Source organism: Equus asinus, chromosome 20, assembly GCF_041296235.1.
Source record: "Equus asinus isolate D_3611 breed Donkey chromosome 20, EquAss-T2T_v2, whole genome shotgun sequence".
Classification (NCBI taxonomy): Eukaryota; Metazoa; Chordata; class Mammalia; order Perissodactyla; family Equidae; genus Equus; species Equus asinus.
The window spans coordinates 87,774,694-87,918,872 of record NC_091809.1 but is presented as its reverse complement, the minus strand read 5'-3'; the positions used below and the strand labels follow the sequence as shown (position 1 = coordinate 87,918,872).

The window sequence follows — 144,179 nt, the reverse complement described above, 5'->3', positions numbered from 1 at the left end:
AAGAACTGTCTTTCTTCATCCTCTTTGTAGATAGGAAATATATCATCTGTGCCTTGCTGATTTTTTCCTCTTTTTCTTAGCAAACTTTCCGCTTAAAGAGCTTATTCTACAATAAGCCCTGTCCTCCTTCCCACGTCCAAACACACTCCTCCCTGTGGCCACTGAACTGCATTAGGGAATTCTTTGAATCTCCATGGGATGGCCAAGAGTAAATAAGTAAAATAAGAACAGGCTATTATTTGTATGGTTTTCCAATTTCTTTTCTTGGAAAAGCAAGGGATAAAGTTGGCCAATTTGCTCAGGCAAGGAATGGAGTCCCATGTTATGCATTCCGCATTTTAGGTTCCATTTCTCTGTCATGTGCTTGAGAACAAGAGGAATTTCAATCTATGATGCTGTGAGTGACACAATTGCACTGCTGACTGAGATAAGTTTACCACTGCCATCTCCTGGCCAGACTAGATATATCAGGTCCCTGAGAATGAAGAAAGATGCCAGTCCTAAGAAATGGTGGTTGTCCTCTGCCCCTAAATCTCCTTTTTTGCTCTAGAGAGTAAAAAATATCTCTCAGGATTTGCAAGAGGCTGAAGATGTTTGGCCACTGGGGACGATTATCGTAGAAAAGACAATCTTTCACAGCTGGGGCCAGCAAAGAGCAAGCTTCTCCTGTGCCAGTCACTTCCACTGCCATTTCTGGATACTGAGTAAGTTGGTAGTTAGAAATGTGTACCAGGTCAAGTGGAGATGAAAAGATATATCTTGACGTACAAAGATAAGCACAGCCAAAACAGGCGGACTCCAGAAACAAAATTCCAAATCATAAGGAAAGAATATAAATATATTTTTGAGAGTGTCTGACTTTGAAGTTCTAGAACTACAGTTCAAGAAGAGTCATGATAAATTGGGGATCTGTTTTGGTACACTGAGAGGTTGAGGGCAGTCAGCAGCATGCTGTTGGAGAAGTTGGGAGACCTGCAGATGTTTTACTTGAAGGAGAGAGGATCATGAGAGACTTGAGTCTTTGTGCTAATCTATCTGAAGATAGATAATTCACAAGTGGGGATAGTGGTTACAGGGAACGTGTTGCCTCAATAGGAGGAGGCCTTTCTGAAAATGAGAGTTGTGCTGTAATTAGACAGATAGGAGTGAAAAGACATCAACATGCACATAGTCAGCCGCCAGGAAGCTGTACTAAGGAATCCTGCTTTAGGGGGTGGGGGTGCAATTTGGAGAATAATCTCCAAAAGTTCCAAATTTAAATTTTTTGGTGCAGAAATTAGGGTTGTTGGGGCCATGAAAGAACTCCAAATAATATTTGCAGGTGGTCATTTGATTTATGGAGAAATGTTTTGGAATGCTTAGCACAACACTACAAAAAAACTGGTAGATAAATTTGATTTAGACTTAATCAGGCAACCTCTATGCTGTCACTTTAAAAAAGAATTATTCACTGATGCACACTTTTGTCAACCCTAAAACTGGACTATAGTTTGTTGCTCTATTAGTTACTGGAAAGTGTGAAGTGTTCCCAGCAACAGCCTTTGTGTTGCAATGAGAATTTTGTTTTGGAAACTTCTTCTTCTGTCTCAGCTGCCTCTCAAGGCACCTCCAACCTGAATGTACCTCTGTGTTTGTTCATTATTCTCCATGGAATCTCTCGGACAATTCTCGAAAAGGCCCACTCCCTCATATTTGTCTTGTGTCAGCTTTTGCGAAAGACAAAAATTAGAACTTTTTGCTTCTCTCCATCAGTAAGTAGCCCTGATTTCTGTATAAGGATTATGTCTGCCAACACTGCCTCCATATGGAGACCTAGGCTTCCAAACTCATTCACTTCATCTTACCTCTAGCCACTTGAGCATCTTCCTCAGTGCTCTCCTGGTGAAACACCCAAGGTCTCTCTTCTTCTACACCAGGTATTCTTTATCCTCTTAGTTTTACTATGTTTTCAAACTGTCCTTATTTTCTACTGAGTGGAAAAGAGACCACCTGAGGAATGGGTGCTTATCTGACTGAGGAACTTATACATAAGAATTTTTTCCTGAGTCAGAATGATAATATACAAAATTATGCAACTCTACTTGTCTATCTGGATAAAGTCTGTGTCCTGAAGCAATGTCATATTTGAAAATTCCTTGGTGAGAAGGAAGATCAAGGTTAAGAGAGGTCATTCTAGTAGTGGAGTCATAACCATAGAAAGGGGACTTTAACTGATATTTTTATCAAAGAAGTGTTGATGTATTCTGTAGAAATACCCAGTCCTGTTAGTCTAAAGTGAATGGTGGGTAAAGAGGAGAGAGAAAGTGGGGAGGAGAGAAAAGCGTGTACAGTGTTTTTTAGTGTTTCTCTGTCTAAAGAATTGTTCCAATGTTTTCTTTCTTTCTTTCTTTCAATTTGTTTTTTCTTATTTCCATGAACAGATTAGAAGAAGGAAGAGAAGATGGAGTGTGCAAGGAAGGAGAACACCACTAAGCAGCCTGAACGTGTTGACCTCTTCACAGGCACGCTGTCCAAATACTCAGCTTTCACACTGTGGATATCACTGAGTGTGGGTGGGTGATTTTTCTAAAGTGTATACTGGTGAACCTTTCCATGGGTCTCCATATTAACATTTTCTCATTCATTTAAAGAATGATAACTAAGCTGATGAAATTGAATCTCCTATTTCTGTCATTCGATAATTGTATGACTGAGTGAGAATACGATATAAAAGAGCACAGAGAACCACAGTTTGGAAACTTTACCAGCTTGCTAAGAAGGCCCCAGAACTGCCATGTTTATTATAAATGGCACTGTGTTCATGCCCTCCATGCTGACCTTTATTGGGATCCCCGGCCTGGAAACCGTACAGTGTTGGATTGGGATTCCATTCTGTGCTATGTATGTCATTGCTTTGATAGGAAATTCTCTACTTGTGATCATCATCAAATCTGAACCCAGTCTCCATGAGCCTATGTATATCTTCCTGGCCATGTTGGGAGCCACAGACATTGCCCTTAGCACCAGCATTGTCCCCACGATGCTTGGAATTTTCTGGTTGCACTTGCCAGAGATCTATTTTGATGCTTGCCTCTTTCAGATGTGGCTCATCCACACATTTCAGGGTATTGAATCAGGAGTCCTGCTGGCCATGGCTCTGGACCGCTATGTAGTAATCTGTTATCCTCTGAGGCATGCTACCATATTCACTCGACAACTAGTTACTCATATTGGAGTCGGGGTAACATTGCAGCCTGCCGTTCTGGTAATCCCGTGTCTATTGCTCATTAAGTGTCGTCTGAAACTTTACCGAACAAGGTTAATATCCCACACTTACTGTGAACACATGGCCCTTGTGAAGCTGGTCACCGAAGACGTTTACATCAATAAATTCTATGGTCTCCTTGGAGCTTTTATTGTTGGTGGCCTTGACTTCCTTTTGATCACCCTCTGCTATATACAAATATTTATCACTGTCTTCCACCTGCCCCAGAAAGAGGCACGTCTTAAGGCATTTAATACATGTGTTCCCCATATATTTGTCTTCTTCCAATTCTATCTCCTGGCTCTTTTCTCCTTCTTTACTCACAGATCTGGATCTTATATCCCAGCATACATACATATCACCTTGTCCAACCTTTACCTTCTGGTTCCACCTTTCCTCAACCCTTTTGTCTATGGGGTGAAGACCAAGCACATCTGAGACAAGGTAGCAAAAGTATTCTTTTCCAAAGATCAGGCTTGACATTGGACAGAGATAGTACCCCCTATGGATTTAATGGCTCATCTGTTGGAGATATGTAATCTGAAAATCCAGTGAATGGTTTGGAGTATCACCATGTTTGATGAATAAATTAATAAACATATAAATGATTGTGTTAAAAAATCCCACTGGCTATTGACCTTAAGTCAGAAGGCAATTAGAGGAAATTGAGGGAGATAGAAGAGCAGATAAGCTGCTGAAACACTAAATGATCGGCTAAAGAAATAGATCACACAACTCTCCTCATCACCTGAGACCAAGTCTGGATGGAATAGACAAATGTAGAGATCGTCTGGCAGATCATAGTGGAACATAATACTCACATTCATTCTTTTGTACTCAGAACACCAAGATCAACTTCTTATCTAATATATATGTCCTTCTACATTCTTTCTTCAATAATTCTAAAATATTCTTTGTTAAATTTGTCCCATCAAAACCTATCCCTTGAATATGGCTTTTTGTCAAATTTTATTTGAACTTTGTCTGAAATAAATATCTATAAATAACTCCTTCTTCTTGAATGGCTTCAGGTAAATAACTCTAAGTGAATATCTATGTCCAAGATGAGAAGAGCCATTTCAGACAGCCAGAAGAGACTATGATCACCGTTATGCCTTGGGATTTACACCTATCCGTATTAAGTAATTCATGCTATGATCAAATTAGTGATTTTCATGACATGTAATATGTTTGCTCCAACAAATCTAGGAGTAGGGCATACAATACTATGTTTATTTTTTATGTTCTTAGGTGTTCATTTAATTTCTTCCTTTGTATAGAGAGCAGTTTGAGAAAGGTCTGGTATTTGGGGTATTTTTATGAACGTGAAGGCAAGTTTTAGACTTATGGTAGACCATATTTTTCTAAAGCTTTGTTCAGTCATTTTCCTGATTCAACAAACAGTAATGCTTTGACCTAAGAAAGATGGAGGTCTATGAAACTGAACAGAAATTCTGGAGGCTAGAATCCTCAAGGTATTTGTTTCCCAAGGTTTTTAATTTTTATAATATAAAGTAAAATTCATTTTGTTCTGCATTAAGAGGCATATGCACTAACAGAAATATTTCATAGAGCAACCTCGTTATGCAAGGCCACCACAAATGAGGGAAAATGGTCAAATATCTGCCAAGAATATTTGATAGAAAAATCAGATTCCAACATGGTAGGAAAATAATCATTGAAGAAATTGGTTAAATATACAAGTTCTAGAGGCAAAATGAGCTCAGTTCAAAACTTTATTTTTCCGCTTCCTAACTATATTGATTGGAAAAAAATTTATTGTCACAAATTTAGCTGCCTAATCTATAAATATGGAAGAATAACTTATGTCTCATTGGGAACTATAGATGGTGGTTCTCATAGTGTACATAATATAATCAATATATTTATGTAATCCCCTTCACAAGGGACTTGGTAACTGGTAAAGACTCAATAGAGATTATCATGGTCATCATGAAAATCCTCATCACTGCTGTTGTGCTTAAGTAGAAATATTGTGCCACTGTTTTTTAAATAGTTTATTAATATCATTCTAAAACGTGATTTAAAAATGCAAATTTAAGGTTTTTTCATGACCTAGCTTATGATCACTTTTTGTAGACCTGTACTTGTTGAATGAAGTGTTATTTATATAGCTGCATCTATATACAGATACATGTATATTTGTTTGCATAGAGTCAAGTTCATTTTATTTGATTTTATCATTTATAATCTTACATTTACTTGCTTGTCTTTTTAGCTTTTGCTACAAGTGTGTTAATATGCCTCACTATGAATGTGGATTAGTGTATGTCTTCTCTTAGAGCTGCTGATTTTTTGATTTGTGTATTTTTAATCTATGGGTAGTTAGACACTTCCACTCATTGAATGCATAAAGATGTAAAGTTAGTGTACCTTCCTGGTTGGTTGACTCCTTTATCACTGTGAAATATTTCTCTTTCTCTAATAGTCCATCTTGTCTTAAAGTCTCACTTTTGCTATTTTCGAGTAACCTTTCTTCCACTTCACTAATTCTGTCTTCTCCTCTATAATTCTTCTTTCCTGCATTATTAGGTTTAGCTCTTGTAGTTTTATAATATCCATCTGATTCATTCTATCTCTCTCTCTCTTTACTTATATTTTTACTGATTTTTTAATTTTATTATTTTCTTTATTGCAGTAACATTGGATTATAACATTATATAGCTTTCAGATGTACATTGTAATGTATTTGGAATTCTGTGTAGATTACATCATGTTCACCATTCGAAAATCAATTATAGTCCATCAGCTCACATGTGAATCTAAGCACCCCTTTTGCCCTCCTCCTGCCCCCTTCCCCTCTGGTAACCACCAATCCAATCTCCATTGCTTTGTGTTTGTTTGTCGTTGTTTTTATCTTCTACTTATGAGTTAGATTATAAGGTATTCGACTTTGTCCCTCTGACGTATTTCACTCAGCATAATACCCTCAAGGTCCATCCATGTTGTCACAAATGGCCATATTTCATCATTTCTTATGGCTGAGTAGTATTCCATTTTGTATATATACCACATCTTCTTTATCAATTCGTCCCTTGATGGGCACCTTGGTTGCTTCCAAGTCTTGCCTATTGTGAATAATTCTGCAATGAACATAGAGGTGCATGTATCTTTATTCATTTGTGTTTTGAAGTTCTTTGGATAAATACCCAGCAGGGGAATAGCTGGATCATATGGGAGATCTATTCCTAATTTTCTGAGGATACTCCATACTCTTTTCCATAGTGGCTGCACCAGTTTGCACTCCCACCAGCAGTGTATGAGGGTTCCCTTCTCTCCATGTCCTTTCCAACACTTGTTATTTTCTGTCTTGTTAATTATAGCCATTCTGACTGGAGTGAAGTAATACCTCATTGTAGTTTTGATTTGCATTTCCCTGATAGCTAAAGATGTTGAGCATCTTTCTTTTGTATTTCTGAGGTGTCTGTTGTAATCTCTCCTCTTTCATTTCTGATTTTATTTATTTGAGCCTTCTCTCTTTTTTTCTTGGTGAGTCTAGCTAAAGGTTTGTCAATGTTGTTTATCTTTGCAAAGGACCAGCTCTTTTTTCATTTATTCTTTCTATTGATTTTTTAGTCTCTATTTTGTTTATTTCTGCTCTTATATTTGTTATTGTCTTCCTTCTGCTGATTTTGGGCTTTGTTTGTTCTTCTTTTTCCAGTCCCTTTAGATGCACTGTTAGATTATATATTTGAGATTTTTCTTGATTGTTGAGGTAGGCCTGAATTGCTATAAAATTCCCTCTTAGAATCGCTTTTGCTGTATCCCATAGATTTTGGCATGTTGTATTTTCGTTTTCATTTGTCTCCAGGAATTTTTTTATTTCTTCTTTGATTTCTTTATTGACCCACTTGTTCAGCAGCACTTTGTTTAATCTCCACATTTTTGTGACTTTTCTGGCTTTCTTCTCATAGTTGTTTTCTAGTTTCATGCCTTTGTGGTCAGAAAAAATTCATGGTATTATTTCGATCCTCTTGAATTTATTGAGACTTGTTTTGTGGCCTAATAGATCAATCCTGTAGAATGTTCCTTGTGCATTTGAAAAGAATGTGTATTCTGTGGTTTTTGGGTGGAATGTTCTCTATGTATCTACTAAGTCCATCTGGTCAAATGTGTCATTTAAGGCTAGTGTTTCCTTATTGATCTTCTGTTTGGATGATCTGCCCGTTGGTGTAAGTGGAGTGTTAAAGTCCACTACTATTATTGTGTTACTGTCTATTTCTCCTTTTATGTCTGTTAATAATTGCTTTATATAATTAGGTGCTCCTATGATAGGTGCATAGATATTTACAAGTGCTGTATCTTCTTGTTGAATTGTTCCCTTTATCATTATCTAGTGCCCTTCTTTGCCTCTTGTTACAGTTTTTGTTTTAAAGTATATTTTGTCTGATATAAGTATGGATGGATTTCTTTAATAGTATGTTTGGTTTCTTTTGTCTTAATTATTTGCTTGCTTATTATAGGTTTCTGATTTGTGATTACCATGAGGATCCCATATAATATTCTATGTATATAAGTCTATATTGAGTTGATAGACTGTTTAGCTTGACCTCTTTATAAAAGCTCTGCTTTTTCACTCCCTTCTGCCCACATTTTATGTTTTTGAAATAATATCTAATGTCTTGTTTCGTGTGTCTATCCATTACCCTCTTATCATTGAAATAGGTAATCTTAGTACTTTTACCTTTTAACCTTCATATTATCTTCACAGGTGATTGATCCACTACCTTTACTATATTTGTACCTTTCTGGTGATTTTATTGCCTGGTTTTTTAAAATATTTTTTTATCCCTATTTGTGGTCATTGCTTTCCCACTTAAATGAGTTCCTTCAGCATTTCTTATAGAACTGGTTTCTTTGTGATAAACTCCTTTAATTTTTGCTTGTCTGGGAAGCTCTTTATCTCTCTTTACATTCTGATGAAAACCTTGATGCATAGAGTATCCTTGGCTGTAGGTTTTCTCCTTTTAACACTTTAAATATGTCATGCCATTCTCTTCTTGCCTGTAGGGCTTGGCAGAGATGTCTGCTGACCACCTTATGGGCTTTCCTTTGTATATCACTTTATGCCTCTCTCTTGCTGCTTATTGGATTCTCTCTTTATCTTTAATTTTGGAGATTTTAATTATAATGTGTCTTGGTGTGGGCCTCTTTGGGCTTATCTTGTTTGGAGCTTTCTGTGGTTCCTGCACTTGGATGTCTGTTTCCTTCCTTAAGTTAGGAAAATTTTCGGCTATTATTTCTTCAAATAAATTTTCTACCCCTTTGTCTCTCACTTCTCCTTCTGAGGCAACTAAAATACAAAAGTTAGTGCACTTGATATTGTCCCAGAGTTCCCTTAGACTGTTCTCATTCTGTCTAATTCGTTTTTCTTTTTCTGTTCAATTTGGGTGATTTCTTCTGGTCTTTCATCTAGCATGCTGATCCATTCTTCTGTATCCTCTACTCTGCTATTGAGTCCCTCTAGGGAATTTTTCATTCCCAGTATTGTATTCTTCATTTCTGACTGGTTCTTTTTTATATTTTCCAGTTTTTTGTTGATGAAATCACTTTCATCTAGTCTTCTTCCAATATCTGTGAGCAACCTTATGAGTTTTTGTTTGAATTCTTTTTTGGGTAAGCTGCTTATTTCTGCTCCATTTAGTCCTTTTTCTAGGGTTTTGTCTTGTTCCTTTGCTTGGAATATATTCTTTTGTCTCCTCATTATGCCTCTTTCTCTGTGCTTATTTCTACTTATTAGGTGAGTTGGCTATGTCTCCTGATCTTGGAGAAGTGGCGTTTTGTAAGAGATGCCATTTGAAGCCCAGCAGTGTGCTTCCATCTGATCACCAGTCCAAATGATCCAGGAGTGACCCCTTTGTGGGCTTCTTGTGTCCTTCTGCTGTGGCAGGGTTGCTCTTAATGCAGGTGCCCAGGGAGTCTAGTTTTTCCTTCCCTGGCCAGCTGTCTGTAAACCCAGTTTCGGGAGCTTCAGCACCATTATCTACAAGGTCTAATAGCACACTCTTGTTGCAGTTTTCCTGTTAATTGGGTAAGTACCCAGTGTAGCTGGTTGCTAGGCTCAGGGGCTTACAACTGCTATAGGCCTCAGGCCTACAAGCCTGTTGTCAGTTCTCTTAGGAGTGCAGTTGATTAGGGCTGGTCCTAGACATGGGAGCACTCAATTATTTCAGGTTTTGGAAGGTGGGGTTGATCATTTTTATGGCTATTTGTGAACTACAGGTCTTCTGCTGCTGATAAGCCTCACCCCCCACAGGACCACACACACCTTCAACACAGTCCTGGTCTATGAACCCTTCCCAAACCCTTGGATCATACCCCAACACCCCACTGCAGAGGCCCCCACCTCTCCACCAATGCCTCCCACAGTTCACCTGGTCCTCACACAGGCCCTGCCCCACAGAGGCAGACACACTCACCTGCCTGTAGAGGATCAAGGCACCCAGTCAATGCAGGCTGACAGCCTAAGGGCTTACTGTTGGGCAAGGCTAGTCCCTAGGGTGGGCTGCCTACAATGAGTTAACTGGAGTAAATCTACATTCTAGTGGGTGTGACAGACCCCTGGGTGAGCAGGCCAGGGGAAGAATTTCAGTGGCATCTACAGGGTCTGTGTCAGCATGCCTGGACTAGGTTGCACTGGCCACCACCAATGTCTCAGTCTCCAGAGAGGTCTCTCTTCTCACTGAGATGCACCCTGAGCCCACCAGGTGAGTCTCTTTTCATCAAAGGACTGTCAGCCTTCTCTCCGTTACTTTAGGTTTCTGAGACAGGTGAGTTTGTGCGTGGGCCCTTTAAGAACCAGGTCTTTTTGACTTTCATCCAATAGCTTTTCTGAGGGTATCCCACTTCAGTTAATAGCCAGCAAAGCCAGATAGTAAGACCCTTGTCTCAGTTGTGCTGAATCTGAAGGATGCTTATAGCAGTATCGGCCCCTGCTCCACAACTCACTCCTCCAGGGAGGGCTGTGAGGGTGGCCCCCACCTGGCCAGCTGAGAAACTCCACTGCTCCTGAAGGTGGCTTTTTTTCCTCTCCAGCAGGAATTTCTGCCTCTTTACGTTAGTCAGCACTGTCCCTTGTGGTGGGGTGTTCTTTTTATCCAGTTTTCAGTTTTCTATCCAGGGTAATTTTTCCAAAACTAGTTGTAACCTTGTTGTGGTCCTGGGAGGAGATGAGCTCAGAGTTTACTTATGCCTCCATCTTGCCAAGATCCTCTTTACTTTTATTTTAAATTCAACTTCTAATATATTCTATTTCTTTGGTGAAATCCCTAATCTCTTCAATTTTATGTATGTATGTATGTATGTATTTATTTCTCATCTGTTCCTTCATTTTCTTGAACATATTAAACTTAATTATTTGAAAATCCTTGACTTATAATTACAATAAGTGCAAGAACTGGGGATCAGTCTGTTTCTGTTAATTGTTTTTCTCCTCATTTTTGAACTCATGCTCCTGTATCTTGTCAAACCTAGTAATTTCTGATTGGGTGTCGGACATTATATTTAAAAAATTGTGAAGGCCACATGAAGTTATATTTTCCTCCAGTGATAGTTCACCTCTTGCTCTGTGATAGGCCCCAGCAGGGCTTTTCAACTTAATCAAATCAAGGATTTGGCTGTGTTGGAGCTTATTCTGCCACTTTATTGGCCAGTGGCAGTCTTTCTTCTAAAGCTTTGCCTGCTGAGGCTTTCAACAGTGACCTAGGTGCACAATCCACACTGTGGACTATGACTCTTGTGTGTCAAGAGAGGCAAGACTGCCAAAAACTCCCTCTTTATCTTTGCAACGTTCTCTACTTACTTTTTTGGCATCCCCTTCCCTGTGGTTCAGAGTTTAGCAAATGTTTTGTCTAGCCCATTGTCAGTCACAGGTCTCTTCCTTCTTTCAAATTTGGAGTGAGATCCTTATTTTTCCTTTCATGCCCTGCCAGAATTTCAAGTCTCTGTTTTTCTGGCCCTTTGAATTGGCTTTCTGCCAGTAAAATTATTCTTCTTGACTTCTTGCCTTATCCTCATGAATAGCAGATGGCTCTTAGCAAATGAAAGAAAGTCAGCTTTCTCTGTCCTCCAAAATCCACCTCTCTGGAGTCTTATTTTTTCAGAATGTCTCTAACGCTTTTAACTTCTGCTTGATGTACTTTATTTACTTGTTCATTGGTGAAACTTTGCCTCTAGTTTCTCCTTTCTGTTCCTCTTGACAAAAATTATAATTTGGATTTTATACACAAAATATTTTGCATTTGCCTTATTTTTCTGTTTTTAATACATTTCTTCTTAGAAAACTCTCAATCACAAAATTTATATATTTTCTTTAATATGTATGAAATTGTTTGTGATGTCTGTGTATCTGAAAACACAATTAATACAAGTGAAAATTATGCTACATTTCATTAAAAGTCCATAGAATACTCTCCTTTGAATAAGTATGAAAGTATTTAAATTAAAACTACTGTTTATTGTATAAAACTCAATCAATGTAGACTGCTCCTTCTTCTGTCCTCTCTTGCCACTCCTTTACTAGAGTTTAATTGATGAGTGTGATATTCAGGGTTTTTTATACCTGAATTTATGTAGAATTATTTTAAATAATAAATAGATTATATCATGAATATTATTCTGTATCAGTTTTTCAGCTACTGACATAATAATACAGACTACTCTCTAAATGTCAACTTCTGGATGTTTTTCCATTTTTAAAATACTCATGACATTGACTATTGTAGAATTTCCATAATTCAATTAATTTTTTCTCTAAATAAACATTTCTTCAAATATATCAATGATATAATAAAAATGTGTGTGTGTGTATATATATATTTTTTCATAGTTGTGCTCTATGCATATATATACATTCTATGTTTGTTATTTGCTTCAGTTATGTGTGGGAAGTCACTGTAAACACTGTATTAGTAAATTCTGAACCATTTGTCCTCTGGACAAATACAACATTAAGTTTCTTTGAGCCTCTGGTCACATTTTGAACAATCAATTAATACCTAAACTTTGTGAGTGTGTTTCTTTTTAAAGACACATTTTGATATATATTAAACACATTTAATATATATTTCCTAAAAATAATGAATTACATACAGTCTTTCACCTTAATAAAGCACTAGCTGAGAAGAGTTTAACATTTTCCTGACCCTCAGTGACGTATCTGTAAATTTCTTCAAATTTCACCTTCCAACAGTACTGTCCACTACACTATTTAATGGATCATCATCATAAATCCAAAAATTTAGCCACTTTTCCGTTTTTTCCATGCGTGATCACACACTATAGATGTTACTTTAGCACTTGGAACAGCCTCATACCCAGGTTGGTAAATTTCCTCTTCCTTTTTGTGGATGCACAGCAGTTGTGACACATTAACACTGAGCTCACAGACAACAAAACTACAATTCCCGCCTAAAGGAAGCTTATCTAAGACATGTATTTTCTCCATAAGACACATCACAGCCTTGTGTTTAGGAACACTTGATAGCACACCAACACTATGCTTGGGGGCCATTTTAAACATTGAAATCACCAACAAGAAGCACAAAAATGAGAAAAGCTGCCATTAAATAGATCACAAAAGAGGATACTCATCTACAATAAAAAAGCTGAAACAAGAAGGCAGAAAGTCACCTTGTCCAACCTCAGCTGAGAACATGTGTATTGTGCATTTCAACTTTTTTGCTGCTCTGTGCATGTCCACTTATGATAGTGAAATCACTGTGGGTATTGATTTGGGATTTCAAAAATTTTTAACAAGTAGGTGAATTCACAAATCCAGAATCTGTGAATAATAAGGATCAACTATATAAACATATATATTTATATATAAATACAAGTATACATATATAGATATATATTCAAACATACAGACATAATGCATTAGTAGCTAAATTCTAAGTTTTCAATTGAGTTATAACGTAATTAAAAGAAACTATGAATGTGTAAACACAGCATTTTGACTCTGACATTTCATGAATCACTTTTATTCAAACTTTTTCATTTTTGCTATCATTTACTTGGTCTCTTTTCAATCTGATGTGTCTTACCATCAGTTTTTAGAATAAAGAAATTGAAAAGACAACTCATAGTATGAGATGTTATAGAAGCTTGAATACTGGAATACTTCTTTTCTTAGAAATACTTATGGATGGGAAAAAAGCTCAACTTACACAAAATTTAAAGTTCCCCCAAACTATTTTACACCTGTATAAAATGGAGACAATACTATCTCTTGGCTAACTCAGATAGTTATTGATACTTCAAAATCTGACTTATATTATTCATAAAATATTTTTCTTAATGTAAACCTTAATGTATATATGATAGGGACCATTTATATTATCATCATTAATCAATATCGTAGTTGAATGTCAAGGCTCCTTCCCATTCTTATTTCTCAAATTCCCCTAACAAGAGGAGGATTACATTGTGTAATTCTTCACTGTAACTAGAACAGATTAACTACCAGTGATTTGCAGAGAGGATCCTGAGGAAATGGGCTATAAGGAGAAGAATAGAACTGATGGGAGAGACAGGTATTCTTTAAAAAAGTAACATTACAGGGAGCTCAAAAGGAAGGAAGCAATCAAGGGAAAATCATCCCACAGGGCAGAGCTGTTTAGGCAGACTAAACTGTAGGGATGTGCATGGGGGATGAATAGTGACAGTTCTGAAAGGCAAGAGGCAGAAACATAAACTCAGAGTCTTTTAATTCAAAATAAAAAATCATATTAGTTTTCTAATAACAAAACAATAAAAGACAAAAAAAAAAACAACCAAAAAGTAACAACTCAAACATTAATTTCCAAAATTGAATATTTTAATATTCTTTAGAATATTGCTGATAGAAATTTATATATTTGAAGGTGAGTGTGTGACAGTTTGCTTCCTCCAATCTACATAACTTAACTGCAGTAAGGCTGTGTTGATAACTCTGCTGCCTGAGTTGTGGCTAGTACTTAGCCATAATTAAGTCACAGTATTCAAAGACAGAAAAAAATCTTGAGACTTATAGTGTTTTTGTTAACTTTACTTACTTATTTTTTTAATTTGAAGAGAGGTCAAAAAAATTTACTTCTGCATTTGATGATTGAGTCACATCCCCTAATTTTACCTATGAAGAGGATGTGACTTAGAAATGGAACATATCTTGAAAAGTTTCTCAAAACCACAATTCTATTTTCAGTTTAACTGTTAATGTTTTACTTAATATTTCTTTGTCTCAGCATCCTCTCCTAAAAATGAAAGGGTTGGTCAAACTGTCTTAAAATTCCATGTATGCTGCCACCAAGATGAGAGCGAACTGACAAGTCTCATGAGCAACCTAAACTATTTTGTATTCATTATAATGTACAAATGTATATATTTGAGAGTATGGGGTAAGACATGTAGAGATGTGACAGTTGATTCAGTGTCTTTGTTCATCAAATTTTTTGCATTAAGCTATGAAATCTAATCTACCAATATCATACATTCTATTCCATGTGACAGAATCAAGTGTCCAGACTTTTTTGTTCAATTATATGTAGAAGATGTACATGTATGGGAAGAAGACGATTCCTTTACCTGCTCTGGGTCCTTCTGGCCAGAAAGTGAATTAAATTCCCATGAGACAGAATAACAGGAGAAAGTTAAACAAAGCTTTATAACATGTATACATGGGAGAGGCTCAGGCAAACTGAGCAACTCACCAAAATGGCTGAAGACAAGACCTTAAATGTCATCTTCAGCTAAAGACAAAGGAGAATGTTGGGAGTATGGAGAGTCAGTTCCAGGAGATTACCAGACAAGTACAGTAAACAAGAGTCAGGTTATTATGCAGATTTAAGTCCTTCCCTTCTGCGTTGATAAGAGTTTCTAGAGATAAGGTCATCACCCCTTCTTCCTGGAACAGAGAGGGAGACACCTTTGCAGATGGAGATTTCCTTTACAATGTAAATGTCTCTTAACAAATGGTAAGTAAATTCTACTTCTCAGAGTTTCTTTCCTGTCTGCAGTTTTTAAAAGTAACAGCCCAAAATAATCCTCAGGCCAAAGAGGCATATCTTGGGCTGGCCAATTCCAGTCCCCCATATATGCATGAAATCAACACAGTCAACTTGTCACATAAGATAATAATATGTGAAAGCTGCTTGTCCCATATATAGCAAATGTCCAGGTATAACAGTAACATACAAAAATAAAATCACATTCTGAACCAGAATTCAAAAAGTATGGATGGTACCACAAATTTAGTAATTATCCAGGTAAATGCTCATTGGCACTCTATGGAACACAATTCACTTTAGTTAACATTATACTTAATGTTAAAATCATGAAAAAAGATCAGTAACACTTTCTCTGCCTATTTTTCTGTGTTTGGAAAACAAAATCAGAAAATGACTACACTTATGCCTTTAACCTGTTAAGTATTACATATACACATATTATTACTGCCACAAATCATTACTAGTCACTCTTCTTGCAAATACTCCCCTCCCTTTTCTAAAACATATCAACCTCTAGTACTCAGTTTTGTTTAGTGAACCATCTCTGGATCCTCCTACGGATTTGTTGGGTCTTGACACTGTAGATGATGGGGTTCATCAAAGGTGGGAAAAGGATATAGATGTTGCCCATGAGGACATAGACCACAGGAGAGAGATGCTTTCCAAAGCGATGCACCATAGTTAGACCAATGATTGGGATATAGAAAACTAAGACTGCACAGATGTGAGAGACACAGGTCTGCAAGGACTTGAGACTCTCCTCCTGGGATGCAATAGTCAAAACTGAGTGCAAGATCAAGATGTAGGAGATGAGAATAAGCACTGAATCTGCCAACAGTGTGCAGATCACCAGGGCTAAGGCATAGAAGCTGTTGAAGTGGATGTCAGAGCAGGACAGCCGGAGTAAGTCCTCGTGCAGGCAGAAAGAGTGGGAGAGGATGTGGGGATGGCAGTAATGGAAGAACTTTAGGCGGACGATGGGAGCAGTAATGAACAGGAAACTCCTCCCTAAAATTGCCACACCAATGTTGATGATTCTGGTATTGGTGAGAATGGATGTATATCTCAGAGGATTGCAGATTGCAGTAAAACGATCAAAGGCCATGGCAAGAAGGACTCCAGACTCCATGCATGATAGACCATGAACAAAGAAGGTTTGAGCAATACAGGCATCCAGACCAATCTCTTGACTGAGCCCCCACAGAAACCCCAGTACTGTGTGCACTGTGGACGGCCCCATGCACAGGTCAGTGAGGGCCAGCATGGCCAGAAAATAGAACATGGGCTCATGCAGGCTTGGCTCAGTACGGATCACATGCAGCACCAGGCAGTTCCCTGAGAGTACCATAGCATAGACACAAGAGAAAGGGATGGAGAGCCAGGGATATTTCCCTTCCAAGCCAGGGAAACCCGTAAGGAGAAAGGTGGAGTTACTGATTTTGGAATCGGGTAGCACAGACATGGATCTATAGGAGGAAACCTCTAAAGGAAAAACACATGTAACAGCTGATTAAGATTCATATGTATTTTCCACTGACTTACCATAAGTCTGAAATAACAGCTATCAGGAGAATGATTGGATTAGTGAAATAGCTCCTTAGACATGAGACCAGTGTTTGTATTTTTCAGAAGCTGAATTTTCTCTGAAACAGAGACTAAATTAATTTTACTTATAAATAACTACATATAAAACCTCCTTGTTGGGGCCGGCCCCGTGGCTGAGTGGTTAAGTTTGCGCGCTCCAGTGCAGGCGGCCCAGTGTTTCATGGGTTCGTAATCCTGGGTGCGGACATGGTACCGCTCATCAAGCCACACTGAGGCGGCGTCCCACATGCCACAACTAGAAGGACCCACAACTAAGAATATACAACTATGTACCGGGGGGGACTTTGGGGAGAAAAAGGAAAAAGTTAAAATCTTAAAAAAAAAAACCTCCTTGTTGTTAGATTATTGGCTTCCTCGAGGGAATCAGTGTCGACATTCACAATGTCACCATCGCTTTCTACCTCAATGCTTCATATTACAGGTAACAGAGAAAAATATTTTAAGGTATGTGAAGGTACAATAATGAAGTTTAACCATCCAAACTGGAACAGGAAAACACATTCATGTTGTTTGCATTTAAAGTCTGATGAACTAACTTGCAAATCACTGCTGTGGGGTGTAAGATTAACCTCCGCCTATTACATGATACACTGAATCTATTTGAAGTGATTTATCAGTCATGTTATCCATTCTAATATCCATATTTCAGAGACATTAAGAATAATTGTCACTCAGATCAGAGAAGAATATCTTACCAATCTTGAAAATGGATCTTGCTTTTCTTTCTTTTGTCACAGTCTCATTGAAATTCTAGGACAAGCAAGATTTATGCAAGTGCAAGGATTATAGGGGTCATTGGGACAAATCCTGGATCCTGGGAGATGCTGAGAGAGAGTGATGCAATATATAGGCCTGTGCTTCTTTGGGAGAATGAGCAAAAACTGAAGGGCAGTGTCTGCATAGCAGACTTTCTACTCCACTAAGTTTTAATACTCTCAGAAAGTGCAATTTTATAAAATTAATTTCTTCATCCCGGGAGATTTGGAAATGATCACTGGATAAAGACACCTAGAAACCTCTGACTGGTTTTACAAATTATTTGAAGGGCAGCAGATATATCTTATATAAAACAGGTTATCGTTATTAACATAGCATTTCATTTATTTTCCCTCATTTCAGTCATAAGTTCTCTCTCTTTTTTGAACTTGTGGCTTAAGGATTCGAAAGAATTTATATGCTGACAAATATAAGCGTTGTTTATTTCACATATTTTTGTTGATAAGGTTGATAATCGTTATAAGCTGCTTGAAATTAGAACTTCTATTTTTATAACAATAATATTATTGAGCATTCTTTTAGCATTTATTGTGTGCTATGAATCTTAGCATTATTTAATTCTCATAATTGGAGTAGTTTTATCTAAGTTAATTGCTAAAATTATTTGAGGATCATATCTTTTATTTTAATAGGCAATAGAGCATAGAGATAAACAATGTGCTTATAAAGTCTGACTTTTTAGGTTGGAAACCCTTCTCCAACACTTTTGAGGACTGCATACTTGGGCAAGCCACTGTATCTATTTTTTTATTCCAAAATGAGTATAATAACATTACCTATTTCATAAGATTGTTCTGACAATTATGTTACATGAATCTACAAAGCATTCAGAATAGATAAAGACAGAGGAAACGCTTAACAAAAGTAAATTGCTAACATTTCCATTTTAGAGATGAAGAAACTAAAATTAGAAGTGAGCTATTTGATAAGGTATATGTGAGACACAAGGGGCTGTTGAGTGCTTGAAATGTGGCAAGTCCAGATTGAGATGTTATATAAGTATAAATACATACTGGATTAAAGACTTAGCATGAAAAAAATGATTTAAAATATCTTTTTAATGATATTTATATGAACCACATGTTGACGTAACATCTTAGATATGTTAGGTTAAACACAATATTAAAATTAATTTCACATGATTATATTTAATTAGAACATCGAAAACTATGTATGTGGTTCACATTGTATTTCTATGTGATAACAATGTCTACAGGTATGTACTTGGAAAATTTCCTGAGATTACACAGCTAAAAGGGCATTAATATTATTCCAGATACTTTTATGAGTCTTTTGTACCTAACTGCATAATCTCTCTACCTTAGAAAACAACTTCAAGATATTTATTATTGAGAATATTCAAGTCTTCCAATTTGATCATTTTCAATGTATGGCAATACTATATTTTAGAAACACTATGGAGAGACTTTGATTTCCTTTGATATTGTGGACATGAAAACTTGAAAGTTCTTCTGTTATAATATTCAGGAATACTGGATAGATTTATAACTTTAAACTTTATAGATTTAAACTTTTTTTAATTGCCAGGATCCAAGATTTAAAAAATAAATGAAACCCACAGGACTACATACCAGAATTGACATTAAGTTTGCATGCACTAGAGTTGTTGATTGATCTTGTCAATTCTATACTATTGTTCTCACATCAATTTAGGAAAGAGAGGCAAGATGTTGGAGAAATTTGAACTGAACCCCCATATAAAACCAAAATATTGAATAGATGCAATTCAGAAAAATGAAGGGCAAGAAAAATGATTTCTTTCATAGGAAAAAATGACCAGAGTTTTGAGACTAATATACATGGGCAATGACTCTTGATTTTTTTTTTCTCCCTCTTTCATCTCTGTTTCTTCCTTCTCCTGATAGTTTTGAAATAATGCCTAACATGTCAAAGAAAGAGTGATCCACAGGGGAAAAGTAAGTAAAACTTCAAACATTGACTATTGAGAGGTTTTCCCACACACATTTAGAAGTTTTGGAATCAGAGTGAAATTCTGTTTATATTTGGTAATGAAACATACTTAATCAGAACCTACAGGATGACCCAAAAGGAGTTCCAAGTGGGAATTTTATAGCCATAAATGCCTACATTAAGAAACAAGAAAGATCTCAAATAAAGAACCTTACTTTTCATTTCAAGGAACTGGAAAAAAGATGAAAAATTTAGCACAAAGTTAGTAAAAGATCAGAGCAGAAATAAATTAAATAGAGATGATAAAAACAACAGAAAAGATCAATAAAACTAAGAGGTGTTTTTAAAAGAATAAAGAAAATTGACAAACCTTTAGCTAGACTAAGAAAAAAGAGAGAAGACTTAAATAAATAAAATCAGAAAGGAAAGAGGAGACATTACAACTGATACCATAGAAGTACAAAGAATTATGAGAGACTACTATGAATAATTATACACCAGCAAAATGGGTGACCTAGAAGAAATCAATAAAGAAATCAATAAATTCTTAAAATAAATTCTTAGAATCACACAGCCAACCAAAACTGTCTGAAACAAACAGATAATCTGTGCAGACCAATAACAAGTAAAGGGACTGAATCAGCAATACAAAACCTGCCAACACAGAAAAGCTCAGAACCACCTGATTTCACTGGTGAATTGTACCCAGCATGTATTAAAGAAGATTTAATGTCAATCTTTCTCAAAGTCTTCATTTTTTGAGGCCAGCATTACCCTGATACCAAAGACAGATAAGGGTAGTAATACAAAAGAAAAATTACAAACCAATATTCCTGATGAATATAGATGTAAAAATTCTCAACAAAATATCAGCATTCTGAATTCAACAGCACATTAAATGATCAAATGGGATTTATCCCTGTGATGCAAGAATTGCTCATCATATGCAAATCAATCAATATGATGCACCACAATAATAAAATAAAAGATACAAATCATATCCTCTCAGTAGATGCAGAAAAAGCATTTGACAAAGTACAATATCCTTTCATGATAAAAACCCTCAAGAAATTGAGTATTGAAGGAGCATAGCTCATCACAATAAAAGCCATATATGACAAAGTGACAGCGAACATCATACTCAAAGGTGAGAGGTTGAATGTTTTTCTTCTAAGATCAGGAACAAAATAAGGGTGCCCACTCTCATCTCCTATTGACCCAGTCCTGGAAGTCCTAACCACAGCAATCAGGCAAGAAAAACAAAAAAAGTCATCCAAACAGGAAAGGAAGAAGTAAAATTGTCTTTGTTTGTATGTGATATGATTTTATGTAGAGACAGTTCTAAAGACTCCACCAAAAACCTGCTAGCATTAATCAACAAATGCAGTAGGTTACAGGATGCAAAATCAACATACAGAAAATAGTAGTTTTTTCATACACTAACAACAAAACATCTGAAAAAGAAATAAAGAAAATAATCCCATTCACAACAGCATCAAAAACAATAAAATACTAGGGAATAAATTTAACTAAGGATGGGAAATCTCTATACACTGAAAACTATAAGAATCTGATGAAAGAAATTGAAGAAGACACAATGCTATGCTATGTTCAGGGATCAGAAAAGTTATTGTTAAAATATCCATATTACTCAAAGATATCTATAGATTCAATGCAAACCCTATCAAAATTACAATGGCATTTTTCACATAAATAGAGAAAACATTTGTAAGGAGCCCCAAAATACCCCAAAAAGCCAAAACAATCTTGAGAAAGAAATACAAAGGCACAGCTATCACACTTCTTTTGATTTTAAACTATACTACAAAGTATAGTAATCAAAAAAGTGTAGTACTGGCATAAAACAAGCATATAGACCAATGGAACAGAATAGAGAACTCAGAAATAAATCTTCACATATATGATCAACTAAGATTTGCCAAAGGAGCCAAGAACACTCAATGGGGAATGGAGAGTCTCTTCAATAAATTGTGTTGGGAAAACTGTGTAATCACATTCAGAAGCATGAAATTGGTCCCCTATTTTACATTACTCACAAAAATGAACTTGAAGTGGATTAAAGATTTAAACACAAGACCTGAAACCATAAACTCCTAGAAGAAAACACAGGGAAAAAGATCTTTGACAGTGGTCTTGGCAATGACTTTTTAAAGACTACAGAGAACTTCTGAAACCTTTAAACTTCATGCCACAGAAGCAACAAGCACAGAAAGGCGACTACTATATTGATTACAGTGATCAATCCTAAAGGTCAGTGGAAAATGGTGATGCTATTGCACAATGAGATTGGAAGGAGCAGGCCCGAAACTCAGAGATTTTCTAGGACAAGTCTCAGAATTTGCATGTCTGGGAGTAAATGTTAATGGAAAGCAACACCAGCCCAATATTGGCAAGATGCTATTCAGAGTCTGAAAATAATGCTTGACTCATCTCTTCAGGAAGTAACAACTAACTAAATATTTGCTAAGTGGAAAAGGAATTTGAATGAGCAGTTGAAGAAAGAAATTAAAATAATAATTAGAGCCACGGACCCCTTGCAAAACAGGGTAGTAGTAGTTTTACTTTTTAAATTAACTTTTAATTGAATAATAAATTTAAATTTACAGAAATGTTGTGAAGATAGTACAGACAGCTCCCATAAATTTCATCTAGTTTTGCTCATTATTAAGCTTTAACATGAATATAGTATATTTCAAACAGTTAATAACAGTGATATATTATTATTAACTAAAGTCTATGTTTTATTTAGATTTAGTTAGATTTTACCTGATGTCCTTTTACTATTCCAAGATCCCATCCAGGATGCTGCATTACGTTTAATCGTCATGTCTCCTTAGGCTCCTTGTGACTGTAACATTTTCTTAGACCTGATTTGTTTTGAATGACCTTGACAGTTTTTGGAAATAGTGGTGTAGTATTTTATAGAATGCCCCTCAATTTTGGTTTGTCTCATGTGTTTCTTATGATTAGTCTGTGGTTATGGGTTTCTACAAGGAAGACCCAGATGTAAATGGCCATTCTCATGATATCATATCAATGGTACTTACCATCAGTGTGACTCAATACTGTTCACGTTAATCTTGATCAACTGGCAAACATTCTTTGTTAGTTTTCTGTATTCTAAAATTATTCCTTTTTTTTAATCCCTCTTTCCATACTGTACTCTGAAAGAAAGCCACTGATTCGATCTTTGTTCTTTTTTTGAGGAAGATTATCCCTAAGCTAACTGCTGCCAATTCTCCTCTTTTTGCTGAGGAAGACTGGCCCTGAGCTAACATCCATGCCCATCTTCCTCTGCTTTATATATGGGATGCCCACCACAGCATGGCTTTTGCCAAGCAGTGCCATGTCCACACCCGGGATCCGAACCTGCAAACCCCAGGCCACTGAGAAGCGAAATGTGCGAACTTAACCGCTGCGCCACTGGGCCGGCCCCATCAATCATTTTTATATTATTGTGAGCCCATGTATATTTACTTATATTCTGAGTTATACTACTACTTAATTTTATTGTTCATGTTGCTACAGTTTGGCGACTGGCATCTCCTTTAGCTGACTCCAATATCCCTTCGTTATACTTCCATCATAATGTGTGTGTGGTCTGTTCGTTTGTTTTAGCACTTGTTACTTTCTAGGAGTAAAAATGCTCTAAGTTAATCTTGAATATTTCTTGACCTGGAATTCAAGTCCTAAAATCAGATGTTTCTCTAAGGAGCCCTGGTTCATCTTATTATTCTAATGTTATTATTCTAATGTTTTTAGAAACCAAAATCTGGGTGCTAGGTAGGCTTATTGTTACTATGGTATTTAGGCTTTTAAGCCCTCTCAAATGAGAGAGCAAGGAAATATATGTATGTACCCTAACCACTGTACACAGAAATATCCATAAATATTTCCATATATATCCATCTGTCCTTATATTATGCTACACGTGAGTTCATACTTAATGTCTGTGAAACTAATCCATTATCACATGCATCATTCAGGCTTCTCCTTTGCTTGTCTATAACCTTGCACTACAGCAGTGAGAAATCTGGTTCCCACCATACACGATCCATTTACATAATTGTTCAATTCCACCATAAATGTATACGGTTTTGAAATTGTTAATTCTTATCCCCATTGGAAAAATGTATACTGTGCTTATGTGTAGGTCTTTTGCCTTTAGTCTTGGACTCCACTCATTTCCAAAGTTACTCCAGTCAGCACTTTTTCCCCCACCTCCTTCAGTGAGGTGGTTTCATATATTCATATTACAGTTAGATTTTTTTGTCATAGTCTGCATTCCTTCCTGAGATCCTTCAACTCCTTAAAAAAATTTGTTAAATTTTGCATATATTAAAATTTACTCTTTCTGTTGGGCTTTTCTATGTACTCATCCTAAAAAGAATATTTGTTTTTAAACTTTTTCAGCTGTAATCCATGGTTATACTGGAACCCTGTTGGGGCAGTGGTAGGGTGTGGGGAAGGAAAGCTCTCTAAAAGCTTCCAATTAAATCTCAGTCTTTTGTCGCTTTTATCTTCTACTTGTGAGTGAGATCATATGGTATTTGACTTTCAATTTGAAATGTGATGTACATCTGAAAAAAATAAAAATTGAAAGAAAAAAAATCTGTCTTTTGGTTCAGGGCTTTAATTTCACAAGAGTTTCTCCAGTTGTATAGCTTTTCCCTGACTTCAGCATTCCCAATCTATTTCCTTGAAGCTGTGACACCTGTTTAGAGTCTTGGGCATCAAGCTTTAGGATCCGTTGTGCAAATTGCAGTGGGAGTAACGTGGTCACTTTAATAAGGAGCTGTTTTTTTCCTTTTTCTTCCTGTTCCAAATCCTAAAGTATTTTTTTTTTTTCCCTATTAGGTGACATGGGAATGCTGGAGATGGCTTAAGTTGGAAGGATTTCCTTCTGGCATTTGAGATGAGGTTCTGACCAAGTCTTTCATAGGAAGAGTAGACCTTTGTTATGGAAAAGACTCTGAACAATGATTATTCTTCCCCTCCCCCTTGTAGAGCCAAAAATAAGATCTTTCTCAGATCTTCCCTAAGAGAACCCAATAGGTTTCCCGGAAATATATGATACAAAAAGTGTGCCCCCCACCCCAAGATGTGGCCTACAGAAGAGTCTCACTCAGCTTCCAACAATTCTTCAAATTTACCATTTAATTGTTTCTACTTGTTTATGGTTCCAGAATCTCTTGCTCTAGGCAAGCAGACATCAGCAATGTCTCTCTGGATGCTTTCTCTACAGAGTTTTAGTTTGTGGTTTTCCTTGTGACCTCAGTTCTCTGATAGGCCTGAGCAAAGTAGTTGATTTTCAGTTTGTCCAATTATTCCTTGTAAGAACAGGAGTGAGTGGTGACTTTCATGTGTTTGTATATTGGAGCAGACACTGGAACTTGATAGTAGTTGTTGACACATATATATTTGTATATATAAACTAACTATTTTTCTTCTTTCATCTTGCATCTATTATAAGAGATAAGATATTATAATAGTTGTTAACCTATTATCACAATATTTAAGTTGTTGACCATCAAGGAGAAACTGTAGTAAGCTGAAAGAGAAGTGAATGAAGACAAATGAGTCTTTGTGCTTCCCTTTTCTTGAAAGAATGAGTACTTTTCAGTTCAATCAATTCAGTACAATGGATATTTCCATAAAATAAGCATAATGTAGTAGGTAATTTCATTCATAAATTAGAGTTAAAATGTGTGAGTGGACTGATCTGATTTGTTGTTTTTTTCTTATAATTTAGACATTTTTAAATAGTTTGTTTTAAGATAATTTTAAATTTACAAGAAAAATTGGAAAAATAGTAGTGTTCCCTAATACCTTTCACTCAGCTTCCTCTAATGTAAAATGTTATATAACCATGATACATTTATCAAAATTAACATTGGTACAATATTACTGACAGAACTACAGGCTTTATTTGGAGTTCCCTAGTTGTTCCACTAGCATCCTTTTTCTGATCCAACAGTAAATCCAGAATACCACATTGCATTTAGTGATCATATCTCCTTCATCTCCTCTATTCTTTTTTCCCCCTCATCTTTCTTTACCTTTACATTTTATGACTCTATGTTAGTAGACTCTCTCTCTACAGTCTGTCTGTCTATCTTTTGTTTGTCTAATGTTTTTCCATGATCAGATTTCTGTTTTTAAGATTAGATTCATGATTACCCTGAGGTTGTCTATTTGGGGTAAAAAATGCCAAAGAGGAAGCATGCCCTTCTTATAACATCATATCATAGGGTACTTGATATCAACATGACTAAATTAGGATAATGTTAACATTAATCACTTTGTAAGCTGATGTTTTTCAGGTTTCACCACTGTAAAGTTCTTATTTTCCATTTCCACATTCTTGAATTTTTGATTCTGCAGATTGTCTGATTCTACCTACTCCTCAGCATTGCAGAGAAGAGAAATACACACAAAAAGACAAAACCCGGAAATAGCATTTCTTAGATTCCCCCCACATGTTTAATTCCCTCTTAAAGTCTTACCATGAGAAGAATTTGTACAAAATTTGGACAAGAGGTCATGGGGCCAGAGGTGGCAAAACCGCAGAGTTCTTTGCGATTGCTGTCTTCTCAGTTCTCTCCATGAACTCAAAATTTGAAGTAAGGAGGCCAAACGGGATATTTTTTCTGAGTTTTCTGTGACTTCCTATTTTGTCGTCACAGTGGCCAGAAACATCAGGTCTCAGAATTCTCTCTAAATTGTAGCTTATTCACACATGCATCTAAACAGCAATCCTTTTATTAAATCTCTTTTTTGGCAACACTTTTAGTGTTTCTGTTTTTCTAAATGATCCCAGAATGATAAAATAGCTGAAAAGATAGAGAAACTTACCTGAAAATTATCTCTCAATATATTAAAACTAATTTTAAGACATGAAACTATTAAAATTAAAATTATAGAAATTAAATATATATTATCTAAAATAAAGAGCACAAAGTAGACATCAATTTTTAACAGCAAAGTAAAGACAATAAAAGATTGAAGAAAGTAGAAAGAGACAATAGAAAATATCCAAACTGAAGCAAGATAAAATAAGAATGTAAAATGCACACAAGAACATGGAAGACACGTAGGACAACATGAAAATTCTTAAAATGCATGTAAGTGAATTCACCGGAGAACAGAAGAGGGAACAGAAGCTCTATATGAAAAAAAACTCAATCATTTTGTTTTCTGAAATTGAAGATAAATTCAACCACAGGTTCAGGAAATTGCATTTATCCCAATAAAGATAAATACAAAGAAAAACACGCTTTTTTCATCATAATAACATTGATGAAAACCAAATACAACTCCCCTTAAGGACCTTTATTTAGTTGTTAGAACTTGTCATTGTTATCTCAATGCATCTGAAACTTTAAAATTTTTTCCCTTCTGTTTTTCTGTATTAACTCCTATATTTCTTCAGTTCTAATTTCTCTTTCCTAATTTTTTCTTCAGCAATGTCTAATTTTTTCACTTATTCATTTTGTCTTTATTTTCAAAATGTACTTTTTTATTCTTTGGAGTTCTATATGAATATTAAAAAATCTATGCGTTTATTATTTCATTTTCTTGTTCTTTTATAATATTCATCCGTGTTAATACCTAGGGCTCTAAGCCAGATTGGTAAAGTTCAAATACCAGCTCTTCTATTTACTATATGAGTGGTATTTGTCAAAATAGTCTCCAGATGTCATATTTTCCCTACATATAAAATGAGATAACAATAGTACCTATCTGATAGGGAACAGAAAGAAATGAATGAACACATGCAGAAATGTGCCTGACACATGTTCTGTACTATTTAATATCATCTAATGTATTTTTATGTTTCTTTCATTTTTCACATATAAACATTGCATATATATATATATACACCTCAACATTGCTCTGCATCTGATAATTTAAAGATATTGCAAGTTCATTTCTGCTGAATGTAGTTTCTACTGGTTTTCACACTTACTACCTCTTTCCTTATTTGTCTTGTGAATTTAGCTTTGGACTTCTCAAGTTTTTAAGCTCTGATATTAAAATTAAAGGGAGTTTCTCAAGAGAAGATGTAAATGCTCAGAGAGTTAATCAGTTTGTAATTATTTTAACTTTTTTTTGACAGTTATTCACACTAAAAATATGTGTTTGCAAATTTTCCATAGTAATATTTGTGCTCTTTTCTCCTCACCCAGTGCTATGGCAGAGGACAAGAAATTTTAGTTGTAGTCCTCTGCAGGAGGGAGAGGAGTAGGTTCATTTCTAGTTGACTGTCACAAGGTAAGATTAGCAATTTGGAGTGCCATATTTCTTTCAGGAATGGCCCCTTCTTTGGCCATGGCCAATCATGAGTTGGCATATTCTACATTTTAATCGTCTTCTTTAATTTCTCTTAACAGTAGTGTGTAGTTTTCAGTATAGAAGTCTCACGTTGTTCATTAAGTGAACTCCTAAATCTTTGCTTGTTAAGCTGTTTGTTTGTTTTTTATGTGACATTGATTTGTAAAGGATATTCCTAGCTAAAAAATAAAATGAAATAAAATGGAGTAGAAAAATATGAAGATGAATAGATGCAATTATTTTCTGATTTTATTACCTTGAACTTTTTTTCCATTAAGAATGAATTAATAGGGGGAAAAATTAAGTTGTTTAAAGATAATTTACAGAGTAGCAAAAGGGAAAGCATATATACTTTACTTCAGATAAAACTGAGTATGAATTAGAGATCTCTTCTATAAAATCATATTATTTTTGACTTCAATTATATTTTCAGAGTATTGGTTTCTTCTATAAAATAAGGACAGTAATAATTAATTTACACATTGTTATGAATTTCTGACCACACAAATATGAGCTGCCTGCCTCATAAAGGTCCTTCAAAATATTAGAATTTATTAATATTTATAAATTATTAAATTAGTGATATTCTATTATTCAGTTCTGTAGTTTAATATATTTAGTTTAGCAAAAATGGCCCTAGCATACATTTAAATCTCAAATTTAATTGTAATCGTCATTTTCTCTTATCCCACTCATTTGAAAATCCCAAATAATGTTAGCTCTTATAGCTACTAAATATCATCTCTTTTGTTATCATTAAGAGTTTCAGAATATTTTACAAAATATTATTTTCTCATTCTTATATCAAAAGAAGCTATAGGAAAACATTAAATTAAAAACATATGTATCATGGCTAATATTGAAATAGTGAACAATTTTAAATATTAAATCACAAAAGGTAATAAAAATTGTATTTACTTACATATAGATTCACACGGGCTTGTATAAAATGCATCATTTATATACTATTATACGTTAGTGTAAAATAATCTGAGATAGATTATTTGATATTTAGTATATTTACGTTAAAAATTTGAAAGGAGTTGAAATGGAGATAAAAGCTGGGAATAGTTGGGAAATGAGACGGGGGCCATTTAAAGGGAACGTCCTCTGAAAGCCTTCCCAGTCTTTCCTCTAACCCGGTCATCCGCTGCCTGGCTGTTTGACCTGAGCAAGTTGCTCAACTTTTCCGTACTTCAGATTTCTCGTTGGTAATATGGGATAAAAATGATCTCTTGCAAGTTTCATAATAAAATTAGTTCATGTATGTAAGTGCTTAGAATTTTTCCTAGTAAAGAAAAAGAAATCAATAATGTCTGTCTTTGTTATTAGAAATACTACAAATTGTAAAAATCAATTGCTATTTTTTTACTCATTTATATCTAAAATAAATTCATACTTGGATTGATTTATGGTATTTCCTAATCGTATTGGCCACTAAACATTGGGGTAACCTTTTATTAAATATGAAGTGTTATACAATGCAAACTTAGTAGACAGTAGAATTTATAATTTAATGAAGTATAAATGCGATTTTCTTATGACTATTATCATTCTTATCCTTATATTCTGAAAAGAATGTTGTCCAGCAAAAATTCTAAACTTTGTTGACAGCAAAAATTTTTTTTTTAAGATTTTATTTTTTCTTTTTTCTCCCTCAAGCTCCCCAGTACATAGTTGTATATTCTTCATTGTGGGTCCCTCTAGTTGTGGCATGTGGCACGCTGCCTCAGCGTGGTTTGATGAGCAGTGCCATGTCTGTGCTCAGGATTCGAACCAACGAAACACTGGGCCGCCTGCAGCAGAGAGCGCGGGAACTTAACCACTCGGCCACGGGGCCAGCCCCAACAGCAAAATTTTGAATCTGATATTTTATAAAAATTATATTATCCTTTAATGATAATAAAAGTGATAATATTGTATAATTATACTTGTTAATGTTTATTTAGTGTTTTAATGAGCATAGGATAAGGGGGCTGAGAGATTATAATTGAATTTGAGCTATGAATGTGCAAAGGTAATTTTTTTCCGAACAAGATTATATTCAGTGCCTTCGGTGGTATGGATAGATTTTGGGGGTGATATAAGTCTAGATAATAATCAAGCAGGGAAAACGTTATTCTAATCTTTTCCATGGTTGGAAAAATATCAGTTCTGGTAGGCAGAATAAGACATACAAATCTAGCAAAAGTTCTCTGTAGAAAGTGAACACTTAATCTGTTTATGGCGTTCTTTAATCTATAGGGGTTCTTTAACAACATTCCAATATCCGCAACTGTTATACCTAACATACAAGTGATAGAATGTGTTTGATGTGCAGGAAAGGAAAACATCACTTCCAAATGAATATTGGAAAAATCAAAGGAAAGTTTACTTCAGTTCACACATGAGGATAACTGTGTGCTGAGGGAGTCCCAGTGAAGATGAAATTTAAGACACAGCTGAGTGGTTAAGAGCATGAGCACTGGAGTCAGACTGCCTGGGTTCAAATCTTCACCATTTACTCGCTGGATGATGTTAGCAAGCTACTTCACCTCTGTTGAAGTCGGTTTACTCATCTGGAAAGTAAGGCTCGTAATAGCACCCATTTCTTGAAGTTGCTTAAATTACCAAATATTTTTCAAATGCCTAGAACAGTGCTTCAACAGTCCAGAACATCAAATGGACTATGTGTGCGTTAAATAAAACAAGTGCACTGCACATGGAAAATCCCAGATTCCAATGAGATAACAGTTGCTTTCATCATTCTTTTAAAAATATGAACAGAATATCCCTGGTGACATGAGGTTAATTTATACCCTTGGGCCAGCTTCCCGATATTGTAAATTACAGCCCTCTAGCTCTCTCTTAAAGCAAGAACTTAAAAAGGTACAATTTACTTTCTTGGGAGCAGAGAAACAAACGTATCTTTGAGTTTTTGCAGTTGAGTTGAGATTTGAGCAGGGATTGCTGGATTGAAGAGCCAGACTGCATCACAGGATGCATGAAAGGTCCTCTGAAGGTGAAGGGTAACTATTTTTGCATTGACTTTGAAAGATTAATATACAGTTTGGGAATCAAATCCTATCATAATCTTTAATTACTGGAGAAAACAGAAAATCTATTTAGATCACTTGTACCTTTCTCTACTTTCGATGTTTTACTAGGTAGAAATAGAACAAGATTCTAAAGTGTGGAAATGTACTTGGATAATGAATGTGAAAAATAGTAAATATTATTTTTAATCTAATGTAAAGAATTCTGTGTTACGTGATAACCCACAAAAGTGGTCCTGTATGAGAAAACAACTTGTGTGAAAGTTGTCTACCAAGTGGACATAATTTCTGGCTCATAGAGAAAGCACCTCAAATTATCATGCCTGCTTTTGCTGCTCATGACACCAATTCCTCCAACTTTCTCCTAACAGGCTTTCCTGGCCTGGAACAGGAATATCTCTGGCTCTCCATCCCCTTCTCTTGTATCTACTCTGTGGTACTCTCAGGGAACTGCCTGGTGCTCCATGTGATCCGTACCGAGCCAAGCCTGCATGAGCCCATGTTCTATTTCCTGGCCATGCTGGCCCTCACTGACCTGTGCATGGGGCTGTCCACAGTGCACACGGTCCTGGGGATTCTGTGGGGCCTCAGCCAGGAAGTCAGCCTGGATGCCTGCATTGCTCAAACTTACTTTATCCACGGTCTATCCCTCACAGAGTCTGGTGTCCTTCTCGCCATGGCTTTTGATTGTTTTACAGCGATCTGTAATCCTCTTAGGTATACATCCATACTAACCCACGCCACAATCATCAAAATCGGGCTGGGGATTTTTGTAAGGAGTTTTATGTTCATCATTGCTCCCATAATTCGCCTAAAGTTTTTCCACTACTGCCATTCCCATGTCCTCTCTCACTCTTTCTGCCTTCACCAAGACCTGCTGAGACTAGCATGTTCTGACATCCGCTTCAACAGTTTCTATGCCTTGGCTCTGGTGATTTGTACTCTTTTGTTTGATTCCATGTTAATTCTTGTGTCCTACATTCTGATCCTGCATTCTGTCTTGGCTATTGCATCCCGGGAGGGGCGCTTCAAGTCCTTGCAGACTTGCATCTCCCATATCTGTGCTGTTCTGGTTTTCTATATCCCGATCATCGGTCTGACCGCTTTGGGAAGCACCTCTCTCCTGTGGTCCATGTGCTTATGCGCAACATCTACATCATATTCCCACCTTTGATGAACCCCATCATCTATAGCGTGAAGACCCAACAGATCCGTGGCAGGATTCAGAGGTGGTTCTCCATGAAGAAGGAGTGAAAATCTTTAGATTAAATACACATGAGATTTAGATGCAGAAAACTTTAGTCAAGGGGTGAGAAGGAATACATTTATTTAAGGAAGTTAAAAATAAGGCAATTGAACATTAAAACTTTTTATGGTACGCCATTAGTTGAAAGATTTGTAAGTATCAAGAATGGTAATAAAATCCACGTTTTTCAATTCAAGTGTGATGTTGGAAGTTCTGATAATAGAATCATTCAGCACATGTCCCTATCATTTCTGTCTAACAAAAGATAATATTTACAATTGTCCAGAAAAATTCAACTTGCAAGAAATATCTACAAAGAAGTCACCCAAACACATAGTTTATATTTATCAATGCACTTGGTGCAGTTAACTTGATCATAGAAGTTACAATTGGTCTCTAACCTTAAAATGATGTTTGCAGACTTCTTAATAGTTCACTCATGAGCTATTCCAAAGTATTATCACTCTTCTCTTCTCACTAATCTATCAACAGACAACTCTGTTTCTTGATTCTCAGAGAAACTTTTGTCACTATCTTTTACATATCTCTAACTTACTACCAATTTCACAATTTTAATTCTAGACTTACAGAAATTGATATGCTTTACTGTTCAGAATAAATGTCCCACTTATCTGCTTTATTAGATCTTTTCTTATCTTTTCTGAACTTAACAAATATCAGCAAAGCAAGACTTTTTTGTGGGGTAATTTCAAAGGAATGGAGAAAACGTGTGTTACTTAATCACTAACATGAGACCAGATGACTACTCATTTGGGGAAGCGATAAAACCTACTCTATACTGCAGACCATGTGGAATTGTCATTCATGAAGATCTTCAAAGGGAGAAGATATTGTTATCTTTTTTATCTCTAGCAACAAATCATTTTCATTATCCTCTTTCTCATCATCGAATTAGGGAAAAATACAGACACGTATGCTACTAGATAAAGCTAAAGTTGATTACTTTGTGGAACTCTGCCTATAAATTACTGAGAGCAAACTTGGCAAGCATTACATCTCCTTAAAGGATTACTCCAAATATTCCAACTCACAGTCATCTCTCCTCTTCGATACTGGAAATTCTGAATCATCAATCTCATGACTCAGTCTTTTTAGCATGTATTCCTAAGAGGCAATACTATTTTGAAATAAATTGTTTGACATAAATTTCAGGTTGTTGTAAACAACTTGAAAGTCAAAGTTAAATGTAAAATATATTAAGATACATGGATATATATGAGACAAGTTGACTGGTAGCAAATATATAAATATGTAAATTAATGGCTCTTAAATTCCAATCTTAATCAGCAAATGTGTAACACAGAGAGAGAGGACTTGGTGAAGAACTATATCTAGGAAAATGTGGGTTTGCTATTAGATTCCTTTGGAGTTCTTACTTATATTTGAAATTAAGGAAGTGAAAAATTATAAATGATATACTGGAGTGATAATAAAAATAACTTTCAATCTTCAAAGGTAATATGGCTTCCAGTTGACGACATCATATTGACCTTTTTTCCAGCTTCCTTTAAAAAATACATTTAAATGTATATCAAAGTTAAGAGTTTACAACAACTTGAAAATCAAAGCTGCAGTCAGTTGATTCAAAACTTGGAAATTATTTGCATAATGTAAATGAAGATACATTGTAAAGGAAGTTGACTTAAAACATAAAATTAATAATTAATTCCTCTTTGAGAACTGAATAAAATCACTAACCTGAATCTAATTAGGGAAGAAATTTTTGCTCCATCCAACTTATAATCAAAGCCATGGAGCTTAAAACAGCAGTGATTGCATATAAAAATAGATTTTTCATAGGTCGTTGTCATAATTCCCTTTAACGTATAGAAAAAGTCAGGAATTTCCACCGTAGCATGATAATTTAATATTATTTCTTTATTTATTAGTCAATGAAATGAATTAAAAATTAAGATATTCATACCTTTTGGAAGAAGGTAATATTCTTCATTCTTACTTCAAACTTACTATAAATGTAAAACAAAAATTTTTCCCTAACAATTTGTTAAAATTATAAGCAGTCAGCAAGTAGCACATTCTAAAAATAAACCTTTATTTACATTCAAAAATACTATTAGAGAGTAAAATAGAATGACAGATCCTATTCACAGATGCAGCACTCATGGACATAGCTGTGCATAAACACACATAGAAATCATTGAACACTCTGACAGGGAGTTGTAAGAGCATTCACTTGAGGAAACAGAAACACTTACTTCATCCTATTTAACTAGATCTGTCCTACTAAAACAATTCCACAGTTTCACTCTGACTAAACAAATGACATCTTTAACTTAAAATTTTTATATCTTCTTACGGAAGCTTAAAGTCAGAGAAATAGGAAAATTAATAAAAACTCATATTTCAAGTAATGCTTGGGAGTAGTTTTTAAAATAAATAAAATATATTTTAAAGACATAATATTTTATACAATAGGATATATGTACAAAGAATATCCACATATCTCATTATAACAGAATATTAGGTACAGAAATAACATTATATACATAGGAAAAATAAGGAATAAATTTAATGAATGTTGTGACACTTAAATCATTTGAAAAATGTGGATTATTTAATAGCCAATTGAGAAATTTAAAGCTAAATGTATACCTAATTTCTTAACCCAAATATAAATATTACAATATTCTAAAACAATGTGTAGCTAGATCAACATTATATACGCAAAAATGGAACTATAAAATTAAGAAAAAGCTCTTCCTTAAAAAAATATTTTTGAATAATTTCTACCTTCCAAATAAGGGCATAACCTAAGAAACAGTAAATTGACAGACGTACGCACATGCATATAAAGACCCATAAAAATAATAAGAAATATCAAAGTCTTCAAATATTTGCTATTTAACACATGACATGAATTAGTTTACTTAGGCAAAGCATTCATATAAATCAATATGACAAAAGACAAAATAAACCAATAGAAACAAAACATAGAATTTAAATTGTTAGTACTTAGAAAATAAATTGAAATCATCAATAAATATTAAAAATTGCTCAATATAATTTAAAATGAAGTAGCCACAAAATTTAAAATAACCTGTTAAATATAATTTCTTATTTTGTATACAATTGGAAAAATACAATATGATTGTCAGATCCAGTGTTGCTGGAGATATAAGATACTAAAGAGACTTTAATATGTGCTTTTAATAAGGATGTAAGTTACCAAAATATTTTTGGAGGTAAATATGTTAATGCTATCCAAATATTAAATCATCACACATGTTAAAAAACTAAAATTTCTTACTTAATTTACATGAGGAATTGTTAAAATGTATACTAATGTACCCTTAGGTGTTGTTATCTAATATTTAGTAATTTTACAACAATAACATTGTTAAGATGTACTCTTCATTTTAAAAGTTGTGTCAAAATAAAACATTTAACATTATTTCCAAAAATTTTTACAAGGTGTGTAAATAAGATAACTCTTAAATTCACTTTTTCCTTGCTCTAAATTTATGCTATATTTCCCTGATGACAAAATGTAACAACATTTATTTTATAATCTAATTATTAATGGGGCCAGAGACTTTCATTTCAGGGAGCATTCACATTGTTCCCAGAAGGAGTACTACACCTGGATAGGCGGATAAGGTGATATGGAACTAAATGTGGAGAATATGAAAGAGAATTATTTTTAGGCACTTTCAAAGTTGTTTGAAGTTAATAGCTTTGTCTTACAAATAGAAAAGAACAAGAAAGGGAAAAAAAGTGAGCTGTATGTATTTTTAAGGAAGACAATATAACTGGTGTTTAGAATGGGTCAGGCTAGAAAAATCCAGGACCACTCAGAATCAAAGGGAGAAACGAAAGAGGGATAGTGTCCAAGACACAGTCCAGGGGTCAGTAATCTAGATTCTAAGAGATTAGGCTGGAAGTGAGTCCAAAATATAGATCTGAGGGGTTTAAGTGAAGGGAAAAGGTGGGACAAATGTTCAAAGCAGGGTCAAAAATTCAGAGTATTAAAAAATGTAGGCAAAATTTGGATGACTTTATATGAAAATGGAGGATTTTTTTTCAACTAAGGGCATCATAGACAAAGTTAACGGATGCCCAGTTAGAAGTTATTGGCAAGGTTTCCCACTGACAAGTTTTAATTGGAATACCTAAGAAGCATCTGCAAATCAATGAGAAAAACTCAAAATCAACAATAAAAATAATCAATGACCTAAATCACCTACTTTACATAAGGAAAAAATCACAAATTACATAAAGGTGACTTGTACAGCATATGAAAGGATGCTCAAATGCATTAGTAATAAGAGAAATGCAATATTTGAAATGTATGAATATTTAAAGTACCATTGAATTGCTATGTTAAACGAGAAAATATCAGAAGCTTAAGATCCAGTGATATAAAAAATATAACTTATGAACCGATGATAAAAGAATAGATAGGAGAATATGTCTGAGACTGTGAGTACGTGTGACTATGGTAAGAAGAATTATGAAGTAAGTAGATGTGTGAAAATTGTGCCACAGTAAGACGGCACAAGGGCAAAGGAATAATAAAATGGAGATTTGGAAATAGCCTGAATTTTCAGATCTTGGTGACGTTATCATTTTCTGAGCCCTATATTAATTTTTAGACTGTATATCCATACTAAACTCATTTGCACTTCTTGGTCTTCTTACAGGATTCTCCGTAGGCTAAACATTTGATTAACAGTCAAGTAACACTGGACACTATAGCTCTACCTCTAGAGACTGCATTCTCCAAGATAGAAACAGATGAGTTCTATCCACACACAAGCTCTGGGGATCGCAGTGTTATATGTCAGCCCTGGTGTTAATATGTCTGTGCATAGTCCTGTCCCAGTCTTGTTTCCCTCCATGTTTATGTCCCCTATGTGTATAATGAGGGGACTTCTGGGCCTTCTGAAAACTGAAGAGACTCCTGAGCATCATAATGTCCCATTACAAAGCACCAGAGATACCAAGCTGTCCACAGAGACCTCAATGCAGCAAAAGCCATCACTGTCATATCTTTTAACCATTCCCAGTAAGTAGCTTTGTCTGGACACTGCAATGGAAACAATCATTTTGAGGATTTACAGAAGGCAGCAATTCTTATTATCCTGTGAGATATTATTTCAGGTGAAGCAGATGGAAGGTAAGTGGGAAAGATTTCTAGATAGAGAAATAAGAATACATGTTTATAGGAGACTTAAGTAGTGTTTGAGTGATGAGATTTGGTTCTAGAGAATAAGAAGAGAATATTCTCAAAGATTGAAAAAACTCACTGATTCAGTATCTTTCTTTTTATGCAAGAATCTAAGAAGTTCCTGTTACAGAGCGTCTTCTGGTTATATAATTCACGGTAGTTACATGGTGAAGGAATATATTCTAAGAAAGCAGTTGAACAAAATTGAGAGTAGAAAGCATTTACAGAGATACTAGCTATCTCTGGAGAGTCAGAAGGTTGAGTGGCAGAATAAAAATCTGTGAAATATTTAGACTGTAGAGGATGTACAGAACATTCAGTTTTCACTTAGAATTTATTAAGAACTTACTGGGTCCCAGTATCTTCTTTTTTATGATGCTCACAGTCTCATGAAGGAGATGAACATGAAAATAAATAAAAAATTCAGTAGATATTCTTAGTTTTTAGGCAATCAGTGACGTACTTTACAAAAGCAGTTTCAGTCATCTGTAGCAGCAATAAATTAACGTTAGGAAACAGGGAATGTTCTTTCAGGAAATATGTGAGACATGGGCTAAGTGGAGAGCAGCAAAACATTAGTGAGTTTGTTTTAAAGTCAGTGAAGTTAACTAAGAGAAAGGATGCAGTGGTGAGAGATTTAAATTTAAGAGGACACAGATTATTGATATTGTGAATCTGTCTGAAAGCAGATGACTGGTTTAGAGTACACATGGCGGATGACGAACTGTGGAGAGGGAGAAAGATCCCTTCCCTTTTGTCTTTGGATGGGGGTGGTAAAGAGAGTATACATTTAAGAATAGGAATTTTTAGGGAATTTATAATTCTTACTTTTCCCTATTAAGCAACAATATCTAATCTTACATAAAGACAAGGTAGTAAGTGTAGGTTAATTGAATTTGTTAATAGCTAACATTTGTTGGGCGTTCACTAAGTCCCAGCTACTTTCCTAAGTGTAAACTCTTATTTACATTAATATGTTCTTGTTTACATGAATATTCTTATTTAATTTTTATAGAAACCATTTGAATGAGTGCTCATTATTGTTATTTCCATGATACTTATAAAGAAACAAAGGCACTGAGAGGTTACTTGATTTTTAGGAAGTGGAAATGAAACACCCACTAAGTAGCACAACCAGAATGCTGTTCTTTGAGTCTGGTTTCTCACAATAACAGCTAATACTTATTAGGTGCTCAGGATGTGCTGGGAGGCTAACTAAACACATATACTGGGTTATATAATCCTCAGAACAACACAATAAAGGAAAATATATTTTTATTAATCACATTTTAGAGTTAGGAAAATTGAGATGTAATTTAAGTGATACTAATCTCCGGTAGTGTTCAACAGCCCAGACTCGGAGCAAAATAATTCAATAACAATGTCAGTGAGTTGCAAAATAGCTAAGAAAGAAAATAGTATAAGAAATTTGAGTAGGCTGGTGAGGGAATAGTTGAAACGATGTTTCACAGCGTGCTTATCTAGAGAGAAGGACCCCGTGCTGGTGTGAGAGTGTGGGAGAATAGGAGGCTGTACTCACGCTGCAGTCTTCTGGAATTTAGGTTCAGAGTCGGCACAGTTATAGATGACAATCAACGTATGTGTTGTGAGGACCTGGAATTGGCCACCCCAAGATATGTCTCTTTGGCATCAGGATTATTTGAGGCTGATTGCTTTTGATAAACTGGGACAGGGAAGGAGGCTCTGAGAAATGGAACTTGCCCTTTGTTAGGACACGCTTACATTTGTAAGGTAAATCTCTATCTGTAAAAAGTGCCTCCCTCTCTGTACCAGGAAGAAGAAAGGAGATGACCTTCTCTCTAAAAACTCTTAATCAATACCAAAGGCAAGGACTTAAAATCTGCATTTTATTGTGCTAGTCTGGTAACCTCCTGTAACTGACTTCCCTCCCCCTCCCAAATTTGGCATTCCTTAAGGATTAAGCATCTTTCCTTAGGCTAGCAACCGATTGCTGCTGCGCTCACCTGTGACCTCCCAGCTCCAGACATAGACTTGCCTCCTGCTATGCCCACTGAGATAGCAGACCATTACCTGCTGTGTCCATCAAGCACTGTGCTGACAGGGCAATCTTGTGACTATTGTGGGAGGGACATTTCAATCACATGTGAAACACCCCGTTTGGGGGTATATAACCACTATGTGCACCCCACTTCTTCGGTGCCCTTTCTTCCTTCGGGAAGAAAGGCCCCGGGCCATGGTTCCTCATAAAGCTTTGTTTAATTTTCTCTTGCTATTCTGTCTCATGTGAATTTAATTCGTTCTCCGGCCAGACGAACCCCCATTTGGGGAGAGGAAATGTCTTTCTCCACTACAGTGTGATGATGTATAGTGCAGTGAAATTCATGGTTAGAGGAAGGAAAATGGGAATACTGAATGGGGTAAAATGTGTTCATCCATATATAGTTCGAAGCCATCTATTAATGTAACAATAATGTAAGTGGAATTATAAAATAAAAGCCATATGGCAAAGTCTTCATTGAAGACGGGAGTGAGATCTAATTATTTCTAGACATCAAAAATGATGAGTGGGTGGTATGACAGTATAATGAAATGAAAAATAACAGTGCCAGCGGTGAGGTTCATGAACAATCTCCAGATTACCGCAATTTAAGAGAAGGATATATTAAAGGAACATAGCTTTTTATTTTCCTTTGCCTCCTCTTCTCTTCTTTCTTTCTCTCTTTTTTTTAAGATAAGAGAACTGGATAGAATTTTGTGGGATGAAGCTGAAAGCTGTAGAGTTAAGTTTTCTTTCTTTTCTGTGTCTTTTATGTTGGTGGGAAAAATAAATTGGTAATAATTATTTTTTGAACTATAAATTTTTCTTCAAGCCCAAAAACAATTTAAGAGATTGAAAATATAAATTTTGCATACATAAATTATTGTTCTTTTCTATTTTAATATACTTATTCCTTGTACAGTAGCAAAATTTGGAAAAATAATAGCTTCTTAAAAGAGCTAAAACAAAGTACAAGATAGCATACATATTAGCGCATTCATTTGTGAACAGAAGAAAGGACCTTTTGGACTTATGTCTGCCACTCAAAAATGTAGTTGTAGAATGCTATTCTCCTCGTCTCAAATAATCCCCTCTGTACCCATGTAGGATTCAGCACACAGGGATCCTTTGGCGGTAACCTTATGCCTCCACATTGTGCTGCTTTATAGAAGGAAGCACCCTCTTATTGAGAAATAAGAGAATAGGCTGTCTTTGATTCGAATAGAGGATGAGTGAATTTGCTGATGAAGGGATATTTAGGAATCCTGGAACCACCACTTTCCCCATTTGCTGACATAGAACATAAGGTGTTCTCATGATTCAAAGCAACCTTTACACTATTGCAATGTGTGATATTATCAGGCATAAAGAATGCCTCAGTTAACCTCAAATCACTGACAGTTTAGTAGCTTCCATTGCATCAAGAAGTGGGTGAAATATGGAGACATAATGTCTTTAAGATATGGTCCTTTTATTTCATGTTTTACATAATAGTAGAGTACTTAGAGCAAGTAAACAAATAGTTACCAAAAGATGTAATATTTGTGCCCATCAACATGGGTAAGAGAAATATGAGTATTGCAAAGGAAAAGTCACTGACTGTTTGAAGTGGACAGTCAAGACTTTAGAGAGAAGATGTTCACTAGGGATTAAAAAGATAAGTAGAGAGGCCAGCCAAGTGTCATAGTGGTTAAGTTCCTGCATTCCTCTTCCGTTGTCCAGGGTGCACAGGTTTGGATCCCAGGGGCAGGCCTAGCACCACTACTCAAGCCATGCTGTAGCAGCATCCCACATAAAATAGAGGAAGATTGGCAGAGATGTTAGCTCCAGGCCAATTTTCCTCACACACACAGGCACAAAAGATAAGTAGTTTATCACAGAGATGAAAAGAAAGTAGAATCAAGTTCAAGAGGAAAGTAAGTTTAACGTCATAGAAAAGTAAACCATGTATTATGATCCCAAAGCTGGTAGAAGCTCTGGAACACACGAAAGGGAAGTCATGGCAAGATTGAGGGCTGGAGAGAAGTTGGCAAAGGTTATAGAGTGAACTAGCTTTTTTTTGAATAAAAGGATGCCTTTACTGGTAAGATTTTAAGCAAACTAATCATATTTGCCTTTTGAAGGATAACTGATATTGTGAGAAGATGAGACTTTATAAGGAAAAACAAGAAAGAGGAAAAATAGGAGCCTATGGCATAGCCTATGTAAAAGTTACAGAATATCATAGCTAAAGCAGATGGAGATGGATAAGATATGCTATATTTGATGGATATCAAATAATTCAATTTGGCAAGATTTAATGGCTGCTTGCTTGCGCTATTAAAGTTGCAGAGATGGAGAAGTCAAGGATAACTCTGAGATTTTTGATCTAAATGACTGACTGTTGTTGCCAGCAAATAAGATACAATCAGATGGTAGGGGAGCTTTGAAGAAAAGTAGTGAGTATTGTTTGGGATATCTTGAAGTGAGATTAAGACATTGTATAAACATATATATTTAATTCATAACAGAGAGTATGGAAAGCATCACATGTTCTGTTAACATCATGCTCTCTGAAGTAGTAAATTCCAGGCAAAGGACTCTGCTAACTGACACAAATGCAGCTTAAATGCCAAAGCCCTGGTGGCAGAAGGAGCACTGGATCTGTATGTTTCAGAAGCAGATACAATGACAGACCAACAGGAAGCTTGGAGAGTGTAGGAGTGGAGGCAGGTGTTCTGACTTCCTTGGCAATCTTTCTGCTGAATAAAGTAATGAACAATCTAATAGATTTTGTTCAAAACAGACTAAGAGGAGATTGAGAAGACTCTTTAGAAGGCCATGCTCTTGGAATTGTTCTCTGCAATTCCTTGTGTTCCACATTCTAGTACACTGAAGGGAACCTGGTCCCTCTTTAAGTCAAAGCTACTTAACATCTTTCTCTTGGTATTATCTAAAATTAAAGACGTGCATTTGTTAATCAGTACGTGGATGTATCCTATCCTAGGTAGTTGTCTTAGACAGAAGTCGTATTTATAGCTCCAAGTGTATTGTTTTGCCTGCTGCACACCTTGTTCTCCGCCAGTCTCTTAAATTTTTGGTTCTTCCAAAAAGAGGAAAAATCGTGGAACATGGACAAACCTAGAAAGACATCAAGCAGTCTTTTCATTAAACTAAAAATCTTTCATATTTTAAATATTTAGAACTCCTAGTTTCTTTCTTCAAGTTCTTATCTGTCTGGGGTTATAGGGCTCACCTGTGATGCAGCCATTCCCTAACTCAGAGTTTCAGTATATTGGATAAGCTTTAAAATCTGAAGTCTACTGAAATATTTTTAATAAGTAATTCAAATTTGAATTCTCAGTTTTCAGCAAGGAAATATCTCCGACACTTAGTCTCTTAGGCCCAGAGTAGCATATTTTAATAGGAGAATGTACATGTCATAACCAGAAAGTTTTTATCTACACAGATAGTATTTGGAAATTCAAACAGAGACGTTGTCAATAGGAGTACTTATTATTATTTATTGGGCTTTTATATCAGTGGAGTTCAGGAGCAGGAATCTAGATATTGGGAGCAACTAGAATTTTTTTAAAAAGATGTGTTATGAAAAATGGATTGCACATTCTAAAATTATGATACTAGGAGGAAATGGGATCCTAGGAAGGTTAGAAAGCAATTATGAGAACAAAAGGACAAGGTCAGAGCAAGACTCCTAGGAAGACACTTGTGGTACTGAGACCTTGAGGACCGGACTGTAGTTGCTCTGCTCTCCACTGCCGTTAGGCAGGATGGATACTAAAGCCAGAAGCGAGGTGAGGACTCAGGAGTATGCAGAACACCAATCGGGCTTACATTATCCCATTAGCTGCAAATGTGTTCATTTACAGCAACGTTTGAATTATCTCAAAGAATGAGGTGGTAAAATTTTCAAAAACTTTTTTTGGCGGGGTAGCTAACTCACTTGCTAACTTTTGTTTTCATTACTTAAAATGCTAAATTAGTTTAAATGTAAATCTTTTAAAAACAAATTATGTATAGTAACTTCACAGGCTGTTGAATAAAGTTAATGTTTCTTGAATGGCTCAGAAAATCCAGTTCATCCTTATTACTTGAAATATAGTATATACTTAATAAAATTGGATGGGTTGACAAATGTAGTCACATAGGTAGTACTTGTCTTTGAATTACATAGAAAGCCCAAGTTGTGAAGATATAACCACTGCAAAACACCTATATCTAGAGAATATGCATTTAAAATTCTAAAGGCTGATTTGCATTGTTCTACTGTTTTCAAGTGATGTTTGTCCCTTTAAAGACAAGCTTCTAATATCCTCTTCATCTTCTGATTATCTTTTAAGACCTCTTCCGAAATAAGAATACATTAATAAGGGGTGAGGGTAGAAGTTTATTACTTTTAGTGTTCACAAGAATTTTGCTTACATTAAAGCTCCTTGGATTTCATATTCTGCATCCCTGATTATTTGTCGTCTATGCACTAGCATGTTGTTAAAGTTACAATTGCCTTTTTTTTCTTTTTTAAAGATTGACACCTGAGCTAACATCTGTCGCCAATCTTGTTTTTTTTTTATTTACTTCTTCTCTAGAAAGCCCCTCAGTACACAGTTGTATGTTCTAGCTGTCGGTCCTTCTGGCTCTGCTATGTGGGACACCGCCTCAGCACGGCTTGATGAGTGGTGCTAGGTCCATGCCCAGAATCAGAACCAGCAAAATCCTGGGTCGCTGAATCAGAGCATGAGAACTTGACTACTTGGTCATGGGGTGGTCCCAACAATTGCCTTTTGTATAACCTGCTAGTTATTGTGTGTGTACCTGTAAGTGTGTGTGTGTGTGTATTTCTGTATACATGTCCACACTTGATCAAAAATTCCCTGAGAACAATGGCCTTTGCCTTAAGCCTGTCTAAATCACACAACCCTGAAAAATCTTAGGCACAAAGAAGTGGAAATTTTATCACCACCTGCTTACTTAGTAGATAATAAAAAATGAAAGAGTAGAGTAGAATAAAACTGCGCAGAGAGGGTAAAATTTTAAAAGAATTTAATTCAATCATTTTATTTACAGATGAAGATAATGGATTCAAAATGGTGAAGTGATTTAGCCAAGGTATTACAGAAATTTTAGAGAAAAGGCAACTCTTCAGAGAGGCTACTGTAGAGTGTCTGAAATCTACACATAGAGGACCATGGAAGAATCTGTCATCCTGCTTTCTGCCCAAAGGGGATTAGCCTGGCTACAGTGTATCTGAGCATGTGAATTCTCCAGTTTTAACATGACAGAAAATGCTACACATCACTCCATCTCATCGTTCTTCCTAGTGGGTATTCCTGGTTTGCAAGATTTTCACTGCTGGATTGGCTTGCCTGTGTGCCTCCTGTTTGCCCTGACCCTGCTGGGGAACAGCGTAATCATCATTATCATCAAACTAGAGCCAAGTCTACACAAGCCTATGTATTTCTTCCTTTGCATGCTGGCAATGAATGACTTGGCTCTTGCTTCTTCCTCAGCCCCCAAGATGCTTGACATCTTCTGGTTGGATGCACCTTGGATTAACTTTGATATCTGCCTAGTACAGTTGTATTTCATCCACACATTTTGCATAATTGAGTCAGCCCTCCTAGTTGCCATGGCTTTTGACCACTATGTAGCTATTTGCATTCCACTGCGTTATCCCACCATCCTGACAACATCAATGGGCATTAAAATGAGTCTAGCTGGTCTGACCCGAGCTACCCTTCTGGTTTTCCCAGGTCCTCTTCTTATTAAAAGGCTACCATATTACACCAAACATGTCATTAATCATGCCTATTGTGAGCACATGGCTGTTGTGAAGTTAGCCAGTGCCAACACCCTCATTAACAGAGTTTATGGAATCTCTGTGGCCCTTTCAGTGATGGTTTTGGACCTAGGGCTTATAGCCATATCTTATATCAAAATCCTCCAGGCAGTCTTCCGGCTCTCCTCCCAGAATGCCCGCTCTAAGGCACTGAGCACCTGTGCTGCCCATGTCTGCACTATACTTGTCTCCTACACACCTGCACTGTTCAGCTTCCTAACTCACCGCATTGGCAAGAAGGTACCTCCAAGCATCCACATAATTTTTGCAAGTTTGTACCTTTTGGTGCCTCCCACAGTCAATCCTCTGGTATATGGTGTCAAGACCAAGCAAATTCGTGACAGAGTGGTGGATCTTTTCTTCCCAAATAAGAAAATTTCTGAAAGTTAAAATATGTAAACACCAGTGCAAATCAGTATGTTTCTTAAAGTCATGACTGCATTGACAAATAATTCTAGTCTCCAGCTGTTCATCCTGCATTCTTTTATTCCTCATAGCAGGAATATTTGATGCTCCACATTTACTTTTTAAAAAAATGTATGTTTTCAGTTCACTTCTGTTTGAAATAAAACCAAATCAGAACATTATCAAAGAGTGCTACGCAGACAACGTTTAATATGTTTCACCAATTATTTTTATTTTATTTTAAATGTAATATAATCTTCAATTACTTAGTATTATTTTACATCATATCTCCAAATGTGAAATAACTAAACAAGTATTATAATAATATAAAAATGCTCACTTCATTTGGTCAGGTGGAATTTTGACAATAATTTTTGCCATTTCACTGTACCCACAAGCTTTTATTTCTATGAACTACTATGCTTTAATCAAACTTTAATCCTAGTTTTCATTGCTTAAAGTATGTGTTCATGAGCCATAACTTCAGGAAACTGGCTTCAGTTAGACTTCGAGTGAGGCCAATAATATCTTTCTGTAGCTCACAACATAATCTGGAAAAATTACATGGTGACTTATGGCAAAACCAAAAAGATTGAATCATAACCAAGAGAAATTTCTTTCCAGAAAAACACTAATTGACCAAAACACTGTGATTCCAATCAATTCCTAACATGTCCATACAATTTACCCAACTTAATGTTACCATAATGGACTTAAGAAGTAAAGATTGCATTCATTTTATACGCATGACTTTAACAAGGCCCGTGATCCATATCATCCCTTGCACAGAACATCCACAATTATTCCCAGGAGCAATACTTCATGTGGGTAAAGCAACATTGCATTGTGGCTAAGAGTGCAGTCTGTTTCGACAGAATGCTTGGGTTTAAAATCTGGCACCACTATTTCCTAATTGTATCTCTTTAGACCTGTTCTTAAACTAGTATGTGCCTCAGTTCTCTCATCTAAAAGTAAGACATTATAAAGATGTAATTCTCAAGATTAATACAAGAATTAAATGATTCAGCACAAAATGTGCTTAGAACTGATTTTGGAACTTGGTATGCAATATATGAGTTAAGTATTAATGTTTTAACTCCTGAAGGTAAGAGTTTTTTTTCAGACATAGTAATCAACCAGTAAATATGAAGAAACCACTAACACACATCAATTTGCTCGTGTTTAGCTGAAAAACAGTTAAACACAGGTAAAAAAAAATGGAGATAAAAACACAAAAAGGCTGAAAACAAAATAGTGGGTCCAATAGAGTAAACTAAGGGCATAGATCAATGAAGACGATAGGGTGTTTGAAATACACCTTTATGTTTTGCAGTCTATTCCTTTATTCTTGTCCAGGGCCCTAAGTAGAAATTCAAAGATTGTAAGCATTCAGTTTTGGTATTTAATTTCAGTTGGCATATTAACCATTCCCTTTTGGATTTCTCACAAATCGTTTTCTGTTTGCACACATTTCCTTGGTATCTCAGTATCAGTGGGCACCATGGAATTGCCTTGAAAGGCTGCATTCTCCAGAAGAGAAACAGATGATCTCTGTTCACTAGAAGGGTCTTGGGAAATGTATCATAGTGTTACTGTCCGTGGGGGGTCCTCTGCTCACTGCAAGACATGTCAATAGTCAAGAGGCAAGGTGGTAGGAGAGAAAGTGTTTCTTTATTACAGCTTTCTAGCAAGAGGGAAAATGGTTAACTAATGCCCAAAAGAATCATCTTACAGAACAAAGACTACAGGCCAGTTATATAAGAGGTTGGTCTCCAGGTAGGGGAGGCAGCTGGTCTCTGGGTGGGGGCAGACATCTGGTCCCAGTTCCTGAAAGTACTTTGTTTTACTGGATATACATCAGAGATCAGAGCAGCTGCCCTACACCCTGATCCTTCAGTTATCATTGGTGATAGCTATCAGCATAGGCCCGGAGGTCATCACATTCCAAGAGAACTCAAAAGAACAAAGTTATCATTTTATTGCAGCTGGGAGGGGCCATAAAATCTACAGAGCCTGCCTGGGATACTTAATCAGAGATCATTTAAAGTTATGATACGGTTTCTTTCTACAATATGGCTTCCCTTATGTCACCCTTGTGTTGAGCCGGTATCAATAGTGCAGGAGTTCCATGAGTCACTGATGCCACTCTGGACATGTCCTTCCCACAGGCTTGCTTCATGTCTCCTTTGTCTTCCAAAAGTAAGCTATGGGCTTTGATTTTTTCTATACATTAGAAAACCCCTTTGGAAAGCATTCTTCCACATCATTTTTATCCATGCACAATTTACACCTTATAATCAACACTCTCATATGCTAACAATAAGTGTCTGAAATCAGACACTGGCTAAGGTAAAGTGAATGATGAATTTGTGGACACTCTGTTGCACTTTATTGTGATCTGAAATGTCTCAGCTAAGAGATTAATAAAAACTGATGAAATAATATTGGAAAAAATCTCTTGTTTAAGCTAGTATTAGCTACTATTAATAATAAACACTTATTACATTGGTTTTGAATAATTTATCACAAAGGTAATAGAATGTAGGTATTCCTACATGTTTTAACTTGGGAAAACGCTCCTTCTCTCATGTGGACCTGCCATGCTAACAGAAATTAAAATAATCAGTTTTCAGCATGCCGATAAGAGAAAAATATGTGGAGAAATCTTAGCCTCTTTTAAAAAGTATTACCTGAAAGAAACATACATTATTGCTACTCATTCCATTGGTGAAATAACTAGTCATGGTCATGGCTGAATTAATGGAGTGTGACTGGGAAATATTTTTCATAAATGCGGATTCACTTTTCAGTGCAAAATACACATTTTAATAGTATAGCTACTAATTTCTTCTCTAGGTAGACTTGTAAATAAACAAACTCTACTATATATTTAGAAGAAAGGAGAATATTGAAACCAGAGAGAAGGAAACAAATAAATTCAAGAGTAGAATACTTGTTAGAGATCATATTATTTAATTTAGCATAAAAATAATTTTAAAAGAACCTATTCTAACATTTGAAGAAATCAGTACTTTGGTAAGTGTCATATGAAGGTAAACCTACTGTGTGTGAAGATAATGTAGCTTGAAGAATAGAATGAGAATCTGTGATTTTCTGCTCATGAGGACTAAAGAGAGTTATCAGTCATTCAAAATTTATTGATATATTTCATAATTCAATTTATTTACTTACAAGCTCATGTTGTAAAGTAACTATAAACTGATATGTGAATAAATAAATAATTACAAAGAAACATTAAGTAAGAAGTATTAAAAAAAGTAAGAAAATGCCTTTCCAATTTAGCAGCCATTTGTTGCCTTTGCAAGAGCAGTTTTGCAGTTCTTGCAAAAAATGGGTATGATTAACTAAGTGGGCCCAGGAATGAATGCTAGATGAGGAAAGAGGATGAGATGAGGTTGTCAGATGACAGGGAAGTCAGTGTGATCACAAAAATGTAGTGGGAATTGTAACTGGAACAAGTGAGTAGTAAAATTGACAGGCTAACATGATGAAAACAATTTAATGTGTGCAAATTTTGAAGTCATTCAAAGAATAACGGGAATTCAAATGGAATTATAGAATGTGAGTCACGGGACAAAACCTTTAACAAACTTGGAATTGAGATCCTTTGAATGTGACATGACAATGTTAAAGAGAATTAAAGTTAGCAAGATGATACGGAATGTAATAAGAAAAAGCACAAGAAAGAATATTTATAGGAATAATAGCACATGACAAACATTAGGAACATCCAGATTAAAGAAAAATATACAAAAGATGTTCAGACATGTAGTGATTTTTGAGTGAGGAAAGGGACTTTGAGGGAGACCACAAGCATATCTCATTTTATTGTGCATCACTTTAATGTGCTGTGCAGACATTGCATTTTTTATAAGACTTCCCAGCAAGATTATGACTCATTGAAGGCTCAGAGGATGCTTAGCATTTTTTAGCAATAAAGTACTTTTTTAACTGTTATGTACATTGCTTTTTTTAGACATAATGCTATTGTACACAATAAACAACAGAATAGTGTAAATATATGTGGGGTTTTTTATGCTGAAGAAGACTAGCCCTGAGCTAACATCTGTGCCAATCTTCCTCCACTTTCTATGTGGATCACTGCCACAGCATGGTTGATGAGTGATATAGGTCTGCACCCAAGATCCAAACCGAAAAACTTGGGCCACTGAGGCAGAGAGCACCAAATTTAAACACTACACCATGGGGCTGGCCCCTAAAGATAATTTTTATATGCCCTAGGAAAACAAAAACTTTGAGCGATAACTTTATTGTGATACTCGCTTTACTGCAGTGGGCTGGAACTTAACCCGCAACATGTCTATGGTATGCATGTGTTTTAGACTGAAGATGAGTATGTAGTAGCAGTAGCAGTGGCAGTAGTAGCAGTAGTAGTAGTTAGTAGTAGTTGTATTTACTATTAGGATGGAGGGAATTGATGTTTGTACAGAAGAAAATAAATTTCTGTTGAAGTTTTGCACATGAATAGTGATTACTTAAGACACATGGCTATTTTAGATGAAATTTCCCTCATTTTTTATTGCCAAATGTTCACATTCAATATCCTAGCTAAGTTGAAATCAAATACAAAATTTAGTTTGTCTCTCTTCATCATTATTGAGTACCTATATTGTCCCGCATTTACGACTTGGGCTGACTTTTCAATTATATTATCCATTTTCTTTATTGATTTAAAATTTTTCTCTCCTTATTATATTCAGGATATGTGCCTTTTTTGGATATACGTATTAGAAATATTTTTACAAACCATGAATTGCCTATCACTCTGTTAATTATGTCTTGATGACAGAAACTTAATTTTGATATGGTTCCAATTATTGTTTTTTTTCTTTTGTGGTTAATGTTGTCTGTATCCTATGATAGAAATATTGTATCCTACAAGATTTCTTATATTTTCCTCTAAAAATTTTATTTATTTATTTTACCTGTCATATTTACCTTTGCAGTGCGTCTGGAACTGATTTAGCACATCTTGTGAGAGAGGAGTTCAGACTTTTTTCAAGCAGAGAATTAATAGACTCAGAAATGTTTCTTAACCAGATCATCTTTTTCCTACTAGACTATCCTACCATTCTTTTACAATTTACTGTTGGTTATAGACATATAGAGAAATAAGAAAATAGATCTCATCAAGATGGTAGCATAGGCAGCCTCTAAACTCACCTCCTCCCATGAACACAACTAGGTTACAGCTATTTTTGGAAAAATTAACCCTGAGAGAGAACTGACAACTAGATAAAAAGTATCCCCAAAACAAGGGACAGTCCTGATTGAGGTGGAACAGGCAGAAATTGCTTTCTGGAGAGAAAAAAGCCACCTTTGCAAGCCATGGGGCTTCACAGCCAGCCAGCATGGCCAACTCTAAGGTATATAGCTCTCCCTGGTGGAGAGGGGGACCTGAGCATGGGCGCAATGCCACTAAAAGCATACTTCGGGTTCAGCACAACTAAGATGAGTGTCGTTATATCTTCCTTCACTGGCTACTAGCTACAACAAGGAATAACCCCAGAACAGTTAATAGACTTGAGCAGAAAAACCCAGCTGTTAAAGGGCCCACATATAAATTCACCTGTCTCAGAAAGCAACCTAAAATCAACAGAAAGAAAGATGCACAGTCCTTTGGTGAAAAGAGATTCACCTAGTAGGCTCTGCGTGTATCTCAGTGAGGGGTGAGACCTCTCTGGGGCCTGAGACATTGGCAGAAACCAGCATTGTGACCTAGTACAGGCATGATGACACAGATTCTGGCAGATGCCATTGGAATTATTCCCCTGGCCTGTTAGCCCAGGGATCTGCCACAGCCACTAGGGCATCAATTTAATCCAGCTCCGCCAGTGTGGGCAGCCCTCTCTAGGGACAGGCCCTAGCCAACAATAAGCCCTCAGGCTACTTGTTGACCTACATAGATAGGGTGCCTTGATCCTCTCCAGGAAGACAGATGTGTCTGCCTCTGTGGGGCAGGGCCAGCATGAAGAGTAGGTGGAGTGTAGGGGGCATTGGTGGAGAGCGTGGGGGCCTCTGCAGTGGGGTGACTGGGTATGCTCCAGGGGTCAGGGGGTGTGCATGGGCCAGGAGTGTGTTGATGGTGTCTATGGACTTTTGGAGGGTGGGGCTTATCAGTGGCAGCAGACTTGTGCTTCTCAAACAGTCACAAAAGGGATTGGCCACACTTCCCAAAGACTGTAACCATTAGGTGCTCCTGTGCCTGGGGCCAGCTCCACTCAGCTGTGATCCTAAGAGAGCTGATAACAGCCTTGCAGGACTGAGGCCTACAGCAATTGTAAGCCCCAGAGCCTAACAACCAGCCAGACTGGGTGCCTACTCACTTAACAGAAAAACTGCAGTAGTAGTGTGTTATTAGACCTTGTAGCCAACTTTGCTGGGGCTTATCAAACCTGATTTACAAACAGCCAGCCAGAGGGAAGCCTAGTCTCCCTGGGTACCTGCAGCAAAAGCAATCCTGCTTCAGCAGAAGGACACATGGAGCCCACACAGGGGTCACTCCTGGAACATTTGGACTGGTGATGAGAGGGAATCATACTGTTAAGCCTCAAAATGCATCACTTACATAAGGCCACTTCTCCAAGATCAGGAGACATAGCTGACCCACATTATACATAAGTATAAGCACAGGAAAAGAGGCAAAATGAGGAGACAAAGAAATGTGTTTTAAGTAAGAGAACAAGACAAAATCCAAGAAAAAGAACTAAATGAAACTGAAATAAACCATCTACCTGAAAAAGAATTCAAACAGAAGGTCATAGGATGCTCAATGACCTTGGGAGAAGACTGAGTGAAAACAGTGAGAACATCGACAAAGAATTGGAAAATATAAAAAAGAACCAATCAGAAATGAGGAATACAATACTGGATATGAAAAATTCACTACAGTGACTCAATAGCAGAGTACATGATACAGAAGAGAGATCAGCAAACTGGATGACAGACTAGAGGAAAACATCCCAGCTGAACAGATAAAAGAAAAAAGAATTAAACAGAACAAGAACAGTTTAAGGGAACTTTGGGACAATATCAAGAGCACTAACATTCATATCATAGATGTCCCAGAAGAAGAGAGAGGCAAAGGGCCAGACAATCTATTTGAAGAAGTAATAGCTGAAAAATTCCTAATCTAAGGAAGGAAACAGACATGCAATTACGTGAAACACAGAGAGCATCAAACGAGGTAAACCCCAAAGTGGCCCACACCAAGAAATAATATAATTAAAATGTCTAAAATTAAAGATAAAGAATGAATCCTAAAAGCTGAAAGAGAAAGGCAAGAAGTGACATACAAAGGAAACCCCGAAAGCTATCAGCTGACTTTTCAGGGGAACCCTACAGGCTAAGAGAGAGTGCCACATTATGTTTAAAGAGCTGAAAGGAAAAAACCTACAGCCAAGAATACTCTACCCAGCAAGGTTATCATTCAGGATGGAAGGAGAGATAGAGAGTTTGCTAGATGAGCAAAAATTAAAGGGGTTTATCACCAAGAAACCAGTTCTACAAGAAATGCTGAAGGGACTTATTTAAGTGGGAAAGAGAAGACCACATATAGGAACAAGAAAATTATCAAAAAAAAAAAAAAAGGACAATAAAATCACTGGTAAAAGCAAAAATACAATAAAGGTAGCAGATCAACCACCTATGAAGATAATATGAAGGTTAAAAGACAAAAGTACTAAAATTACCTATTTCAATGATAAGAAGGTAATGGATACACACACACACAAAATAAGAGGTGAGATATGATATCAAAAACATAAAATGTGAGAAGAGGGGAGTAAAAGAGTGGAGCTTTTAGAAAGAAGTCAAACTAAAGAGACTATCAACTCAATATAGATTGCTATATGCATAGATTATTATGTATGAACCTCACGGTAATCGCAAACCAGAAACCTATAATAAATACACAACTATGAGAAAAGAACCCAAACATAATACTAAAGAAAGCCATCAGTCCACAAGAGAGAGCAAGAGAAGAAAAGAACAGAGAAGAAAGAAGAAAATGCCCAGAAACAAAAGTAACAAAATGGCAATAAGTACATACGTATCAATAGCTACTTTAAATGACAAAGGACTAAATGGTCCAATCAAAAGGCATAGGCTGTCTGATTGGATATAAAAACAAAACCCATATTTATGCTGCATAGAAGAGACACACTTTAGAACTAAAGACACTCACAAACTGAAAGTGAAGGGACAGAAAAAGATACACCATGCAAATGTCAAATAAAAGAAAGCTGGGTGAGCAATACTTGTATCAGAAAAAATAGACTTTAAAACAAAAACTGTAACAAGAGACCAAGAAGGGCACTACATAATGGTGCAGAGAATAATCCAGGAAGAAGATATAACTCTTGCACATATATATGCATCAACATAAGAGCACCTAAGTATATAAAGCAATTATTAACATACATAAAAGCGAAAATTGGCAATAGCACAATAATAGCGGGGGACTTCACATTCCAATTACACCAATGGATGGATCATCCAAATGGAAAATCAATAACTCATGGGACTAAGACAGACAGAAGTAAAGGGAGAAATAGAAAAGGTAACAATCATCAGTGGAGATTTTAACATTCTTCTCTCAGTAATTGATAGAACAAGAAAATTAGCAACGATACAGAATTTTGAACAAAACTTTCTATCAACTTAACATATTGGAGATTGAGAGAGCACAATAATAAACAATATGTAAAATACATTTGTTTTAAGTTTAGTATTCAAATACCAAAATAGTCTACTTGGTAATCTTATAAAGAGATAAAAGAAATAGCACATGTAAGAATTGGATGAGAAGAAATTAAGCTGCCATTTATGTGTAATATGTTAACTTTTTTAGCAAAACCAATTCATGCATAGTCAAAATGTTGTAACTAATGTGAGAGTTTAACAATTATTTTTGAGGAGACAACTTAAAAAATATATATATTTAAGAAATATATAATTTTAAATTATAATTAAAAAAATAAGATTCTATTTTAACAGAAACAAATGTTATAAAGTATCTAGAAATCAGCCAAAAAACATTAAATATCTGTACAGATAATTTTTTAGTTTAATTTAATTAACAGACATAGAAGTGATCCAAATGAATAAAATTGTCTTAACGTTCTCGCCTTCTTTTTTTTTTTTTTTTAGGAAAATTAGCCCTGAGCTAACATCTGCTGCCAATCCTCCTCTTTTTGCTGAGGAAGACTGGCCCTGAGCTCACATTCGTTCCCATCTTCCTCTACTTTATATGTGGGATGCCTACCACAGCATGGCCTGCCAAGCGGTGCCGTGTCTGCACCCAGGATCCAAGCTGACAAACCCCGGGCAGCCGAAGAGGAATGTGCACACTTAACCACTGTGCCACTGGGCTGGCCCCACAGTGAACTATAGCTTCAATTGTCTTCTCAGGCATCTCCTTTTCCTGGGCTTCATGGAACAGTCTTTCAAGACTGTATTCTCCAAAGGAGAAACACTTGAGTACTTTCCAGATACAAGATCTGAGGGGTTTACAATGTTAACATAACTGTTCTAGAAAGACAATGTTAACTGTTTTGTGCTTAGTCCTGGCTCAATCCTTTTTTACCTTCAATCTTGTCTCTCGAGAGACCCATCAGCCTTCAAAACAGAGGGGCCTCCTGAGCATTGCAATAGGCCAGTACAAAGCAAGCACAACTACCAACACAATCCTTACTGCTCCAATGGCAACAACTGTCATACTTTTTAACCATTTCCACATATGCATATTGGTCCAGATGCTGCAGTAGAAAATGATCATTTGCGGATTTGCAGAGAACAATAGTTATGTTTTATTATCGTCTACAATGTATCATGATTTGCGAGATAGAATTCAAGATAAAGCAGATGTAGGAGAGGAAGATTTGTAAATATATAATGTTATAAGAGACATGTTGATGGGTGTTTGAGTAATTTGATTCAGTAATGGAGAAGAGGAACCAAATAAAATCCTAAATATATATACAAGTATATATATTTTTTTCCTAGTCACTATCTTACTGTTTATGGAAGAACATCTTGGAAATTTCTATGACAGGGGACTTTCTTGTTATGTAACTCATAACCAGAAATAATTTCAAAAGAACATAGTCTAAGTAAGCAGTTGAAATAAATGAAGGGTGGACAATAACGATGAAAAGACTGACCATCTCAAGAAGATCAGAAGCCTTGGGAGTAAGATAAAAATCTGTGAAATTCTTCAGAGATTGTACTGGATGTAGGGAAACATCTGATCTTCCCTCAGAATCTACTGAGATTAAGTACCTTCTTTCGAGTTTTCACAGTCCAGAAAAAGAAATTGACAGAAGAGGAGCTTAAATAGAAATAAAGACTGAGTGATTCCCTGACTAAATGAAGTATTAGAGATAAATAGATAGAGGAAGCAAGGATAATTCTGAGATTTCCTAATTCATGGCTAGGAGGCTGTTGTTGCCAGGAAATAAGACACAATCGGATGGAAGAAAATGAGAGAACTTAACTGAATTTATTCGGGGGTAACTTTATGTGTTATTATTATGATATCTTAATATAAAATATGCAATGCATTCCAGAAAAGCCACATAGAAAATGCCATGGTATCCCAATAGAATCCTCTACTCTGAAGTGGCAAATTCCAGGCAAGGGACCTTGCTGACTGACTCAGAACCAGGCAAAATATCAAAGCCCGAAGGTGTCTGAAGGAAGAAGGCAATTATATGGTTCAGAAATAGATAGAATGATAGTGCCAACAGAAAATTGGAGAGGTCTGTGAAGGTATTCCAAGTGCCCTGGCAAACTGTCTGCTGAAGGTAATATAAAGAATGACCTTATTTAAACAAATGGATTTCTCCAAATTTCTTTCAAAATGAGCCTCGGAGAAGACTCTGTAGGTGAGAAGCATGACTGTACAAGCAGACCACGATTTGGAGAGAGTTTTCTGTCACTTCCTCCCCTAGAATGTGTCACAGTCTAGGGCTCTGACAGGAAGCTTTCCTCATTTAAGGGGAAATCACTTTACTTCTCCTCCTTCGGTATAGATTAGACATGTTACCATCTTATAAGTAAATTTGTTAAAAACTGTAAGATGATTTTTAAATATTACATATATTTACCATGAGCAGTTATGCTTATTTGTAATCATAAGTAATGTTTCCCAGCTAAAATTTCTATCTGTATTTCCCGGTGGGTGAGCCTTTTGTTGGTTGGATTCTCCCAGAAGCAGATATAAGAATGGAACCTGGCAAACCAAATTTCCAAGTGGAAAACAATCATTTGAGTATTTGCGAAGAACAAAACTTGAACAAATACTTAAAAATCTTTCATACTTTGAATGCTCATTATTTGTAGATTTTTGTCTTAAGTTCTTATCTGTCTGGGGTTATAGGCTTCATTCCTCATGTAGTGATTTCCACAACTCAGGTTCTATGCTGTGGCTAAAATTTATCTGATTTTTTCTGAAATATTTTATGACTGATTTGATATTTTTGAATTCCTTACAAGGAAACACCTCACAAACTTACTCACACAAGTCCAGAGTAGCATATATTTAATAGTAGAATGCAGATACCACAACCAGACAGTTTTTTTCCCCACACAGATATTATTTACACATCCACACAAGGAATCATTGCCATTAAGAATACGTATCAATGTATCTTGAGCTTTCACATAAGTGGCATTTTGGACAAGAAGTTGAGTTGCAGAAAGCAATTATAAATTAAAAAGCATGGTAAGAAGAGTGGAATGCTTATTCCAGAATTGTGATGCTAAATGTAAACAGAATGCTAGGAAGGATAGAAGTCAGTTATCAAAGTTAAAGGTGGTGCTCACAACAAGAGTCACGAGAAACTACTCTTGCTCTTGAAAACAAAAGAACTGAATTGTACTTGCTTTGCACTTCACCATCATTAGCCAAGATGGATGCCAGAACCAGAGGTAGGGCTGTCTGCAGCAGGGAGTCATGGCTTTGCAGAAAATAGACTGAGCTTGTTAGCAACTGATGTGCTTATCTGCAACAACTTTAAATCATTTGATAGCTTGAAAAAAATAAAAGCTTCCATTTCTTTTTCTGTTTGTATGGTTGTGTTATGCTGTCCATCTTTAGATTTTCTTAAGGAGCCAATCTAAAATAAGTCCAAATTTGACATTTGTTAATGATAAGGCATTTGTTTTTAATTTTTAGGAGCTTTGTACTTGTGTTTTAGGATTAGGAGATCTTATTCTGAGTTCCTGATGACTTTGTTATGCTGTCTATGGATACGAGTATTATTAAAATAATGATAGTGTTTTGAAATACTTGTTAATTATTGTGAGTGTATTGATGCATGTATATCCTTACTTGATCCCAGTTTCCTTGAAAAGACAACTTGACTATTTTTCTAAAACTATTTTTAGCACAAATTCAACACTGGCTTTAACACAATGATGAGGTTATTATACTATTAACTGATCCTCTACTAGGAAATAAATATTACAGAGCAGAATTTCACAAAATTTCAAAACTCAGAAAAAAAATCTTAAATAAATGAACTCAGTCTTCTCATTTGCAGGTGAAGATGCTGAAACTAAGAATGTCGAAGCGGCTTACCTGATGATTGACAGAGGTTTAGAAGGAGCCGGCCCTTCAAGTAGGCTATTAAATTGTCTGAATCCCCACATGCAGGGCCGCAGAAAAATCACTCTGTCATCCTGCTTTTGCCCATAGGGGATTTGACTGGCTACTTTGTCTCTGAGCGTGCAACTTACTGGTTTTAACATGGCAGACAATTCTACGCATCACTACATTTCATCTTTCTTCCTGGTTGGTATTCCTGGTTTGCAAAATTTTCACTGCTGGATTGGCTTGCCTGTGTGCCTCCTGTTTGCCCTGACCCTGCTGGGGAACAGCGTAATCATCATTACCATCAAATTAGAGCCAAGCCTACACCAGCCTATGTATTTCTTCCTTTGCATGCTGGCAATGAATGACATGGCTCTTGCCTCTTCCACAGCCCCCAAGATGCTTGGCATCTTCTGGTTGGATGCTCACAGGTTTGACTTTAATATCTGCCTAGCACAAATGTATTTCATCCACACATTTTGCATAATTGAATCAGCCCTCCTAGTTGCCATGGCCTTTGACCGCTATGTAGCTATTTGCATTCCACTGCGTTATACCACCGTCCTGACAACAACAATGGTCATTAAAATGGGTCTAGCTGGCGTGATCCGAGCTATACTTATGGTTCTGCCCTGTCCTCTTCTCATTAAGAGGCTACCATATTACACCAAACATGTCATTAATCATGCCTATTGTGAGCACATGGCTGTTGTGAAGTTAGCCAGTGCCAACACCCTCATTAACAGAGCATATGGAATCTCTGTGGCCCTTTCGGTGATGGTTTTGGACCTAGGGCTCATAGCCACATCCTATATCAAAATCCTCCAGGCAGTCTTCCGGCTCTCCTCCCAGAATGCCCGCTCTAAGGCACTGAGCACCTGTGCTGCCCATGTCTGCACTATACTTGTCTCCTACACACCTGCACTGTTTAGCTTCCTAACTCACCGCATTGGCAAGAAGGTACCTCCAAGCATCCATATAATTTTTGCAAGTTTGTACCTTCTGGTGCCTCCCACTGTCAATCCCCTGGTGTATGGTGTCAAGACCAAGCAGATTCGTGACCGAGTGGTTGGTCTCTTCTTCCCAAACAAGGAAATTTCTGAAAATTAAAATATTTAAATACAAAAGCATGTTGATAGAATCTGTTTTGTGAAGTCAAGTTTCATTAACAATAGGTGCAACCTTGTTCCCAACATGCCACTTCTCAATTCAGCTGTGCCTTTTTGCAGGGATATTTGTTGCTGCACATTTATTTGTTTTTTCTTTCTATTTTCAATTTTTTTATATTTTCTCTTTCTTTCCTTAGAAATAAAGTAATGCCTCTTCATGGGAAGCTTTCATTAAATGTTGGCAATAATTGTTATTTATTACTGACATTATTTCATATTCTATATTAATCAATATTATTTTGTGATATCTACAAATCTGAAATGAGTGTGCTAATTATTGAAACAATTTAAAACTTAATGTTTTGGACAATGCAGTTTATAAAGACAGGCATTTTTTTCATTTTGAATTGTTATATGCTCTGTTTAAAAATTCTGGAGTAAAAAACCACTATTTTCAGGGGTTTTTTTACTTATTATAAGAGTAATAATAATAGTTAACATTCAAATAATGATCAGTGGGTGTTTGTCTGTTTACTAAGCCTCTTACATGTATTTATTCCTTTAGTCCACAGAACTATACTGTGAGATAGATGCTATTATTATTCTCATTTTATCAATGAGGAAACCGAGACTCAGAGGGGTTATATAAGTTGCACAAGGTAACTCAGCTAGGAAGTGGCCATGTCGAAGTTGAACCCAGGGACTTTGGCTTTAGAATATATGCTCTGTACCATGCTACATTGTCCACCATGAGAGCAGTCTTTCACTAATTATTCACTTTAAGAATGTTATAACTTATTTCTCTAAATATTTTATATTTTATACCCCTGTATCTCTTCTTCTTTTAGATATTTTGGTAGATTTTTTGAGTCTCCTTCAAACTCCTCATACCTTATAAATTTCATTATAAGATTTTGGCAAACCTGCAAGCAAGAACTGCTTCTATTTTACCAGAGAAAAGTCCAATCGGTGCAGCCAAGTGACATTATGACTATGATTTCCAGACTTGAGTAAAACTGGAAGACTCTGACAATCCCGCTTATCTAAACGCAGTTCCCTTTCTGTTAGCTTCAGAGGATATGAATTTTTTGATCACTTCCCTTAAGTGATGCAACTGAAAATAATTCACTTCTTAATTAAGAATATGAATTTATTATTCATGGATCACAAAGGAAACTACTTTGGGCATATCTATAAATACTCTGTGCAAAACATCCTTCTACTTTTAGATCATTTCCTGGGATGAGGGTTCACTGAGTTGGAAATTGTTGATTTTGGACCAAGGTTGGTATATAATTTTCAAATATTTAATGGACATCTGTGTGTTTTCAAATGAGTTAGCTCCTCAAATCTTTGGCTTTTTATGAATTTCTGCTATAGTCATATTCTGGTTTGTTAATGACCATATATGTATTAACTTTTATATGTCTTATATCACAACTAGTTGTGTTTCCATACAATATGTAGTTCTTCTATTTATTAAATGAGTATATCTTGAATGGCTCTATCAGATATTTTAGAACTAGAGTTCTGGGGAGAGAAAAGTCAAGTTCAAATACTGCTTTCATCACTAATAGCAGGGTGAGTTTCATTTTTAACTTTGTAAATTTTGAGTTTCATCTTTGATTAAATGTGTAAAATAGCTTTTATACTTTATAGTGTCAGAGTAAGATTGAGATAATGAATGAAACACAATTAGCACAATAGTTAACAAAATCTTCTTCCATATATACCAGTGTCAATGTAACGATAGGCATTGGAAATATGAAGATCAATTAGCAAAGCTATTTTTCCAAATGCCTAAATAGAGATCCCAACTGGCTATTTCTGATAGGAGATCCTATTTCTTTACTCAACATGTCCAAATCTAGACATTTTGCACTTATTCACCCACCCAAACCATCCTACAATAATTTCATATCTCAGTGATTAACACACCATCACTGAAATCAGTAAAAGAGAATCAGTTAATATCGTAGAGTATTTATTGTGTCAAATATACACCAAAAATATATTAAAAAAGGAAGTGCCAAATAATGAATTAAGTAAAAAAAATTTCAGCATTTATCCCAGATAATGTAGAAAAATTCAATGTAATATAGTTTAAAAATTGTGTAGATGACTATAGAACACCAAAATAACACTGTGTTCGAGAAAAAATTTTAATTAAGGCATATTGGAGGAGATATCAAGAAAAGGCTGAACTGAGTCTTGAAGAATGATGGTAATATTACCAGGTAAGAGGGCAAGGGTTTCCAAGTAGAGGTAACATCACAAAGAAGTGAATAGACATGATGAGAAAAGTGAAAATATATCCAGAAGAGAGTGATGTCATAAAAACAAAAGGATAACAAGGCTTCAAGGAAAAACATAATTAGAAAAGCCAGCAGGTACATCCAATAAGGAAAAGTCTGGTTTTTGGCACTGTGAAGGTCATTGGTCAACTCGGGAAATTAAGGACAGTACAAAGCGAATGATGGAAGGCCTATACAATCTGGTATACAAATAAAGACCTTGGCTCCAAGTGATAAATCTAGTCCAAAGCCTGAACTTAATTAATTAAATAGCTACACTTATTTTGCACTTATGGAGCCTAATGCTACTTTTGATCAACCAGGCAGAATATGAATCAGTCAGGCCCATGGGACAACCTATAGCACACAGGCTAAATCCAGCTTGCTGCCTCTTTCTGTAAATAAAGGTTTATTCGGGCACCACCACGTGCATTAATTTATGTATTGTCTGTGGAAGCTTTTGCCCTGTGGTGTCAAAGTTGAATAATTGGGACAAAGAGCACATGATCAAAATAGTTTAAAACATTTACTGTCTGTCCCTTTACATAAAATGTGGGCTGATCTATAATTTAGAACAACAATTCAATACATTATAATGTGTTAGTCATTATATTCCTACACATTTGTCTTTGTTGTCCTTCCTTTAAGTTTTAAAACTTCTATCAAAATTTTCTGTAAGAACCGTGGTATAAAAGCCACAAAAACACATATAGCTAAACTCTTGATAAGATATAGGTCTACTTTATCATTCTTTATCATTCAGTGTTTTCTGTATATACATGGTCATATATGAAGTTTATTTTATAGTTTAGTTCCAAGAGTATGCAAAAAATTTCAGTGACCAAAATGAGCATATATAACACAGGAAAAAGTGTCTCCTTGGAGGAATTAATAGTCTGTCCCTTTAACTGATAATTATAGCCATGACACTTTAAAATTCATTATATTTGGATATCAGATCTTAGTTCAAACAAAATAAATATGTAAACCACTAATGGGAATTTATTGATTTATTGCATCCATTGTCCACAGAAATTTTATGATGATGGCTCAAATTTATCTATATCTATTTATATAAAGTTATCCATCTATCTATGGTATATATATAGCTATAGATTAAATATACGTATTAAGCTGTCTGGGTATTTAGCAGGAAAATTGGGATTAAAATACATTCAATAATTTTGGTTTCAGTTCTGTCATATAAAAAGTTTGGAAGTTTTTATTCCCATCCTTACTGTAAGAGAAACTGAAAAAACTCAAAAATCAATAAATTTCTTTTGATTCCTCAGAGAAATGAGATTGCGAGTTTAAGTCAGGCAAATACAGACAATCATAACCACTGTCAACCTTCTTAGAACAGACACTGCTGGAAACTTTAACTGTCTTGCCCTGCAGGAATGTTAAAAGAAATTCTTCAGAAAGAAGGAGAGCTATATAGGTCAGAGACTCAAATCTACATAAAGAAAGAATATCAGAAAAGACTAAATGAAGATAAAATAGTTTATTTTTCTTGTTCTTAATTAGCTTAGTAGATAACTCATTGCTCACAGTAATAATAGTAACTGTTGATTATGGAACACGGATAAATGAAATGAATGGCAGGGATATAAGAAATGGGAGGAAATAATTGGAAAAACTCCATTATAAGTTACCTGAACTACCTGTGAAGCGATATAGTGTTATTTTTAATTTGGCTTATATTAGCTGTAAATGTATAGTTAAAACTCTAGAGCAAATATTAAAAATTTTTAAAGGTGTATAATTGACATTCTAAGAGAGGAGAGAAAATGGAGTGATAACAAATGCTCAATTAAATGCAGAGAACAGAAAAGGGAAGGAAAAATAAAAAAAGAAAGAACAAATATAATGAATGAAAACAGTTGCAAACATGGTAGATGTTATTCCAACTATATCAATATTCACTTTAAATGTAAATTGTCAAAATGCACCAAACAAAATACAGAAATTTTTGAAGTGGATAAAAAACCAGGCCCCAGCTGTATATTGTGCAGAAGAAATCTACTTTAAATATACAGACACCTATAGGTTAAAAGTAAAGGTATGGAAAATATATGCAATGCTAACTAACCAAAAGAAAGTTGGATCAACTATATTAATTTCAGACAAAGCAGATTTCAGACCAAGGAAAATGATCAGGAGTAAAGTGACCATTTTGTAATGATAAGTGATTCATCCTTCAAAGATATAAATATCCTTAATGTGTATAAACCTAACGACACAGTGTCTAAATTTATGGGCAAAACTGCCAGAACTGCAAGGAGATGTGGACAATTCCGCTACTGCAATTAGGGACTTGAACTTCCCTCTTTCAATAATGGATCAAGAAGGCAGAAAATCCGTGAGGATACAGGAGTTGAAGAGCACCATCAATCAACTTGATTTCATTGACGTTTGTAGTGTATTCTATCCAACATCACAATAAATATTCTCCTCAAGCCCACATTGAATATTTACAAATACATGTCACATTCTGGGCCACAAAATGTGGTGATAGTTGCACAAATCTGTGAATATATAAGAAACTATTCAATTGCGCAATTTAAATGGGTGAATTTTTATCATATGTGAAATATAGCTATTAAATTATGAACACAGAAATGTATTAATTTTGATGATGTGGATGGGATTTTGTGACATGCATGATTTGATGGAAGAGAAAGACAAGGGCTTTATATACCAGTTAACAGCGTTTGAGGAAAGTCAATCGGAACTAGTAGCAAACATGAGTAATATATGTTCCTCCACTTCGTTGCCCATTAAAAAACTTGAAAATGGTTGTTTTCTGGTAACTGGTAGAAAAGTTGGAGAAAGTAGCCAAAATAATGCTTTTGGTTTTTGCTCTCTCCTTTAGGAGAGAGTTCCCAATTTGGGCTTCTGTGGGCCCCATATAATCTATTTGTATGTTTGTTGCTCTCCCTTCTAGGCAGAAGGGTTAATTTGTTCCCAAAACTGCGGCAAAGCTTTGGGAAAATCAGCTGATAAACTGCTGGACTCTGAAGAGAAATAAATGTGTCTTGCTCACTAGTACAGAGACACTGTCTCCATATGCTACAGATACCTGGACTCTTCTTTATTCAAATTTCCCCTGCTTTAAAGACTAAGGGTAGGGCTGAGATCTCTGTGCCCTCAAGGAAGACCAGAGGGCTTATCCACTCCTCTGTTTATGCCCGGGAACATCAGGGAGGTAAAGGACGCAAATATTAATACCTCTGGTGATTACAGACATGTAAATGACTGGTCCCCTGGGGAAAAAGGGCCACAAGACAAAGAGATAACAAAGATTCTGAGGAATGTGAGGTAGAAATGCAGGGCTATATGAGGGTATGGAAATAAAAAGCCCCGGAGCCCTGAGCAACCCCAGAAACTGGTTAGTGTACTAAAGCAGACAAGGAGAATAAAAGATGGGGAGCTGCTCCAGCCATTCTCAGTTGCCTCAGCCCCACCCTTGCATTTGCTCAACCTTGTCTGGAGATAACAGGATCTCTGAGCAGCTGGAATTTTAATCTTGGAGTTAGTAATTTAACTGCAAGAGCTTTGAGCAAAATGTGCTGTTGAGGGGGAAAAAGAGGTTATAAAAAATGACATTGTATTGTTTTTGTTGCTATAATATCTGAATACAAGGTAGACATTGAGCAAGATCTTTACTATCTTGTCATTTCCCATTTCACAGTGCTAAAGGAGACTACCCAATGGGGACAGCTGCAATTACAATAGTGTGCTAGTGGACAAACCTCCTGGTGATTCCCACCAGTGGACAGGTGAAGATTTAGCCAGGGTTCCTCTAATTTCTGAGATTAGGTCAGATTTGGAAAAATCACTGTTTATTTGACATACGAAATGAAGTAGTTACCAGCTAGAGACACTCTGTTTTGGCATTTTAGAATTAAGGGTATGACATGTCTACTAGAGATGACCTTTTGAAAGATTTTAGCTTGCTAATGAGCTCTTGTTGAATTTGGATGTCTGAATTATAAAGACCTGGTGATTCATTTATGGGCAATTGCTTTCTGATAAATAATATTTATAGGAAAATCAATAATCTTCAATAAACTCTGCTGGACAATTGTTATCTATATACAAGAAAAGAAGTGTATGAAGCCCCTGCATATATACACTATTCCACAAAAGTTTACTTCAAATGGATCACAGACCTAAATGTAAGACCTAACTAAACTGTAAAACTTTTATAAGAAAGCATAGATACAAATCTTGGTGAACTTGGATTAGGCAATGATATTTTAGTACAACACCAAAAGTATGAGCAGTAAGAGAAAAAAAATAGATGAATTAGACGATGAAAATTAAAGTGCTTTGTACTTCAAAAAACACCCCAAGGGTGCCAGCCCTGGTGGCCCCTGGTTAATTTCTTCAGTCTCTGCTTCAGTGGCCCAGGTTTGGTTCTGAGGGCAGAACTACACCACTCGTCTGTCAGTGCCCATGCTGTGGCAGTTAATCACACCTGCAGAAAACAGAGGAAGATTGGCAATAGATGTTAGCTCTGGGTGAATCTTTCTTGGCACAAAAATAAAAACAAAAATTAAAACACTATCAGGATGTGGAAATGATGTGGGGTTGGTGAGCCGAGGAGTCGAAAGAAAGATTTCTTGGACTCTCAAGGTCTGGCAGTAGTGTTCTTTTATTTAGAGAATAGTGTGGAATAGTATGGGGATGGGACCCATGGGCAGTAAAGGGTTGTTGCTACAAGCATGGGTTGAGAGTAGGGCTAAATTTAAGGCATAGGTATGTGAGTTATCTCTTTACAAGGCAAAGGAAAGAATATGCAAAAAAAGTTGTTAAAATGGTATCAGTGCAGGTGGGATATGGTTATTGAGTGGTCCTATAATTTTTAGATAAGAATCAAACCGTATTAAGTAAATGGCTGAAGCCACCACCTTAAATATTATTTTTAGCTAAAGACAAAGGAGGATGTTGGGAGTGGAGGGGGAGTTGATCATGGGAGATTACCACACAAGTACAGTAAACAAATGCTGATTTAAGTCCTTGCCTTTGGCATTGATTAAGAGTTTCTAGAGATAAAGTCATCCCTCCTTCTTTCTGGTACAGAGAGGGAGACACGTTTGCAGATGGAGATTTCCTTTACAATGTAAATGTCTCTTAACAAAGGGTAAGTAAATTCTACACCTCAGGGCCTCCTTCCCATCTGCAGTTTTTAAAAGTAACCAGTCTAAAATAATCTTCATCAAAAAGACAACCCATAGACCGGGAGAAAATATTTACAAATCATATCTGATAAGGGACTTATATCCAAAAGATCTAAATAACTGTTAAAACTCAGTAATGAAACAAAAAAGGGGGGCTGGCCTCTGAGCAGGTGGTTAAATTTCCACATGCTCTGCTTTGGCAGCCCCAGGATTCACCTGTTGGATCCCAGGTGTGGACCTAATCCACTCATCAGGCATGCTGTGGAGACATCACACAGATGAAGTAGAGGAAGGCTGGCACAGATGTTAGCTCAGGGCAAATCTTCCTCAAAAAATAAATAAATAGTAATAGATGAGACAAATACAACCACAACACCATCAGTTAATAATCATTAAGGAAATGCAAATCAAAAGCACCACACCACTCACACCCATTAGAATGGCTACACTCAAAGGACAAAGAGTAAGTGTGGAGGAGATCCTGGAGAAATCACAACCATCACATGTTGATGGTGGGTTTGTAAATATTTCAGCAGCTTTGGAAAATAGTTTACCATTTTCTTAAAATGCTAGAAAATAGAGTCATTATATGATCCATTCTTAGGTATCTACCCAAGAGAATTGAAACATATGTCTACACAAAATCTTGTATGTGAATGCTCATCACAGTATTATTCATAATAGCCAAAAAAAGAGGAAACAATGGTCCTCAGTTAATGACAAGATGACAGTATTGGAGTTAAAGAAGAGAAGCAGTAGAATGCCAGATGGAAATGCAGCACTGTGCATGCAGGCCCTTGGAGAAGGATGAGAAAGGGAACTTTGTACATTTTAACCCCAATATAATCTATGAGAGTTTCACTAGAAAATGGTTACTGCTTTTGACAGATAAATATTAACCCTTTAATCTTCAAAAGAAAGGTGTTTCATATACCTAAAATAGCAGACTTTTCAGCAGTAAAAAGGAATGAAGCACTACTAATATGTGCTACAACATGGACGAATCTCAAAAGCATTATGCTCAAAGAAGTTAGACACAAAAGAACACGTCTACTATTTATTCTATTTCTATGAAATATCCAGATTGGAAAATCTGTGGAGACAGAGAGTAGATAAGTGGTTGCCTAGGATAGGGAGTGGGAATAGAGAATGTCTCTAAACAGGTACAAGATTTCTTTTTGGGGTGATTAGGATTTTCAAAATTAAATTGTGGTGATGTTTGTACAATTCTGAAAATAAACTGAAAATGGGTAAAGTCTATGGTGTGTTAATCATATTTAAATAAATTTCATGAACAAAAAAACCACTTAATTCCATGATGTGCTGCTTTCCTATGTCTTAGGGCTTTGAAAATCTTAAAATGAAAAGTGAGACAAATTCGTGTAAGAGATTTGCCCTATGTTTATGAAGTGCTCTCCAAAATATTTATAGATAACTATTGTTATACTTCACAGGAAAAACCAATGAAAGGAGGCAGATATAAAACAAATGTTTAAGGAATCTAAGTGATGGGTATACAGAAATCCTTTTTTTAAATTTTTATACATTTTCTGAAAAGTAAGTCTGAAATTACTTTAAAATCAAAAAGTTTAAAATAGTCAGTAAAATAGAAAAAGATAAATTACATTGTAAATATAAGTGATCAGCAACCTCATGGTTATCATTTTTGGATCATGAATTTACTTTTCCACTGTCCCTCGTGTCAAGGAGAAAAGCCTTTACTTTCAGGAAGCAGGGAGATGCAAAAAGAATGAAACTCAAAGTCTATACACTTTCAAAACTAATTTAGTAATATTTCTCTTTGTGGCCCCATTAATGAGTTATTAATTGTTTCTGATGGCATCAAGGCAGAAGCTCATAGGTAGAAGATGGTAATTACCTACGCAAGGTATTTACTTTTTTGTCCTGTGACCATTAGGAAATGATCCTGAATGGTTAATTTCTCAGGAACATTTATCTTTGGGAGGCAGATATCTTAACACAACAATAACAAGAAAACAATGAAAGGAAATACAATTAAGGTTTAATCGTGTATCTGTTGTACAAATAAAAACAAAAAGAGAGAGGGAGAAGGAGAGAGGGACAGGGAAAGAGGACGGCGAAAGAGAGGGAAGGATAAAGGAAGGAAGAAAGGGAAGGTGGGAGGGAGGAATAGAAGGAGAGAAGGAAACAAAAAAGGAGGGAAAAAAGGAGGAAGGAAGGGAGGAAAAAAGGAAGGATGAAGGAAGGAAGGGAGGGCTCTTGATCACCCTCTGACTACTATACTTTTTATGTTCTACCCTCTATGGCCAAATTCTCCAAACAAAATACATCCATTTTATTTTCACCTACCAATTCAACTTTCCTTCATGAACTTTTAAAATATTGATTCCAGTTCCACCATTTCACAAATACTGTTCATGATTTTTTTTTCTAAAATTAGTAGTATTTTGTATCCAATCTAAGTCATTCTCACATGATTTTGACATACTCATTCCCCTCTTTAAAACATCTTTTTGTTTGGAATCATTGACATTATGCTTCCCTCATATTTTCATTGCTTCCTTTTCAGACTGTTTTTGGCGATTTTATTGTACTTTATTTTATTTATTTATTTATTTATTTATTTTTAGTGGGGAAGATTGGCCCTGAGCTAGCACCTGTTGCCAATCTTCTTTTTTTGCTCGAGTAAGACCAGCCCTGAGCAAACATCTGTGCCCATCTTCCTCTGTTTTGTATATGGGATGCTGCCACAGTATGGCTAGATGAGTAGTGTAGGTCTGTGCCCAGGATCTGAACCCATGAAACCCAGGCCACCAAAGTGGACCACACTGAACTTACCCATTGCACGACCAGCCTGGCCCCTACTATACCTTATTTTAATGTTCAAATTTTTTAATATACCCATATGATATCATTTACTTGATCAAGTCATCTAACCTTATGACCTCAAATACCATGTTTATGACCATCACTTCCAAATTCATTATCCAAGTCCACTGTTCTCAACAGAGCCCTGATACATACATCAAACCCAAGGCTGAACTTCTCTTCTTAAATGTATCTTTGGAAGAACTAATAAATAAAAAAGAACATGTCTAAAACAAATCTTATTAATACCTTCCTTATCTCAGTACATTCTATATGATCTCTGTAGTTTCTCCTTCCAAAAATCTAAGCATAATTGGCACCTCCTTATTTTTACCCCTCGTAGCCAATAAATCACCAAATCTTTTGATCCCACCTATTAAATATATCTCATATGCATCCATTTCTTACAAATCACTGAGCTGACATCTGCTCAAATACTTCTGTATTCTTTTGTTAACACTCCTTTATCTAGTCTTCTGTTGCCAATGCTTGTCCTTTTTATTACTTCTGCAGCAAGACTGATGTTCTTAAATCATATGTTTGGTCTTTTCACCATTCTAATTGCAATTCATTAGGAGCTCCACATTGCCCTAAGAATGAAAACTACATTAAAATCTTATCTTATACAACCTTGTTCTTGTCTGCTTTGCAACTTTTCCACCTGGAGTTTCACTTATTCACCTATGCTTTATACAGTCCAATGTAGTCTCAACTTTTCTTTTTCGTCTTTTATTTTGCCAGAAAATTCCTCCTCTTTTATCTTCACCAGGTTATTTACCTTCAGTCTTTAAACCTCAACTACATATCACTTTCTCAGGGAAGTCATTACTCAATTCCTCTACTTGATTAGAGTATCTCTGTTTGGCTGTCAATGAACTTTTTTTTTTGTTGGAAGATTGGCCCTAAGCTAACATCTGTTGCCAATCTAACTCTTTTTTTTTTTTCCTCCTCAAAGCCCCAGTACATTGTTGTATATCCTATTTGGAAATCATTCTAGTTCTTCTTTGTGGGATGCCACCACAGCATGACTTGATGAGCAGTATGCAGGTCCTCACCCAGGATCAGAACCAGGGCAACCTAGTCTGCTGAAGCAGAGTATGCGAACTTAACCACTCACCCGTGGGGCAGCCCCTGCACTCTTTATTTGTTAAAAGTGGCATTTGCCAAATTGTAAATGTAGATGTATACCTAGTAATGTTTGTCTGAATCACCTGGTATACTGCAGGCAAAGTCCTCTTTTGGCTCCCTGTTCTTTTCCTGTACTTCAGCAGTGTCCAGTACTGGGCCTGAAGCCCTGGGGGTACTTACTCAATATTTTCAGTGGATTTTTATAAATGTCCCACAGATACCTCAAACTCAATGTGTTTAAAGTAGGTTCTACTATCTTCTTGTGTAAACAAAACTCTTACTTTATCACTACCTCATTGAATGATATACAATCAATTCAATTTCACAAACCAGAAACCTGAGCATCAACTATGAAACCACTCTATTCACCAACCCACAATCAGTTATTATGGTGTGTTCATATATTCTAAAAATTATTCAAATAACTTTATTTGAATCACTTATTTTTTTTTAAAAAAATATTCTCATTATATTTCCCTTCTCACAACCATTATCCTAAGAGATGCCACCATCACTTCTCAACTGTGCTTTTACAATTGTTTCTAATCTAAATTCTGTTCCTGTGGACTTTATGAAGAACTTGAAATGCTATAAAGAAATCCTAATGCTATAATATTCAGTGGAAAAGATGTAGAATGAAAAATTTATATGGCATAAGGTTACAACTTAATGGAAAGGAAAGAAATTAAGAAAAAAATCTTTGGATTAGAAGGATTATAAATCTATTTATCAAAAGTCCCTTTAATGGACCCCCATTAAAAAAGAATACAGTAGAGGGAGGCTCAGCATCATAGCTTCAGATGTTACTCACCTCACCTGTAGGGAGGAAAGTCTAATTTCACTGTATCATATATTTTGATTTAAGGGTTATAACTTGAACTATCTAAACAATAGATAAGTTTCAAAAATTTTAGGTAGAAGTGTGTCAAAATAGAATGATAATATTGATGATGAATTCAGGGTAACACAATTTTCATATGGCAACCATGCTGCAAGAATATGTCAATAATATGTGAAGACACTTATTGTCATGCTATAATTATCCTACAGCAAAGTTTCAGAAATCTTTTCTGGAATGTGTATTGGCAAATCTTAGTTCTATTATGTCTCTGGCATTTAGAAAGCCAATTAACTTTTTTGATATTCAAGTCTTCACAAAAGAATAAAAAATTATAGAAAGTATTATTCAAATCATATCTTGCTGCACACATGGGGACTAGCATTATTATTTTGACCTTAAAATACTCTTACTGATAAAACCTGAGGGTTTCACCCCATTTTCAGGGAAAACCACTTCTTCATCCTGCTTCGGATCTGCTGGGTCTTTACACTGTAGATGATCGGATTCATCAGGGGTAGAAAGAGAATATAGACATTGCCCATAAGGACATGAACCAAAGGTGAGAGATGCTTTCCAAAGCGGTGCACCATGGTGAGACCAATGATGGGAATATAAAAAATTAGGACAGCACAGATGTGGGAAACACAGGTCTGCAAGGACTTGAACCTCTCCTCCCGGGATGCAATTGCCAGCACCGTATATGCAAGATAAAAACATATGAGATGAGAATGAGGACAGCATCCAACAACACGGTACAAATCACCAGAGCCAGGGCATAGAAGCTGTTGAAGCAGATGTCAGAACAGGCCAGCCGGAGTAGGTCATGGTGAAGGCAGAAAGAGTGAGAGAGGATGTGGGGATGGCAGTAAGGGAAGAATTTCAAACGAATAATGATAGGAAGCATGGACAAAGCACTTCTCATCAAAATGGTCACCATAAAATGAATGACTCTATTATTAGTCAGGATGGAAGTATATCTCAAAGGATTGCAAATTGCTATAAAGCGATCAAAAGCCATGGCAAGAAGGACTCCAGACTCTGTGCAGGAAAGTCCATGAATAAAATAAGTCTGTGAAATGCAAGTATCCAAACCAATCTCCCGGCTGAGCCCCCAGAGGATCCCCAGTACCGTGTGCACTGTGGACAGCCCCATGCACAGGTCGGTGAGGGCCAGCATGGCCAGAAAATAGAACATGGGCTGGTGAAGGCTTGACTCAGTCCGGATCACATGGAGCACCATGCAGTTTCCCAGGAAAACCATAGCATAGATGGAGGAGAAGGGTATTGAAAACCAGAGATAGTACTGGTCTAGGCCATGGAACCCTGTGAGAATAAATATCGAGGAGTTAATAACAGAAGAAGAATAAGTAGACATGAATATTTGAAGGTGATTTCCTAGATTAGATAAATATTAATCCACAGTTTTGTTTACACTGTCTGCTGTTTTTGAAGACAGTGAAATATTGCACATCCACTCAGAATATAGCACACGTAAAGTTAACTGTAGAATCCAAGGGAAGTAAGTGTGTAGGAGTAACTATAGCACAAAATGATTTCACAGGAAGTCTCCTTCATATCAGGTCTCAGAGGTTATAGAATCAAATCAACGTCCTGACCATTTCAGGCAAATTAGATCATTAACTTCCTTCCCTTTTAGTCTCTCCCAGCCACTTGCACCACACACACCAGGTGACAGTGACTAAAGTTATTGAGAGCATAAGGCTGCTCCTGCTCTGCTCCTGAGTAACCTCTGAACGCTCTCTCCTTCCCTAGTCCTTGTGTACAGGGCGTCAGAACGCTGAGAGTTATGAGGAAGGAATGAAGAGGATTGTGTGAGCTGGTGAACCCGGGCTCCAGGGAGAGCACTATTCTCTCTTGGAAGATGATTCAAGTGAAAGATTCTTCCTGGTTCTTCCAGACCAGCAGTTTCCTGGGATTGTGAGGAATGGATAAATGGCAGCATTTTCCCCAGAGTCCACAAATCTTTTCTAATCTTAGAGGGAGGGTGACTCATGGCATTGACTGAAAATTCAATACTTAATCAAAAGAGGAAGGTAAGAAGTAAACACCCAATGGGAAAAGGAAACACCAATGGGAAATCTGAAGAATTTTTGTGTCCATTTCAGTCTGAAATCAACAGAAATGTTTAGATAAGATTTATTTATTGTTCTCCACTTAAGTAAACTTTTATTTTTCACTGAATTCCTCAAACTTTCTCCCTGTTCTGAACTCCAGAGAAATGTGTCTCCTTCATGACAGGTGTAATATAAGAGCAGTAAATAGAAAGGTTTCATAAAAATATTATAAAAATGACACATACGATATTGCTAAAACATTCACTTATGTGTTAGTTGTACATAGTTAATTATGTATTTATCTGTGAAATATTTAAAATATTTTCTCCTCTTCATACGTATAATTATAAAGTGCTATATATAAAATTATAGATAACTATTTTATTCAAATTTCATTTCTTTTTCCTTTGAAACATGTTCAACAAACTTTTTTTTATGGAACAGTTTCAAATATAGCATGAAGAATATTTTTCCTCAATCATTTGAGAATGTTTCCTACCTGATGCTCCATTACTCCCAAATCCTTTAGTGGGTGTTTTCTACAAAGATAGTCTCCTACATAACTATAATACAATCATCAAATCGTGAAGTTAATATTGACACATTACTACAATCAACTTTTTAGAACCCAGATAACTTTCTCCAGTTGTACCATTAACTTGATAGAAAAAATATCTAATTCAGGATGATGTATACATTAGTAACCCTGTCTTTTTAATCTCTTTCCCTCTGCAAGTTCTGCAAACTTTCCTTGATTTGTACGATATTTAAAATTTTGAAAAATACAGACCAATATTTTATAGAATGCCCCTCATTTAGGTTTGTTTGATTCATCCTCATGGTTGGATTCAGATTATGCAGGAATGTCATGGAAGCAAGGCTTTGTTCTTAAATTTTGTGTCGTTTGAGTTTGTCCCATTACTGATGATGGTCACTGTGATTATTTATTAAGGTGGGGTATGTCAGGATTGGTCACTATAAAGTTATATATTTTTCTTTGGCATTTATTGTGTGTTTTGTGGGAGAGACTTTGGAACTATGGAAATATTATAATTGTCATTGTTTCATATTTTATTATGGTTATCAGTCGCTATCATTTTTTTTTTTTTTGAGGAAGATTAGCCTTGAGCTAACATCTTCTGCCAATCCTCCTCTTTTTGCTGAGGAAGACTGGCCCTGAGCTAACATCAGTGCCCATCTTCCTCTACTTTATATGTGGGATGCCTACCACAGCATGGCATGCCAAGTGGTGCCATGTCCGCATCCAGGATCCGAACCGGCGAACCCCAGGCCACTGAAGTGGAACATGTGAACTTAACCACTGTGCCACCAGGCCAGCCCCCTTACTATCACTTTTTTAATGTTCAATCTGCTCCAGATTTGGCCCATGAGAGCAACATAATTTGGCTTTTGCGTCTTTTTGATATGTACTATCATTCTTTTAGCACTTATTATCGTTCCTGTAGCATTTCATTCCTTTTTGGTGCAACAGTATGTTCAATGTACTTTCACCAGCCTGGCCATGTAATCATCCATTTTTCCAAGAAACTAAATCTCCTTTTCATACAGGTTACTACTGAGAGACTAAGATTTGCATTCTACATGGGTCATTTCTATTGGAGAATCAATGGTCCAGGCTCTCAGAGAACTGAGAACTGAGAACTGAGCTCGAGTCAGCTCAGTGGTCCCAGCCCAGACAACTGAGCTCGAGTATTACATCTGTAGTTATTTCTCTAACTATCTACGTATATCGGATACCTTAAGTACACACTTACACAGGTAATTCTCATTAATTCATGGTAGTTGTCTTCTGTAAAGTTGCCATAAATGCTGAATTAGAGAATACAGAACAACTACTGCTAGGGAAAATGTAAGGTTAGGTTTCTGCAAGCCTGGGTCACACCATTTTTGCATTTAACAGCATTTTGCATTTAGTAGCATCTAATAGAAATGCTGTTGTAGTCTATAGTTCCACTTGCCAGTGTCCCCATAAAACAAGCCAGTCTCACCAGTGTTGAAAACCTGTACATGCACAAACTCTTTTCCTCTATAATATTTTGCAGCTATTTAAAAAAAATTTCTCCCCCAGCTCCCTGATCTTTAGAACCTGCCCTGCCTAAAGTTTAACATTTTCCCTGCCATGTCTTCCTTTGAAGCATGTGAGCTAGCCAGCACTACCTGAGAAGGATTAGCATGTTCTTAATGCTGGTCATTGTGATCATAAATTTCTTTGGCTTTCAGCCTCAGAACAGTGACATCCACTATGCAGTTTTTGTCTGAAGTCATCTCATAAATCTACAAATTCAGCTGCTTTTCCATCTTTTCCATAACTTCCTCACACACTACAGATGTTACTTTAGCGCTTCTCAGAGAGTCCTCAGATACATATCAGGAAATTGTCTCTTCCTTTCTCTGGATGTACTGTGTTGTTGATTCATAAACAACAATCTCATGTATAGCAGCACTATAAATCATGCCTGAAGGAAGCTAATCTAACACATGCATTTTCTCTGTAAGGTCCTTGATAGCCTTTTTGAGCTTAGGAACACAACACTTCAGTACTATGCCTGGGGGCCATTTCAAAAAGCACAACTACCACCAAACATACAAAAATGTTTAAAACATGGCACTAAATAGACCATGAGGACAATAGTTTAAGGTATGAGACCTGAAACAAGAAAGAAGAGTACCACCTTTATTGACCTCAGTTGTGAACATGCATATCAGGAGAAATATTTTTTGCCATTCTGTGCATGTCCACAAATGGCCACAAAAGCTCTGAATATGAATTTTGAGATTACAAATAAATTTCAGTGAGTAGGTGAATTTGCAAATATAGAATCTGTGAATAATGTCAGGTACACAATACATTCAGAAGGTTTTTGGCAAAAGTTTAAAGACAACTGAATTGAAAACAAAGAGTCTTTTCAAAAAACGCTACCAGAAGACAAAAAATAATCTTGACACCTTATATAAAAAATAACTCCAAATGAATCATAGACCTAAAAGTAAAATGTAAAACTTCTAGAAGAAAGCATATGAGAAAATCATGTGATCTTGGGTTTAACAATGAATTTATAGGTATAAAATAATAGCATAAATCCTAAAAGAAAAAAAGATAAATTGGATCTATAAAAATTAGAAAAAAAAAACAACTTTGCTTTGCAAAAGTCACTGTTAAGAGAAAGGAAGGACAATTTACAAACTGAAAATAACTATCTGCAAATCTCATATCTGCTAAGGGTTTTGTAATTAAAATATACAAAGAACTCTCCAAATTCAACAAGAAGAAAACAACCTTATCACAAAAGAGAAATTTATCTGAATAGGCACTTTACCAAGAAGATGAATATATGACAAATAAGCATATAGAAAGATGGGAAAACAGTATTTTTCATATGGGAAGTACAAATGAAAACCACAATGATACATCACTACACACCTATTAATATAACAAAACAAAAGAAAACACAGAAATAAGAAATCTGGCTATATCAAGAATTGGTCAGGTTGTGGAAGACTTATAATTCTCATACACTGCTGGTCAGAATGTCAAATGGTAGAGTTGATTTGGAGACACTTTGATAGTATTTTCGAAAGTTGGATAAATATCTACAACCAATATATCCATTCTATTCCTGGCTGTTATCCTACATCAAATATTGGATTAGCACTTTCCAGTTTAAAATGCATGCTATTTATTTTATATAGAAAGATGGAAGAGGTTAAATATTTTGAGAGTCAGAAAAGGTAGAAATAGGGTACAGTATAGAGATGTACGAAAATAGAGAAGAAAAATATAGACTATAGAGAAAAAGTAAAACTGAAATAATTAAATAATTGTCCAAAGGTAAATAATTGAGAGGGATGCCAAACAATGTGGGATGTGCAAAAAAGTTCTGATTCCACTTAGTTTGTTTGGTGTCTGTTAGGTAACTTTAATGTTCAACAAAGTTTAAAGATTACCTTAACCAGTTCATTTCCTTTGAGATCTTATGATCCTTTGCAATTAGTGAAACGAACAGCTGTGGTACCCAAGAGAAAAATTACCCATGCATTTCACATTTTCCTGAGGATGCTGCCAGCCATGGAAGCAGTACACACCTGTGATCATACATTATCTTCCTTTAGAGATAAACAGAGATTCTCAGAAGTCCAGCCCCAAATTCAAGTCCCCTGTGCCCATTAACATTACTGTTTCCGCATAAAACTCCCTAGTTTTCTGGCATCCCTAGCAGCTAGTACTGAAAAATCTATTTCTAGATGATGTTTTTTGCCCTAAAATATGAAGAATCAGGTCTCTATTTGGTTAAGTTTATAATACTAAAGGAAATTGTATTATATTATATTTTCTTCTCAAAAGCAAACAGCACTAGAAATGAAGGGATCATAAACTGATCTAATTTGCAACATCTCTCTAGAAATATTTTTAATCCTGTATTAATGTCTGCTATCTCTACCTTAAATTTCAATAGTTCCAGATTTATTCTCACTGGTTTTCCTGGCTTAGAAGTTGACTACTTCTGGCTCTCCATCCCTTTCTCCTCCATCTATGCTATGATTTTCCTGGGAAACTGCATGGTGCTCCATGTGATCCGGACTGAGTCGAGCCTGCACCAGCCCATGTTCTACTTTCTGGCCATGCTGGCTTTCACAGACCTGTGCATGGGACTGTCCACCATATACACGGTACTGGGAGTCTTGTGGGGATTTATTCAAGACATCAGCCTGGATTCCTGCATTTCCCAGTCCTATTTCATCCATGGTTTGTCCTTCATGGAGTCCTCTGTCCTCCTCGCTATGGCTTTTGACCGCTACATTGCCATTTGTAACCCACTGCGCTACTCCTCCATCCTAACTAGTGACAAAATTATGAAAATTGGTGTGACGATCTTATGTAGGAGTTCTTTGCTCATACCTCCAGTCATCATTCGCCTAAAGTTCTTAAATTATTGTCGTCCCCACATCCTTTCTCACTCTTTCTGCCTGCATCAAGACTTAATTCGAATGGCCTGTTCAGGCATCCGCTTCAACAGCATCTATGGTCTGGCCCTGGTGATCAGCAACCTGTTGTTGGATGCAGTGCTCATACTTATCTCCTATATCATGATCTTGCATGCAGTCTTAGCTATTGCATCACGAGAGGAAAGAATCAAGTCCTTACAGACCTGTGTGTCTCACATCTGTGCTGTTTTGGTTTTCTACATCCCGATCATTGGTCTGACCATGGTGCATCGCTTTGGGAGACATCTCTCACCATTGGTTCATGTCCTCATGGGCAACATCTATATCCTTTTTCCACCCTTGATGAACCCCATTATTTATAGTATCAAGACTCAGCAAATACGAAGGAGAGTCCAGAGATTGTTCTGCTTGAAAGGAATGTAAGTCTTGAGATCAACGTGAATGTATGTAAAAATCAACAAATGAAGCTCAAAAGGGTGAGAGTCAGTAAATAATTACTCACATATTTAATGACTTCTATTTGTATAATGTTTTACATGTTACAAATACCTTCTATTTTTTTCACAACAATCACAAGTCAGTGAAATTGACATGGGTTATATTGTGATCAATTTTATCAATCAGAAAATACATATATAAATGGCTGAAAGTCATATTAATTTATGAGGGAGGTTACCTTTTAAAATTCATATTTTATTATGGCCAGTTGAGTGAAGATAGCTTGGGATCTACCCATTATGGAAAAAGTAAATTTTGCTGGTTAAAATCTTCAAGTAATTACTAATGGATCAATAATTGTGTTAGTCCATTTTCACTACTCTGGGCTACACTCCTGTTTATTGTTTAGCCATCATACCTGCTATCTAGATTAGCCACACAGTCATGTAATGGAGTAAGCATCATAGAGAGATTGGACTATTCGGAGCATTTAAAAAGTAATAAAACAACAAAAAACTAATCTTGATGCTAGGTTGCCCACGAGCCAAATGATCTTTCTCCACTCCTATCTAATGAACATTAATTGAACTGGAGATATAGACAACCAATAATTGCCAAAATAGAAAGAAATAGACTTTTTGTGATTAGTTTGTTTATCCAAATAATAATACATTTAGCAGCTATTTTTTGAAAACCATTTGAATATGTTTCCTATGAGTTCATATCTCATTTAAATCCCTTGCCTCAGTTTGAAAAAGAAAAAAAGAAGTGGGAGCATACAGTCTTATTTTGGTCAAATCCTGTAAATATGTTTCTAATTTATCACCCTATCAAGACTCTGTGGTAGTTATTATTTTCTAATACATACATGGGTAGTTAAAAATGCACAAAAGTTAAATTATATGTCAAATTTTTAGGAGGTAGTAGGTGATAGGATCTGGATATACTCTCTTAGTTTCAAATCATTGCAGAGCTCTTTCTTTTCTACCTTCCCTTTGTATTTTTTAGTATGAAGTTTATTAAATGGTTATGCAACCATCATAAAGCATTTATATAATAAATAAAAATGGAAAAATCACCAAATTAAATTATGGATGATAGTATACAGCACGCATTTGAATTTGTTGGTATGTGTATGTTTCCTCAAAATATTATTGCTGCAATGATATTTACATAATCTACTTGATACATTTAAGGCAAATTTCTGAGGTATAATTACAAACAGTAATTCATTCTGCTTATATGCACATGCTCATCATTTGATGAGCTTTGAAAAATATTTGCAGTCATTGCAATCACCACCACAATCAAGTATAGAGTATTTCCATTGCCCCCCAAACTGCCCTTTTACATCTTTGTGGTCAGGCTCCTCCCACAACCCCAAATTCCTGGCAACCACTAATCTGATTTCCGTCATACAGTTTTGTACTTAAGAGAAGGCCATATAAATTAAATCATAAATCATGTAATCTTTTATGTCTGGGTTCTTTCACTTGCAATAAGGCTGTTGAGATTCATTCTTGTTGCTGTTTGTACCCACAGTTTATTTTCATTGTTGAATCCTGTCCCATACACCTACGCATAACACATACAGCAAACTCTTTCCTCTGTCATCAGTTCCTTGACATTTTAATGTTTTATAGTTTTGATTTTGAATAAAGCTGTTATAAACATGCACACAATTTGATTATAAAAACATTTTCCCCAAATGGGTGGAATTTATTTTTAATGTTTATACTATTATCATTAATAATACAACAAACATTACAGTAACAATCATAACAATAATAATCATAAAAAGGATACTTAGTTTGTATTTGTCAGATGCCTATCGACTGCCAGTCACCTTGGAAGCACTTGGTGTTGATTCTTGCTATTAATTTCCAGAGCAAATCAGTGGGGTAAATCATAATCAATTTTGCAGTTGAAGGAATTGAGGTAAAGGGGTTTTAAATTACTAGAAAATAACAGTGAGGTAATTTAATTTCATAGCATTTTATCACTGTTGCTAACGTTCCATTTTAGATCTCAGTTATTTCCCCATTGTCCATTTGTTTTTGTTGGTGGCGGTGTTCACAGTGTGAGCTAAGAATTTTAAATTGTACCTTGATGTAAATATAGGTTTGCAAATGAGTTATCAGTTGAAACGATGATTTAATAAACCATTCCTTACTCAGGCAGCATTATGATATACCAAATTCCTATGTAATAGATATTGTACTTTATTCTCGAAAACTCAGATGTGATGAGTTTTGCTTTTTAGTGTTATCTTGTTCCAAGAGACCCTATCTATGTCAATTGTTTTCTGAAACTCCAACCTTCCTGTTAAAGGTTAAAGGTCAATTAAAATTTCAATCGTCATCCAGGCCCCTTATCACCTGCATTCAAGTGGAGACCCACATGTCCCTGAGGAATTGGATGAGAGAACTGAATGAGCCTCTGGTTGAAGTCTGTAATACTTAGCTGACCCCTGTTGAATGAATCCCATCTTGCCTCCTCGCTCTGTATAGGATTCTATTCTTTCTGCACCCTTTGCCAAATGTTGTCTGATTATTTTCTCTTGAATTCACTTAGTGATCCATCCATAATTTTGGATTTTACTCTACAAGCCCTGAAACTTAATCCATTTTCTCTAACTTCCTTGACTCTAACATTTGTTTTTATGCCCCTTGGAATCACTTTTTTCTAGCTAAAGCAATTCCCTTGTCTACTTCACTAGTCAGCATTCGCCATGATTTTTGTGTTCCCCACGTGCTGTAAAGAACTCCTAGATTCATTTGCCACCTTGTGGAAGAGAAATCAACATGCCACATGGTCATTCTTACTCTAATGCCGTTGAGGGGGAGCAGAAAATGCCATCCCAGCATGTGTCATTTTGGCATGTGGATTGTTTTGAGCTGAAAGCCATAAGACCTAGCAGACTCAGGAAGAGTGTTTTAGTTTTCCCTTAACTGGCTAAAATAATTTAGATAGGATGCCTGTTCCAGGAAAAGAATTATTACCAGAGATAAATTTTTATATCAGAAAGACTTATCCACATGGCATGGCAAACATTTGTTTACCAAAACTTTGCTCTTCCCATCTTCCTGTGAATTGTCTTCCTCCTCTTTGAAGCCCAGATCCTAATCCCTTCTCTTTAGCTCAAGATGGTATCTAAGCCTCAGTTGCCTGCCTATCTTTGAGTTTCAAGTCTTTGGGGTTCCCGTACCTATGAAATTTGTATTTCTCCTGTTAATCTGTCATATGTCAATTTAATTATTAGACCTGCCAAATGACCTGGAGGGGAAGAAGGGAAAAGTTTTCCTCCCTATATTGTTCCCCCATGTTGGCATCAACCGTCTTCCAAAGGAATCTCCCTGACATATTTAAGCAGGAAATAGAGTATTAATCTCTCTCTGCTTTTAGCTTCCTCCTTAAAACACATTGGGTTTTTATCTTCTTGTGTCCTGACACTTTGAATGAGGGCCAGAGAATGTGTAACCGAACCTGGACCTTGAAGACTATATCTGCCCTTTCCTCCTTTCCTGTCTATGCCCCTTCCCATCTCATGCTAAAAGAGTTCTATGACTCCCCTTTAGTGTCCAAAAGGAAATTCCCCTGCATCCAAAACTCCTTCCTCCCTACCCTTGTTGTGCTTGGTCCCCTCTAACAGAAGCACATAATGACAGTAGGATTCTAGTGAAAGAAAAGAAAAATGAAGAGTATTCAAAAGCCAAATTATGGCAACCTCTACTTGTTATAAAATAATGCTAATACGGTTTTGGCATGTTAAAATTTTACCCACTTTAACACATTGAAATGAATTCCCAACTCAACATGACCCTGAAAATGTGCAAGCTAAATTTATCACTAAAATTACATATATATGACTACTAACATTTACTGAACATTATGTTCCAGATTTTATTATGTGTTTTAATTATACTTTCTGAATTTATTTTAAACAGGATACTTAGATACAATAAATTCCCTAAGATTTTATACTTAGAAGCAGCGGAGCAGAGGTTTGATCGTTGTCAGTCTCCCTCCACAGATTGCCCTCTTAGTCACAAGCCTATACTATGTCCCATCAGGATGAGGGAAAAACCCCTTTTCTTTCCTTGTTAGGTTGTTATAGCTGGACAAGTAATAAAATTGATGCAATATCAGATTAACAAGAGAACAACCCAGTTTAATATGTGCATATTGGGGATCACAGAGAAATGATGCTTGGAAGGTGAACACAACAGGCAGTATTTAAATCTTTTACACAAAGAAACAATGTATATCAGGAATGACAGGACAAAGAAAGTTAGATTTGAGGTATGTAGTCAGTAAGGAATTTAAGCAGTGTTTAGCCTTGAGGGAGTAAATTAGCAAGTTGTGTTTGTGCAGGCTTCTCAGCCCTGACTTCCCCAGCTCTGATGATAAGAATTCGAGAGAGCATCTTTCACGGGGGAGATTTATGTCCTGCTTTGAGGGGAAACGGAGACAGTAGGGTCAGGCCCTTTTTATTTCTCAAGTAACTTGAATTCAAAATAACGAGTGTGCTATTATGGGATATTTTGGGGTGGCCTGCCCTGCGCCCCAACATTCCTAATGACTAAAACTGGCATTTCCTTATTAATTACATGAAAATGATTGCACTCTATAAAATTACTTAAAGTTTTAGTTTTTCCACTCTTAAGTTTTACTGTGATCCTACATATTCTCTGACCTATTTTGTCTTATAATCTCCTGTTGATGCAAATAATCCATAATCAATCTATAAATCAAAATCGAGGTGAGTGTTTCTTATCTTGTAATGATAAAGTCTCAATTTCATATCAGCATAGAACTTCTGTTTTAAAATGATTTGTGAATGGTTTTCTCCTGTACCACTTTCTGAGAAAAGTTTGTGTAAAAACCATATTCTTTTCCTTCTAAATGTTTGGTTATATTCACCTAGTAAATCTATCTGGGCCCGAGAAATTCCTCATTACAAGGTTTCCAATTATAATTTATTTAGCAGATATGACACTACTTAGATTATCTATTTTTTCTGGAATGAGCTTTAGTAGTTGTGTATTCCAAGGAGTTTTCCCATTTTGTCTGGGTTATTAAATATATTGGAGTAAGTTTGATCATAATACTCCCTAATTACATAGTTGGAAATTTATATCTTTTTAAAACAATTTCGTAAGTTTTTGATTAAGTTTGTCAATTATATTGATCTTTTCAAAGAGCCAGTTCATACTCTAATTCCTGTAAATTCTGGGGACATATGTGTAATATCCAACAGTTAACGAATAGTATTATCTTATATGAATATATATCAACATCGGCCTAAAACAGAACAATGAAACACAAACACAAGTCCCAGAGCAATATTTCGGCCAAATAGCATTTATGCAAGTAAAGAAAATTCACAAACACATTATACAAGAGTATACATGAATACAGATAAGATTTTAAAAGTCTAAAAAGGGGTTTCAAAGATAAAACTTACAGAACTTTTTCTTCTACAGAGGAGAAAGAAGAATAGAGAATTATATGGAGTATAATATATTTAATAAGCTTAAAATATTACAAAATCTTAATTTTGTGGGGCCGGCCTTGTTGTGTAGTGGTTAAGTCCATATGCTCCACTTCGGCAGCCCAGGTTCTCGGGTTCAGATCTTGGACAAGGACGTATACTCCTCATCAGCCATGCTGTGGCAGAGGCTCACATACAGATTGAGGAAGATTGACACAGATGTCAGCTCAGGGCTAGTCTTCCTCAAAAAAAAAGGAGGAAGATTGGCAACAGATGTTAGCTCAGGGTGAATCTTCCTCAGCAAAAGAAAAAAAAAAAACCCGGAAGTTTTTTATGTGTGTACAGAAGACAAATGTTTACCATAATCATCTCTCCATACTTTTTATATTTTTTGTCAATTCTTAGAGAAATTAGCACAGAATTTAAGCAAAATTTTGAGTATAAAAAAATTGGAGACACTAATCAGTAGTCAGATAAAAGTTTGAAAATCATGATAAACTTAGATTTATCTTCATCATTGCCAACTTGTAGAATAAAACAGAAATTGTCTTTGTCACATTTGTTAAATACTATACACACACAAAACTGTACTTTTTTTAAACAAAATATCTCATTATAGACTTAGGGTTACAGTGGAGAGCATAGTTCTTGATGTCATGGAGTGTAAGCAAAAGCTATGCCTCACAACCAATATGCTGCAGATAAACAAAAGTCTCATGCTAAATATGGCATCCCTAAGAGGTTTGTGACCTTTATTTGATGATTTTAGAGAGAATTGTCCAAGAATTTAACTTATGGATAATATAAAATATTCCTGTGACATTTAAACAAGTTAGTTCTTCACAATGTAGCTTCATTGAGGTTAAATACAAAAAAAAAGGGAGGAATCTATTTATTTAACAGATTGAATGATTCTGTGAGATCAATTCCATCATAGATAGTGGGGTATAAAGCTCAGCAAGTTAAACATGGTTTATCTGTATGAAATTTACATTTTGAGGGTGATGGAGAAGATGAAGGAAGGTGATAAACAATTAACTAAATACATAAAATAATTATACATTTGGACCAGTTTTATGGAGGACACAAACAGTGCATTAAGATGAAGTAACAGATATAAACATTGGATGTGAGAGAATTCTGTCTTTCAAAATATTATCAATTCCAAGTGATTGGCAGGCTGATGTGAGCTTTGTCTCCAGACTATGATAGGTACATTTCAACCAATTTTGCCATTTGGACACTTGAGCAAATTTCTTTCAAGAACCTATATGTAGAATTTTGAAAAAGAGATTGTGAACTAAGAATTCTATAACCAGACAAGTGTTTTTTTGCTCATGCTTGACAGTGAACTGATTATGTCTCAAGCGGGCATAACACTATTCTCCAGCAACTCTACTATAAAAGTGCCCCAAATAGCCTCCATCAGAGTGATAGAAAAATCAGAATAAAGAGGTAAAAAATAATTTCAGGAGAGAGTACAGTGGTTAAATAAAAAGCCTGAATATGTTCTTAAACAATTAATTATTGGATGATAATTTACATAATATAATAATAACTTGGATACAAGATTCTATATTATATAAAGAAAACAATAGAGATATCTGTAGGACAGGTGGAATAATATAAAGTAGTACTAATGCTAAATATCTCATCTTCAACAGCAGAGAAGTGATAAACATTATTTATTTTAATTTTTTAAATTTATTTTTAATTAAAATGTTTATTTTAAAAATTTACGCAAAGTTCTGTATATTCCTCCAGAATTGCTATGCAAACATGCATGTATATATGGTTCTATAAATGAATATATGTGTGTGTGTACATCCACTTATTTGAGATCATCTAACATGTATCATTCTACAATCTGTAGTTTCTCTTTAAAATATTTTGTTTATTTCCATATTAACTTTTTGTCATAAGTTATTCTTAATAACCACACTAAATATTTTTAGAATGTATAGTAATACATTCATCCTGTGCATTTACAATGTTTTTAGTTTTCACTTTCATCATCGATGTTAAGACCATATAAATACATGTCTGTGATTTTGCATGAGGACTTGTACAAGTGAACATGTAAAATTTCTTTATTATTTAGTTTTGATTAACTATCTATGTTCTCTGACATCCCATTGTTACTTTTATCCCCTGATGAATACCTTTTACTGTTGCCAGAAACAGGAATAATTATTGCCCCTATGGTGAAAAAATGCAGTCCATAGTGCCATCCTACAGGGACCAAGAAGATAAATGCTACTTTATATTCATCCAAGGAGCAGATATGGATTTTTGATCCTTTCTAATGGCTTTAAGTAACATTTATGCTAATAATCCTTACATTTCTATCTCTGCTAAATCTCTCTCCTATCTCCACCCTGAGAAATTAAAATGGTTTGATGCCCCAAGATTACCTAAAATCCTCATATTCCATAATGTCTGACATTATGTGTAAGAAAGAAGAAATATAATAAAAGAAAGAGCCTCCCTTCTCTGTCCTGCAGAACCAGTGTTTGCGGGATGCAGACTGATTAGACTACTGCTAATAAAAATAACAAGAGGCAGCATTCTTTGATTTTCATTGTGTACTATGCACTGTTTTTACAGCTTTATGTAAGTCATTTTATTAAATCTTTTCAACAACCTTTTAAAATATGTAATATTTTTTGCCCATTATAAAGGTAAATTCTGTTTTTGCATCTTTTTTAGTGTATTTGGGCTATTCTTTACTTTCCTTGTTTTACTGTGTTAACATGAAATTAAAATTGATTATTGAATTATTATGCTGTAAGCCTGTTGTAACACAGCTAAATATTATACAGAATATAAGGTGTCCTTGGTCTGATACTGTCCTGAAAAAAATCAGCAAAAAGAGTAAATTTTAACATGGTCTCATTTACTGAAAAATGTACTTCTACCATCCTTTCCTAATGCTGGAGTGATATAAGATGAGCAAGATAATTTAGGTACTCTCCCATTAGTGGAGTTATACAGAAAAGTGAAGAGCTAAGCTGATTAGTCTACATCAGCAAAATTTCCTGCTCAAAGAAAAGACCTGGAGAAACTTCTCCTGAATTTGCTTGGTCTTAACGCCATAAATGATGGGGTTGAGAGAGGGTGGTACCACCACATAAAGATTGGCAAGGAGGATATGTACGTGGAGTGGTATATTGTGGCCCCCAAATCGGTGAGCAAAGAATGAGAAAAAGGCTGGGGTATAGAACAGTAAGATAACACAGACGTGGGAGCCACAAGTACCCAAAGCCTTGAGTCGGGCGTCTTGGGAAGCAATTCTAAACACAGAACAGAGTATAAAGATATAGGAGATAATGATAAGTACCACATCCAGGCATGTGGAAAATAGGGGCCCAATCACCCCATAGTAGATGTTGACTTTGATACTATCACAGGCGAGCCTGGCAATGCCCATGTGTTCACAATATGAGTGACGAATAATGTTCTTCCCACAGTAAGTAAGCCGATAAACCAGAAAAACCAAGGGGAAGCAGATGAAGAAACTCCTAATCACAGATGCAACACCTATTTTTCCAATGACTGAAGGAGTTAGAACAGTAGTATATCTTAGTGGGTAACAGATGGCTATATAGCGGTCAAATGCCATGGCCAACAATATGGCAGACTCTGCCACATAGATGAAGTGGAGGAAAAACATCTGGGACACACAACTACCAAAAGAAATTCCTCCATCTTGGAACCAGAAGATTGCTAGCATCTTTGGTGTGGTGGCTGTGGAGAGAAAAATATCTGCGAGGGCCAACATGGAGAGGAAAAGGTACATGGGTTCATGAAGACTGCGCTCAGTGAAGATTAGGAATAATAACAGGGTGTTGCTTACAACAGCAACTATGTACATGGAACAGATGGGGATGGAGATCCATGTGTGTGCATCTTCCAGACCTGGGATCCCAATCATGGTGTACCAGATGTCTCTAAGATTGGTATGGTTTGAAGAGCTTGTCATCTTTTACTCTGTCCTCTGATATTGGATCCTGGAATGGAAAAAAAAAGAGAGAGAGAAGAATGAGGAATCAGGGTTATTTTATTAGGTTGAGTACGAATCTTGGCATTGCAATAAAGTTACTGCCTTAAGAAAGGATTGGTAATCAGTAATAATTCAAGAATGATAAGCCAGACAGGCTTCATTGACGTGAATGTTATCATGATTTTATACAGCTAATACTACTGGTAGTGATAACAGTTATAGCAATAATGATAATAAACATTTAATGGGTTTATAGTTTGGTTTAGGCACTTTGGTCAATACAATATACTTATTGACTTAGCATCATACATGAATGTCTCATGTAAGCTCTTGCACGTCATAGTTTTTCTCCTTGTCTGACTGGTATCCAGTGATTATTCACACTCTCTTTCCTGAAGCTCAAGAAATAAAGTGTTCAGAATACTAGTGTGCTCTTAGTGACAATCATTTTTCTTGTAATTTAATATGAAGCCTTTCGTCATTGAATGAAAATAACTTGGAGAGAAAGAGAAATAAAAGTCTAGACAGTCCTTGCTTTACACAGTGCTGTAGTCACTTAATATTGTGCATTTTGGAGCCACATTGTCCCTTTGCATTGTTTCAATATGCATGTGTTTCAGTTAAACCAATACTATGCCAAGAGAACACTCATATAACATCATTCTAACCCAGCAGTGTCCTCTCATCTTCCACACACATTCCTCCTTCCATTCTCCCTTGCCTACACTGCTTTTCCCTCTGATTTATTATTCCAGCTTGTGTTCAAATGTTTTTTTTCCTTCTTTTCTTTTTTTTTTTCTTTTTTGCTTGAACTTGAATATTATGACTGGAGAAAAGAAAAAGGAACTCATAGGTAACAAAATAACAACAGAAACAACAACTGAGTTGCAAAATGCATGCAAGAATTAGATAAGTTAATGAACATTTTTTTTTTAAGGTCACTCTGTGTATAGTACTCTACTAAAGAAGGAATCATATATAAACCAAAAATATGCTCTATTTCAAGGATCTCCTAAACTTGTGAGAATCATGAAATGTGGACACAAACAACCACCCCTCAAATCAGATCAGGATAAGAATGATGCAAGATATCCAATCATATATGCATAGCACAGAAGAGACATTACTTTTAACTAGGGGGTGGTGCAAGGATTCACAGAGTTGTTGTCATTAGATGTGTTTGTCAAAAAACTTTAGCCTTTCAAGAGGTTAATTTTGGAAAAAATATGCAAGACAAGTAAAAAGCTAAAATAAAAATCAAGTCATTTAGCATAGTGAGGGCTTAGAGACATGAGAAATACAATCAGACAAGCAGATTTTACCTTGAAGATTCAGAGATTTAAAAGTCAAGCTAAGGAGCTGGCCATGTGGTGTAGTGGTTGAGTTCAGTGCATTCTGCTTCGTGGCCTGGGTTCACAGGTTTGGATCCCAGGCACAGATCCACACCACTCATCAGCCGTGCTGGGCAGCAACCCATGTGTAAAGTGGAGGAAGATTGGTAAGGATGTTAGCTCAGGGTTAATCTTCTATAAGCAAAAAAAAAAAAGAAAAAAAATGAGGATTAGCAAGAGATGTCTCAAGCTGAAGGCTTTGGGTTTAGTTTTCTATACTAAGAATAAATTTATTATTCAACAACATTTATTGGGTCTCTAATATTTACCAAAGTTTGAAGGGAGCATAATATGATGAAAATTTAAGATTTATCTTTTCAGAGAAGTTTCTGCTGATGGGCAGTATGCTTATTTTTCATTCCTTATTCCCCAATAACACACCTATATAATGCCTAGTTACATATTTTGTATTATTCTCCACCAATATGTCTTAACTTCCACGATGGTCATGAGTTTACCTTCAGCATGTAGTATAATACATTTTTTTGGGTAAATATGGTTTAAAAGGCACCACGATGGATTGAAGAGGAGGAAGACAACTTCCTAGAGTTGCTCTAAGGAGCTTTTACAGCAGACCAAGGCAGACCAGGGATATGGCCTTAAGAGGGGAAATAGGGGATAGAAAAGAAATGTGTTTAAAAAATTAAACAAAATGGAGAACTCCAACTGATAGGGTAGATGAGGGATACATGAAAGGCAATAAAAAATAGTGACATCACTAACCAATATAAGGAATAGAGTAGGAGATACAGGATTCAGAGAAAGTTAATGCAATTGTTTTGAAACTATTAATATCACATCTATGGAACTGCTAAGGAAATAAATTTGCCAGATTCTCAAATCTGCATAATACACTGGAAATAAAACTGAACTAACTATGAGGCACGATCCGCACTGTAACCTCAGCTATACCGCCAAGCAACTAGGAACTTGGTAGAGACATTTCAGCACTCTGAACTCTGCCCACGTAGGTTGTAATGGAACTAGTACATAGCTATGCTCTCTTCTAGATACAAAAATCTAAAATTCAATCATAGATCTGGTGCTCAAAGCAAAGAAAAGGCAAAGAAAATATATATATCAGGCTGTACATTTTAGTTCTACCATAAGTCTATCTATAGGACTCAAAAAAGAAAGAATGAAGAAAAGAAGAGTTCTGGGTATTAAATCTTTTCCTTAGCTGCATCTGCAACACATATCCTATTTGATCACAGTGACAGCCTTCCAATCGCCTGGGCTTGTTAATCCAAAGGACACATTTTAATCCCCATATTATTTAGATTGTTAAACTCCATTTTTTGAGCGTTTACCATGAGCTATATCCTTTGTTAACCACTTTACATAATTTAATTCTCACTAAATACCATTTACTTGCACTAATAACCCAACAAAATGGCTACTAGTATGTTATCCATTTCACACATTAGGAAACTATGGCATGAGTAGGTTGACTAACTTGTCCAAGGTCACACAGTATCTAAGGAAGCAGAGATTCAAACTCAGCTCACCTTGCTCCAAAACCCAATGCTTTTAACACACTGCTTCATTTGCCACACAAGAAGCAATCCTTTCTTCAAACTTTATTCTCTTTTGGTTTCCTTGATCGCATTATATTCTTGTCTTCCTACTACATTTTCACAGTTCTGAGTATTTTTTTCAAGCTCTATTCTTTTTCTTCTAATTTCCAGTGCTTTTGTAGTTGTTGCTATTATTCAGTGACACTTCCCAACTCTCGTGCTGAGAATAAGATGTGAAATAAAAATATTAGACTTTCACTAGTGTCTATTGAAAAATATTAGACTTTCACTAGTATCTAGTACAATTTCAGGGAGTTAGTGATCACAGATTGCAAGATGTTAGATGTGTAACAGCTGAAAACAACAGTGGTAAGCAATTCTTGAGAAGAGTGGCACTGAAGGAAAAAGAAAAACAATAACTAGAAAGATCAAAAGGTACTAGGAAGTTTTCTTTTGAACAAAAGAGATGAACATGTTGGTTTAGGTCAGAGAAGTTTGGTAGTGAAGAAGAATTTGAAGCAAGAAAGTGAATAATTTTTGGAGTTAAGCTCTCAGCAAGACAAAAGACAGTTCAGTCAAGTTATTATATATAGGTGCTCTGCTTCTTCCCTTGAGGCAAAAAATAGCCAGAAAAATATTATGGGGTATATGGAAGATTTTCAAGAGACTCGTATTTGATCCAGATCATTATAGTAAAAGAAAAGGCAATGTTTGTTAGAGTCAGCACCAAAGCTCATGTGAAAAAAAAAGGAGATCTCTAGAAGAGATATCATTGAGGAAAATGTGTGTAGAGCAGAAAGTAAGATTAATAAACAATTGTCTAACAGTAGTGAGGGCTATTGAAGTAAGCAGATAGATGGATTTTATGGTAGAGCTAAGGGTACCCTTGCATAAGGACAGGCTGCAGATGACCAGAGGGTCAACTGATTTTTCATTAGGAAAGTCTAATTTTCCAGGATCAAAGAATAGTCAAAAAGAAAGAGAGAGGGGATCTAATCACAGGAAGAGCATTGTTGTCCTGCAGTTAAAGGAAACACTGAATGGATGGGCAAGTGGTTCCCAAAGATCGATGAGACTTCAAGAACCAAAAGACAAAGAGCGGGCTTGGTCAGGGAGGGAATTTTTCCCTCTTTATCTGATGCCTGTCAAGTAAGAGAGTCTGTCCTTAGCCCTTCCAACCTTTTTCTTCCCTGACTCTATGTCTGTGGTTGAGCTTCCCCATTCACATCTTCTTCTCTTGTGCCCACTCTACTCACTTTCCTTTCAGAGACACTGAGGATTGTATATTTTAAATGAATACACATTAATATATTAAAATAAAACCCATAAAGACACAGAAATGAACTGACTTGGGAAAGCAGATTTGATATCAACTCAACTGCAGTTTATAAGATTAGCAGAAATGGCATGGTCCTCATAGTCCATGGTCTGGGTTTCCTTTGTCACCTTCAGCCATTCAGTCCTATTCAAAGAATCATCCAGAACCTCAATATCTTCTGTTATACATCAGATCATTTCTTTTTATCCCAAATAGTCACTACTTATCCCACTCCAAACAACATCTCATTACAGCTGCAGGAATGTATCCACAAACCATGGCAGAAGGAGAGGCCATCAGGAGTGAGCCAACTGATTTGAAAATCCAAAAACCTCTTCTTAGAGATACCCAGAACTTTGTCAGACACATGCAGTCTGACAGGACTCATGGATTTGTTACTTACCAAGAAGGAAGTTTCATTAAATGTTCGCCTTTGAATTTTTTTGCTCTTTCTTCCCAGCCAATTGTATCTCTCTTTCTCATAATCTTGGATTCCGATTTATGTTGTATTTTATTGTTTCATTTTCTTTACTACCATAACTCCACCCTGCCCAAAAGAGGTAGATAAATATCTCCCCCAAAATAAAAAAAAAAACAATAAGTAAAACATGCCATCACACCTCCCCATATTCCAGTTCTTGCTGTTCCGTGAAACTGGCTTTTACACCCACTATGCATGTCTGTGTCTTAACTCCTTTTCTGTTTTGGATGAAATGAGGTAAACCCCTTCTGCCCTAAACTGTCCCCAAAAGAGTTTTAACTAGCAAACTGAAAGTAGAGAAAGAAAACCACACAAAAGACTGTGAGGTAGAACCTAAAAATACTCAGTGATCTCTCTAGCCTATAGGACTTCTTACCTGGGAATGACTATAGTTGGGGCAACAAAACCCCAGGTGTTTTTCTTCTGCTGAGCCCCACTTTGGAATTATTTCAAATTTTACATTGTGAAATAATTCTTCCTCACAGATATTGGCTGTTTCGAGAGCCATAAACCAATCTTCAATGAACCCTTCACTGGCTCAAAAGAGCGTGGTCTGGCCAGGTAACCAGACGTTCTGATCAGTAAGGTAACAAATATCATTTCACAAGAAAGGACATGCCTCCACCCTCAGTCTTTGATCTGCTTAAGCCATAGCCCTGGTCAGGTGCTACAGCATGGGCATAGATGACAGGAGGAAAGTCACAGGTCCTTTCTTCCATACCAGGAATGCATCTAATGTGAAACCTGAGACACACATGTAAACCCAGCAGTCACCTACTGTCCCATATGGAATATCAGGTGCATGTCACCTCCTCTATTCTGCTACTCTAGACTCTCTGAGGCCCTGCAAGATAGGCTGTTTCTCCTTTGTCTTAGTTCCAACTCTGGCTCAGAGGTTGGTTCTATAGCTTTCTCTATCCCAGGAGCCCTAAGACTCAGGAAAATTGACGATTCCTGCAAGTGTCTGTGGTCTTCTGAGCTCTTGATCCTTTTAGCAAGGCCAGGAAAGACCCAGTGAATTGGTAAATAGGCTTGTGGGAAGAGCATAATTCTTAGGCAATCCTGGGAAATTATCAGTGGCAACCCACACTGAGACTACTCTGACAGATACAAACAAATTATAGGAATATGAGATGTAATTGAGATCTGCACTTATCAAATATATGCATTTTCATGAGTATTTGATTGTCAGAGCAGGAGGAAGCATGCTCCTTAGGAATCTACTTCCTCCAGAAAAATGCACAAAATCCATAGAGGGGGAAAGATGAGCAATTTATCATCAAATATTTCTAAAACCCTTTTTTCTGTGTCAAATCTGAGTCAAAATATAAGTATATAAAGGAATATACAACCTTGAATCCCTGCTCCTTGTCTAGTACAGGAAGGGAAGTACATATGTGGGAAAAATATCCTTTAATATCAACTACCATTGCCATAGTACTTTTCAAGTTTAAAACATGTTTTCCAATGTATCATTTCTTTTAAATCCACAAAGATTCCTGGTATTATTACATTCCCATTGGCTCGATGAGGACATTGAGGTCTAGAAAGTTGAGTCACTTTGTTCACCTGCACTTATAGTAAATGATTAAGCTGAAAATTGAATGCAGATTCCCTGTTGCCCATTTGCATGCTCTTCTTAGACAACACACTGTTAATAAAAATTGAGTGATCAGGTACAAAAAGAAGTGCTTCTCCAGCAGAATCATAAAACCATTCATGTGAAGCCAAAAAGTGCTCAGTGTAATTTATTGTTTTTTGTACGTGAAATGCCACGCAGAGAGTATAGGACTGTGTGGATTATACTTACACTAGATCGCAAAGATCCACCACTCCATTATGCACCCACCTCATCCACAACTGTAAAATTAAGAGAATGGACCTCAATTTGGAAGGAGTGGGATAAAGAAGTATGAAAATGGATCTATCTATGTATCTTTCTATACGTATTGACATAGATATAAATACAGATACAGGCATAGAACACTATATAGCGTCACTCAGTTGTAATGGAACAGAGCTTGTCTCCGCTGTGTGCCAGAACTTTGACTCTGGTTCTTTCTCACAGCCACATGATGTTTGCCCTCAGGAATCCAGTCTATCATAGTAACACAATGGATGATTCAGGGTCATGACTGATGACGTAACCAACATTAAATAGTGGTTTCAGGGAACTGAAAAGGCAGCGAGACCTACAGTTTCTCAATACAAAGAGGTTCTTTAAGAGCCATGGCATTACAAGTTGTAATTGTTTTGTTACCTTTCCTTTTTCTTCTGGTGGAAGATGTGAATTTAGCAAAGAGTGCATGTGATAGTAACCACACAAAGAGACAGTTCTTGGAGCTGGACAGAAAGAGATAAAGCTTAAGCACTATGACGAATCTTCATATGTATTGATGTGGACAATAAACAATATATAATTACTTTTTTCTTTACCCATTATTCTAAGTCTTCACTGATAAATAACTATACCTCAGGTGGGCCCAGGGATTTTTATTGCTTCTTTTTTCTTTTTTTTTTTTTTTGCTGAAGGAGATTAATCTTGAGCTAATGATATCGACCCTGATATCAGTTTCTCCACATTAAAACCAGCATATATGGGGTTAAAAACAAAACACTCATTCCCTGCTTACTCTCTGGCTTCCTGGCTCCAGAATCCACTATCCTCCATGGAGACAGACACTGTCAAGGACAAGCACCTGGACTATCTCCTCCTGCAAAGAGATATGGGCTGGTGGGAAAGCTGCTGACCAGCAAGGTCACGGGCTCCCTCCTCTCTGCAAGTGTCTCAAGGCCAAAGACAGGCTGGTAGGAAAGCTCCCACCAGCAAGGCCATATGCTCCTCCTCCCCTACCTAAAACCCCAAATAAAAACCCTTCCTTTTAGCTTTTCGGGGAGTTTGGGATTTCAGCGTTAGCTGCCCTCTCTCCTTGCTCAGCTCTGTGCAAAAATAAAATTCCTACTTTCTTGCACCACCCCCAGTGTCAGAGATTGGCTTGTTGCGCAACGGGTGAGTGAACTCACTTCAGGTTCGGTAACATTAACAACTGTTGTCACTCTTCCTCTTTTTTCGCTCGAGAAAGATTAGCCTTGAGCTAACATCTGTGCCACTCCTCCGCCACTTTTTATACGTGAGTTGCCACCACAATATGGCTGATGACTGTTGTAGGTCCATGACTGGGATCCAAACCTGCAAACCTAGGCTGCCGAAGCAGAGTGTGCTGAGCTTAACCACTGCACCTTGGGGCCAGCTCCTGTGTTGCATTTTTTAAATCAAATTGTTTATACCAACAAAGCTCCACACAAATAAAATGTACTTTTGTAGCAACTTTTATATTTAGGAGTGGCCCCAATGAAGACCATTGGTATGGTGTATATACTACCCTCTAGTGAAAACCAGGAATTCCCTGAACAGAATAATTCTGTATAGTAAGGCCAGAAACATTATGTAATCTGCTTGGCTCCTGCCCTGCTGGCATTGAATATTGTCAGAGATGAGATGAGCCTGTTGAGAAGCTGGATTAAGGTGTAATGAAGGAGAAAGAAAGCTCTGAGTCAATGACCCCAAAGATTTTTTACTATCCTTGGACAAGATACACTAACTACAGAAAAATCAGCAGTGGTTGCATTTAATAATCCAAGGAAGCATCAAGCAGTAAAGCCAATATTTTATTTTGGTTTTTTCTTTCAGTGTAATAAAATTTTCAGTTGGAAAGGGTTTCAATATAGGGATCAACTCTGAGTTGATTGAAGCTACTCATAGTAAGACCATGTAAGATAAACTCAGACTTTTTTAACTCAAGAGAGTTCATTTACCCTTAAAAAGGACATTGTTCCACGAAAACCTCCACTTGCTACTTATACCTATATACTGCCATCAACAGCAACCAAGTTGAGAACAGTATGATAAATTTTGAAAGAAAAAAATGATCTTTGTAATTATTTGAGATGTAGTTGGACATGTTTAATACTATTCAATATAGGAATTTAGTTTATGATACAATTAGTATTAGACTCAAATAACTTGTTAAATTGTTAAACAGTTTGACAAGACAAATTGTTAAACAGTTTGTATAAATTAAGATTTTTAATTTATGCTTTAAACAAAAATGAGACTTATATGCAGTTATAAGGACATAATAAATCTAAGAAGACAGAATATAAAGGCTATAAAAACTGGTTCTGAAACCAGACTGCTTGGGTTAATATTCCTTTACCATCATCAATTAGTAGTTTACATAACCTACCTAGTCCTCAAATTTCTTTTCTGTAATGATACTAGTAAAAACTCCATGAGGATTAAATGAGAAAAAAATGCAAAATATTATAATAACATTTGATATGTAAAAATCATCAATTGATATTTACTATCAATATTAATAAAATTTCTGAACCTAGAAGTTAACTATAAAATCAGTGGACTGTATAGGAGTTTAGTTTTATAACTACTGGAAACCTCTTTCAATTCAGGATATAAGCCCAGGAGCTCTAGTTCAAAAACAACATAGATTTTTATTTCTAAAGATATATGAGAGCTCACGCTTGGTTCAAGGCAACATAGAAAAAATGTTAATTTTAAGGAGATGATTCTCAGAATATATTAGCACATATCTAACACATGATGCATTAATTGCCATAGTTTATACAGTTATTCTTCAAATCAAAATCAATCTAATAGGAAAATGGACAGTAAAATTAATGATGTTACATTTAATGTAAACAAAATTGGTTCTTCACCTTCCTCTTCCGCTTTTGTCCCCTTTCCTTTCCTTCCTTTTATTCTCTGTCTCATCCTGAATGATTTAGTCCTAAATCTATTGGTTGAAGCACAGCAATGTTGGTAACTATGCTGATGTGTATGGGGTTGGGAAGTCTGTATCACCAATGGACCAAAACAGGGTTTTGGACCCTGATAGTTGTGACATGGGTGTCCATGCAAGGAGTATACCAGCATGCAATGTGGGAACAAGGCAACATGAAGAGGATGTTCACATGAGAGTGCAGGTGAGGGTGACAGCCTGGCATGGAGGGTTCCATTCTAGATGTAGTCTCAGTGGAGGGCAAGTTTAGTAAGGAGAGACAGAGCCTGAGCAGAGTGGAAAAGATGTACACACAAGAGGGTGTCCCAAATAAGATGGCAGACTGGGTGAGGTGTTCCCATATGGGAAGATAGCAGCCTGACGTGAAGTGCTGTAACCCAAGTAGAGTAAGGAGTCACCCAGATGGTTAGCGGGGAGCCCCAAGCTGAAGGTTAAAGCCCAACTTGAGTAAGGAGACGAAGGACGTTGGCAATGCTAGGTGGGTTACACGCAGGAAAATTGATCAGATAAGGAATGTTATTAAAGCTAATGGGTACAGTATGTTTCACTGACAGATGAGTCACAAATATGAAGTGGGGAAAATTAGATTGAACCCTATGGTATTGGATTAGACAATGTTTCATCTGTGTGCACTCATGATTTTCAATATAAGTAGATAGATATAGAAAGTCATAGAGATGTACATTTGTGTGGATATGTATCTATTATATACTTATCATTTATCTATCTATATCTATCAATCTATCTACTTATGTTTATCTATTTCTATCACCTTATCTATCTCTACATTTATCAATATCTATCTTCCATCTATCTATCTATCTATCTGTCTGTCTAGATCTCTCTACCTATCTACCTATCATCTATCTGTATTTCCTAGCTCTGTTCACTGAAAGTGCCTGGGAACAGTTACACGTCAATGGCAGTGACCCATTTAGCACTCAGATTTAGCTTATAAACTCTAATCTTGTCTATAAACAGCAAGAGCTTTCTAAAGAAATGGCTGATTCCTGGACTAGTTTAGGGAAAGTACAAGATGTACATAGATTATCTTGTGAAAAAAGCAAGGGAGTGCACAAATAATGATGGGCATGTGCAAAACTATGGGCAAGTCAGTCTGAGGGGCTTTCCCTGGCCAAATCTGGTTCAAATTGTGATTGGAAAAATAATAGTATTACTTGATAATAAAACATGGAATAAAATAGTAATGGAAAATATATTTACATATTTTTTTATTACAGGTGGAAAAACAAAATATCCATTATAAAATCAATGTTTCCTTTGTGTGTTTTTTACCTTTTCATCTCTTAATTTTTAAAAATTTTATTTATTTCAACGATATACTGATTCGTTATACTATCTTATGACCATCTCTTCCATTTCATTTCTTGTATTGGTTAAACTTTTAAATGTTCATTTCTCTTTACAAGAAATATCTTGCTTTTGTTTTAGAATTATGTTCTTCTTAAAATTACTTTCTGTATTATAAAATCTGATGTGATGTCTTGCATTATTTTCTTATTCTATTTTCCCTCTTAATCTAACCCACCTTTAAAATCTCTTTCAGTTACCCTAAATATTGTTGTTCTGTAAACAATCTGAAATCTTGTTCTTAAAACAATTTCTAAGGCATCTTCTTCTTTGCTATGTCTCTTAAATGTAGTTATTTCTCTCTGTTGTAACATCAATCACTAACAATACTCCTTCGAGTGACCCCCTTTTCTCTAATGTAATTTCAACTATTTACAATTTACCACTTCTGTGTTAATGGTGGATAAAATTTAAATCAAGAAATGATATCTCTTGTATATCTCTGGTGAATGTGTCATAGTCACCTCAAGTTGGCATACTACTCTCTCTACTCTGAATTTTGTCTTTCTTTATGGTCTCCTTTACTATATGTATGCATATACAGATTAGATATAGACACAGATATAGATATAATCACACACAAACATATTCACACAAGATAACACTTTCTGCTTTTTCTTAAAATTTTCTTTGTTTGATATATTATTCTCACTCTGAATGTGCTTGATGTATGATGACTCACATGTCTATACATCCAATCAAAATCTCTTTCCAAAGATGATACAAATATAGTTATCAAATGTACCTCTCCATTTGTCCTCATATCTATACTTCAGCCTAAACACTACTTCCATGTCTCTATTTAATTTTTTTCACATGTGAGATACAGTGATAACAACTGTTTTAATATCTGTGTCTGCTATTTCTAAAATCTAAGTCAGTTCTTGGTCAGTTTCTATTGATTCATTTTTCTCTTCATTTGGATCATATTTTCCTGCTTCTTTGCATGCATAGTTTTGATTTGATTGTAGACAATATGAATTTTACCTTGCTGAGAATGAATGTAATTTATATTTACTGTAACTTATTCCTTAATACAAATATTTATATACCTGTTAATATTCTTAAGATTTGTTCTGATATTATATATAAATTACCTAGAAATAGTTTGATCCTTAAGGTCTTCATTTAAAAAATTATTAGGTATGACTAGAGACCATTTACCCTAGGTCTAATTACTAATTACTCCCCACTACTGGGACCTTATTTTTTCTAAATACTCTACTCAATATCCTGTGAACTACAAGTTACTCCAGTCTTTCTTGGAACAGGCACTTGTTCAGTTCATGTGTGAACGCTGAGCCTGTTTCCTCTCATTCTTTTGGACAGTGGTTTCTTTGGCCTCAGTTTCTTTACACACATACAGCATTCAGTACTCTGATGAATATTTTAGGGAGCCCTCTGTAGATTTCCAAGGTTCTCTCTTGGTGTAGTTCTTTTTTCTCCAGTACTCTGTCTCATGAATTCTAACTTCTTTGGTCTCCTTGGGTCCTCAGCAATGGTTCCTCACCTCAGGGAGTTCACAGGCTCTGTCTAGGTTTCTGCTCCCTTTACCGTGGCCTGGAAACTCTCAAAGCAGTGATCTGGGGCAATTGTGAGATTTAATTTGTATGTTTCCCTCTCTCTCAGGCATTCAGCTCTTCTTGCCAGATATTTATTGTCTTTAAAACTGTTGTTTCATACATTTGTCTAATTACTTTGGCTGTGTTAGATTGAAAGCTGAATTCAATCCCTCTTACTCCATTTAGGCCCAATGTGGAAATCCTCGTCACCATTGATCAAGTATATGCTGAATGCCTTCTGTATATTAGGTATCATCCTAGGCATTTGGGATAAAGTATGAAATAAAGATTAAAATTTTGAAAGGAGAGAAAAAAGTTACAGCCACAGAAAAGACAAAACCTTAAAAGGAAAGGAAATGACTCACAACTAATAGCTTTATAGGAAGAAAAGGAAGATAAAACTAAAATTAAAATAAGGCCATACTAACTCAGACTAATGTAAATGATCTTGTATCTCTCAAAAAACTACAGCATTAAAATGTTGTGAAACAATATAATAATGGACAGTCATAACAATGGTAATGAAAGAAATAGTTTCTCAAATTCTCAAAAGAAAGTAGAGAATTACATTTCAAAATGATTTGCCTAAAAAATGATCCAAACTAAGTCTGGATACTTAAGGCTCACTCATCAGGAAAACTCACTTCTAAAGAAGAGCTTATCTAGTGTTTGTGGTGAACAGTAGAGATACAACTGGTTTCATGGTTGAATGTGTGATTAATTATAAGGACTCTGGAGTATTGAGAAAAGCAAGTTTGACATGGCTTTGCTTCCAAGTAATTTGTTTTTGTGACATGGAATGTGTAAGACATTGAAACCACTATCTCATGAGAATATTTTGAAAATCTCCCTCTGGCACCCTCTGTCTAAGATTCCCTACTTGTTGCAATAAATAACTCTGGTGCCAGGCAGATACCTCTATGACAGGTTTCTAACATCTCATAAGAAATCCCCCATTCTCTGCCTATGACACGGAGAGTGAGACTAAAAGAGAACTGTACTGCTGAACTCCTTTGTCACTCTGTACTGAACATTGCTGGTTTCACGGTGAGAAGATGGCAGAACACATAAAAATGACTGTTGAATTTATTTTCTTTAAAAGAACAGAGATGCAGTATCATCTTTAAGAGCTGCTTAACTGAAGTTTTCCATAGATTAAGAATGACAGCCATGAAAGTTCAGTGTCCTTAGAAAGGGAACAAAAAGGAGAGTTGGTAAAAGATGAGAGTGCAGACACCTATTTGGGGAGCCAAGAAGAGTGTTATGAAGTTCAAGGTTAACTGATGGGGGTTCATAGCACATAAGTCAGAGACCAATATTTTGTTTTGGTCTCTGGGGGAAGACTGGAGAAATTATATCTCTTCAAAGGATTTTTTAAGGGGTTGACAGTGGGACACACATACTAGGAGAAATTAAATTTCTTTTTGATGTCCAGGATTAGTGTGTGAAATATCTTTCTGGCTAGGATGGGTAATACACCACAGATAAAAGGAAATCCAGTACTGATTGAGTCAGTGCCAAAAATAGAAGGGAAAGATGCACATAAAGGAGAGCAGAGTGAATTCTAAGACATTATGGAAGATAATTAAAGCAAAAGGAAGAAAGCTGATTATATGTGTTTATATGAACCTGTAGTATATGAATTTGTGTATGTTTAAATGAAGTGCAATGATGTGTTGTGGACAACACTCAATGTGTTCCTCATGAATTTTACGTTTATAAGAAAGTCTCACATCTTAGTGTCGTAGAATACAGTGTGTTGAGTGACTGTGAGTGTGGGCTCTATCTGTAGTGTGTTTGCATGCCCCAAGCTATTGTGAACAACAATTTTCTTCTTTTTGTTTTTATCAACATGAGTGTCTCTGATACTCCACATGTACATCTGAAAAAATTATATAGAATTTAGTATTCTAAGTCCCTAAGAAGTCAGCCATAAGGAACTGACTCAGTCCCTCAGATAAAAGGACATGCTTGGTAGAACACTCTTTACTAGGCATACTATGAAAGAATGTAGTAAGATACAGTAGCCTTTCATTGTCAAGTGCGTGTGAATGCAAATGAACAAGCGTAAGTCTATACATCAATGGATGAAAATGTATACATTGTGATTCATCTAGAATCTGCTTTTCAAAGATATATTTGCATCTATAAAAAGATTAATTTGTTTATTTACATTTACATGGTTTTAAAACAGCACAGTAGTTCTAATTCTGGCTGAGGGAAAAAATATATATATTTTATTCCAATCCTCCCTGTCTCTATTCTTTTTCTTGAGAAGGAATCCTTCATTAGTTTCTGTTTTTCTTCTGGTGTTTTTATTTGGGGTCACACTTTTAAATAATATGATTTTACAAAAGATTCCATAGTTTTGACTTCATACTCTTCCAGATAAGGGTTTAGCTTGGTTCTATTCCCACCCCTCCTCCCCCATCCCACATATCCAAATGTAGTTACATCGCTATTTTGTTTTTGCTTCAACTTTAAACAAAACACTTGGATCTAATTGTATTCAATCAGTCATATACAATCTCCTCCTACCTTTCTTTGTAGCATAATGACATAAGCACTAACACCATTTCCTCCAAATATGCTATTTGTAAGATATTTACTGATATATTCATATGCATTATTTCCTAATATATTTGTGTTTTGAAATAGAGATATTTAAAATTTTATTAAAGAAATTATTTATTAATGTTTGATACTATCATAGCATCAGCTAAGATGTAATGACAATACCTACTTTAGTGATTTTTATCAGTCATATTTTGAAAAATAAACATATTTAAAAAGAAAAAATCAAACAACATAGAAATTAATTTTAAAAGGGACAGTATCATATGAAGTATTTTTTAAATGACATGGGGTTTATGTGAGTTATTGAAATATCTTATGCTTTATTTCTGCAGGTGTAAATAACAGGGAACATGCCCGGTTTCCAGATGCCTGAATATTTCTAGGTGTGGTGTTGACACAGGGAAAGTGCAGGAACTTCTTTCAGAGTTTCTGCTAAGGTCACTAAAAATAAAAGTAGGTGAAAAATTATGAAATATAAAGAGTTCTGAGAATGAAATTTTTCTAAACATTGGGATAAAAAATAAAATTATGTGCTTAATTTTCATGTTACTTGATCAATGATTGGAATGTTCTAGGCCAAAAGAATTCTAGTAACTCTTCCATTTTAATAGCAGTTATCCATTGCCCTAACTCCAGATTGTTATTCAGATAAATCTGGAAACATTATAAGGATCAATTCCTTGATGTAAAGATGCCTAGGATTGGGGCTGCCCCCCAGGAGTAAGATGCGTTATATTCTCCTATCTTAAAATCTTTATTTGTCTTCCAATAGGAACATTTAGAAGCTGATCTGGACTTGTTCCCAAGAAATATCCTTATGGGGTTTACAAACCACAGCTGGTTCCAGCCACCCACTCTCTTTCTAACAGGCATTCCTGGACTGGAGGCTGTACAAATATGGATCTCTATTCCACTGTGCATCATGTATCTAATCACCTTCCTAGGTAACTGCACTATCCTCTTTGTTATTAAAAGCACTTCCAGCCTTCATGAGCCTCAGTACATGTTCCTGTCTATGCTAGCAGGCACAGATCTGGATCTGTCTTTATCAACTTTACCTACGGTACTCAAAGTTTTCCTCCTGAATCACAGAGAGATTGAGTTCCACTCTTGCCTAACACAGATGTTCTTCATCCATACCTTCTCCTCCATGGAGTCAGCCATCCTGTTGGCCATGGCCTTTGACAGATTTGTAGCTATTTGCAACCCGCTGCTCTACACTGTGGTCTTAACCCCTCCTCGGATTATTGGGATGGGGATTGCTGCTGTGGTTAGGGGTGTGGTGTTGATGGTACCCTTGCCAGTCCTTCTTCAGAGATTGTCCTTCTGCAAAGATGTTATTCTATCACATTGTTACTGCTATCACCCTGATGTTATGAAGCTGGCCTGTGGTCCTGTCAGAGTCAACATCATCTATGGGCTGTCTCTTGTTCTTTGCTCCTTTGGAGTTGACTCCATGTTCTTTGTCATTTCGTACATCCTTATTTTGAAAACTGTGATGAGTATTGCCTCAGAAGATGGTCAGCTCAAGGCATTTAATACTTGTGCTTCCCACATTTTCACTGTCTGCATCTTTTATGTGCCCCTTATTGTGCTGGCTCTAATTCATAGGTTTGGTACATTCACGTCTCCTCTTCTCCATGTCACCATGGCCAATCTCTTCCTCTTGTTAACTCCAGTCCTTAATCCCTTGGTTTATAGCCTAAAAACCAAACAGATAAGGTCTGCAGTGCACAAGGTATTCAAGAGCAGGGGAAACTTGCTCAAGTAGTCAAGTGTGGCTTAGTGAAAAAACACCTTGACTCTCTCTTCCCCTTTTACCTATTTCCCTCTGGGGAATATGTCATTAATTCAAGGTATAATTTTGTGATAGTTCAGGTATTTTCTTCTCATATGCCAAGAAGATGGTGACATTTGGTTCTTGTCTTGATCGAATTCATTATGCACACTCTTGAATGAGGGATCTTGCTGAAATAATTTTTTCATCTCTTTTGTATTTAAATATTTAAGTTTAAATAATTAAGTGGCTTATAGTTAGCTACAGGATAAAGATCAAGTTACTAACATATTTTAGAATCTTTTCTGTTTTCTTATCCCTGCCTTCCCCCCAGCATCAACTCTGTCTATAGAATGCCACTTCTCTTTGAACTGGATGATTCAATACATTTGTACACATGTATTCCTGCCTTCATGTGACTCCAAGCTTTTACCAATTGCTTGGCTTCAAATTTCAACACCTACCTTAAACACAACTTCCTCTATTATGAATGTTTCCAACATTCTGGTAGAACTGGCACTTCCCTTTTCCCCTCAATATACTCCATAAATAATTTTATTATAATACTCACAGGACAATTTTACTTACGTCTTCATGGCTGTCTTCCTCCATTGACTGAGAATTATTGTCAGAAGCCACTGTGTTGCTTTATTTTCAATCTCTGGTGTATACCTTATTCAGCAGCACAATAAATTGCAATCGTTTCCTTTAGTAAATGAATAAATGGTCATGTGCCTAGATAATTACACTTGACAATCACAACTCTTACTTGCCAATGTAACTACTGTTTAATGATCCTTCCCTTCTAAACAATCAGGGACCAAGTGTGTTGTCTTTGCCTTTGCATCTTCATTACCTTATGGAGTATCTGCATATTGTGCACAATAAATGCATATTGACTCATAAATGGGTAAATTAATAAATATGTGAACTGAGAGATGTCATTGGTAATATGTTCTACGTGTAAAGTGTGATTTTTGCACATTAAAATGTAACTATAAAGCAAGTGAGGGGAATCTTTAAAATACTTTATTCTTAAAAGGAGAAAGGAAATTGAGTTGTTTAATGTCTGCCTCCACGTCCAAACTTTCATTACATTACCAAAAATAGCCTGTCTTAAACCAAAAGAGACGAATTTTATTAGCTCTATTTTAAAGGAAAAGAGAGAGTTAAAAGATACTAAGTAATTTGTCAGTATCTCCCCAATCAAAAATGATTAGACTCGGGATTAAAAATCACCATATATTATGTAAAAAATACATAAATTCTGGTAAATCCAACTTTTTTCCCCATATGAGATTTAAAGATATGCAAACACATAGGTGTCATTGAACCCCATTATTTAATTATGGTATTTTAAGCAAATTTTATTTTTACTCATGTTCACTAACATTAAATGCATTATGAATTTACTGATTCCAGCAAACATTTGTCATGTTCAAAGAGATACTAGTTTGATTATCAACCTATGTCTGCATGAAACATACAGTGCCCAAGAAAGCTGCTAGTTGTAGAACTAAGACAAACTTACATCTGTACATCTTTAAGTGTCATGCTCGTAACTCTACTTCATATTTCCTGCCTGCAAAAGCTGAAGTCTAAGAAGAAAATTGCCAAAATTCATATCTTTAGCACATTGTGAAATGAGAGTATAAGTAGAGGCCAAAGTGGAGTACATATATTTTTATTTTGTTTTCTTTTTTAAAGAAACACTTGGAAAAAGTCAAATTCAAAGACTGTAGGGACCAACCGGTTGACAGTCATCTTCTAGAAAACAGGAATGAAACCACAATTAGCCAACACTAGGGGAAAAATTATCTTGTTCCTATAAATTCCTATTTATCTATGAAAAGAATCATTCACTGAGACAGAACATTTTGCTTGGAAGAAATGCAAGTAAAGTACAACAGAAGAAGATATTCTGAGGAAGGGTGACAAAGGACAATGGCAAGGTAATGTTAATCGATATGTTAACATATTGATTATATTAATCAATTAAGGTTACTTAGTCTTCTATTAGCCATTTCTATATTTTTCCAGGGCATTGACATGCTCTGCTGAGGATAAGCTGATGCTGTCTCGCCTCATACTACAGCAATACAATAACTATTTCATAATAGCCAAGGTTACACTCATGATGTGTTAGGAAGTAATATCACATACACCTTTTTGAAATTATTCAGCAATCAGCAGTCAGTAGAGTTCTCATTTTTTAAAGTCCTTGCCTTGAAATGGAGAGGATTTCAGTTTATTATTTTTTCTGTTATTTTTCATAAGTTCTCTCTCTCTCTCTCTCACACACACACACGCACACACACACACACACACCATGACACAATACTCCCAATGAGAATTCTTTAAATTCAGTATGGCCACTGCATTTCATGACCTCACTGTTAATATTTATTTTCTATAAATTTTATTTGGCAAAATTAATGTATGCAAAGTAGTAGACGGATGAGTACTGTAAATGTTTAGAACAATATTTTTCATTCTGTTATTTTAAATACTGTTAGGGAGTAACTAATGAGTCAAATATGAAATGCCTTTTTTTTCCAACTGCACTTGGTGATTTCAGACAGCTCAACAGAGAAGATGTGCCGTAAAGTTTCATCCACATGCTGGACTTAAGCTGAGAATTTTCTTTTGTATTATGCAGATGCTTTCTTTAACTATGTTTCCTGTCATCAACATAGAGCTCTTTTATGTGAATTCTATCTACTGATTCTTACCTTAGGTTTTCTCTATTTCATTTTTCCATAGTTTCTTCTAATGAAATACCCCACAAGTCCATCCATATGATTCGGAGACCAAAACATAATTTATTGATTTACTGTTTCTTCTTGCTGCATGTGTTCATGCTGTGTATCAGTTATGCATACATGTCTTTGTTTAAGAATCCAGTTCCCTTTTGTACCATTAATAAATATACATAAAATGAAATTGTTTGAATAAGGAAGACTGCACATCCTTAAAGTCATCATTAAATGAGCTTTTTATCATCTTCCACATTCCATTTCTGTACAAATCTTTCTTTATTGCTGCTGCTATTGCATTAGTTAGAGCTTTTTAATCTCTAACCTAGACTGTATATTTATCCAGTAACTCAACTGTATCTCAGAGCAAATCCCCCAAATATTTAGAGGAATACTAAAATATATAGTAGCCATATTTACAACAATTTGGATTCAATAAACAAATTCCAGGCTTACAAGGAGTGAAAATATAGCCTGCAATAAAGAGGAAAAAAATAATCAAAAGTGACCAAGCTGGATGACTGATAGGATGTCATAAAAAAAATATGCTTAGGGATCATTGGTCCAATGAAGAGGTTGGATTCATTGAAATTTTGGATGTTACAGATGGTTTAATATAAGAGATCATAATTAATCTAGTTATTAAAAATGAGCAAAAATTTTCTCAATGAAAGATGAAAAGTGCATATTAGGTACAGGAAGTAGCAAGTCAAAAACATTTTAGAACCAACACACACTATTCAGAGTACTGAAAATTGTCTAGTAAGTCTCGGGCATGGAAGAAAAGTACACAGGTCAGATCATGGAGAGTCTCTCATATCATGTGCATTATATTAAAGTTGTCATATCAAACATGGGTCCAGCCCTGTGGCCAAGTGTAGAGTTCTGTGTGCTCTCTTTTGGTGGCCCGGGTTCATGTGTTCCAACCTCGGGTGCAGATGTACTCCACTCACCAGCCACGGTGTGGAGGTGTCCCACATACAAAAACATAGAGGAAGATTGGCACAGATGTTAGCTCAGACGTAATCTTCCTCAAACAAAAAAAAAAGGAGGATTGGCAGTGAATGTTAGCATGTTAGCTCAGGGCAAATCTTCCTCAACAACAAAAACAACAAAAATTCTAAATAAAGATTCAACATGATCATATTTGTTTTACAAAGTTTATACAGCAGTGTAAATAATAGATGGGGCATGGGGTAACATTGCATGATGAAAATGCAGCTACTGTAGTAGATAATAGGGAGATAATAAAAGTTTGAATTAGTGAAGGGCCTATAGACATGTAAACAAATGAACTCGCTTAATACATATTTAGGAGATATAAGTGAATAAAATTAGTGAAGATTAAAAATGGGGAGATGTAAGAGAAATCTATAGAGATTATAGGATTATTTTTTTCTCTATACCAACATAGAAGATCCAATTCATGTACAGAGGGAACTTAGAAGAAAGCAGCTTTTGGAGCAGAAGTTCATGAATTTGAGGACTGCTTTCAAAAGAACAGATGTATGTACACAAGCCTATCTGGAGATCAAAAAGGAGTAGAAAATTTTTCAATGATTATATATAATGTACTCCATAACTGTATCAAAGGTAATATATAAACTAAAAATGGTATAGTCTACAGGAAACTGGGGTAAATATCCTTTTCTACAAAATATGGATTTTCATATATTGGGAGGGAGTGGGAAGAGTTTTCTTGAATATGACTCAACTCTTGGATAAAAAAGTCTAATAAAATAAAAAACAATTTAATAATTTACTACTGTACCTCAGGCAGTCTGCAATTTGACAGAGTTAAACTAGTTTAGAAAATATAAATGTTTGTTCTCATGGAGATTTTAATGAAGGAAAGAAGAAAGATAATTAAAAAATAAACTATATAAAACACAGTAGAAAGAAGAGAAATAAACTAGAAAGTTAGAGAATGGGGTGAGAGATTTGTTGAACTCCTTAGACTCTTTGCAAAGTTGCTGAATAACAAACTATATTTGGAAATATAGAAGATATTAGATCTGAATATAACAATGGGATTATCATGAATTCTCTGCCCAAGGACCTCTCATTTGTCCCAATTTTGTTCTCAAGAGGGTTGAAACCACATTGAGAAAAAAAGTGGGAACAAATAATATATTACAAATATATAATTTATATATTTATTCATAAAACCCATAATTTATAACATTTCATCCTATCCTTCTCTATATCCACATGTTACATCTAAAATGACAACAAAAGTCAACTATTATTAAATAACTATAGAATTGGGAGTTCATTTTTTCCCCTACCTAAATCTCCATTAACTTGCCTAATTCTTCACCTTCTCTGTTTCTTGAAAGATTTCCTCAGAGAAGAACGGATCTGCTTGGTCTTTAAGCTATATACAATTGGGTTAAGCATTGGGGGCATAAAGAGGTATATATTTCCCAGGACAGCATGTGCTAATGGAGAGCTTCTGTGGCTGATTCGATGCATGACAGTTATTGCCAGGAGAGGCCCATAATAAATTAGAACAATAAAGATATGAGACAAACAGGTATTGAGTGCTTTCCTCTGGCCTTCTCTGGAAGCAATGCCTATCACTGCTTGGAATATCAGAGCATAAGAAATGGCTATTAACAGAAAATCAAACCCAAAAGAAAAGATAACCAAAACCAGTCCATAGAAAATATTAATTTTGACTTGGCCACAAGCTAACTTCATGACATTTGGATGGAGGCAGTAGGAATAGGAAAGTGTCTGGCCCTTGCAGAAAGGTAGCCTCTTGAGCAGGATAGGCAATGGAGTCATGAGTGCTACCCCTCTCAGCAGGGCTGCCAGCCCCATTTTGGTGACTCTTGAGTTGGTGAGTATGGTGGTGTATTGCAAGGGGTGATGATGGCCACAAAGCGGTCAAAGGCCATGGCTAACAAGATTCCTGAGCCTGTGGAAGAGAACGTATGGATGAAGAAGAGTTGAATGAGGCAATCATCAAATGCAATGTGATAGAGGCCAAGGATAAAGACCTTGAGCACAGAGAAAAGTGTAGAAACAGACAGGACAATATCTGCTCCAGCTAGCATTGACAAGAAAAGGTACTGGGGCTCCTGTAGACTACGCTCAGTCTTCACCAAGTACAACACTGTACAATTTCCCACTATTGTAGTGATGTACATCAGGCACAGGAGTGGTCCCAGCCACAGGTGGGCACCCACCAGCTTTCGGAGGCCCGTGAGAATGAAGAGAGAAGGCTGAAATTTTGTGGTGTTGGACTCAGACATGGAAAACTGTGAGAAGCCCTACTCAAAACATTTTCCAAGAAATGGATCCTAAGAGGGAAGAGAAAATGAAAGATCAAATTCAGGAGACTCTACTGATTTGGCAAAATGCTCCCAATGAATGCTAAAGACTGAGCATTATAGACTTACCGAAAGGAAAATGACATTAATAATTTTTATGCCTGGAAAGGAAAGTTCTCTCTTCTGAAGTTGCAGTGGTATCAGGCAATTTCTTACTATTATAATTAGATTATAACAATATCGCTCAGTGGTGTAACTAAATTCTTTGGACCTTAATAACATTTAATCTTTTAAATTATTTTGTCCTTGCAAAGTTGTCTTTCTTTTATTTCCATAAAACTACCCCTCTTGATCTTTTTTTACTTTCATAGATATTCCCTACATATTTTTAAAAGGTTTGCCATTCTCCATGTGTCAATAAATACTAGTATTATATTTTTCTCACTCTCTGTTCCTCAGGATTGATTATATTTATTTTTTTTAATTTTCTTTGCCTTTAAATATATATCTTCTTTCTAGTTCTCTCACATTAGTTCCAGGTACCTCAAGCTTAACACTTCCAAACCTCAACTCACTTTCCACACGTAGTTAGATGTCTTCAATGTCTCTGTTAAGTATTCATGCAATAATCTCACCATATTGTATAACATTTGATCCTGAATTTCACTTCATTCTTTATTAAAGAATAAGGTAAGGGCACACAAAATTCAGCAAACAGTATTCTTTTAATAAGGATTATTAAAAGATATTTATTATTTTTATTATTATTAAAAGGATATTTAATCTAATTATCCAAAAATATAGATGGATAAATAAAATGATGTACCGCCTAATACTAGAACACTAAAGAACCTCAAAAATGAATATTATAGAAATTCTTAAGTCAAGAAAGTTGTCTGTACAAAAAAGTTTTTATTTCTTCTTAATCTTTTTATAACTATATATAGCTCTTTGTTTCTTGTCCTTCCAAAGATTCCAGTAAAATAAAAGCTAATTAACATAATCTAAAAAGTTAAGTAAAAAGGAGAAAGTAAATTAGTTGAAATAGCAAGTTCAACAAATGTCTGGGGCAAGAAGAAATAAAAGCTGTTAAGAGATAAAACTAATTGTGCAATGACCATGCTCAAATACGCATGAGGAAAATGCTGTTAAAAGATGACGTATCTGCTCCACAGAACCTTAGAGAGTCCTCAAGAACAGAATGGCATGCACAAAGATTGTTGAGAGCAAGAGGAGAAAATAGAATCAGAGGCTAGGAGCATTTGAAATTCTGTTTACTAAATTTCTTTGCCAATTGGTTTACTGTATTAATTTCCATTTTCCTCTCTTCCCATATTTCCCTTAGTCTAGTCATGTAGAGATACACAGAATATAAGACAGGGACGGTACTGAAGTCTCTTCTGTAAAGATATTAAAGAAACTACCTGGAGAGGATTAATAGCACTAATATCTATTGTCATTCAGGCGTAGTAAAGGACTTACACATAATGGATAATCACTTAAAGTCAGTTTCCACACAGGGAACCCTCAAATTGACTGCTGTCAATTGACTAGATCAACCCTGACACAAAGGGTTCCAATATTGCCTTCTATCCCTGAAAGAGAAATGTCAAAATTAATAGTAAAAGAAAACAGAAATAGTAGAATAAATTTCTGTCACCTACTTAGTAAAAACAGTCCTTTAATGATAAGTATAAATAGATAATAAAGCTTTCAGATCTATCAATAAAACAAAAAGCATAGAGAAGCATATCACTTAACTCTCAGATAAAGATAATCTGTGTACTAAAAAACAAATTTAATAGGTAAATTAATATAACCTGCAATATTTATAAACTTACTGCATTTATAAAACAACGGGTTATGATGCAAAGCAGATGTTCTGAAACTTTGGCTTGTATCAGAATTGCCTGCAGTGCTTCCTAAAACACTTATTGCTGAGCCTCAAACCTGGAATTTCTGATTCAGTAGGTATCAGTGAGGCCTGAGAATTTATAGTTATATTTCTAGCAACTTCCCAGGTGATGCTGATGCTGCAGGCCAAGGGACCCAACTTTGAATACCATTGACGTAAAGGACTAATGTGAGGATAAGAAAAATTCTATAAATTAATCTTTGACAGTCATAATAAAAATAAATAAAATACAAAGAAGAAACACAAGAGAAAGTAAATAAATATTTGGGGGAAAGGTAAATAAAATGAAAATCAAACACATAATAACATGAAGGGTCAAGTAGAGAGATACACCATGTGACACTTGGGTTTCCAAAAAAAAAAAAAGGAGGAGAGACATTGAGAGAAGGATTATATAAGAAAGTATGTAATACCTTTTTTGAGGGGAGCTGAAAAGATATTGTTGTCATTAGTTTGAAAGGATACATGGGGATAACAAAGAGAATTATTATAATAAACCCACCCTTATCACTATGCCATTTGAGAACACAGTGGAAAATGAGAATATCTTAACTGCTTATTAATAGACAAAAAGAAAAAAACAAAACAAAGAAAAGGAAAAAGTTCACAAAACAGAGAGGACAAGATAGGCGTTATATTTCTAATTATTAAACCTGGAATGTATAAACAGAGAAACAATGCTACCCTGATATTAAAGAACTATTTTTTTCTTCTTGTTTTTGAGTCTGTAACTCCACAGATATCTTAACTAACAACTAAATTCCACTTAAAACAGTAGAAAAAATAAAATACTTAGGAATAAATTTAACCAACTTAATTTCAGCAAGGATGTGAAAGATCTATACAGTGAAAAACATGACTTTGAAGAATGAAATTGAAGAAAACACAAATAAATGGAAAGATGTCCCATATTCATGGATCAGGAAACTTAATATTGTTAAAATATCCATACTACACAAAGCTATCTATAGAGTCAAGCAATACCTGAAAAAATTCCAATGGCAGTTTTCGTAGAAATAGAAAAAAGAATTCTAAAATTTGTATAGAACAACAAAAGATGAAAGAGAGTCAAAGCAATCCTAACAAAGAAGAGGAAAGCCAGGGATATCATACTTCGTGATTTCAAAGTATATTATGAAGACATGGTAATTAAACAGTATGGTATGGGCATAAAAATAGACTCATGGACCAAGGCAACAAGATCAGGAGCCCAAAAGTGAATCATCACATATACAGTCACCTAATATTTGACAAGGTAGCCAAAAATACTCAATGGAGAAAAGAGAGTCTCTTTAATAAATGGTCTTGGGAAAACTGGATAATCATATGCAGAAGAATGAAACTAGACTACTATCTTTCATTACTCAAAAATTAACTTGAGCTGGGGCTGGCCCTGTGGCCGAGTGGTTAAGTTCGCACGCTCCGCTGCAGGCGGCCCAGTGTTTCGTTGGTTCAAACCCTGGGCGCGGACATGGCACTGCTCATCAGACCACGCTGAGGCAGCATCCCACATGCCACAACTAGAAGGACCCACAACGAAGAATATACAACTATGTACCAGGGGGCTTTGGGGAGAAAAAAAAAAGGAAAGAAAAAATAAAATCTTTAAAAAAAAAAAAATTAACTTGAGGTGGATTAAGAGCTTAAACATAAGACCTGAAACTGTAAAACTCCTAGAAGAAAATACAGGAAAAATTCTCTTTGAAATTGGTCTTGGAAACAACTTTTTAGATATGACACTAAAAGCATGAATGACAAAAGCATAAATAAATAAATGAGACTACATCAAACTAAAGAACTGCACAGCAAAAGAAATAATCAACAAAATGAAAGACAACCCACTGAATGGGAGAAAATATTTGCAAATCGTGTATCTGATAAAGGGTTAATATCCAAAATATATAAGGAATTCATACAACTCAAGAGCAAATAAACAATTTGATTAAAGAATGGGCTGAAGACTTGAATAGATATTTCTCAAAGATGACATGCAAATGGACAACAGGTACATTGAAAGATGCTCAACATCACTAATCATCAGGCAATAAATGAGAGATCACAATGAGATTTCACCTCACACCAATTAGAATGGCTATTATGAAAAAGATAAGCAATAACAAGTATTGATGAGGATGTAAAGAAAAGGGAACTCTTGTGCACTGTTGGTGAAAATGTAAATTGGTGCAGCCATTATGGAAAACGGTATGGATGTTCTTCAAAAAATTAAAAATGGAACTACCATATGATCCAGCAATCCCACTTTCTGGCATATATCCATAAGAAATGAATATCTTGTAGAAATATTAGAACTTTCCTGTTCCTTGCAGCATTCTTCATAATAGCAAAGATACAGAAACAACTACATCTACAAATACACACATACACACACACACACACGCACAATGAGATATTATTCAGCCATGAGGAAGAAGAAAATACTATCATTTGCTAAAATATAGATAGAACTTGAGAGCATTACACTAATTGAAATGAGCCAGACAGAGAAAGACAAATGCTGTATGATATTACTTATATGTGGAATCCAAAAAAGCTGAACTTATAAAAACAAAGAGTAGAATGGAGCTTGTCAGGGCCTGCAGAATGGGGGAAATAGGGAGAGGTTGGCCAAAGTGTACAAACTTCCAGTTAAAAGATGAATAAGTTCTGGTGATCTAATGTACACCAAGGTGATTATAGTCAACAATATTGTATTATATATTTGAAAGTTGCTAGAAGTAGAGTTTAGATGCCCTCATCACACACACAAAAATGATAATATGGGGTTGGCCCCATGGCATAGTAGTTAAGTTCATGTGCTCTGCTTTGGCAGCCCAGGTCTGTGGGTTCGGATCCCAGGGGCAGACATACACCACTCATCAGCCATGCTGTGTTGGCAGCCGACATAGAAAATAGAGGATTGGCAAGGTTGTTAGCTCATGGCTAATCTTTCTCAAGTAAAAAAAAATAAAAAAAGTAATATGTAACATGATGGAAGGGGTAACTAACCCTACTACGATAATTATTTTGCAATATGTGTGTATCAAATAAACACTTTGTACACCTTAAGCTAACACAATGTTAAATGTCAATGATATCCCAGTAAAACTGGGAAAATTTTGTTTGTTATCAAAAAGAAGAGCTGAAAGAAGCAACCTAAATAATAGAATGAAGGGCACAATTTGCAGACAGCATCAGGGTCACGACAAAGAAAGTTGATGTTTATTCTTCAACAAGAGGAAATATTCTATTAGAAATTCCACAGAAAATAACTTTTAAAGTACAGATAAAGTCAATGCTAAAATATGAAGCACACTAAAATATGTCATGACTTTAAGTAACTGTTGGAATTTTAGAAAAACAGATGATTTTACCGGGACTTTAAAGCTTTCTCCTTCAAGTTGCACAGTGATTGTTATATTAGAACTCCAAAGAAGAAAGTGTATTCCTAGATAAGATTTGGCTGTATCTAGAAGTAATAACGGTTAAAGAGCTGGCTCTGTGGCACTGTGGTTGAGTTCAGCGCACTCTACTTCAGCGACCTGGTTTCATGGGTTTGGATCTCAGGTATGGACTTACACCCCTTGTCAGCCATGCTGTGACGGGGACCAATAGGCAAGGTAGAGGAAGATTGGCCCACATGTTAGCTCAGGGTGCATCTTCCTCGGAAAAAAAAGATAATAATAATAGTAATGGTTTTAAATGTAGTTTCAATCTGGAGATAATACGGAATGCTTCAAAAATATTTATAAAAAATGCAAATATCAGCATTGCCAATACAAAACTAAGATTAAAAAATAAGATGAGTGGGAAGAAGGGTTAAAAGAGGAGAAATAGAAAGAATTTTAGAGGTGAAACCCCTTCTATCTTGGCAAAGAATTAAAATGTACTATTACATAAATAGAACAAGAAATAAAGGTTTGCTTCCGTTTTTTAAATGTATGACCAAATCAATAGAAAAAAATTAAAATATTAAAGATATAAAAATATTTTTGAGAGAAGAAAAGGGAGATAAATCTGTATGTCATAATTTTATGTTTCCAAAAGCTGCAAGGTCATTCTTGTCTCCTTGCTTCCTTTGTTTAAATGGAAAATTCTCAAATTTTATTTATTTCAGCTAACTAGTATTAATAGGTTAGTATATTAAAATAATGATATTTTCCAATTTACGAACAGGGAAGAAGTCAAAGAAAGGCAAACTATTGGGCTGGAGGTGTATATTTCCTTAAGTTCTGCTCCACTAAACTTCCACTTTTTCAGAAATGAAAGATTTGAACCCTTCCCAACGTTCTCCATTCTATAAGAAGCAGGTTTGCCATTTTCCTCATGCATCTCAATGTCCCACACATAATCCCTCTCCTGTAAACCATATGTGTCTCTTTGCTTTTGGAATCCATTTATTCATTATTTCAATCACTCAATAAATTTTTATTGGACACACTCACTACACTATGCAGAGGCTTGCTCTGTGCTCTGGGGATGCATTAGGAAAGTGTATTTTTTGCTTCCAATATAGTGTATATAATATTATAAATCTATTAGAAATCATTTCATCAAATCTATTATAAATCATTTCATCAAAACATCATTACTGTAAATAATTTATATTAAAATCTGGAAGTCTAGTGATATTAATTTTTCCAGAAGGTGAGACAAATGGCCCTTTCTCAATCTTATCTTGAAAGATTTCAAAATCTCTGAAGAGAAAACTAACAAAATTTTCATTCATCATACAATCATTGTCACAAAGAAGAGAAGATTTCTGGCTAGACAAATATGATTATTGTCCTAAAATGTACTGAAAGGCTAAAAGAGAAATTGGAAAGGATGCAGATGCTATTTGGATAATTCCAACAATCTTTAGGAGAAAACCACATATTTTTGTCTCTACTTCAGTATTCCTGGTATCCAAAGTTTTATTAAGCCAACATGTAGAACCGAGATATTGTTCTTACTTTTCTGAAGAGTGTACAGACCTAGATTTTAAGAAAATAAGTACCAATGATAATTTCCAGTCCTTTAATTATGTATTCAATCTAAAAGAACCCAGAAGAACTCACACAGGTGTTAATATAAGTGTGTGGAACAGAAGGGTAAATAAGTGACACAGAAGAGTACGTAGGGAAGGTAAGTCCACTCAAAAGAGAGACTATAAGGGTGGCCTCTGATGTGTGCGTGAGAGAAAAAAATTAAAAAACAAAATCCAGGTTACTAAAACATCTCTATTCTGGTATTTTGGTTGAAATAGTGGTGAAATGTGGCTGGATCTATTTTGCAAGGTTCAGGTGGTGAAGGACCATGGAAAGTCACCAAAGATTTTTAAATACAGTGCTAATGTAATCATATATTCATTTTAGGAAATTCACTCTGGCTACATTGTGAAGAATGGCTTGAAAGGGAAGAACTGGTTGAAAAAAAAATGTTTTGAGCCTATTTCAGCTCCCCAGGAAAAAACCTGGATTAGGGTTGTTTTTGATTATATGAATCAAAATGAACAGGCTCAAGCTCTATTTTGGAAGAGCATCAACATGATGTTTTTCTTTGATCTCTAGCAAAACACGAAGTTGACTGTTAACTCAGGAATAGACTAAGACTAAGAAGACGATATTTATGCCTTAACAGTAAAAAGCTTTTCAGTGCTCAGAAAAAGAAAAAAGTAACTTCTGACCATTACATTCCTATTACCTTTTCTTATTAGTGATTATTTATTCTCCATCCATATCCCACATCCGTTCTCAAGCACTCAAATATTTAGGTTTGCCTCGAAGTCTAAGGCTGGAGAACTTGAGTGGTGCTGGCACTCTAGTTCCAGTGCCCCAATTTTGATGGAAGTACTTATTTGCTTGGCTAATGGTCCAAGTAGTATTGGGTGGAAAATTTCAAAATTTCAGTTTCTCTGTCCCTTGTCCTCCTCCTCCCCCACATTCTCCTCCTCCTCCCCCACATTCTCCTCCTCCCCCCCATTCTCCTCCTCCTCCTTCTCCGCCTCCTTCTGCTTGTCTGAATTTTGTTGTTATTGTTATTCTTGTTTGACCTCTTCTCATAATCAAGAAATGTGGAGGTGGAAAATGGGGATCAACCTTCTCTGGCAAGCTAAACTGCAGTGATTACTAAGCCCTGTGACTGTCTAAGGCCGATAGCTTCATTATCAGGACTAAGAACAAAGGTCGGCTACACCTACATGATTTAGCTGATTGTTTCAGGAATCACTTACTCTTCCAAACAAGACTCTAAATCAGTAAATTGTTTGTTTGTTTCAGGAACATCCGCAAATCTATTTGTTGAAAAAAACAAAACAAAACTTCTCAACAATCCCCCATCTCAGGACACTAAATTTCTCAATTAGATAAATAGGCCCCTTAGAATAATATATCACTTAACTGGGTGTACCTACTTGCTTAGCAAACAACTGTCACCTCATCAAGGCTCTCGTCAAGACCCTCACCTCACAGTATCTATCAATCCTAATTTATTATATGATGAATTTTGCTCAATCTCAATTAGATTCTTTAACTGAAAGATCCACTTAAGCCACGTGAACCAGACCTCATAACATCCATCCCCCTTGATCTCCCCATGCAGACATCCTACCAAGTCCCAGTCAAGACGTTATTCTTATTTACTGAAATAAGTAATGTATTTGGCTTTGCTTAATGAACATTTGTACTGCTGGACTTCTGCTGGAGTCAGAAGTTGGTGTCACTATTATGTGATATCCGAGTAAGAAGAGCACTCTTCTTCTACTTGGGACCTTTTTCATTTATCCTGTCCCCAGCCCTTCAAATGACTACTTGAATTATTCCTCCACCCAAGGGATAGAGAAATTCTGTGAGGTTATGCAAGTTTTCTCTGTTTATTAAAGCTCTGCTTATGCCCATGATTTATTATTAGAAAATACTACTGGAAAAAAAAATCTGTTCAAAATTATTCAAAACATGGAAGTAAAGCAAAATATGATTTCATGTTCTTTCAATGTCATATTGAAGAAATTAACAGGCCTATTTAAAGACTGTTTAATCTCTAGGAAATTGTAACTTTAATTTTGCTATTTACTATTTGACTAGACTATCAGACCCTGTGAAGTAAAAAAAACGTTTGTTGTTGTCCAGTAAGCAATGCAAATGTTTTCTATCTAGTAGAGAAGATAACCCTAAAGCTTAGGAGTTTTGTTGTACAGTACATTAACCAGTTTTGTATCTGGCAGTCTTTTTAAGAGTTCTTTCTCAATTGCCTATTAATATGCAGTGCTCTTTGTACACCTTTACAGTCCATAGTTTCCCTCCTCAACAAGTTGCAAAAGCATCAGAAGATTACCGGCTATATATTTGCATAAGATTAATGAACATTAAAAAGTATAATCATTGACAACTTTTTATATTCATGCATATCAATTATTTGTGACGTTGTAATGGACTAGGACTTCAAGCAGTTTCTATTTTCAAGAAAAGCCTAAAAGTAACAGATATTGCCTTTGAACAATGATCACTAACAACGCATTTTAAGCAGTTTTAGCATTAGGTGAGGAAAAATAGTTGAGTCATAGAGTATGTCAGGGAGGGGGTAATTTTACCTTGTTCCTCTTGAGTTCTTCTGGACATACTGATAAAAAAAACCTCGAGACAGATTAACAGGTGAAATACCTGTCTAATATCTACGTATTGGAGATCGTAGAGAAAGGACTCGGAAAGTCAACAAACAGACAGTATACATATATATATATATTTGTTTTACACCCAAAAAAACCCAGTAGGTTTGTGAGGAATGACAGAACAAAAAACTTAGGTTTTGGTTACATAACAAAAGAGGAATTTAAACAGAGTTTAGGCTTGATGTGGAAATTAGCAAGGTGTGTTTATACAGGCTTCTGGCCCTGACTTCCCAAGCTCTGGTGATAAGGATGCAGGGAGAACATCTTTCACATGGGAGATTTATTTTCTGCTTTCAGGGGGAAAAGAATGAAGAGGATCAACATTTTTCTTTTTGCATTGGCTGCTTCTCAAGTAACTTTAATTCAAAATAATCAATATGCCATTGTGGGATATTTTGGGGTGGCCTGCCCTGGGCCCCAAGATACTCTCCTAACAATTCACACATGCATATAGACACACTCAGACATGACAGTAAATCTTACTATGGATCTAGTTATTTCCATTTTCTGTTCACAGAAGTGTTTTTACTAAAAATGGCTCTGTACAAGGAGAATGAAGAGACATTTTACTGGGTGTTGTTTTTCACTTCTAGCTTCCTGACCCCTCTTTCTGAGGGAGACTGGGATCTCCTAAGACGTTGCAAGGCCTGGCCAGTCCTCAGGGAAGGGAGAAGAGACAAACAGCCTTTTAGCTTTTTCAGCTGGTGGAGGAATAAATGCTCCAAGTACTGTAGAGGGTCCCTGCAGATGCTACTGTCTTTCCTAGGTCCCTTGGTCCCAAATGTGATCGAGGACTTTTCTGACAATAGTTTACTTAAGAAGACCTGAAAGAAGTAAGTTATTACAGCTCATAGGAAGTTCATGGAAGATGGATATAGGTTGATTAAAGCTAGAAATAAAAACACTGTTAAAGTGGCTGAATTGAAGGCAACCAAACCATTAAGGTTGCTCACTCTCTGTTTTATCAGTTTTAGCCTCTACTTTTCATTTCTTGCCATAACCTGAAGTACTGTTCTGAAGGAAGGTACTTCCTACTCTGTTTTCTTTCTTTTTTTTTCTTTTCAAATATCTCCATTTCCACAGGCTCCCCATTATCCATTTTCTCTTTCTCAAACACTTTTATCTTTCCAATAGTTAACTCCTTACCACGGCAAGAACTGAGTTAAATCATTTCACTAAATTATATAAATGTTAAATGTCGCACAGATTGTTTACAATAGTACTATTTATCCTCTCTTGAAAGTGCAGTGGAGTCTTACGTACTTTATTCTGTTGGAATATTTGAAGATAACACACGCGATGAGAGTTACTAGATAATTTAGTCTTATTGCTCCTCAGGGCTTATCCACGGAGTCTTCTCCCCCTTCTAACAACCAGTAAAGCCTCCTCTCTAGCCCCCAACCCGAGAGGAATCCAGAGACACTCCTGCTCCTCAGCCCCAAATTGACTTGCAAACAGTAAGATTCCATACCTAAGTGGGTCCTTTCTTGTCAGGCTCCCGCAGAGAAAATACATGATATGCTGTGTATTTCTGAAAGTGCAGGTGTACTTTAGAAGAAAACACAGTTCCTGGTATGTGTGCTGTGCAGTGACAAGAAACAGTTCATAACGTTAATAATGCAGTTGTTATCTTGTATCTACAATTGGAGGGATTTTCAGATTTAGAGATTTGAAAGGAAAATATTCCATCATTCAATGCCCCCCTCTTTCTTGCTAAGACCTAGCCACCTTACTCCTTTCTTACAGTTCTCTACTGCCAATAGTGCACACTCTGCTTGCCTTTTTAGTTTGAAATCTTCCACTAATGACAGTATGATAGATTCCAGTTGATCCATTTCACAGGAGAGAATACTGCGAAACAGAAGGGTTAAGTACCGGGTCCAAGATCACAAATTCAGCAAATTAGAAGGGTGATAGTAGCTGGATTCTGATCTGGGCATCTCTTACTCCAAAGCTTAAGCTCATTTCAAATTGTCTTTCTTTCTTTATCTTGTTAAAAATATAACATTGTTTCCACTGTAACTTATGTTTTATGGTATATATTTTTCCACTACTAGTCTCTCACTACCCATTCACTCATAGATGCCTCCTCTCATTCTTGCTTTCTGGTGTTCTAGTCTCCTAAAACCACTTTTATCAACAACATTTCTAATCACCAAGTGCAATATGGGGATTTCTCAGTTCTCCAGTTTTAATTATAGAGCATTTATTTCCACTGACTACCTATTTGTTGAAACTCTCTCATTTTTTTATTTCCAAGACAGTCCACTATTCAGTTCTCTCTTTTTTCTCAATTTGCTATTGTATATTCTCTGCTTCAATGCTCTTTTCCCTTCTCCATTACAGTGAGAATGGCCATTAGAGACAATGCTAGCAAATAAATTAAAATGTTTCCAAATGGATTTTTCTCTGTAACCCTCTTTTTGGAAAGTATGGCTCCTGCTATGAACTGGTTGAAATACACTTTCATGTCGTTATCTAAGGCAAGAAACCAGGCTTAAAATCTTGGTGTAAAGTGAGAGGTGGGAGGCTTTGTCCCCTTTATCTAGTTAATTAAATCTTGTTGGTTGGTTGCATTTCTTTTCCTTAAAAATGCTCTTGCCTACATCTCTCTCTAGTGAATCAAACCCTCTTGCTTAGATTCTCACCACTTGATATCTTAGTCACATAAGAGTTACCAAAGAGTTTGTCCTGAATCCAAACTGCCTTTCATGCTAATGAGTTTGCCTTCTGACACTTGGTAGAACCTTCATTATACCACTTATATCCACCATTATATCCTTTTACCCCCGACCTTCTTTCCGACAAGGCTCCATACTACCTCTTCCATCTTATTTTACCTTCCTTCCCTTTTACAACACTTCATTCTATTCAGGAGAATATTCTTAGTGCCCTTCCCTAATAAGTCTTACTCGATTTCCATTACTCTGCTCTTTGAGTTGACCAGCCTGGAATTATTGCTGATTTCGCCTCTTCTAATTAAAGGTTTTCATCACCCAATTATGAGCTCACATTTCATTCTCTCCTTAAATTCTTCAAGACATTTTAAGTCATCATTCAATACTCATTCACTGTATCCTACTATTTATTCATTTATTTTATATAACATCACAAAAGAGTGTCATTTAAAGAGCACAGTAGTAGGACAAAAAATTAGGTTTTAGTACTGGCTGACTCGAAGTTATGTGACCTTGGGAACTTTTTTACCTTTCTAAGATTGTAAAGGCTTCACGTGTTTTGTTTTTTGTTTTGCTTTGTTTTACTAATTAATTTACTTTGGTTTTGGTTTTGACATAATAAGTCTGGCTTCCTTCTTTGATGGGGTAAAATTATGACCAAATGAAATTATATTTAAAGAAAAAATACTTAGTAAAGTTCTGTTATTTGTGAGGTCATTATATAATGTGTTTCCTTATTCATAGAAAATGAATATTTACCTAACACTGCCTTATATGGAGGTAGAAATCATATCTTAGTAGACATCATGTCCCCAAAGTAGTAATGTATATTTGTTGTATTATTTGAGAATATTCCATTCAAGTAAACAAGAAAAGAAATGGAGCAGATGAAATTCATGAGATGCATTAAACATAGTGAACAAACTAGTAGTTTTTGAGATATATGCAGAATGTGTGGTATTTATTAAGGATAGTTGTGAAGGGCAAACAAATAGCATATATGACATAGGTAACGTTCATAAATTATGGTGAATAGAGATAATAGGTAAGTTGTAGGACATGTTAAAGGATGTGATAAAGATAAAACTTATGAGTTGTATGATAGAATGAACAGCAATATTATTTATAGATAAAAAGATAGAGAAAAACAAGTCTTAAGATATGATAATGCCCTGTATAGAACGACAGCTGTGTTATGCCTAAATCAGTAACCTATTAATGATATAGAATGACAGCTGTGTTATGCCTAAATCAGTAACCTATTAATGATACCTATTGTAGTTTCATTCTGGTCCCACATGTTCTCAGCACAGGAAATATGGGTAAAATGCATTGATGTTCAGCAGTGTTACTGGTGAGTTCGAGAGGTGAGCATACACACATGATGCTGTGTGTCTGATAGAGTAAGTGTGAGTATTGGCCCTAGGTACGTTACACCTGTTGGGTCTCCTTGCTCAAACCTCAGCTCTGGTCTTTCTAACATCATCAGAAGAGACAGAACATATGAGTAATGCATAATCCAGCATTCAGATACCATGGTCCTTCCTCCTCACTTGCACACTCTTTTAAGTGTCTGAACCAATCCTCTCTCTGTCCTCCTGCTTCTCACTGCGTGTTTTAAATTTGCTGAGTTAATCATATGCTTTGTGAATCTTAATTTGTTCTATGAAAATTTCTGTTCAGAATCCTTTGCTATAGTTTATCTAGAAGTGTATTTGGAGGAACCATTGCATCAACAAAATTGCTCACAAGATAGCAGTTATAAATCACCTAAAAATTATCTATATAAACTTTGTGAATTAAGCTGAATTCAACCGTATTCAGTTCTCTCTGCATGCAACAGATATTTAGTTTGCTTCTGCCTCTAGACTCTCTCTTCAACTATTGAATGAGCTTGACTTGACTTTATTGCTTAACTTTCCTATACATGTTCTCTTTTTTAGGTTTAACCATCATGTCTATATTCAATGGCACCCACTACCAACCACCCTTCTTCCTTCTTTCAGGAATCCCAGGGCTGGAGGAGTGTCGTATCTGGATCTCCATCCCATTGAGCACGATGTATGTGATTTCCATCCTGGGGAACAGCATCATCATTCACATAATACACAAGAATCCCAGCCTTCATGAGCCTCAGTATGTATTCTTGTCCATGTTGGCAGCCACTGACACAAGTATGTCAGCATCTACACTGGTTACTGTACTTAATGTCTTCCTTCTCAACCACCGAGAGATTGAATTCCATGGTTGCCTGGTCAAGATGTTCTTCATCCACACCTTCTCTTCCATGGAGTCAGCCATCCTTCTGGCCATGGCCTTTGACCGCTTTGTGGCCATACGCAACCCACTGCGCTACACGATGATCCTGACCCATTCACGCATTACTCAGATGGGATTGGCTGCTGTGGCTTGAGGAGTGACGCTGATGGCCCCTTTGCCCATCCTGCTCAAACGGCTTCCCTTCTGCAAGAACATCATCCTATCTCACTCATTCTGCTTCCACCCTGACGTGATGAAGCTAGCTTGTGGGTCTACTCGTGTGAACATTATCTATGGGCTGACCTTGGTTCTCTGCTCCTTTGGTGTTGACTCTGTCTTTATTGTCCTGTCTTATGCTTTGATCTTGAAGACAGTTCTAGGCATTGCTTCCAGAGAGGGGAAGCTTAAGGCACTCAACACTTGTGTCTCCCATATTGTCACTGTCCTCATTTTCTACGTCCCACTTATTGCCTTAGCCCTGATCCACACAATAGGCAGGTACCACTCCCCTCTCCCCCATGTCATCATGTCCAACACTTTCCTTTTCCTCACACCTGTACACAATCCTTTGGTTTATAGTGTTAAAACAAAACAGATTAGAAATGTGCTATGTAGACTGCAGTTAAGGTAAGATGATAGAACAAAGTGAGAGCTCTTCGAGGAACTGATTGAAAGATACCGGGGATATGGAAAATAGAAGGAGGAACAGACATTCTTTTCCTCTGTGCTAAAGTACCTCTTTTGGTATACCTCTGTATGGTATTACTACAATCTTTCTGGAAATATAAGATTCCCTTCTCGTTTTAAATATTATATCAGGAAAGATATTTCTAAAACCACTTTCACCCTCACTTTATCTTTCTCATTCCTAGAGTTCACACCACTTACCTATGAGCCCCACTTCAAACTAAACGGTCCTACAAATATTTTCTACATAAGAATCCCTCATATACAGCTATAGGGTTCAAAGTTGATTTAAAATAAGATATTTATATTGTTATACAGACATTTATTATCTTTGGGAACTTTGAGATATTGTAGAGGAAATATTCCAAATTAGAGAAAAGAGGGTTTATTTACATAGTTTTTATTTAAATCTATTTATATTTTATGTTTTTTTTCTGAAACTGTCCCAATATAAGCCTCATCTAACACAAAAATTCAGTGAGATATTAAAGCAAAAGTATAACAAAGCAATGTACCTAAAATTTTTCATTTATGTAATGTATACTAGATTTCCCCAGGTTGTATTAAATTGTACCTCAAATTTAGTTGAAGGTAAGTATGCACTGATTAAACAAAGGTCAGGACTCTGTAACTTATCTGCTATGTTTTCAGGAAACACAGATACTCAGCCTATCTGTGCCTCAACGTCCCCATCAGTGAAAAGCAGTTAATAACGATATCTTCTTTCTAAGGACATGATAAGAAAAACGTGTGATAATTTATGTAATACATTTATAACAATGATGGTATATCAAAATATTAGCCATTATATTACAAATTAAAAGTATAGTAGACAAGGGCTAAGACAGGTTTTAAAGATAAATACAAAAGAATAAATGCTTCTGTCACTCAGATAGTGGTACCAAAGGTGACCACAGAATAATATAGTGGTTCTCCAGTTTGAATACATATTTAGACTTCCCTTTTTATATATTTTTTATAAAATGTATATTTGCAAGTATCAAGAATGTATCATACACCAAATTTATCTTCTCAATGTTGTCATTGAAGATCAGGGACAGTCACCAAATTCTTTATATATACTAATGATGCCTCCAAATTAATTACCAGAGAGCAGAGCCAGACATTATTGGCTGAGCCATTTTTAAATGAGCTATTTGGACATTAACTCATGATTCAGTAATTTATTGATTCAATAATCATGTATAATCCTTATTTTTCACCTTTTGCGCTTTGTCGCTCCTTATTTTACATCTTTACACAACTTTTTGGCAGTCACTATATGCCATACTGTAGGCGACAGATGAATTAAAAAATGCCATCATTTACAGAGTTACAGTAGTCACCCATTATCCACATGGGACAAATTCCAAGCCCCTTGGTGGATGCCTGAAACTGTGGATAATACCAAACCCAAACGCTGTATATGCAATGTCTTTCTGCTATACATACATACCTATGCTAACTTTTAATTTATAAATTAGGCACATTAAGAGATTAACAAAAATAATGAAATATAACAATGTAACAAGATACTTTAATAAAAGTTACGGTAGATCTTAGCAACCTCAACATATGATTTTTCTTATTGAGAACTTTCACCTATTCACTTAAAGGAAGCCCTTTATGGATTATTTTTGGCATATTCAAATTGTAAGCATCACTACTATTGCTTTTTGGGGGCCATTATTAAGCAAAATAAGGATGACTTGAACACAAGCACTGTGACACCCCAGCAGTGGATCTGATAACTGAAACGGCTACTAAATGTCGAACAGGCAAGCAGTGTCCACAGCATGGATACGCTGGACAAAGGGATGATTTACATCCTGGGTGAGACTGCGTGGCATGGCAGAAGATTTCACACTACTCAGAACAGTGTGAAATTTAAAACTTGCAAATTGTTTTTTTCTGGTATTTTCCATGTAATATTTTTGTCCTACGGCTGACGGCAGGTAACTGAAACTGTGGAAAATGAAACTGTGGATAAAGGAGCATTACTGTACTACTCAGTGAGACAAGATGGGGATAAATTTGCCATACTTTAAGATGGAATTAAATAAATGTTTCAAATCACCTCATAAGAGAAAAAATATCCCGTTAGCTTGCCTCATTATTTAATTTATAAGCAAAGAAATGTAAAGAAATATATCAGAATAGGTCACAAATTCAAAGGGAGGATCTCAGTGACCCAAGTTTAAGGACTCAATATTGTCACGTCACTTTTTCTTTCTGAAGCAATCTCTCTTATCTGCTTCTGCTTTGTTTTGTACTCATTTTCTTCTATGTAGACTGGCATTGCTTCCACGTAACTAGGGAAGATGATGACCACAAGTGGTTTGGGGTCCTTCCAGTGTTCCAAATAGAAAGGGGAATCTTTCACACTAGCTCTACCATAAAATATGAAGGAGGATAATTTTTCCTTAGGTTCTTAATCTCTGCAGCTGAAAGTTCAGGGGAAATTTCTTAGAATTTTGATATTTTGGTCTCGCCCAAACTGTACACCGAAGTAAGGAGTTCCTCAAAGGAAAATTGTCTGCTGGCCTCAAAAATTAAACAATTGATGAGAAATGGTCCTCAGTTTGCTATACTCATGCTTAGGGAAGTTAAAGTTAAGAAGCTTTTGATCAGAAAGAGTCAGAATAAAGAAAATTATTAAACTGGGCCTTAAAATATGGAGAAACAGTTTAAGAATCAGAATTTTATTTCATTTTTGAGGGTATTCCTTATATTTCTCAAATGATCTTTCAGTACGGACAAAGACCATGCTGTTTTTTTAAAAAAAAAAAGAAGAAAAAACTTCCTCTCTCCTGTTGATACCTAACAGATCAAAGCTTGCTGAATAATTTCAGAATCAAAATAGTTTTCAAGCTTCCAGGATCTGTTTTCTCGTGGTCTCCTCAGTGTTGCTGGCAAAAGTTCCTAACAAACACAGCCCTCACTGACTGACGTGCTTCTGAATTCATAGAACAATTCAAAGCAAGCCCCAACCTCACTAATTATATTCTGTAATATAATTTGCTGCTATTCCATGATTTCTACTAGTAAAATGTAAGCTATCTGAAAATTACACTTATGTCTTCTGTATGACTCCGCCTACTAAAAAACTATTTTCTGATTAATTACTTGAGCTATCTTTTAGAAATTTATTTAAAGCTTCTCTTAAAGTAGCTTGAAATTTGTGCTAATGCTACCACATGTTTATTTATTGCCATGGGCAATTAAATCTCTCTCTTAACTTGCCTTCTATGCTGATCCCAGCAGGATGATATTCGTTTGCTTCTGACTCTAACTTTATGAGTTGACCCTAGAAGAGAATAAACTAATTCATTTTTTCTTTTGCAAAGTTAGAGAAAAGAGATCCATTCATGTTTCGGAAGTCAAGATATAACGCTATGTATTCTTAGTATGGAATGGGAAACAAAAGAAAATCTAAATAATGTGTGAATGAAGGAAAAAGATGAGTAAGAATAACCATTTCTCAGATCCTTATATATTATTTATTTTCAGATAGCTCCTTTATCTTTTGTTACTAGCTAGAATGTTCAGACATCAGCCAGTATGGAATTACAAAAAATGGTCAGAAATATTAAGCATACAGTTGGCTCTCCATATATGGGTGTCTACATCCGCAGATTCAACCAACTGCAGATGGAAAGACCTACAATGATTACATCTGTACTGAACATGTACAGATTTTTTTCTCTTGTCATTATTCCATGAATAATATAGTACACCAACCATTTACATAGAATTTACATTGGATTAGATATTATAAGTAATTTGGAGATGATTTGAAGTACACAGGAAGATATGTGAAGGTTATGAGCAAAAATTAAGCCATTTTATATAAAGGACTTGATCATCTGTGGATTTTTATATCCTTGGGGGCCTGGGAACCAATTCCTCATGGATACTGAGGGACAAGGGTATATTAGTAAATTTATCATCAATTTTGAATTTTAATGCCTCCACTTAAACAACATGGTCAGTCAAGAATCAGGTGACATCTTGTTTTCTCTATAAAATCAGCCCCTCATTGATCTTTTACAGTCTACAGTCAGACTCCTCCTCCTTTAACAGTTGGAACAATGTGATTTTCATCCAACCCATACACTAAAACCACTGAGCTTGGGTTTCTGTTGCTGTTTCTCCTTACCACTACCAAACAATCATCCTTTATGATCACAGTTTTGATCATTTATTTAAGCATTCTGTCTCTCTCTCCTTCCTTCATTAGGTTAGGTACTTCTGGAGGGGAAGGCCTGAGTATTTTTTATTTTTGAACTTGTGGTGCCTAGCACACTGCTTGGCATGTAGTAGATCCTGAGCAGCACTTTTAAATTGGTTGTCCCTTCTGATATAGAGACGATATCATTCCCCAGCAATGACACGCTGCACCCAAAATCGCTTGCGCAGGGCAGCCTGGATCTGCCGGGATTTGAGACTGTAGACAAGAGGGTTGAGCAGTGGTGTCATGAGGAGGTAGGCATTACTCATTGTGGTGTATACAACTGGGGAGATGTCCTGGGTGTAATGATGCAGCACAGCCAAGCTGATGAGGGGCAGGTAAAAGACAAGCACTGTGCATAAGTGACAGGCACAGGTATGCAGTGTTCTCCAGTTTCTGTCTTGAGTCCCCATCCTCATAATAGTGCCCAAGATCTTCATATATGAAGCTAGGATGAAGATAACATCCACTACAAATGTGCAGAGTACAAAAACCCATCCATAGGCACTGCTGAAAGTGATATCCCCACAGGCCAAGTTCAGCATATCTGGGTGGTAGCAGTAGGAGTGTGAGAGGATATTGGCCCCACAGAAGGGAAAAGTCCTGAGGAAAAAAGGCAAAGGGGCCAGCAAAGTGGTAGCTCGTAGGAGAGCAGCTCCACTAAGGCAAGCAACAGTGTAGTGGGTCAGGATCCTGGTATAGTGTAGCGGAGCACAGACAGCTATCAAGCGATCAAAGGCCATGGCTACGAGGACACCTGATTCCACTGAAGAGAGTGTGTGGATGAAGAACATTTGAGTTAGGCAGGCATCCAGGCCGATGTGGTAGACATCAAACCAGAAGATAGCCAAGACGCTGGGCATTGTGGATAATGAAAGGCCGAGGTCAGTAAGGGCAAGCATGGCCAAGAAATAGAACTGAGGTTCATGAAGATTCTGTTCTGCTCTAACCAGGATGAGCAGAAGTGAATTACCCGCAAGGGATACAAAGTACAGGAGACAGAAGGGGATGGAGATCCACATATGTGCAGCCTCCAGACCAGGAATACCAATGAAAGAGAAGGTGGGCCGACCAGAGGCAGTGTTATTAAAAGCCAACATGGTAAGAGGTAGGTAGAACTGTAGTCCAGGGTGCTTACAGACCTATAAAAGAGAAATCACATGTCAGGAAAGTTGAAAACCAAGTGTAAAGTAAATAAATTTTTACTTCACAGAGTTATGAAATTAAGATGGGCAACTCAAAATTGAGATTATATTTTTAACTTCATAATTATTTCTTTTGACATGTAGATGGCATCTAAGCACATGAAGAGATGCTCAATATCATTAATTATTAGGTAAATGTAAATGAGAAAAAAATAAGATACCATTAGAACAGCTGGAATTAAAAAGACTGAAAACATCACGTGTTGGGTGAGGATAGAGAGCAACTAGAACTCCCATTCGTTTGCTGATGGAAGGTGAGGGGTACGGCCTTTTTGAAAAGCAAGTTTGGCTGTTTCTCATAAAGCTACACATGCACTTACCATGCAGTTAGCACTACCTAGCAATTTCATTCCTAAGAACTTGCCCAAGAGTAATACAACACATGTCCACACAAAGACTTGTACACATTTATTCATAGCCGCTTTATTCATAACAGCAAAAAATTGGAAAGAAACCAAATACGCATCCACTATTGAATGGATAAACAAATTGTGGCAGATCCATAAAATTTAAATTAAAAAGGAAGAAATTACTGATAGATGATACAGCATGAATGGATCATTTATGCTATATGAAAGAAGGCAAATACAAAAGATCAAATACTGTATGATCTCATCTATATGATTTCTAGAAAAAACAAAATCATAGCAATAGTTGATCAGATGTTTCAGAGGTGAATAGAGAGTTTGAAGATATGGGCTCCAAACAAGCATTTTTTTGGGAGATGAAAATGTTTCATACTGTAGCTGATGTACTGATTACATGACTATATATTTTTAAAACTCATCAAATTGTACTACCAAAATTGATAAATTTTATTGTATATAACTTATACCTCAATAAACCTAGCCAAAATAGTAAAGGTGTTATTTTTTTTTTTTAATTTTTAAGAAGATTAGCCCTGAGCTAACTGCTGTCAATCTTCCTCTTTTCACTGAGGAAGACTGGCCCTGAGCTAACATCCATGCCCATCTTCCTCTACTTTATATGTGAGACGTCTACCACAGCATGGCTTTTTGCCAAGTGGTGCCATGTCCGCACCTGGGATCTGAGCTGGCGAATCCCAGGCCACCGAAGCGGAACATGCGCACCTAACTGCTGCGCCACTGGGCTGGCACCTAAAGATTTTTATTTTGTCTGACTAATGGCTTTTTAATTATTCTAAATATGTACTTCATCAAAATATATCTCTTTAGGATATGTTCCCTAAATCCTTCCTTTTGACTCATTCATAAAGGAATGTCACTGTAGATTGTGACATAACGACTTCCCTGACCAGAAATTCATTATATATGGGATGAGTATATAAGTTATCTCTCTGTGCTGACTTCCCTATTGGTAAAATGAGAATATTAGTGTCTACTCTCTCTACAAATCTAATGAGAAATAACAAAGAATAATACCTCACCGTAGTAAATGCTGCCTAACTATTAAACCTCACTGTTCGTCTTCAACTTAATTACAGTAACTTTAAAACAAACTCCAGCAATTTCTTATCTGAAAGCTTTACCTCAAGTATTTCTCCATAAATCCACTGTTGATATATTTTTCATAGTGACTTTCTAAAATGTCAATATTACTACATTACACTCTTTTCAATATTTCCCCATAAGCTACCAAACAAACGTAAGTTCCTTTGCTTCCATACACAAGGCACAGGACTTTTATGATCTGGACCCTGCATATTTCTCTAAGCTCATCACAAGTACTAAATGACCTGCCTCTGCTCTATATTTTGTTACAGTAATTCTGAAGATATTTGGAGCTCTATCCTTATACATTGTCATTTTATGTCTTTACACTTCTGCTCAAGCCAAGCCGTCTGACTGGCTGACTGACTCTGACTGTGTCATTTGATCATCCCTCTCTCTTACAAATGTAGAGAATTTCTCTTCAGTCTTCAAAACTTAATCTCAGGTTTCATGTCTTCTAGGAAGTATGCCCTAATCCTTTCAAATAGAATTGAACAAATTTTCTTCTTTGTTACCTTTTAATCCTTCTATCACTGCACCCGTAAAGTTCTGAATTTTTGATTATTTTTCTTCTCTTTCGACTAGTCTGGAAGTACTTGAGATTACAAGCCTCTTTGTTTCTCTAAAAGAGATTTTTTTCTGAAAAATCTTATGTACTATGATAAATAATTTTTGTATAAGTGAATGATTGACTTCATTAAGAATGACTGAGATGGGGCTGGCCCCGTGGCCCAGTGGCTAAGCTTGCATGCCCTGCTTAGGCAGCCCAGGGTTTCATAGGTTCGGATCCTGGGCACGGACATGGCACCGCTCATTAAGCCATGCTGAGGCAGCGTCCCACATGCCACAAACAAAGAGACCTACAACTAGAATATACAGCTATCTACTGGGGGGCTTTGGGGAGAACAAGGAGAAAGAAGAAAAAAGAAGATTGGCAACATTTCTTAGCTCAGGTGCCAATCTCTTAAAAAAAATAAAAAAGAATGACTGAGGTAAGTTGCTTGATTTCACTAAATCAGTTTCCTTTTTAGTAAATTTGTAATAATGATACTACACTGAACATTGCTGTGAGGATTAATTGTATGAGACAGAGCAACAGCACAGAGCACAAGGCCTAAAAGTTATTAATCAGCATTTGCTTCTGAGCTTTCATAATATTCAACTCAATAAAAGTATGCATAAGTGAATTGTAGACATTATAAAATAAAATTGCATATTAACTTAACCAGAAAACACACTGATCATTAAGAAATTTGAAAATATTTCTGTAAAATAATAATATCTCATGATATTTCTATAGTCTAACATTTCACATTAAAACCATATATGGATTTTATTAAAAATCATACTACACGAAAGAAGGTATATATATATATATATATATATATATATGAATGAGATTATATAAACATATGCACATACATTCAGATTCTATATACATATATGTGCACATATATACATATATAATTATCTATATCTATCAAACCTCTTTCATGTATTATTTATATTTTTAAAAGAATTATAAAAAAAAAGTAAGGGCATAGTTGATCAAGGCAATATTCCAGGTCAATAATAGCAGCTTAAATGTGTGTTGGATAAAGAAAAGAGACAGCAGAATCAGTGATAACAAGAGAGGCAGAAAAAGACAGAAACACAGAGGGAGGAAAGAAGGAAAGAAAGGAATATAGGGAGGGAGGGAAGAGGAAAAGAGGAAGGACAGAAGAAAAGAAAGAAGGAAGAGAAAGGAAAGGAAGGGAGGAAAGAAAATTTTAGGAAAAGCGACTTAAAGAACAGTTGATGCCCTGCCTATCTTCATGTACCAATGGTGAAATTAGTACGTGTTTCCTGGATCCTAGCACTTGAATTTCTATAAGAAAAGAAGCTACATTATTAATATAAATATATGTAAGATAATGTTCATCTAAATAATATATAAGTATTGAGTGCATTATATTACGTGTGTGTATTTTGTTCCCCTCGAAGTCTAACCAGAAGATGTGTCCTTATACAAATTTTTAAAAGGCGTCACTTTGATTCACTAAAGACTCTATTGTATACATGTATAAATGAGAAATCCCCCTGATAGAGATAAGTTAAAAATACATACATCTTGTTATAAAAATATCCTGCACTTATGCGTAAGCACAGACGCATACACACTTTTTCACATACACATATCTGAGTGCAACTTAGATATCAGTACAAAAACTTCTTTCTTTACCATAAATTCAGCTTCAAACAATAAATTGAATATAATCCCTTTCATTCCCACTCATTAGCCCTGCTTCTTTTGTTTTATTACTGTTTTATAATTTTTATTTATTTATTTAATTTCTTTTCTTTTATTTATTTTTTTGAGGAAAATTAGCCCTGAGTTAACATCAGCCACCAATCCTCTTTTTGCTGAGGAAGACTGGCCCTGAGCTAACATCAGTGCCCATCTTCCTCTACTTTATATGTGGGATGCCTGCCACAGCATGGCTTGCCAATTGGTGCCATGTCCACACCCAGGATCCGAACCCCTAGCCACTGAAGCGGAACATGGGAACTTTGCTGCACCACTGGGCAGGCCCATATTTTTATTTTTTATTGGTCAAGTCAGAGACCAAACTCTAAACCAATTCTTATATCAGCTGTGGGAAGGAAAGTTCTATTTCCCCTGCTTCTTCTTGGAATCTATATTATGTTAGGTTAGGTTATATAACCTAACATCAACTATAAAATTTTTGATGAGAAACATGTTTGTGTCAAATGCGATTCTAAACACTGGAGATTCAGACATGTGTGAGAAATAAAACAGCATTAAGGAAGAAACTTTATTGTGGTTTAAAAATTAGCTTTATTGGTGTTGGCCCCATGGTTCAGCGGTTAAGTTCTCACGTTCTGCTTCAGCAGCCCAGGGTTCTCAGGTTCAGATCCCGGGTGTGGACCTAGCACTGCTTGTCCACCCATGCTGTGATAGACATCCCACGTATAAAATAGAGGAAGATGGGCATGGATGTTAGCTCAGGGCCAGTCTTCCTCAGCAAAAAGAGGAGGATTGGCGACAGATGTTAGCTAAGGGCTAATCTTCCTCAAAAAGAACAAAAAGGAAAAAGAAAAAAAAAATCGGCTTTATCACTTCATCCTTATATGATTCAGAGTCATTTAATCTTTCGGAGAACTAAAATTCCTTCTCAAAATATGAGTAATCATACCTAATTTAATGGATATTTAGAAAGATTAAACATAAAACAGAAAAGAGTTTATTATAATGCTGACAGAATTGAAAAACAAAACTTATATAAAAGTTACTCTAAAGAAATACATTGAGGTCTGATTCAGACGTGTATACCAAATTTATGTATATATCTCCATCACTCTATATATTTTAACTTGGGAATGTAGGAAAAGGCTTCACTGGTAAGTTGCAATTTAAGGAGAATTCCGAAGAAGCCTTAGTTGGGGAAAGGCAAATACATTTTCAACAAGAAAAACGACATCTGCAAAATTACAGTGACTTTAAAGAAAGTCAGTTCAGGAATATTATGGCATCTAGTATTATTAATACAGGGTTGAAATTGCATATCAGCAAGTCTCAAAACAATAGCAGAGTAGTTCTTCACTCAGGTCAGTTCTATTTTTTCTATTTGAAAACTTAAGTTTGGATTTGAATGGTTATTTTTTCTAAAACATAAATTCCTATTTGAATATCTTGGAACTTATAAAGAATATGACAAACATTACTAATAGGCATGAGCTAAACACTCTGATTGGGAAAAGCTCTTTTGCTTAATTGGGTGGGGGGACTCTCCAAAATGTGCCAAAGCATTTGATGTTCCCCTTGATTCAGCACTTAAAAACAGAATTTACTGATTTAGTCAAATCTAATGCATGTTTGCAAATGAAATTCATGAGATGTTGGTTTCAGGACTCACAGGAAAGTTACCAAAACAAGAAACACAGTCCATGAAACTTATGAATCTAAAATCCAGCTGTGCAAACACAATATGCACATATAGTATTAACATATATTCTTTAACCTGGTCATAGCTACAATAATCATTACTTAGCAGAAAACATAGATGAAATAAAACCAATCATTCAAATTTAAAATGTGCTACTTATCAAACAAGATTCTCTATGCAAATTAACTTCGGAATCTCAAACATCTGAACTCAACAGCACTGGCCATTTCTGTTGGTCTCTTTACCCTGGAAAGCTGGTTATTATTAAACCAATTTACTTGAATGAACATTCACAAGTTTACAACGGGCGATGATACTGCTTATCTCTGAAATACTTTACTCACTGCACAGTGAAGGACCTTTTCACTTTCAGATGTGTCTGTTGGCAGGATTGTCTTTCCCTGTAAGACACAGAACTCCGTAGCTCAGTGTGGAGTAGAGCCTTACTTCAAGGGCGTGGTTCTCTAACAGTGCTTTACAAGCCACAAGAGAGGGTTTCCCAGGTGTCTGGAAGGCTGTGCTGGGACTAACAGAGCCCTGGTGTTTCCCAAATATCATAGGCAAGAACATAAGTTTATTTTTACCCCAAAGGATCTGAGAAAGGAGGGAGCATATGTTAGGTATTATACATCTTAGCACATCATTTTGTACTGGAAAAACCAAAAGCTCTCATTTTATTGAAACACAGAAAGTCTGAGAGATTTTTTCCTTTATTGTATGAAAAGCAATCTAGAATGAAAACATATAAATCAGAACTATGTTTAGATAATATCAACTATTAGAAATGTTAAGTTATTTAGCAAATAGAATAATAACTACCTAAAAGTATTTAATACAAATATATAAATGCATGTTATGAAAACTTAAAATATGCAGAATTATTTAATGTAATTTGGGAGCAAAGACTAATTCTTTTTCCCAGAAGTAACAAAAAACTGTGTCTAAATTTATCTTTCTGAATAGAAAATAAAATAATTTAGTACATGACATCAGATTATACCCTTCTATACCTTGTGTTTTTCTCTCAAGAATTTATTAAAGGCATATTTCCATGACAGTACAAAAAATATCCCTCTGCGTTTAAAAAGAAATACTTAATATTGCCTAATAGGAATGTAATAGAATGCATTAAGCATTTCTCTGATTTTTAAAATTTTTTTGGTGGGGAAGATTGTCCCTGAGCTAACATCCTTGCCAATCTTCCTCTACTTTGTATGTGGGATGCTGCCACAGCATGGCTTGATAAGTCATGCGTAGGTCTGTGCCCAGGATTTGAGCCTGTGAAACCTGGGCAGCAGAAGCAAAGTGCACGAACTTAACCTCTATGCCACTAAGCCAGCCTTTCTCTGAATTTTTAGATTGTTTATAGTTTACAGTTACAAATAATTATTCCATCTTAGTACATATCACTTTGTATGTGCATTTCTATGGGAGAGAATGCTCAAGTTAAATTGCTGGATCAAAGTATATTCATTTTAGATATTTAATTCCTGTCAAACTTTGAAAAATTTTGAATAAATTTACATCCACAGAGTTGTAAAGATTTGTCTTCTTTTGCTTCACACTTGCCAATGTCTTAAATTTTGACATGCTAGACAAAAACAAACAAGTGTTGGGCCAGCTCAGTGGCTGGTGTAGTGGTTAAGTTTTTGTGCTCTGCTTTGGTAGCCCAGGATTTGTAGCTTTGGATCCCAGGTGTGGGCCTGTGTACCACTTATCAAGCCATGCTGTGGCAGGTGTCCCACATGTAAAATAGAGAAAGATGGGCATAGATGTTAGCTCAGGGCCAATCTTCCTCAGCAAAAAGAGGAGGATTGGAGGCAGATGTTTGCTCAGGGCTAATCTTCCTTACCAAAAAAATAAATAAATAAAAAAGTGCATTGCTATTAATTTATATTGTTATAATTGATTATTAGTAAAGACAAAAATCTTTTTTATCTATTGTTGGGCAATTTGTTCATTTTCATTTGTAAATTGACCAACCAGGTATTTCTAAACATTCAAATGGTTATTTACAGAGACAGTCTTAGCTCAAGTCTACCTTTATTTTGTAAAATAGGTGCAACCCAATTCTTTTTCAACAAATATGTTTATGTAGGCACTTGTTTAGGGGACAGTATGAAATCCAAACTTCTAAACCAGGAGCTCACTCACAGTAGGTCTCAAAACCATTTTATCTCTTTGTATCCTTGTTCTGATTCCGCCTACACTGTGACAAAATATTTCTATCTAAGATTATGCTGAGGAAGACTAGATGGTAAAACTCATAGTATTTACCCCTTTCTTTTGTTTTTATGCAAAGAAGCTTATTGAAGTATAGCAATATAGTAAATTTCACCATTTTTAGGTGTACAGTTTTCAGTTTTAACAAATATGTGTACCTTCATGTGAACATCACTAAGATCAAAATGTACATATTTTAATCACTCCAAAAATGTCCCGTATGCTGCTTTGAGGAACTCTTTCCCCACTAACTTTAGGCCCTGGAAACCATTTTTGTAATCTCTGTCTCTATAGTTTTCCAGAATGCCATAAAACCCGAATTATACATTAATAGTTATTGTGTTTTAATGCCTTGACTTAGCATTATGCTCTTGAGATTCAGCCATGTTGTTGCATGTATAGGAAATTCATTGATTTTTACTAAAAGCAAATAGTGTTATGATACGAAGCTACATTATAATTTGTTTATTCATTCACCATTTGATGGATATTTGTGTTTTGAGTTTTGGGCAGTTATGAATACAGTTCATTCAGGTAACAGGTATTATATCTGTGGATATGATTATATTTTAGTTGGTTAAAGACCCATGAGTAAGGATGCTGCGTCTAACATACCATTTTGCATTCTCATCAATATGTAAGTGTGAAAGTCGCTCCAAATTCTTGTGAGAGTTTATTTTTAGATACTCTAAAAGCTTTGTAGGTGCAGACAGGTATCAGTTTTAATTTGCATCTCTTTGATGATTGATAGTATTGAATATCTTTTCATATATTTTCTGTCAGTATTTTTTCTTTGGTAAAGTGTTCAATATTTTCCCTTTTTTATGCTGGTATTTATTTTCTAATTATTAAGTTGTGAGATTTTGTTATATATTCTGGACACGTCTTTTTGGAGATATGCCTTGTGCAAATATTTTGTCCAGTCTGTGAATTGCTATTTCATTGTCTTAACTGCATCATTAGAAAAGTACTTTTAATTTTGTAGAAGTAAAATTTATGATTTTCTTTTTCTTTCAAGGTGATGTTTTGACTAATGAGAAGTAATAACCCTTTCCTCTTGTTTTCTTCTAGAAGTTTTACAGTTTTAGAGTTCATATCCACGTCTGTGATCTGGTTTTAATTAATTTCTGTAAAGACAGTCATTCTCTATTGAATTACACAGGCATCTGTGTTAAAAACAAAATGACCATAAAAGTATGTCTCTTTTGGGAATCTTTATTCTTTTTTATTAGTATGTATAGCTATTCTTTCACCATTATTACAGTCTTGATTACAGTATTTAAAAATATTCTTGAAATCAATTTGCATAAATCTTCAACTTTCTCTTTCTTCTAAATTATTTACATATCTTATTTCTTTTGTTTTTCTATTTAAATTTTACAGCCAGTTTGCTGATTTCTAAAAATTCATCTGTTGGTATTTAGAGTGGTATGTCATTAAATCTGGAGAACAATTTTGGGAGAATTGATTAAAACATTAATGACTCTTCTGATTTATATAGGAAGTATATTTTCTCATTTTCTCAGGTATTTGATTCCTTACATCACTTTTTAAAATAGATTTCAGCTATAAATCTTGTATGTATTTTGGATGCATTATAACTAAAATTTTAATGCGTCATACTACTGATGTAATTGAATTTTTATTACAATTTTCAGTTACTCATTTCTAGTACATAGAAATGCATTGTTTTTTTAATTTCCCATAAACTTGCTAAACTTACTTATCAGTTTCAATGACTTTTTGTATAGACCTCTTGAGATTTTACACACAGAAAATCACAACATTATGCGTAGTGATACATAAATGTCAATTAGGTCAAATTGGCTAATACTGTTGTTCGTGTCTTCTATATTCTCAATATCGTAAATTTGCACCAAGGGAAAGCTTTCTAAGCCAATCAAGTATGAAAGGGTTGCTTAAAAACAAGTGTTCCTCTGGGCACAGCTGGGTGGTGTAGTCATTAAGTTCACGTGCTCGCTTCGGAGGCCAGGGGTTTGAAGGTTGGGATCCCAGACACGGACCTAGCACTGCTTGTCAAGCCATGCTGTAGGGGTATCCACATAAAATATGGGAAGATTGGCACAGATGTTAGCTCAGTGACAATCTTCCTCAAGCAAAAATAGGAAGATTGGCAACAGATGATGGATGCCCGAAACTTTGGATAGTACTAAACCCTATATATATTATGTTTTTCTCTATGCATACGTATCTATGATAAAGTTTAATTGGCAACAGATATTAGTCCAGGGCCAAGCTTCCTCACAAAAAAATACAAAAACCAAATAAAAAAAACAAGGGTTCCTCATTCATGATAAAATACAATCTCATATTTGGGAGCTCAATGTCGACATGAGATTTATCTCACTGTTGCCTCATGGAGATACTTAAGCAGGAGACTCAAGAAACCTGTGTCTTGAACCACAGTGTGAAGGCATCGTTCTTGGAACGTATCCCCTGCAGGTAAGGAAGGACTACTGTATTCAAATAAACTAGAAAATTGGCCAGCTACTGCCCCTCTATGCATTGAATAGCAACCTCAAGAGGGCCTGAAAACTTTGCTTCAGGTATTTTATCTCATATACATTAGTGCCTTCATACTTTCTGAGTATTGTTCCCAAATGGATACAAAAAGCTTCAGGTTGAGAAGAACTCAAGGTGACAGCTGGTCTACCTACATATACACTCAAGTGTTCATATAATTGAATCCCCTGCATAGCAATAAATTAATTGTTTTAGGGAAGAAACAAATTAATTCAAATCAGACCCTATACAACTTATAACTTTGCTCTTAATTTTAAGTACGTTGAATTAGAAGGAGACTATACTCTGGAACCAGAATGACCATTGAATCCTAGATTATTTACCTACCTAGATTAACTGTCTTATTTGAGGTCAGCAGTTTATTTTTACATCAGTTTCTTCAAAGATAAAAGAAGTTAAAACTAGTTAGCTTAGTTGTTGTGAGAGATAAATGCCATAATACATGTAAAAAAAACCCATTTATAGTACTTTTTAAAATTCCTTAGCCCAATTATATTTAAGGAAACTCTTCTGATGCAGCCATAACATTTATTGCTACTTTAATTTTTATTGAAATTTTATTTGTTGTGATAACTGTAGATTCACATACAGTTGTCAGAAATAAGTTGAAAGGAGTAAGATACTGTGAGCACTTTACGCATTTTTTTCTAACAGTAGCATTGAAAACTATAGTACAATATGGAAATCACAATACTATCTTAGATATGTTTACTATTTTATTCAGGTTCCCCAGTTTTACTTGTACTTATATGTGTATATCTGTATTTGCTACTACCCGATTTTTACTCTCATTGAATTTTGGCCAGTACTATAAGTATCTTTGATCTTTGTGTTGTGGTCCTAAAAGATTATATTCCTGTTGACAAAATTACATGTCAAAAAAGGCCCACTGCCATATATTTATGTATTTATGTAAAGTAGTGGTGTATTAGGGGGATGAAGGATGATGGCAGGGAAGCAAAGAAATTTACCATTTCTGAATACTAAGGTAATTTCTATTTATACTGAAGAGCGTTTTCTGTCTGAAGCATATTGTATGAATTGCACTAATATTAAAATTCATTGAGGGGCCTTTGATGAGATAAACTTTTCATATTTTCTTAAATATATTACAGAAAATATGGATGTTCCCAAAGTGTACATAATTAATTTTTAAATTGATTTTGAACAGAATTGAGCTCATGCTATCGATTATTGATATCTACCATGTGAAACTCTGTGTGGATTGGTTTGATTTTCAGCTTATCAGACACAAAAATTACCCAGAACTTGGGCTATTCTTGGAGAACTTCTAGGAAGTAAAAAGGGTTAATGATAATTCTCAGATCAAGAAGAGATGGAGGCCCAGGGGATTCCTATTTTCAGGGGAGAGCTGTATGAATAATAAAGCAGCTCAAATGAGGCTGCAGGCATTCTTGATCTTGCACATGGAAGAAAAAGCTGTCCCAGTAGGACTTTAGCAACCATGCTGTCTTAAGATGCCAAGTGAGAGAGAAATAAGGTTTACCTTAACTGAATTTGAAATATAACTCAGATCAAAGAGACTTGGATGAATTAGTGAGTAGAGAAACCATAGCCTGGAATACAAGGAAGCACAGCCATCTTGGGATTGTTTCTCTGTGCAAAACTATTCGTAATTTGTTTTCTTTAAAACCCTGAGATGTTTGGACAATAATACTGAACCACATAGAAGGAAGTGGGCTTAAATTATTGTTGAATTAGGGAAGTGGAGCACCATCCCTGCCTACGGCAACATTAAATATGAGGTTCAGCCTCATCCCTGAACATGAACATCTCTTAAGATCAGGAGAAATATATTCAGAAAACACCAAA

General features: G+C 35.8%; 8 protein-coding genes and 4 pseudogenes across 8 annotated transcripts; 7 read left to right on the top strand and 5 right to left on the bottom strand.

Annotated features, from left to right (window-relative positions):
- The first annotated feature begins 2,773 nt into the window (after nucleotides 1-2,773).
- Nucleotides 2,774-3,682, top strand: LOC106830368 (olfactory receptor 52A5-like). Its single transcript, XM_014839949.3, has one exon. The coding sequence runs from the start codon at nucleotides 2,774-2,776 to the stop codon at nucleotides 3,680-3,682; it is 909 nt and encodes a 302-aa protein (XP_014695435.3).
- Nucleotides 3,683-15,772: 12,090 nt separating this feature from the next.
- Nucleotides 15,773-16,714, bottom strand: LOC106830150 (olfactory receptor 51V1-like). Its single transcript, XM_014839576.2, has one exon. It carries the CDS (start codon nucleotides 16,712-16,714, stop codon nucleotides 15,773-15,775), a length of 942 nt encoding a protein of 313 aa, XP_014695062.2.
- A 14,561-nt stretch (nucleotides 16,715-31,275) lies between these two features.
- On the top strand, nucleotides 31,276-32,210 carry LOC106830149 (olfactory receptor 51V1-like; annotated as a pseudogene).
- Nucleotides 32,211-44,703: 12,493 nt separating this feature from the next.
- LOC106830148 (olfactory receptor 52P1-like) lies at nucleotides 44,704-45,657 on the top strand. Its single transcript, XM_014839573.3, has one exon. The coding sequence runs from the start codon at nucleotides 44,704-44,706 to the stop codon at nucleotides 45,655-45,657; it is 954 nt and encodes a 317-aa protein (XP_014695059.3).
- Nucleotides 45,658-58,465: 12,808 nt separating this feature from the next.
- Nucleotides 58,466-59,419, top strand: LOC106830147 (olfactory receptor 52P1-like). Its single transcript, XM_014839572.3, has one exon. The coding sequence runs from the start codon at nucleotides 58,466-58,468 to the stop codon at nucleotides 59,417-59,419; it is 954 nt and encodes a 317-aa protein (XP_014695058.1).
- A 12,726-nt stretch (nucleotides 59,420-72,145) lies between these two features.
- Nucleotides 72,146-73,092, bottom strand: LOC106830145 (olfactory receptor 51V1-like; annotated as a pseudogene).
- Nucleotides 73,093-78,235: 5,143 nt separating this feature from the next.
- On the top strand, nucleotides 78,236-79,180 carry LOC106830366 (olfactory receptor 51V1-like). The gene has a single exon (XM_014839948.3). The coding sequence runs from the start codon at nucleotides 78,236-78,238 to the stop codon at nucleotides 79,178-79,180; it is 945 nt and encodes a 314-aa protein (XP_014695434.3).
- An 8,534-nt stretch (nucleotides 79,181-87,714) lies between these two features.
- Nucleotides 87,715-88,671, bottom strand: LOC106830144 (olfactory receptor 52Z1P-like). Its single transcript, XM_014839570.1, has one exon. The coding sequence runs from the start codon at nucleotides 88,669-88,671 to the stop codon at nucleotides 87,715-87,717; it is 957 nt and encodes a 318-aa protein (XP_014695056.1).
- A 15,875-nt stretch (nucleotides 88,672-104,546) lies between these two features.
- On the top strand, nucleotides 104,547-105,500 carry LOC106830365 (olfactory receptor 51A4-like). Its single transcript, XM_014839947.1, has one exon. The coding sequence runs from the start codon at nucleotides 104,547-104,549 to the stop codon at nucleotides 105,498-105,500; it is 954 nt and encodes a 317-aa protein (XP_014695433.1).
- A 5,078-nt stretch (nucleotides 105,501-110,578) lies between these two features.
- On the bottom strand, nucleotides 110,579-111,522 carry LOC106830364 (olfactory receptor 51I1-like; annotated as a pseudogene).
- Nucleotides 111,523-125,732: 14,210 nt separating this feature from the next.
- On the top strand, nucleotides 125,733-126,668 carry LOC106830143 (olfactory receptor 51I2-like; annotated as a pseudogene).
- A 4,430-nt stretch (nucleotides 126,669-131,098) lies between these two features.
- LOC106830142 (olfactory receptor 51G2-like) lies at nucleotides 131,099-132,055 on the bottom strand. The gene has a single exon (XM_014839568.1). The coding sequence runs from the start codon at nucleotides 132,053-132,055 to the stop codon at nucleotides 131,099-131,101; it is 957 nt and encodes a 318-aa protein (XP_014695054.1).
- Between the last annotated feature and the right edge of the window lie 12,124 nt (nucleotides 132,056-144,179).

Bases quoted from the DNA above. Each gene is read 5' to 3' on its own strand.
- LOC106830368 (XM_014839949.3), top strand. From the start codon at position 2,774: ATGTTTATTATAAATGGCACTGTGTTCATGCCCTCCATGCTGACCTTT.
- LOC106830150 (XM_014839576.2), bottom strand. From the start codon at position 16,714: ATGTCTGTGCTACCCGATTCCAAAATCAGTAACTCCACCTTTCTCCTT.
- LOC106830148 (XM_014839573.3), top strand. From the start codon at position 44,704: ATGACAGAAAATGCTACACATCACTCCATCTCATCGTTCTTCCTAGTG.
- LOC106830147 (XM_014839572.3), top strand. From the start codon at position 58,466: ATGGCAGACAATTCTACGCATCACTACATTTCATCTTTCTTCCTGGTT.
- LOC106830366 (XM_014839948.3), top strand. From the start codon at position 78,236: ATGTCTGCTATCTCTACCTTAAATTTCAATAGTTCCAGATTTATTCTC.
- LOC106830144 (XM_014839570.1), bottom strand. From the start codon at position 88,671: ATGACAAGCTCTTCAAACCATACCAATCTTAGAGACATCTGGTACACC.
- LOC106830365 (XM_014839947.1), top strand. From the start codon at position 104,547: ATGGGGTTTACAAACCACAGCTGGTTCCAGCCACCCACTCTCTTTCTA.
- LOC106830142 (XM_014839568.1), bottom strand. From the start codon at position 132,055: ATGTTGGCTTTTAATAACACTGCCTCTGGTCGGCCCACCTTCTCTTTC.